The sequence below is a fragment of the Triturus cristatus genome, chromosome 7, assembly GCF_964204655.1.
Source record: "Triturus cristatus chromosome 7, aTriCri1.1, whole genome shotgun sequence".
NCBI lineage: Eukaryota > Metazoa > Chordata > Amphibia > Caudata > Salamandridae > Triturus > Triturus cristatus.
In genome coordinates this window covers 1,512,332,532-1,512,476,710 of record NC_140590.1, presented here as the reverse complement: position 1 = coordinate 1,512,476,710, position 144,179 = coordinate 1,512,332,532, and the positions used below count along the sequence as shown (strand labels likewise).

Sequence of the window (144,179 nt, the reverse complement as noted above, 5' to 3'; positions counted from 1 at the left end):
CAAAGGACCTTGTGGTCATGGAATGGTAGAGATGATCACCTTCAATGTGGGATTGGAAGAGAATTGTTGACAGAGAGTATAATTATGAAGGTACATGGTAAGCATATCATGGAAGTTAGGAAGGAACCAATCTTGTTTTATTGTATATACATCTGAGCTGTTGAGGTATGGGCTGGTAAATGCAGCTTATCAACAGCTATCACAAATAAAGGCTGATTCATCACTGGTTTACTCTTAGATATGTGTCTATAAATTAGATCGTTCTCTGACTGGGAGCATAATCTAGCCTCCCATAACTGTTTCTCATGCGGTGGAGCAGTTCCTGAAACTCTTGAAGATGTAAGCGCTGTTTCAGCATAATGAGGCATGACATTATCTGTCGTAGTGTCAGACTCAGATGACGAGGCTGTCTGGAACACCAAAACAGGGACATGTTGTGAACCTGATGGTACAGACGGGGGTGTGCGCCTATCTGCATCTTTAGTTGCCCAATCTGCTAGTACATTTCCGTGTGACACAAAATCCTGTCCATTTGTATGTACAGCACATTTCACAACTGCCACTGCCTGTGATAATGCAGGTGCCTCTATTAAATTAAAGCCTCTAAAAGATTCCTGTGCATAACAGGACTTCCATCTGACTTAAGAAAACCTCTCATAATACTAGAATGTACAGTGGTTGCCACATAAGCTGAATCTGAATAGATCAAGATGACCTTTCCTAGTCCCTGCTTAAGAGCCGCTGTCAAGGCTATCGTTTCTGCAGCGTGTACAGAATAATGTGCTGGTAGTGTTAACTGCTCTACTATGTTGAGTGTGTCTGAAGAATCATGCTGTTGTGCTCTGGCTACTGCTGCACCTGTATGTCTTACTTCTGTATCCTGGTCAATAGTAGAAGAACCATCAACAAAATAAACAATGCAACCTGGAATAGGATACTCTGTTGCTTGACTAGATTCATTAGGAACATACGTTGCATTGTCATGCACATCATCCTCAGAGTCTAGTATAGGATGAGCAGAAAATGTTGCAGGGGTCACTGTATGACACTTCACAACCTTCAATGATGGTAGTGACAGTATCACCTCATATCCCAACACTCTCTGTGTGGTTAAAGTAGTCTTTGCCTTCTGAATGATAACAAACACTGCATGTTCTCCATAGAGCGTCAAAAGTGCCCCCATAACAATAGGGGTGTTCTTTTGTACTGCAAAGGCTGCGGTGCTGCGAGCTTGCTCACAAAGGCTAATGTCCTCGCATCTCTGAATCCAACTGTCGACTGAAGTATGCAGTGGGTTTATGTCCTAAAGGATATTTCTGTATAAAGTCATCTACCATCACATGACCATTGCAATGGCACAAGAGATAAAACTCCTTGGTATAGTCAGGGGTACCCAAAACTGGGGCATTTGATATCTCAGTCTTCAGTTTTTGGAAAGTCTCCCTCATCTCTGGTGCCCAGTCTATCTCATTATTTCAGTCCTTTGCGTGTTTAATAGAAGCCAGCAAATGTACTACTAAAGTGCTGTAATCAAAGACTCATTGTCTCACATTTTTATAGAGACCAAGAAACTCCTGCATTCCCTTAACAGTTTCTGGCTCAGTCATTTGACGTATAGATGCTGCACTTTCAGGAGCCACTCGTCGACCAGAAGCTGACAGTAATTGTCTGAGGTAATGTTCCTCCTCCTGACAATACTGAACTTTTTCTCTCTCTACCTTGTATCCTCTCTGTGCAAGAGTAACCAGGAGATATGGTATCCTTCTTGCACTGTTGTTCCATAGGACTGCAAACTAATATTGTATCGTATTGTCTTTATTGTATAACTACTTTAAATTATTTACAAAAAGGAACATCTATAATACAGCATAAAAGCAGTATTAAAGTATTATGATTTTTAAACCAGGTAATTAAAAGCCATGTGTAAGCCATTTATAAAATCAGTTTAAGGGCGTGGCCAAGATGACTGTCGGATAATACGTGCTTTTTTGTCTCTCTGCCGACAATAGCTCCAACCTATCTTCCTCCCACGGTTTCTTGCCAGGGGAGACTCTCACTGGCTCGGTTCTGCAGCACTTGCGATACTAGCAACAGTCACCGAAAGGCGGAGGAGCGGCGTTCAAGGGCTCCGGACGGAGTCGGGCCCGCCCGTACCTGCAGCGATGGTGATGGGCGGAGTGCTGGCGTGTTGGGCCTCAGGCGGAAGAGCTTCCCTGGAGGGGCCAGACGAGCGAGCAGAAGGGCTGGGAGCCCTAGCAACGCCGATTAATGGAGAGGGGTAGCGCCGGACTGTCCACACAGTAACCACAAATAAGAAGCGGTCCCAGGAGCTCTGGGCCGGGCGTTGGACGAGCAACACTCGAATTTGGGGTGCGAAGTTGCCCCGTTCCCGGAGCAGCTGGGCGGAGTGCAGAGACGTTGGGCCAGGGGCGGGGAGGGGTAAACATCCATTTGTACGCGGTCTTTACACCGCGTACCATTACTACGCAAGCAAGTTCAAGTTCAAGCAAGCTTTATTCGACAATTGTCATAAAAGCACAATACATGCATTAGTCATAAAAATTCATCTCCTTGCTTAAAAAAAAATCTAAAACATTGCTCGATTAAAAACGTCATAGTCTGAAAATGCAGATGCGATATTTTCATAATAAATATAATACAAAACAGGATATAAAAAAAACATATCTTTCCAAATCAACCACTAATCGTTTTCCTCCTTAGAGTCCAAGACCACCCAAGAAACTTTGCCACTGATATGTAAACAAAAGGAATGGTACTTGTGCAGATAATTCTAACTGCTAACACACCACTCCTAGTACCTAGTAGCTTGCACATGGGTCTCAGCCATACCTTGCACGGGGCAGAGTATGCTGGGCACCCAAATAGAATATGGGTAACTGATTCCGTGGATGCTGGGCAACTAGGACAGGTGGCCATTCCGCCTTGGGACCATCTCAATGTAAATGCTCTAGTTGGCAAGCTTCCAATACTAAGCTGAAAATAGAGCTTCCTATCGAGTGGCTTAGTTATGTCATCCCAATATGCTTCAAGGCCAATTACATCTTTAAAATCTAAGAAAATCCCTGTGAGCGAAAGTGGAGCACTTGTCCTGAAAGTCTTAAATGCAACCATCTCCCAATATTTGTCCTTGAGAACCCTCTTAGATGGAAAACTAGCGTTGAGAGGATCCTCCCAGAGTACTTCCATTCCTAATTCTCCAAGAATGCCCCTGGTGCCAGTTAACCATTTGATTTTATGAAAGGTGTCATACTTGATAATATCCATAAGGCCTGTGGCATATGTTCTTAATTCAGGAGTTGTCCACAGGCGCCTCCAATATAGCACTGGGCGCAAATTAGCAATAAATTTAATTGGTTTCATTCCTAAATCATAAAAGAGGGGACACATGGGAGTACTCTGGGGTAAATTAATAAGATTACGTAGGAACTTGTTCTCAGATACAGACATTTTTGTTAAATTCTCAAATCCCCAAATCTCAGCACCATAGAGGGCAGAACTAACCACCTTTGCATCATAGACTCGGAGGACTGGAGCAATTGGCTTGGTAAATGATTTAGCGAACTCAGAGCATAGAGCTCCAGTCAATTGACTGTGTTTAAGCGTTGCCAACTCTGTCTGCTGGTTCCATTGCAAATCATGTTGAACATTTACACCCAGATAACTAAATGCCCTCACTTGTTCAAGCGGTAGGTTATTCATAAAAAGTTTTCCCTTAAAAGTTTTGTGCTGATTAAAAGACATGAATTTAGATTTTAACACATTTACCTCGAGGCCTCGTGTGGTGCAGAATTCTTGAAAAATAGCTAGTGCTCTCTGTAATCCACTTGGGGGTCTTGGAAATAATTAGGGTATCATCTGCAAACATTAAAATGGGTACTTTGACACCAGCTAAAATTGGGGCATCTATATTGGCTGCGATCACTAATTTAGCTACACCATTAATATACAATGAAAACAAGGTGGGTGCTCGGACACAGCCCTGGCGTACCCCTCTCTCTACTGGGAACTGACTGGTAACATTTCCAGGAGAACCCCACCTAATCTGTGCGTAATTATGCTCGTGGAGTCTCATGACCAGTGTTAGAAGGGCACAAGGCATACCCAAGTCATGCAAGACCAACCACAATGTAGAGCGTGGAACAAGATCAAAAGCCGCCCTTAAATCGATAAAGGCAGCATATTAACTACCCTTATCCAATTGCACTGTCTTCCAGTGCAACATTGAAAAATGTAATACTTGGTCAATAGTGCCGGTGCAAGCCCTAAATCCTGCCTGGAGGTGTGATAGGATGTTCTGCTCTCGCTCCCAGTCCTGTATTTTATTTAAAATCATTCTGCCTAAAATCTTTTGCATTGAATCTATCAAACTAATTGGGCGGTAGTTACCAGGAAGTGACTTATCCCCCTTTTTGTAAACTGGTATTATTTCCGCACCGTTCCATGAGACCGGGATGGGCGCTCCTTTTGCCACTGCATTTGTTAGTAGCAGTATGTACCTACCCTAGGAATTTTTATCATACAAAAAAGTGTCTGCTGGGACGACGTCAGTGCCCGGCGCCCTGCCAGCAACCACAGATTCCAGCGCCAAATTTACGTCCCCGATGTTAAATGCCTCATCCAAAAAGGGTGTGTAGGTAGGTTGATCCCTTATACTTAGTGCCTGTTTTTTTGCATATTGGGGCTTAAAATAAACCACTCAGTCATCCTGAGCAACCCAGTTTTTAGGTTTTTCTGGTTGCCTACCACATCCCCACTTAATTATACCCCAGAAACACTTTGAGTTTTTAAGGGCACTAGCTTCTTTAAGCTCTTGCCACCTCGGTTCGCCCATGCACGTTTTGCTTTATACATTACATTTTTGTAGTCAATCCTTGCGCAGCGGACAGCACTACTAGGCCCTGCTTTTATAGCCTGCCCCAAAGCGAAACGTGCTTGCCTACATTCTTTGTTATACCAGCGTGGCAAATTATTGGGCAATTCCTTACTTGGCTTGTGTGGTCTAACGAAGAGGCTTTTTAGTTGTTGAAAAAGTGTTTCATGAACCCTGGTAAAAGACTCAAGATCTGAGCCGCTACTAAGAATGGTCCCCATCTCATGAGTTGCGTGGGCTAGCTTACTGGCAATAAAATCTATTTTCACCTGGTTATCTACCATTTGCGCCCACTTCAAATGGCGCATATCATTTGTAGGAACTATATTTGGGGGGGACGATTCGTTGTACCCACTTTCAGGTTTGGTCAGCACCCAGTAGGATAAAAACATACATAGGGGGTTATGATCGCTCTCCAAACGGTCAATAACCAACATATCCTCTAGGTAGTTCCACAATCCTAGACTCACTAGAATATAATCTATTCTACTTTGGCACAAACTGCTCCTATAGGTGCTTACCCCCAACCTGTCCTGCGCAGTCCTGCCATTGGCTGCCCTAAGGCCTTTGTTTAAACAAATTGAATGTAATAGCGCGTAGCCATTTCTACGCATGTTATTACAACGTATGCGTTGTAATGCGAACCACATCGTTGTGAGGAAACTGAGGCGTTTCCTCACAACGACGTGCAATGATCACCGCCCTTCTGACGACGCAGGAAGGAGAACAGAGGACACGAGGAGAGAGAGGTAAGGCGGTCTGTTTTTAAGGGTTTAGGGTAGGGGGAGGGTTGTGCAGGGGGTAGTCTTTTAGGATTAAGGGTAGTGTTGTGTTTGAGGAGTAGTGTTTTGGGGTTTAGGGTAGTGTTGTGGTGTTAGAGTAGTGTAGGGTAGTGTTTTGGGGTTTAGGGTAGTGTCAGGGTTGTGCAGAGGAGTGTTTGGGTGTAGGGACAGGACTGGGGGTAGGGGGAGGGTCGTGCTGGGGGTGGTGTTTTAAGGGTTTAGTGTACTGTTGTGGTGTTTGTGTAGTGTAGGGTAATGTGTTAGAGTTTAGGGTGGTGTTGGGGTGTCGTGCAGGGTAGTGTTGTAGTGTAGGGAGCGGACTGGGGGAAGGGTGAGGATCGTACAGGGGGTAGTGTTTTAGGGTAGTGGTGTGATGTTTGTGTAGTGTAGGGTAGTGTATTAGGCTTTAGTGTAGTGTTGAGGAGGTCATGCAGGGTAGTGTTTGAGTGTAGAGTCAGGACTGGGGGTCGTGGGAGCGTTGTGCATGGGGGAGTGTTTTAGGGTTTAGTGTAGTTTTGTGGTGTTTGTGTAGGGTAGTGTTTTAGGGTTGTTTTGGGGTGTCGTGCAGGGTAGTGTTGCAGTGTAGGGAGTGGACTGGGGGTCGGGGGATGGTTGTGCAGGGGGGAGTGTTTTAGGGTTTAGTGTAGTGTTGTGGTGTTTGTGTAGTGTAGGGTAGTGGTTTAGGGTTTAGGGTAGTGTTGGGGTGACGTGCAGGGTAGTGTTGTAGTGTAGGGAGCGTACTGGGGGTCGGGGAGGGTTGTACAGGGGGTAGTGTTTTAGTGCATCCGGGATTTGGCCACGGACCCAGTGTTTGATTCAAGTCTTCGACTGACTCAAGGTGGCCGGCGTAACCGCCATCCGCCTGTCCCAGACACTGGACTTCTTGCACACGGTCCTTTCTGGCATCTTGCACCCCTGTCCATACGGCGTACCCACCCAACTGCATCCTCCACGAACTTGAACTCCAGCAGCTTACACCGCCCCAAGGCATCACCACCCCACCAGGGACTTCACCATTTCCCCTCCACGTCACATTGAGACGTGTCTCGAACCCTTAGAAGGCACTACTGGTTCATTGGGCATCACATTATCCGAAGCCGCCCCCACACTTGATGCTTGACGTTGACCGCATGGTCCATCAGACCCCATGGCCGGTCTGATTCCTCCACCGGCCCTGTGATTCTGCCGTTCACCCACACCACACACAGCCCTGAAGAGTCAGGGGAAACTTCCCACATTGTAACGAAACACGTGTCGGCTGGTCATTTGTTTGTTGTTGCATCATTAAAAACTTCCAAACAAATCCACTGGTGTCGACCACTAGAATACAATACGAGACATTTCTACCAGTGTTATATCCTCATTACGTGTGCCCAGGACTTTGTTCTATAGTGTAGGGTAGTGTATTAGAGTTTAGGGTGGTGTTGGGGTGTCATGCAGGGTAGTGTTGTAGTGTAGGGAGCGGACGGGGGAAGGGTAAGGGTCGCTCAGGGGGTAGTGTTTTAGGGTATAGGGTAGTGGTGTGATGTTTGTGTAGTGTAGGGTAGTGTATTAGGCTTTAGGGTAGTGTCAAGGAGGTCGTGCACGGTAGTGTTTGAGTGTGGGGACAGAACTGGGGGTCGTGGGAGGATTGTGCAGGGGGGAGTGTTTTAGGGTTTAGGGTAGTGTTGTGGTGTTAGTGTAGGGTAGTGTTTTTAGGGTTTAGTGTAGTGTTGGGGTGTCGTGCAGGGTAGTGTTTCGGTGTAGGGACAGGAGGGGGGGGTCGGAGGAGGGTTGTGCAGGGGGTAGTATTTTAGGTTTTAGGGTAGTGTTGTGGTGCTGTGTAGTGTTGGGAAGTGGTTTAGGGTTTAGGGTAGTGTTGGGGGTCGTGAAGGGTAGTGTTTGGGAGTAGGGACAGGACTGGGGGTAGGGGCAGGGTCATGCTGAGGGTAGTGTTTGGGTGTTTGGGTAGTGTTTTAGAGTTTGTTATGTGTAGGGTAGTGTATTTGTACTTAGTATTTAGTGTAGTGTTGGGGTAAATGTCTGTTTTTATTACTAGGCAAGTTTTTAGTTCGCATACATAAACACTTGCAATGTAAAGGTATGTGAACTAAAAACTTGCGTAGTATTGTTTATTGCTTAGTAATAACCGCGTAGTAATGGCATGCGAAGTAATGGCATGCGAAATAACGTGTCATATTTGTGGGGAAGCGGCAAAGTCCTCCTGCCCATTTTGACCCTGGTTGTGTTTGGACTGGGCCCGTGTGCCCCCTGAAGAAGCGACCTTGAGCCGGGGGGCTGCCACTCCTAGCGCGGTAAGTGCAAAGCGCGCATGGAGCTGGCTCAGGCTGAAGACAGGTCCGGAGGCAGGATAGCAGGCCATTGATCAAAGACCCTTGGAGGGGCAGCATGGTGCAGGCCGGAAGAGGCCTTTAAAAGACTAAGCAGGGAATGATCGCTGCCCAGGGGGAGAGACTCTATTCCCAGCGGCGTGCTGGGCGGCATCTCATGCCCGTATTGTTACGGATTAGGGCCCACAGCCCACTCCTGCCTTGGTGCCCTCTTCTATTACGCAATCTGTGGAGGAAGACACACGTAGGAGCCCCGAGGCCTAGGCACAAAATTAACGACACTCCACATCACTGGGGGCTGGATTGGTCGGGTGGTGGGTCCCTCTAGTCGGGGACATGCTGCACACAGTAGATGGCCGTGGGGGCCTCTCCCCTCTTTTTCCCTGGGTGCTTCAAACAGGGACCAGTAATCTGTATGGTCCACGACCTACCAGCACTACCCAGAAGGGCTACATGCAGCTGGAGGGCAGACCTGGCCTGTAGGGGTGCGGTCCTGGAGACTTGCGCCCTATAGTCTGATCCGCGTGAGGGGCCTCTTTCACGCTATTTCTCGCTGCGAGCGGTCTGGCCTCATCTCACGCCTGGGGAGTTGGGAAGAGCACGACACTCTGAGGCAACACAACAGGTTCCACGCAGGTACGTGTGGGTCACGATCCATGGCTTCAGCTGCCTGGATGCGACACATAATCTAGAACCCTCACACATAGCCGTTATCCGAAGTGGGAGCGAACCTCTGAGGGCCAATAGGTGGATCTCATCCTGGGACGACCTGGAGCTTCGATGACACACGCCCAGCTGCGATGGGATCCCCCAAACGTCACCCTGCGTACCGAAGCAGCCCGGCAACAGAGAACCTGCTGGTGCATCGGGGTTTCCCTGAACAAGTCACAACACGAGTCTGACACGATGGCGACGGGCCAGACGAAGAAAGAATGCTCAGTGAAGGAAATGCTTATGAAGCAGCCCATATCGGGGACCCCCACTGGAGCTTCTCGGGATGAAGAGGGACAACAGGAGGGAGCGGAGGACTCGGACGACCCCACCACGAAAGCATTAATGACTGCGCTGTTCACGTCCCTGCGAGAGGACCTACAAGAACTGAAGGGGCAACTTTTGGCCGACCTAAAGGAGTTGAAGCGCGACCTGGAGGAGGTGGTGGACCGTGTGACAACCTTAGAAGAGCGCGTTTCCAGCAGGGACGAGGAACTCGAAATGATGCAACAAGAAATCATTTGATTAAAGGGCCAACATATAGAGCTACAGGCCCATGCGGAAGACCTGGAAAACCGCTCCAGGCGAAACAACATCCGCATCAGAGGTGTACCAACAAATGCAGAAGGAGAAGACATCCGAGCCTACGTCCTGGCCCTTTTCGTCATCTCCTGGGCAGCAACTATAACCCTGACACCAAGATCCACCGTGTGCATTGCGTGGGACAACCAAGGAGTGGCAAAGCCCTCTCTCGTCAGACATACTGGCGTGCTTACACGACTTTCAGGTCAAAGAAACGATCATTCACGGTGCAAACGACATGCACCCGATACAGTTCCAAGTCCATTCTCAAGCCCTCTTCCAGGAACTTTCCATGACCACGCTCTACAAAAGGAGGGCATTCCGGTCCATCACGACCCACCTTAGAGAGAATTGGATTTCATACTCCTGGGGGCAGCCCTTCCGTATCATCTTTTGATATGAAGGCAAGACAAGGCAGCTCCTCTCCCTGAAAGAGGCCCATGATCTTACCGAATCCAAGGCTCAGGAAGGCAGCAGTAACCTCCCCGAGGGTACCAGAAACAAGCATCTCCGCTGGCAAAGGGTGGGAATACCCTCTTCCAACCATAAGCCGGACCAGAAGACAATAGCGAAAGAAAGAGAAACGGTCATTAACTCTCTCACTGGATCAGGCGGTCTCAATCTGAATTGATTTATACCATTGTGGGGGGACCTCAATCTAAGCGGGGGGTCACGGGGGATGCCTCTGCTTACACCTCACCTCCAAAGTGAGCCTTGACGAAGACACCAGTGTAGATGAAACTCTGAAGGTATCCGAACGGCCACGGGCCGACATCCCAAAAGGACTCGCCTACTTTGACAAACTGATGTCAGTGTCTGCATTTTATTAGTTTTTTTTAAGGGTTTAGTTGTGGGGTTTTGGGGTTGCTTGGGTTTTTCTGCATCGAAAGTTAGAGGGTATGTTTTTTTCTTCCCACCGCACCAGTCCCTGACAGCATCTGGAGATGGCGATAGGCTGACGCTCTATTGTACCTTCCCCACTCTTACAGCCACTCATTGTCTAGACATCACTTCAGCACTCTTCCATAGTCAGTTACAGTATAAGTAAAGAACTGAAGATCGTAAGCCTCAGCACCCAAGGCCTTAACCACCCGGTGAAATGCTTGGCGATTCTTTCCTTTCTAGAAAATTCTGGTGGAGACATATGTCTTCTTCAAGAAACGCACCTACAACTGAGGGATACGGTGCGCATGCAATCCCGGCACATCCTTCGCCAATTTTGGTCCTCAAGCCCCTCTAAAAAGAGTGGGGTCACTAGACTATTGGGAGCAAAATTCAAGGGCAAAGTAGTCTCAACATTTTTAGAAGTGAAGGGACGCTTACTTGTGATTAGAATCCACTGGGTAGCCATACATTTCGCGTTAGCTAGTATATACGCTCTGAATACCCAACAAGTACCTTTTATCATAAAGGCCATTTCTGACATACTGGCATCCCCCAATGCAGCATTCTTGGTGGGAGGGGACTTCAACCTAGTGAGGACATGGTGCTAGATAGGTCGTGCTTGCACTCCGCGCAGTTACTGGCTTTCTCGGCTGATGGCAAGTACTGGCTGGCGGAAAAAGGCCTCTGCGACATCTTGCGACGACAACATCCGGGGTCTCACGACTACACCTTTTATTCAGCGGCCCACAAAACTTACGTGCACCTAGACCACTTTTTAGCCTCTGTCGCGTTAACCTCTAGATTGATAGACGCAACCATTGAGCCGAGATCCCTATCGGATCACACGATGATCATGGCCACAATACAGGCCGATGCCAGACGTCTGACACCCTCCCGATGGAGGCTGAAAGAGAGCCTCCTATAATCTACGACGGTTTTGTCAGATATGCACACGAAGCTATTAGAATACCTAAGTATAAATGATGTGAGAGACACTCCCTTGGCCGCAGTGTGGGAGGCGTTGAAATTGGTAATGAGAGGAGAATTTATCGCAGTATCAGCAGCTGAGAACCGAGAGCACCGGGAAAAACAATAGAGCCTAGAACAAGAGGTTGCAGCGATGGAATCCATCCACAAATGGACAGGGACACCGAGAATATGGAGGGAGTTGGAAAAGAAGAGGCTCCTTCTGAAACTCCGAGATAGGGCAGAGTATGCCCTCCTCAGGCTTAGGCATACATTTAATTTGAGCAGTGACCGATGTGGAAGACTGCTCGCACAAAGGCTTAGAGCCAAAATGATGGCGGCAGCGATCGCCCCGATTAAACGGCCCTCCGGAGAGGAAGTATACTCAGACGCGCAGATAGTCGAGAGATTTAACCCTGTACTCTGACACAGACCCTGCAAGTCAAAAGGCCCACACTTATCTCAAAGTATGCCCAGTTACCAGCCTCCCAGAAACGATTGCAACCCAACTTGACCAACCGATACAAATAGAGGAAGTGATCTCAGCAATAGCTCGTCTAAAAGTGCAGCAAGCACCAAGGCCAGATGGTTTTCGGCGCAATTGTACAAGGTCTTCTGCTGCCAGGAACTGGAACTGCGCCAGTCTCCTTCCTTGAGACTGGCGAACTCACTGACTCCATGAAGGAAGCCTCAATGTCAGTAATTCTCAAGCTCTCTAAAGACCCCAGTGAGTGCGCATCATACCAGCCTATTTCCTTACTGAACATCGATGCGAAGCTATTCGCTGGAATCTTGGCAGCTTGGCTAAACCCACTGATGGCTGGACTCATGGACCCAGGTCAGGCGGGGTTTATCCCCACACGCCAAGGGGGCAACACTACTAAAAGACTCCTCCATCCTATGGATGGTATTCATAGATCGCACAAAGAAGCATTCCTCCTGTCAATTGACGCTGAAAAAGCATTTGACAGAGTTACCTGGAGATATCTCTTTGACACTGTGAGAAGTTGGCCTGGCATATGCTGTTCCTAGTTATAGGGACACCTTGCACCAGTCCAATTCGACTCCTATTGATGATAGGTTTAAGACAACCTTTAAAGAAAGCTATCCTAGTGGTAGCTGTGGAGAGCAGCCTTCAGGCTAAGTCTTGAAGGAGTGTTAAGCTTATTGTTTTACCATAATAACCTCTTGAATAACCAAATGAAAGAGTAGCCCACACAGGTATATATATAAAATATATGTATTTATTCTAGACAGAATCCCACAGTCACTTTATGTGGCTAGTGGCAAAGTTACACTTCAAACAAGCATTTATAAACACAATAAATAGCACAGAAATCAATGGGCCCCGGGGGGGACCAAACCATATACTAAAATAGTGGTATAAGAACCACGACAGTTCTACAGGCAATGCCTAGGGCATTCAGGATCGCTGGCCCCTTCAGAATCCACCCACAGTTAAGAGGAAGGGGACCCACGGGAGGCGTGTGCAGTGCGAGAAGTTGCTATCGGGATCGCAATGTTAGCCTATGGAGAATGTCGCGGTTGAATAATTAAGGTTTAAGGACACTTCTAACAACAGTACAAAGTTAAGGCTTGAGACTTAAGGCTTTGGAGAGCCCACCACCACGGAAGTACCGAAGTACCACGGTTACCTGCCCCAGGGAAGCCGGGTGCATAGGTCGATTCTGGTGTCGGGTCGCGGGCTGATTTTCTATGGAAAAGGAGTCCAAACTGCTGCTAGCTGGAAGTGTCGCTGAAGTCGTGAAGATTAAAGTTGAAGAAAAGACAAAGATGAACCTGAAAGCAGAGGGGACAGAGTCTGGGTCACAGCACAGTGACCAGGGAGCTCACAGGAAGGAGCTCGTGGATGTCGGGTGCTTCAGGTGTGGAAGGTACAGCTGGGCTCTGCAGTCACGGGCTCCGGGAGGCTTCAAGGAAGGCCAGCTTCTGGAGGGCGACTGTCCCACGTCGGCTGAGGGTCGCTGCGGTGTTAGTGTCCCGATTGGATCCACTAAGCATTGGCAACCGCAACCCACGCAAGATGAACAAAGCAGCTGCTGGTGCAGACCCACGAGGTCTGAGGGTGCTCTCCTTTGCAGGGAGCGTAGAGCAGGCCTGGAGCAACCAGGGGAACTCTTAGAAAAGAAGATTGTCCTCCGTCAGGGCCCACAAGTCAAGAGACAAGGGACCGCGGAAGGCAGCAAAATGGAGTGCGTAAAAGGGCTCCCACGGGCCACCGGAGCGGGCCAGGGAGCTGAGGGTCGGCACAAATGCTGCTTGAAGGTTGGCTCAAAAATGGGCCAAAGCACAACTTCCCCACTGGTCGGGGTCGTGTGCTGGATAAGAGGTGGCCGGTGTCTCGGGGTATGCGGGGATCTCGACACCCACGTGGTCCAGGGTGCTCAGACTTGCTGGGCACACTCACAGGACGCTGGGATGCACTGGAGACCCACCTCGAGGTTGCTGGAAGGCGTCGAAGGTCGTGAGAGCAACGAAGTTCCAACCGGGTATCTTGTAGTCTTTTAGGTGCCTGCCAAGCAGGGGGATAACTCCTTTATCCCAAGGGAGATTTCTTCAGTCAGCTGGGCAGCAGCTCGTCGAAGGTCAGTTCTGTGAAGTCCTGTACGAATCTAAGGCTCTAGGGCAAAGTTATTCCCATATATCCCCAAGATTAGGGGATGGTCCAAGAGAGAGCCTACCAATCAGAGTAGAGGCGGGAAAGGGTGGCTACACCCACTCCCCTTTGTGTGTTTCCCGCCTGGGCGAGGGGCAGGACGCCCCTGAACCGGTTCCAGGCGGTGTATGCAGAATTGGGGCTCTGCAGCTGCCTACGTGCAACTCTGAAAGGACATTTGGTGCACCCACCCTGTTCCAATCCACATATCCTGTCTGGGGAGGTGCTGGCACCTCCCTGCCACAGGAGCCCTATTGTCCAGATGGTGAGGCTGGGGTTTTCCCCAGCAACAGCCAGCCAGAGTCGTGTAGGTGGCGAACAGTAGCCATTTTGTGGTACATGTGCACTTTTAAATTGGTGTCCAAATTCTACCGCTTTTCCCATATCACCCTCCTAGCAAGGGGGAATCGTGCCCCCATGCCCATGGCTGGACTGGGGGTATGATTCCTTCATGTTTGACACCAAACACGATATGGTTCTGTGTAGCCATTCCTAAGTTACAGCGATGACGCAATAACTTATAATGCGGTTAAGAGTATATGGTATGGCTACACTACAAACAACCCAGTAACGATTTTACGAAGGTTGCAGAGAGGTCCTACTCACGTAGGGGTCCCCCCTCACACATACCTCAGCACCCAGCCCTGTAGGATTACCAGGGCCTGCCATAGGGGTGACCTATGAGAGTATATGTGTTGTATGGTATGGGACATAGGGTACCTACATCCCTGTAAGGGGTGCTAGCACCACCTTACCCAGGCTACAGTAGTGGCCTGGTGGTGTCAGTTTGGGTGGCTGTCCCAGGGTGGCACAATAAGTGCTGCAGCCCTGGTAGGCCTACTGGGGGACCCATGCCCTGGGTACCTAGGGTACCATCTACAAGGGACTGGTAGGGCATGCCCAGCATCCAATTATGTTTGTACCTAGAGTACTCACAACAGTTTTAGGGAGAAAGCAGATAGGCTGGGGTCCTGGATAGCAGGATCCCAGCCAGACTAGTCAAAAACCACTTAAATACCAGGCAAAAAGTTGGGGGCAACCATTAGTCAGATTCCACTCTCCTACAGACACGCTGCACCATTTCGGGTTTGGAGAGGGGGTAATTCGGTGGGTTACCTGCATCCATCGAGCTCCGTGGGCGTTTGTCCAAGTGAACGTGACGTTGTCTGACTTGTTTCCACTTGCCCGTGGCACCAGACAGGGCTGCCCTCTGTCCCCCCTCCTTTTTGCACTCTACTTTGAGCTGCTAGCACAAAGAATCCCGGACAATCCACGTATTGAGGGCATCCGCTTTGGAAAGGTCTCCTATAAAATGTGCCTCTGTGCAGACTATGTGATCCTCTCGCTGGGGGACTCAATGACGTCACTCCCGGCTCTGCTCGATGATCTAGAATGCTTTGGGGTGACCTTGTGTTGGAAGGCGGACCCCGAGGAGTCGGTGAGACCACCAAGGGGGGGCCCTCTCACTGCACGAAGTAGCCGAGCACTGCCGAGAAGCCCCTGAGAGATCCTTCTCCTATCACGTACTAGCACAGTAACACCACCACACCGGACTCAAGGAGGTTGTCTCAAGACAAGCAATTCTTTATCATCAATAAAAGGTTACGAGTTCAATATTTACACGAAGGGATCGAGGGATCCACCAAAAGTCTCAATGTCTCTTTGGAAGGGTAGGGGTAGCGGGACAGTCTTTGGCAGGAATGTGGTACGAGGGTACCTGGGGCCCAGTTCTTATCCTCAAGCTGGAGGGCCTCTGATCTCGGAGGGGTCGAGCCGCGACGGCGTCAGCAGGGCTCTGGCGTACAGTTCGTGGAGAGCCGCGATTCAATCAGCAGGGCTCTCAAGATGGTTTCTGCTCAGCTCGAGCCGCGACGTCGTCAGCAGGGCTCCGAGGGAGGTTTCAGCGAGGTTGGGCCGCGACAGCGTCCGCAGGGCTCCGATGTTCCAGGTGGTTCAGAAAGGGTTCACAAGAGGGAGCCGCGACGCAGTCAGCAGGGCTCGTGATGGTTCTGGCAAGAGTTCTTCTCCGTAGGGTCAGCCGCGATTCGATCAGCAGGGCTCTCGACTCCGGGATACAACTGTCGAGCTGTGGTGGGGTCGCCCCAGATATAGGTCTGGAGCCCTTTGATGTCCGGACCTATGCGCCCGAGGGGGCGTAGTGGCCGGGTGGAGGTGGCCAGACGCCCAGCAGGAGAGGCGCCAGGCCCATGGGAGTTGCAGGGCGATCACACCTCGAGAGGGGAGGACAGTTGGGGGTCCCATCGATACTGTCCTCCGCCGGGGGCGATGAATGGTTCCTGCGGCACCCCCTGGCCAGTTCGTGGTGCCTCGATGTCTGGGCTTCGCTGGGGTCGAGGCCGGGTTGAGCGGGGTCGCGCTGGCTGGTGCAGGGTGTGACGTGGATGCCAACAAGATGGCGGAGCCACGAGGAGTATGCGACCACGTGCAGCTCCGGGTCGGGCCTTGGTGCAGTTCAGACGGGTGGCCCGTGAAGGCCGGGGTGGGGAACGGGCACAATCCAGGGGGTTAAGGACCACGCCACGAGGCCGGGTCCAACAGGCGTCCCCCCCAGCCGAAGGCATGGAGAGTCACCCATCTCCTTGGGGATTCTCCTCGTCAAGGCGGAAGAAGCGGGACAGGCCGTCGGCGTTGGCGTGGTCATTGCCGGGCCGGTGTTCGACGGCAAAGTCCATCCCTTGTAGCGAGATGGACCACCGCAGCAGCTTGGGGTTCTCGCCCCGCATTTGCATTAACCATTGCAAGGGCCGGTGGTCGGTCTGGACCCGGAAGTGGGTGCCAAAGAGGTAGGGCCGGAGCTTCTTGAGGGCCCACACCACAGCGAAGGCCTCACGCTCAATAGTGCTCCAGCGTTGCTCTCGGGGCAGTAGTCGTCGGCTGATGAAGGCCACTGGTCGGTCGAGCCCCTTTTCGTCGGCTTGGGATAGGACGGCCCCGATCCCATACTCGGAGGCGTCCGTCTGCACCACGAACTCCTTCTGGTAGTCCGGGGCTTGCAGCACCGGGGCAGTACACATGGCTGTCTTTAGGGTGTCGAAGGCTGTTTGGCAGCGGGGTGTCCAGTGTATCTTCTTGGGCTGCTTTTTGGACGTTAACTCTGTGAGGGGGCCAACAATGCTCCCATAGTCCCGGATAAACCGCCGGTAGTATCCGGTGAGGCCCAGGAAGGCCCGGACAGCGGTCTGGGTAGTGGGGGGTTCCCAGGTCTGGATGGCATCTATCTTCGCTTGGAGGGGGGCCACCTGCCCGCTCCCCACTTGATGGCCCAGGTAGGTCACGGATCCGTGGCCGATTTGGCATTTGCTGGCCTTGATTGTGAGCCCGGCCCGCTGGAGGGCGGCCAGGACGGCCTTCAGGTGGAGGAGGTGCTCGGCCCAGTGGTTGCTGTACACGGCAATGTCATCTAAGTAGGCCGCGCTGAAGGCCTCAAGCCCGGCCAAAACCTTGTTCACCAGTCTTTGGAAGGTGGCCGGGGCGTTCTTCATTCCGAAGGGCATCACCCGAAAGTGGTAATGCCCATCCGGAGTCGAAAAGGCGGATCTTTCTTGGGCGCCGGGGGTGAGCTGGATTTGCCAGTACCCGGCGGTGAGGTCCAGCGTGCTCAAGTAGCGAGCGGCCCCTAGGTGGTCGATGAGTTCGTCGGCCCGGGGTATCGGGTGTGCGTCCGTCTTGGTTACTACATTCAGGGCTCGGTAGTCCACGCAGAATCGCAACTCCGGGGGGTGACCGGGAGCTGCGGCCTTGGGCACCAGGACGACAGGGCTGGCCCACGGGCTGTCGGAAGGCTCGATGACCCCCAGGGCCAGCATCTTCGCTACTTCGGCCTGGATGCAGGCCCGCACTCGGTCAGGCACCCGGTAGGCTCTGTGTCGTATGGGGGGGTTCTCCCCGGTGTCGACGTCGTGGACGCACCAGTGGGTCACCCCCGGGGTGAGAGAGAAGAGGGCTGCGTAGTCCTGCAGTAATTGCTGGCAGTCGTTGCGCTGTTCCGGGGTCAGGGACGAGGCGAGTTGGACCCCTTCGATCGATCCATCGTGGATGTCGGATTGCAAGAGGTCGGGCAAGGGCTCGGAGTCGTCCTCGCCCCCCTCGTCGGTCGCCAGCAGCAGGCTCAGTTCGGTCCGGGCGAAGTGGGGTTTTAGCCTGTTAGCATGTAGGACCCGGAGGGGGTTCCGGGGGGACTCCAGATCGACCAGGTAGATGACGGGACTTTTCTTCTCCACCACCTTGAAGGGCCCGGTCCACTTGTCCTGGAGGGCGCCGGGTTCGACCGGGGCCATGACCCATACTTTCTACAGTAGAAGTATTGCGATCGTACCACCGCTTCATGTCCTCCTGGCTGGCCTCGAGGTTGGCTTCGGCTATGGCTCGGAACTTGCGGGTCTGGTTTCGGAGGGTCAGGAGGTATCGGTAGACGTCAGGAGGGGCGCCTCGGGGCTTCATCTCCCAGCCCTCCTTGACCAGGCTGAGCGGTCCGCGGACCGGGTGTCCATACAATAGTTCAAACGGGCTGAACCCCAGGGACTTCTGCGGGACCTCCCGATAGGCAAACAGGAGGCAGGGCAGCAGGACATCCCATTTCCGCCTGAGGGGTTCTTCCAGGCCCTGGATCATCCCTTTCAATGTTCGGTTGAACCGCTCAACCAGTCCGTTCCCCTGAGGGTGATATGGGGTCGTGAACTTGTATGTGACCCCGCATTGTTGCCACAGGGACCGCATGTACCTGGAGATAAAGTTCGTGCCGCGGTCGCTCACCACTTCGCTCGGGAATCCCACTCGGGAGAAGATCCCCATCAAGGCCCGGCCTACCACAGGGGCCGTTATAGTTCTGAGCGGGACCGCCTCCGGGTACCTGGTGGCGTGGTCCACGAGGACCAGGATGAAGCGGTGGCCCAGGGCGGTTTGGGGGTCCAGGGGTCCCACAATGTCGATTCCGACTCGTTCAAACGGGGTGCTGACGGCGGGAAAGGGCTGGAGGGGGGCCTTGACCCGACCCCCCGTCTTTCCGCTGGCTTGGCAGGTCTGGCAGGACCGGCAGTGGTTGTCCACATCTCTTTGCATCCGGGGCCAGTAGAAGTGGGTCACCAGACGACTGTACGTTTTGTCTTGCCCCAAGTGTCCGGCGAGGGGCACATCATGGGCCAGGTTGAGAAGGAACTCCCGGAAGCGGAGGGGGACCACCAACACGCGGCTGGCCCCGAGTTCTGCTACTGTTCACTGTACAACAGGCCCTCGGCCCAGTAGATCCAGTGGGTGCCGGTCTGGTCACCGTTGGCTTGCGCGGTCGCCTGCTGTCGGACCCCTTCGAGAGAGGGACAGGACTGTTGCTCTTGCTGGAACTGCTCTCGGGTGGGGCCCCCTTCGTGTTGCCATTGCGTCAGCTCTGGTAGGGCGCTCGTAGAAGCCATCTCTTCGGGGGAGGATTCGCTGGGCCCAGGGTCGGTGTCCGCCTCCTCCTTGCTGCTGGCGGGAGGGGGTGTGAGCCCCTCGGGTCGGGCGGTCCCGGAGGTCGAGGATGAGCGGGGGGCCTGGGCGGTCATGGACCGGGTGATGGCGCAGGCCCAATCAGCCAGTCCCAACATTCGGAGGTGCTCTCGTCGTTCTACTTGAGCCCAGGGGGAACTCTCCAAATCGTTCCCCAGGAGGCAGTCGACCGGGGCGTCGTCGCGCACTGTCACCTTCAGCAGGCCCGTCACCCCTCCCCACTCGAAGGGGACCAGGGCCATCTGGCATAGGCTTTCACTGTTGTCGGCCGTCCGTACAGGGCACAGCACATTCGGTAGAATCTGTTCAGGGGTCACCAGGTGGCAGCGGACAGCGGTGATACTGGCGCCGGTGTCGCGAAGGGCTTCGGCCCGTTGTCCGTTGACCGTGACCTGCTGCCGGTACTTCTGAGTGTTGGTTGGGATGGGGGTGCAGGGTACCATCTCTCGGCTACCCAGGCAGACCAGGGACATGGCTGCTGGCTCCCACTCAGTGTTTTCTCGGTCGAGGGCCTCTTCTTCCTCTTCTCCTCCCCCCAAGGCGGCGGCTGTCAGCTGCCGGGGCGGGGGCCCGCCGGCCCCGTTTCTTCGGTTCAGAGGGCAGGCCGGGTCGCTGGCAAAGTGTCCGGTTTGTTGGCAGCCATAGCAGGTCACTGGTGGCCGTGGTCCGGGTCGGGCCGGGCCCACCCTTCGCGCTAGGCTCGGGGAGAGATGTGGCTGCGGTGGTCCTCGAGGGGGGCTCCTGGGGGCCCCAGCGGGAGGGTCTCGGTTCCTGTTCGGCCCTCCCCCCCCACCGCGCTGGCGTGGGGGTCCGTTGGGGTTCCTCTGGTACTCCCCCATTGAGCTCCGGGGGACCCGGGAGTTGACCCATCGATCGGCCTCGACGGCAAGTTTTCGCGGGTCGGTCATTTTGCTGTCGAGGAGGTGCTGTCTCAGTTCCACGAAGCAATTGTTGGAAAGATGTTCCCACACGATGAGGTCGACCAGTTGCCCGTAGGTGGTTACTTTGCTGCCTTTGATCCACCCTTCTAGGGCCCGACTGAAAAAGTCCACATATTCCACCCATGTGGTACCCGGGATTTTCTTGCAGTCTCGGAACCGCTGGCGGTACATCTCCGCTGTTAGCCCGTAGCGGGTGAGCAGGGCCTCCTTCATGTGATCGTAGGAGGTCATCACCTCCTCCGGTAGCTGGAGCAGCGTGTCCCGCCCTTCACTCAGGAATCGCCCCCACAGGCCTGCGCCCCAGTCTTTTCGGGGCACTCGATGGGAGGTCATGGCCACCTCGTAGGCCTTGAACCATTGTTGGATATCGTCATTCTTGTAATACTCCTTGACGACCTCCTTCGGGATATGCACCTTGGCCTCGGGAGGCGGTAGAGTGTCTCTAGTACTGGGGGTGTTGGTCCCTCCGTTCTTGGCCTTGATCTCGAGCTCCTTGAGACTGCGCTCGTGCTCAAGAGTTAGTTTCTTTTCCTCCAACTCCCGGTGTCGTCTCTTCTCCTCTATTTCTTCTTGAAGGCGTAGCTGCTCGAGGGCCAGTTTTTTTTCTGCCAGCTGGAGTTCGCCGTCCAGTCGCAGTCGGGCGAGCTCTAGTTCGTGGCTCCGGACCTTTTCCCGCTCTCGTATCTCTTCTTCGGAGAGGCCGGTTTCTAGGCTCTTTCTTCCTCCGGTTGCCGGGGTCAGTGCGGTTGCTGTGGTCTCCGTCAGGGGCAAGGGCCCTTCTTCCTGGGAGGGGCCTGCCCCGGCCTCCAACCATGCCCTCAGAGCTTTCTGCATCTCTTCCTTGGTACCGAGGCTGGTGGTTGCAATGCCTTTGTCTCTGCAGAACTGTTTTAATTCTTTGTGCGTATATTCTTCCAGCTGTTCGGGCTGGAACTCCATTGTCGCGTTGTTTTCCTGGCTGCTCATGATGCTATTCGTTTGGATGGGTAGCTAGTGGATACTGGCTGGTACGTACTGCGTTCGGCTCGGATCCCGTCGCTGGCCACCAAATGTTGGAAGGCGGACCCCGAGGAGTCGGTGAGACCACCAAGGGGGGGCCCTCTCACTGCACGAAGTAGCCGAGCACTGCCGAGAAGTCTCCTGAGAGATCCTTCTCCTATCACGTACTAGCACAGTAACACCACCACACCGGACTCAAGGAGGTTGTCTCAAGACAAGCAATTCTTTATCATCAATAAAAGGTTACGAGTTCAATATTTACACGAAGGGATCGAGGGATCCACCAAAAGTCTCAATGTCTCTTTGGAAGGGTAGGGGTAGCGGGACAGTCTTTGGCAGGAATGTGGTACAAGGGTACCTGGGGCCCAGTTCTTATCCCAAGCTGGAGGGCCTCTGATCTCGGAGGGGTCGAGCCGCGACGGCGTCAGCAGGGCTCTGGCGTACAGTTCGTGGAGAGCCGCGATTCAATCAGCAGGGCTCTCAAGATGGTTTCTGCTCAGCTCGAGCCGCGACGTCGTCAGCAGGGCTCCGAGGGAGGTTTCAGCGAGGTTGGGCCGCGACAGCGTCCGCAGGGCTCCGATGTTCCAGGTGGTTCAGAAAGGGTTCACAAGAGGGAGCCGCGACGCAGTCAGCAGGGCTCGTGATGGTTCTGGCAAGAGTTCTTCTCCGTAGGGTCAGCCGCGATTCGATCAGCAGGGCTCTCGACTCCGGGATACAACTGTCGAGCTGTGGTGGGGTCGCCCCAGATATAGGTCTGGAGCCCTTTGATGTCCGGACCTATGCGCCCGAGGGGGCGGAGTGGCCGGGTGGAGGTGGCCAGACGCCCAGCAGGAGAGGCGCCAGGCCCATGGGAGTTGCAGGGCGATCACACCTCGAGAGGGGAGGACAGTTGGGGGTCCCATCGATACTGTCCTCCGCCGGGGGCGATGAATGGTTCCTGCGGCACCCCCTGGCCAGTTCGTGGTGCCTCGATGTCGGGGCTTCGCTGGGGTCGAGGCCGGGTTGAGCGGGGTCGCGCTGGCTGGTGCAGGGTGTGACGTGGATGCCAACAAGATGGCGGAGCCACGAGGAGTATGCGACCACGTGCAGCTCCGGGTCGGGCCTTGGTGCAGTTCAGACGGGTGGCCCGTGAAGGCCGGGGTGGGGAACGGGCACAATCCAGGGGGTTAAGGACCACGCCACGAGGCCGGGTCCAACACCTTGGGTTTCAAGGTCAACCTAAACAAATCTCAGATCCTGAATCTCTTGGTCCCCCGGCTCGTGAAGAAAGCTTCTGGAATAAATTCTTGCTGCACTGGTTGAAACACTCTATACCTTATCTGGGCGTCCTACTAGCCCTACCTATACCTAAGACTCTAGCACTAAATTATGTGGCACTCTTGGACCAGACAGCTAGGGCCCTAGGTGGGCAGTCCCACCTGAAACTGACGTGGTTCGGACGCATTGCGGCAGTTAAGATGACGGTGCTCCCCCGCATCCTGTACATCTTGCAGACACTCTCGCTGGTCCCACCCTCAAAGGCTCTCCGTACGCTGCAACTTGCAATCAATCAATTTGTCTGGGAGGGGAATAAACAACGATTGCCAATAGCTCAACTGACCCAACCTAAGAAAGAGGGTGGACAAGGGCTACCACTGATCCATAGATACCTACAGGCAGCACACCTCCGCTATATAGTCGAATGGAACCATCCTTTCTCTGAGAAATACTGGTCCTTTATGGACCAAACAGTGGCAGGAGTAAATATCTGGCAGGGAGCCTGGCTTCCACGTAAATACAGGGCATGGGGATTGTACTCCTCCCCAGTAACTTTATCAGGTATGAAAGTATGGGACGCAGTATCTGGAAAGAAGGGCTTAACAACATTCCCCTCCCTGATGTTCCCAATAGTAGATAACCCCAAGGAGAGAACAAGGATGCACAATAGTTAGTTCCCTGTTTGACCCCAGTGGGATTATTCCTTTTGAGCAATTGAGACAGGAGTACGCTCTCCCACAAGCTGATGTCTTTAGCTAACTCCAGGTGCGTCACTGGGTCACTTCTCCGGAATACCATGAGGCGGCCTCACGACCACTAACGACCTTTGAGAAGTGGTTAATGCACAAAAACTACAACAAAGACCTTGTCTCTGAGCTATATGAAATGCTTTCCACCGGGAGGGAGGGCGAACCAAAGGGCAGCTTCGTTGGGAGGGAGAGCTGGGTAGAGCACTCTCAAATCAAGAATGGGCAGACATACACTATAGGGCACACCACACAGCGCACAACACTGCAGAGTCGAATTGGCCTACAAAGTGATAACTTATTGGTATTACACCCCTCCTGCATCCATAGCTGGGATAAATATCGCTCGAAGAAATGCTGGAGGGGGTGTGGCCTAACAGGCTGTCTGTTGCACTTACCTGTGGCATTGCCCAAGACTGGTTCGCGTTTGGGAGCTAGTACTGGACGATATAGACAAAGTATTCAACACCACACTTCAACGTTTCCCAGCATATACTTTCTTGGGGCTGCCGAACCCTCTGACTTTCCCCCTATGCTCCCTGAGGGGAAGACAGATAGCATTAGCACTGCTGGCAGCGTGTCAGGTAATCTCAGCCTGCTGGGACACCACTAATATACCAGACTACACGGCATGGCTACACAAACTATGGTTAATACTAGCCATGGAACGCATGTCCTTAGTGGTAGAGCACAAGGTGGAGACCTACGCCGAGCTTTGGGCCCTTTTTCTTCAGATGCTCTCAACAGACCTACGAGAGGTCACATCTCCCAAATACTTACAAATATTACGACTCCTCCCAGAAAGTGGGGCAGAGGCCCGGTCAATCCCACAGATAGCGTCCAAGGACCAACAAGCCTCCTAATCGGCGTACACTCTCCATATGACTTAGAGAGATAGATGGCTGGTGCGGGAAAAGGGTGGATGGGTAGTCAAGTGGTTTCCCCTGGGGTTTCTTTGTTGTTTTCCTAGGATGTTTTGTTGTGTTACTTTCGATGAACACGATCCTACTATCGCCGCCAGCCTCTGAGTTGTAGGCGCAAATCTGTGTAGAACTGCACCCCTGGTTAAACGCTGCTGGCCATTTATTGTAGTCATTCAGCTGTGTAAAGGAAGCTGTGGATCTCTTTGAATAAACAGAATGGTTCCATAAAATCAGTGTAAATAAATTAGCAAGATGAAGATCTTCAGCCTCAGGTCATGACAAACTAATATGTCATCGACGTACTGCAACAATGTACTATCACACTGGAAGTTTGACAGTGTCATTTTTTACTACTCTGTTGAAAATGCTAGGAGACTCACAATACCTTTGAGATAAACGAGAATACAAATACTGAGTCCGAGAAACAAGAACGCTGTCAAAAAATGACTATCTGGATGGAGAGGGATGCTAAAAAAGGCATTCTCGAGATCTTTAACAGAGAATTATTTAGCAACCTGCGGAATATTTGTCAAAATGATGGAAGGGTCAGGAACAATTGTAAATTCTGGTTCTACTACATCATTCAGAGGGCACAGGTCTTGAAACATAAACCAAGTATTACCCTTAGATTTCTTAACTGTATAGTAGGGGCAATGCCCTCATCTGCTTCTTTCGAAAGGAAATACTGTCTCACTCTAGGTAGAATATCACCTTCCTTTGGTGTGATTCTGAACAGAGTAGCAGTATGATAACGACCTACATCATTGGGACGCTTAGTCCGCAAGGTGTCTGGTACTTGAGAAAGATCTGCATCCATAACAGAATCAAAGGTTCTACCTGGTGTGAGCATCCTTACTTCCAATATTGTCCTCAACTGTATGTCATCATGAAACACTACAACTGGTTTCTTAGAATCATCATCAAACAGTTGATCATCCAGTATTTCCTTAACCATTTTACCTGGCTCAATAATTGATGCTCCCAAGACATGGTTATGATCGCCAGCTGTCAGAGTGCCATAGGTTGGTGTTATCTCTAAGGCCTCTATTTATTTGCAAAATCAATTCATTGTCAGGCATCCAAGAATCTTGCCCGTGTCGCCAGAAAATAAATACTTTAGGTAACCAGACCTCTCTTCCCAATGTCTGGTGTTTCTGCTATTATTGTATACACTGCTGTAGTGAACGCTTCTATATCAAAGGGTGGAGCTCTACTTTGATCTCCAGTAGAAGAATATACTGGTACATGATCCTGAAAGGTGTAACTCCAGAGTTAGAACAAATCATAGTTCCTTCAGGCCCAAAATGAATAGTCCTATTTAATTTGGCCATAAGATCTCTCCACAATAGATTAGCTGTGACAGCTGGAGAGAACAGTAAACAGACATCAATGTACCTCCCTCCTATTTCCATCTCCACTTGTTTAATAAACGGAACCCTTGTTAGTGCCCAAGAGAATCCTTGTGTGTCCATTGATCTAATAGAAATTGAAAGATCTCCCTCTCCAATACAAGATTGGGTTGCTCCTGTATCGATGAGGAATGCATGCCTCTTGTCATTAAAAGCTACTACCACAGTCAGTTCCTCATCTGGCATGTGCGTTACTGACAATACAGGACACATGGAACTACTCTGTGGGCACCTTCATTGCGAATATTCTCCTACATAATTTGTCTCAAAAAGGATTTTTTCCTCTCACAATCACACCCCTGTACCCACTTTGAGGTGGAGCTGCAATTGGGGGTGCTTGGTAACTTTGCTGTGGTGGCATTTGTTGCACCTGAGGCATTTCTGTTTGCTGCACATGTGGTGGCGTCTGAGGTACATATATTATTTGTGGGTTTTTTTGTGGCTGCACTACTGTATTTCCTGGCTGAGTGAAAACATGTGTCCTTCCATTTTACTCATCCAATCTCTCAGTCCTACAATCTCCAATGAAATGTCCATATCTGTGACAATAATGTCAGATTTGATCCATTCTTTGACACTCATAGACACTGCAGTCATCTGAGTGGTGGCTTCTAATACTTCCACTGCTCCTTTTTTGCCACATTTTGCTGCACAAACTTAGCTGCTGCATTTTCTGTCACCACCTGCTTGTTTCTTTTTTTTCCTGCTTCTTCTTATAAAAATGGATTATATGTGCCTGTACCTCTGTCCAGGGCTTGGCTTCCAATGCCACTATATTGTTTAGATTACCCTGTACATCAGAGGGTAAACCCTCCTTCACTACATTGTAAAACAACATGGCATTTCCCCCGTTACTTCCCGTACCCAGACCTACTTCTTGAATCCACTTTTCTTTCATCCTGCTGAGAAATGAGTGGGGTCCTGCTCACTCGTCTGTATGCTTCCTCTCCCCCCCACTAAGAGTTCTGTGTTGCTCTCTCTCGCCCATGTGCGTCAGTGGTATTTTCACGCTCTTGTGCTTTTTTTCCACCTCCCTATGTATGCTACTTTCTCGCCCCTCACCAGCTCTTCTGTTGCCCCCCTCACCCACCCAACACCTGTGGTCCTTTTATTATAAATGTCTGCTTTCACAATAAAAACATCTTTATTTGTGCTGCTGTCCAGAATGAACTGGAGAGCCTAATGCCAGCCAAAAGAAGATTGCGTCTTCAACAGGGAGACTCACACCCAACCTGTCAGATTTAAGGTGCCTGAGTAAACCACTGTCTTGAAATCTTTAGTGAATAGATAGGTCATAGACCTGCCTTTTAGTATCATAGTCTGGTCCTCCAGGTCACGCTCCATCCAGCCAGCTGAGCCACCCAGGTAGCACATACACAGGCTGTAGAAGAAGACCATATACGGCGGCATGGGGGAGGTGTGGCTACTCTTTTCGGTAACTGTGTTCATGATGGTGGCTTCCAGGGCTAGTTTGCTGGTCTTATCATCAGACATCAGCGATGAAAATCAACTGGGTGGACTCTCCGGATGCCCTGTTCAACACCACCATAGTCTTCCGGGCATAACAAATATGGGACAGAGCTTCAGAACAAGACCCCACCTGGCATGCTCTGTAAAAAGACATCAGTTTGGCAACCTTGACAGAGGGGAGGGGCTTCACTCTTTATTGAATGCAAAGTTGGTGGAAACGAAAATTAGTTACTGAGAAAGTTGGACAAATCTCACAGTCAGCTGGCTTGTGCTCTGGATGCAAACAGTAGAGACACTTTTTATGGTGGTCTTCTACATAAATGTTCTTTTTTGCAACGATATACAAGTTTTAAATAAAGATTGTTTTAATGCTTCCTCTGCCATTCTTCAAAAAAAATCCTTCTTCAGGAGCTGCCAGTTAGGGTTCCTACACCTGGAATTCTGGTAGAAAATGTGACCATTGGAAGCATCAGAACATCTGGATGTAGGGCACTCTGAATGGCTGGAGTTTGATCATAAAAAGATGAGGATAGTTTGGAAAAGATGCCTGTTAATTAACATTAACGGTAGAGTGATGCCTAAGTATGTACTGCTGTTAGTAAAATGTACCAGGGTGCCCAGTCTGATGAAGGATTCAAGCATGTGAATCTATGAAGAATCCAATGATGGAGAACTAAAGCTAGTGGTGTGCTTGATAGCTTGTAACTTCTGTTACATTTCTCATGCTTATCTTTTAAGATTGCCATACATTTCCTTGCTTCCTCTCCTTCTTAGTAGCATCTTGTTCCCGCACTTCCTCCCTCATACAGTGCATTCCTATAGAACCTTTATCATTCCAAATTCAAGGGGTAAAAGGGGATTGTTATTAGATGACAAAGGAAATATAACAACTAGTTTCAGTTTACATATGCTTCTTTCAGAACCCCAATATAAGAATTTGTTCTGCATTTAATGTACGACTTTAATTGTTTTGCTGTATATTTGTACTTTCTGCAAGATTTACCTTATTCTTAGGTGACAGTAGTGTTGCACTACAACTGATAATGTTCATTTTAGATATGAGTTTGAACTATGAAGAAAATACTTGATTAGCCGTTCAAAATGCCAGTCAAACTTTCAAAGCATGTTAACAAGTATGTAGCCTATCCTCTCTACGTCTTTCTTCAATTTCTGCTATTGTCAGAGTTGGTTACCAGCCCTCCCGAGACTCTGGCATATTTGTGCGTCCTTAACCACATTAGTGCTGAGGTGCCCCCTCCCCAACCCCCACCCCCACCGGATCCTGTTTTAGGTTTCCCCTACTCGATAGATCAAGCTGTAGAGTTATTGTAGGCTTGCAAGAACTTACAGGCTACCTATTGCTTACTATTTTTTGGTTTTATTGTTGCTCTCATTTTCTTGTACCAGCTTGACCATCTGGTGTTTGCTTCTCCCCTGAAGCATAGTCCCTTTATCAGCTCTCTGATTGGCTTGCTTCTATCCTTCCAATGCTCACTTTTAGGGAGCTACTACTTTTTTTAAGCACTCCATGAGAGTGCATGTATTTTCCACCTCTACCTCTCTATTGTTTATCCCCTTGCCAAATACCCGCCATATCGCTTTCCGTAATGCTTTCTCCTTTGTGGTGCAAGCTCACTTTTGTATGCTTCTCCCCTCACCAAACTCCCTGCCTCACACAAGCTCCATATTTCTTTTTTCACTCAAATCTTCTCCCTGTCCCATGTGCTCTCCCTCATGTGCTGCTTTACCCCTCCTCCAGTCGACTAATCGTTGCTTCCCGCACCCGCTCCTCCATTTACCCCTTCGCCCATTGCCTTTCTTGTTTTAGTGGGGGAAGAACCAGCCAGCAAATTGCTGTCGGCCCCCAGCATTAAAACAAGTTTTAGAAAAGCCAATAGCTATTGGCTTTGCCAATATGTTTTAGCTATGTTGTACACAAGTGTGGCTGCTGCTCAGCTTGGCTACAAGTTAGTGGTGCAAAGCAGAGTGGAGTGGAGTATCATAAAATGGAGTGGCATAGAGTGGAGTGTTGTGGTGTAGAGTAGAACTGAGTTGAGTGTTGTGTAGTGAAGTGGATTATCAAGGAGTGGCATAGAGTGAAGTGGTGTAGAGTGTTATGGAGTGTCGTGGAGTGAGTAGAGTGTTATAGAGTGGAAGAGCATAAAGCGGAATACAGTTGAGTGCTGTGGAGTAGAGCAGAGTGTCAAAGTGGAGTAGAGTGTTGTAAAGCGGAGTGGCGTAGGGTGCATGGAGTGGTATAGAGAAGAGTTGAGTGGCGTACAGGGTGCTGCATAGAGTGGAGTAGAGTGTTGTAGAGCAGAGTGTCGTAGAGCAGAGTAGATTGTTGTAGAGTGGAATAGTGTAGGAGAGTGGAATGGCACCGAGTGGGGTATAACATCATAGAGTCTACTATCATAGAGTGGAGTGTTGTGGAGTGGACTAGAGTGAAGTGGTGTAAAGTACAGTGGTGCAGAGTAGATTGGCATAGAGGGCATTAAGTGGTATAGAGTCCACTGTTGGCGTAGAGTGCAGTGATGCAGAGTAGCGTGGTGCAGAGTATATTTCAGTGGAGTGGAGAGCAATAGTGCAGAGTGGAGTGGTGCAAAGTCGAGTAAAGTGTAGTGGCATAGAGTGCAGTGATGTAGAGTACATTGTTTCAGAGTAGAGTGAAGTGGCGTGGAGTGGTGCTTCATGGAGTAGAGTGGTGAGAGAAGAGTGCATAGGCGTTGAGTGGCATAGAGTGCAGTGGCATAGAGTAGAATGGTGTAGAGTGCAGTGGTGCAGAATAAATTAGAGTGGATTGTTGCAGAGTAAAGTGGCGTAGAGTATAGTGCCATGGAGTGAAGTAGAGTGGCGTAGATTTGAGTGAATGGGCGTAGAGTGCTGTGGCATAGAGTGCAGTAGCATAGAATAAGTCGCATTGAGTTCAGTGGCGGAGAGTGCAGTGACGTAGAGTGCATTAGTGTCAAGTAGAATGGTAGAGTGCTGTTGTGCATAGTGGAGTGGGGTAGAGTGATGTAGAGTAGAGGGTGCGGAGTGCAGCGTCATAGAGAGAGTGCAGCAGTGAACAGTACATTAGAGTGCATGTGCGTAGAGTGCAGTAGAGCAGAGTGGTGCAGAGCAGAGTGCAGTGGCAAAGAGTGCAGTGTTATAGAGTAGGGTGTTATAAAGTGCAGTGGTGTAGAGTAGAGTGCATTGGTGTAGAATGCAGTGGCGCAGAGTAAAGTGACGTAGAGTGCAATTGTGTAGAATAGAGTGGCATAGAGTAGAGTGTTGCAGAGCAGAGTATAGTGTCATATAGTGGAGTGGTGTAGAGTAGATTAGCAAAGAGCACAGTGGCGTAGAGTGTGTTGGTTTTGAGTGCAATGATAGAGTGGGGTGGCGCTGGGTAGATTGCAATGGCATAGAGTGGAATGACGCAGAGTGGAATAGAGTTGAGTGAGGTGGCGTAGAGTGCAGGGGCATTGAGTGAGTGTCGTAGAGTGCAGGGGTGCATAGTAGAGTAGTGTGGTGTAGAATAGAGAGGCATTGAGTGAAGTGGCACAGAGTGGAGTGGCTTAGTGTGGAGTGGTACAGTGTATATTGCAGTGAGGTAAGGTACTTTTTTCTTTGTACATGACTAATTAAAACCTTTACAAAAAAAGTAGAGCATTGCTAGAATTGTTAAAAATTCATTTTATACAGCTTTCTCCGATTTAAAAATTTGCTTAATACCAGTTTATAGTAATCAATAAAATTGAGATTTTTAAAAGTTTGCATTATGCTCGTTCATCATCATCAAGGGGCAATTGCTCTACCTCTTATTAGGACGCGCTCAACTTAATCTTGTGCTTTTGTTTTGCAGTTTATTAGTCTTTAGGGAAACTATACTTTCTCACATTGTTCCATGACTCAGTTGTTATCTCGACATCGCACCCGTGGTGCGTCTTCAGATATTTTAGGCTACCGTCAAGGAACTGTTCGGACTGTCTCTTGCTGATCCGGTCTCAGCCTACTCTTGTGCCTTTTTGTTACTAGGTCAAAAAACTTTGTGACCCGACAGTTTAATGTTGTTTTAGTTGGATTCAAAAACAGTTTGACTGCCTGCCTGCATGTTTGAACACCATGTAAATTGAAGGATGGACGTAACAGATTGTACCTAATATCCTTTAATTTAGGGCAGATGCAAACAACAAGAATAATGTCTTCCTTGCCAGCGCCACACAAGCGACACTGCTGCCGGCAGTTTTTTCTTTCCCAAGGCAGAAGGTATGGGGCAACTGGGATTACTCTGTGGCGTAATTTTAAAAACTTTTCTTTTGTCCTTAAGTTAACTCCAATGTTAAGGTACGCTTGAGGTTGCAATGTTCCGTAATTGCTAAGCGTGAACCAGCCATGCGCTCTTTTAGTTAATGCCTCCTTGTCCTGAATGGCAGATATAATTTGTGCTGATTTTTTTAAAAGACAAAAGATCAGTGGAGGTGCCCCAAAGGTCTGACAATCCCAAAGCTTGGAGTGAATCAAATAAATAATCTCTGGCTGAGGATTTTCGGTGTTGGAGCAGCTCTTCCCATAGATTGGTATTTAAAGAACCAACCTTGGAGCTGCGAATCTTATGCCAACTAATGTCATACGTGCCCCTTCTTTCCAGTGTTTGTTTTAAAAGGCTGAATTTGTGCCGAATTTGCGCTGGAGAAACGTATCTTGGCATGTTAAAGATTGCCCTGTATGAATTAGCTATCACTATATCCAATAGTGCAGCATCCTTTCCTTGAAGGGGTTCCCTCCCATATGTGAGGGTCGGCTGTTGCTTTGCACGCTAAACCTGGAGCAGGGAGCCAAGTGTTAAGTCGGGAAGTTTGACCTTTAAAGATTTTATCGCCAGATAAGTCACAGTTATATTGCAGTGATGTGGAGTGGCATAGTGTGAAGTGATGCAGAGTAGAGTGGAGTGCGGGAAAGTGGAGTATGCAAGGTGTGGTAATGCACTGCCATTACTGACAACGACAACACATCTTCAATTACATTTGCACCGACCTACAGTTTTACTAATAAACGTAAACAGCGCGCAAAAGATAATGTGAGGAAATGTCATCACCTAGTGTATTTTTTTTTATCGTATTAAAATATTTGTTTCCACCACAATTCAGAATGACCAAAAATTTGCTTCATTTGTGCTTTCTATATTCTTAAATATCTGCACACTTCATTTAAAGACATTTACATTTTGTTTTGAGCTAGAAAAAAAATAACATTGTACAGCATATGGTCAGTAGCCAGGATGATTGTCACATAAATCCTCTCACTTTGAAGTCAGAAAAAGAAAAGGAAACAAACACCAAGCACCCTGGAAGACAGACCCTGTCATTTGACCTCTGTCTTTGAATGCGCAGCAAATGTGACAAAATAAAAACAAGATTTAAATGCCCCTTTACAGGTTTTCAGTACTGGTGGAAGAATACAGTGAATAGAATTTGGTCAAGGGAAGGGACGAACTTAAGCTGGACAGCATATAACAAATAAAGCCAGCAAATAGAAAGCAACCAAATGTGAGTTATGGGCCACAAAGCCAATGCTAAGCAATTGCGGTATGCATATCCATGGAAGCTTCAGAATCCTGCAGGTGCATTCAATTTTTTTGCTTTTTTGTTACTGTTGGCCATGGTGCCTAGCTTGATCAAAAGCATAGGTAAAGCCAGTACCTCTCAAAGGCGAGACTTTTTGGCTTTGCCAATTCTTGTATAAATAACATCATGGCAACTGGTACTAGCACGTTTATTAAAAATCTACTCTTCTAAGATGGCCGCTAACACTGCATCTAAAGAAGCTCATGCAATCACTTTGTGTTATTTTTCTACGTCCATAAGACTTTAGAAGAAATGTATGCTTTCCCAAAAAAGTGGACCACTGGAGTTTAAATTATGTATGTGCTGCCAGTTCCAGCGTTCATATAACCCCTGCAGCGCTGCTTTGAAGGAGCAGGCGAGCAGCAACTGAATGTAAGAGAGCGAAATCTTAAAACTCCTTGTCCTATGTCTATGACAGCGTTCGAGCTGGTAGCGTCCATGCGCTTTGACGTCAGGCTACGTTTCCTGTTGCTCAGTAAGTGGGTGTTCCTCTCATTGACCAATAAGCTCGAAGTAGGATTTCGGAGGTGGCCAATCGTTCACGGGCAGCAGTTTAAAGGTATTTAAAGCGGGCAGTTTTGAATTTAAACAGTGCTTTGCTGGGCTTCTGTCTGTAGTGCGGCCTGGAGAGAGACAGCGGACCAGGCGCGGCCATCTTCCGTGTTCTAAATTTTGGATTATAATATCGATCAAGACGCGGGTTTTTAATTTCCCGCAAGCGACTTTGTAGCCTGTGTGTGAGTAGTGCTTTGGGTTTTGGAAAACAGTCGGAACACGTATGTCCACCCACCTACCAGACAGACATCCTAGAGGCGCAGAATAGCCTAGGGACCACAACGGTGCTTCCTGTAAATTATATGATGGTAGTGTACCAGGTCCTTATCTGGTTCCTTTGTCAAAATGCAATTTGGGGTTGATGTTTTATGTCCCTGTGAGAGTAGTAAAGGCAGCATTGTCTCTGAAGCGCTAATATTGAATGTAGGCCGCAGGCTTGATAGCGTTCTATTTTATTTTGTAGTAGTAAGTCATGATCGTTATATTTTATATGTTCGGAGTTTCCACGTTAACTTGGATTCTCCCTACGCTCTATGGTTTGTGCAAGTAGTTTACTTCCGATTAGCCATTCTACACGCCAGAATCCCCAATTCTACAGATCTGTGTGATCGAAATAAAGTATTTTGGCTGACTGGTGTGTATATGTGTATGTATGTGTGTGTGTGTGTGTATATATATATAACAAACTGGCCAGAGCGGTGAGTTTTACATACACCAGCAGAAATGGGAGTTTTACATACACCAGCAGAAATAGAGATGGGTGTGCGTCCTTTGATCCCAAAGGAGATTAGTAGGTTTTGTAACAGGAGTTTCTACTCTCTCTCTTCCATAGTAACGCAACTGGAAGGGACGCGGCGTCCATGGTACCCTCTCTACACCAGAAAATCTAGTTGATCGCACGCTACTTAGCCAAACCAAAATCTACATACTTGTCGTCTTGCCACACTCTTATGCCGTGCTTCCCTCCTTTACATAAAAAATAGGTAGTCTTGCGTTTTGATATGGACATTCCCCAAATGTCATCGTCCCGGCCACCACCGCCCAGCACACAGCGGGAGGCCAAGTGATTGGCAGTACGAGCCATATTGTGTCAGATGTGCTAACAGCTTGAAGGATAGCGTTTTCCAGTTTGACAGCGAAACGCATGATTAGTGATAAAACCACATTTCTAAACTGGGGGCAGCAACCTGTGGAAACACTCCCGAGATTAAATGTCGACTAGTGCCTTGATTGTAAACTCCTAAATGTTAAAACCATGCTTTATGAAAGGCACTTGCCGTGTTCCTTAATTGACCTGCTGAGTTGCACTTGTTCGGTGAATGACATTCTATATATATCTGTTTCTCTTAATTTCAGACATGGACCGGCATGGCAAGGAAAACCAAAATGGATCTACCGGCGTTGCCAAGGTAATGCCTAAATCGTCCCTTGCTGGGTGTTGCGAGTGACTCCTGACAGGAGGCTAAGCTTAAATAATTTCGGGGCCTTAAGGGGTGGTGTTTTAATACTTAAACGTATTTTCACAATTATTGTTGCGTGTAGAACTGCAGTATTTCTACTCTTAGCTAAAGAATGCACTTTTACAGTTGTGCTATGTGTATTTTGCGTACTAAATAGCGCTCTGTGAACAGTAAAGCTAAACGTTTCACCTCAAAACATGGATTTAGCAATATTTCTTCTGTTGCAGTGAGTACAGAATCTCCAAGCATACCCGCAGGCTTACGTTTGGGGGGTGGGGGGTAGTATCCAGAATCCACAAATCCAGATGCAACGAAGGCGTACACCTATTCATGGTCGCTTATGAGTTCTGATGATTGCTTACCATAAATTATTTTACGCTGCTATTCTTTTACCATGTTTTTTTTCAATGCCCTAATGTTGTACACCCTCTAAAGAAGTTACTCATAATTTTGCATTAGTAATTGGTCATCTAACATTTGGGCCAGTTTTGTTGTTGTGAAGATCCAGTGTGAAATGAAAGTAATTTTTCGGTCCGCGGCATTGCTATTGTATTTATTATCTTTATGTGGAGTGTGTTAGTGTAGTTGAGTTAATGTTGGATTGCAGTTTAAGGTGGTTACCATGTCCACTCTTATTAGGATAGAGCATGCTTTGAAACACCAAAATGTTAATTATGCCCGCTTCATGATTGTGGAACAAGTTTTGAGACGTGCAAGTTCACTTTGTAAAAGAACCTTCCTGTTCATATTCCTGTCTCCATTTCATAGTCTTCAAAAGATTGTTGGCTTCACTGGCTAAAAAAACAATTTACTTTTTGCATAGTTCAGCGGGTTTCTCAGTATACAGGTATGTCAATTCGTCTGCAAACTGCCACATTTTCCAGGTCACTAGTACCACTAAGTTCAGTTGGGTCTTGGTTTATGGTCATTTTCACCCACCCAGCTTTCGATAACCATTTTAGCTAAGGTCTTAATCTGTGGTACTCCTGTCACATTTTGGGCTTGCAGGCAAGGCCTCCCAATTACTTTCCAAGATCAGCCTTTGCGTGTGCCCAATCACTAGAAAGACATAACTTAAATGAAAATGCCTCTTCACTTTTCTCAAAGCCTGTAGCTCTACTGCACACAAGCTCTGACCCAGTTGACAGCAGATTCATTGTCAAGGCCCACTCCTGGCATTCAGGTTGATTACCGCACACAGGCTCCAGTCCAATCGACACAATCTTCTCATTGCTGCCCCCACTGCTATATGGGGTCATCAGCTCCTCACTGCATGTACAGGCTGTGCACTAGTCGGCACAGTGATATCCATGGCTCACTTCACAGCGACCCTTCTCTGGCATATGCAGGTCGCCAACTTTTCCCTGCTCACAGGCAATGATCTGATTGGTGCAGAAGTTGTCTCCTCACACAGCAGAAAGGGAGTCCATTAATCTAGATTTGCCATTGGACCATGCTTCCTCAAACACTCCTCTTCCTCGCTGGGTACACTGGTTTTGGCAGGCAGGTGGTCTTGGGTAACTATTCCCCTCTTCCTACACCCCGGTCCTGGTCCCAGAGGTTTTGCTGAGCACAGATGCTTGAGCATTTTTCTGATCTCAAGCTCCCCTTCGTATAGTCCCTTTCCAGGCACCAACTGTTTAGGGCATGCGTCTTTGAAGTTTATGTTGGGGGGGGGGGGGGGGGGGTTGGGTCTGTATTTTAGGTGCTCACTTCTCTACCCTCTCCCTCTTGCAGCAGGTGCGACTCCAGTTTTGATAGCCCCACAACACAGGCCATGGTAGTGAGTACATTTCACACCTGGATGTCAGCCACAGTAAGGCGTATCAAATTTAGCCCATGGATTCAGTCCTACTTTAATTCTCTTATTAGCCGCAACTTTAAGGAGATGTGCCCACGTCCGTTCCTTGTGACCTCTCTGAATCAAAGATCACCCATTGAAGGGTACTGGGGGCAGCCTGGTTCTCCCCTTTCCAGTGTCCCACCCATCTTAAGAATGCATCAATCCACAAACCTGTTTGGGGGTTTCCCCTACCTCCTCTTAATGTTTCACCATGATGCCCTAGGCCTCCCATATGGAACCTGGAGTCCTCCACATATTGTATCACTTAACAGTACTATATTATCCCTGTAGTGTACCCTTCCCTGGTGGGCACACACCCAGCACGGGTACATCCCTCGTGCTGCGCACAGCAACATAACTTTGAACGAGTGAGCCTGTCGGCCTTACTGTAGTGACACGCGTTAACAAGCATTGGCATAGCCAATAGGTCTCGCTTTTGGGACCTTATAAGTATTTAGTTATGCAGCACAATATCCTTGGTGCAACATCAACTGTTGCATGGCTAAACACATACAATGTACAAGGCTTAGCCATGCAACAGCAGATATTGTTGCACCAAGGATATTGTGCTGCAAAACTAAATACTTATAAGGTCCCAAAAGCGAGACTTATTGGCTATGCCAATGCTTGTTTAGAACTTGTGCCCTGTGTACTACCCTTGAAGATCATGTCCCCGATTGCAGCCCATTTTGTAGCGCTGCTGGCACAGTCAAATTGCTGTAGGCGCTGAAAAGGGGCGGACAGGTGACAGCTGAAGGCAGGTTGAGTGTGCGCTTGGCCGCTTGGATCGAACCAAGCTCCAGAGAAAGAAACCACACGCGAGGCGGGACGGCTGAGGGCTACAGCTTGCTGACTATTAAGTCGATAGGGCCTGGACTTTTGTATTCTATTTCCAGGGTCCTGAAGTGGCTGGCTGGAGGGAAGAGAAACCATGTCTGGGAGTTGTTGAAGAAAACATAACATCATGCCCCCTGCTGTAGCCCAGCATGAAGACCTGCACCTGTGCCACACACAGAGCTGACAGGACTCGACCATGTCAGATTGGCGCAGGAGCTGCAAAACACAAACTCCCTGCCTGGGTCAATCACTGGAAGTCGCGTACTGGAAAACAACAAGGCACCCTCAACGTGGTGCTGTATTCCGGTTCTTTTCACGTACACTGACACCGTAGTGAAATTGGTGGAGAATTGCAGAGGGTGTGTTCAGAATAGTGTGAAGTCAGGTGTACAAAATCGAATATTAAACTGCTGTGCTCTTGCCCTGTACATTGTACAGGAGAATATATTACTCTGCCCAACATGAAATTTACATCTTTGAGGCGAGACGAGTTTATGTACTGATGGCATTAATTAAATGCAAGCGATTCTGCAATGGGCCAATATGGAAGAACTCAATGCTTGAAATAATGCGATTGCAATGCATTATGGAAGCTGTGGTCCATGAAACATCGCTGAACATACGTGGAACAACCCATTGTGATATCTATCATGAAAGTATTTTTTTGATGTATTGAAATTACAACAATTGTATTGATAGAAACACGGCATCACAGTGGAATAATCATCGCCTGTGATTGCCCCACTTTATTGAAAGTCTTTTTTTTTTTTTTTTTTTGATGTATCAAAATTTAAAAGAAAAAAGAAACTGACCACTCTGCATTCCGTTAGGATTTCGACCCGGTGAGGGTAGAAACTTGTCATGGTGACTATGAACTCTGCAATGAATGATGGACCAGTTTTACTCTGCTGGGCTTGGGAGAGTGTCTTGGTAATATCGAGCGGTGATGGCCACTTGCGAAGACCCTACCCGTGATGCTGGGTGTTCTACACAATGTCAACAGTCTTTGAAGTAATATATTGTTGGATGCCCGCCGTTTGCAATATGGAATGGAAACAAAGTGAATTAATGAGGGGGATGCAACTGTGAACAAGCATTGGCCGCGCGGCCGTAAAAGCGAAAGCCATCGCGATCACTCTTAAAGCAATTGCGATGGCGCACTAAAGCACGCTAGGGATGCGGGTGCAGCAGGAGGGGGAGAGGGGCATGGTGCTGAAGGCTGGCGCAGGAAAGGCAGATGGCTGGGCGGGAAGGGAGGGAGAAATGCGGGGAGCAGCTGTGCACGCCATCGTGCACTGAAGCTTGTAGCCAGCACAAAAATGTGGGTAGCACTTTCAAAACCCACCTACTAGATGTCTCGCCAGTCCAGCGCATGCGCTGGGGCAGGCGAGACCTAAAAAGGACCTGTTCACTCCTACTGCTCATTAGTGTGCTGCCCCCCCCCCCCCCCCCCCCCCCCCCCCTTTTGCTCATGCTGCAAAACGCCTGGTGAAGGTAGTCGTTTTTCACCACTGATGGTAGCGCTCCGGGCACCCCTCCTGGGCCAACAAGACCGCAATCCATGATAGTTTGTCACGGTGCACATGCATTATCCATGTTTGCCTACAACAAAAATCAGTTTTGAGGATTCAGACATCAGTACACTTGAGCCACTCCTGTGATGTCTGTTTCCATGCGGATGACGTCTGTCCCAACATCTTTCTTACTCTAGATCAACGCTGCACTTGCAGCAATGATTGACAGGCCGGATGCACTTTTGCTTGCTAACCCCCAGTGGTCAGACCGGACAGTCAGCCTTTCTCTTTTATCCTCCTCGGTGGATGCTAGTTTCACCCAGGGTGTGTGCCACACTGGCAAAGGGTTATGCATATCTAAACCTGCTGGTAAAGAACTTCTACCATAGCCATGTGCGGCAGACATTCTTGCTTTCTTGACTTGACTGAATGGTGTATGTGGGCCTTTAGGGGGCAAGGAGATCTGGCCACCTTAAGTTTTACCCACAGTGGACTTGTCAAGGTCCTCTTTATTTGTATAGTCTTAAAGCTTCACATAATGGTAACTTCAGTTAAGTGACAGGTGAACACGGAGGCTTGACCTATGTGTAATGTCCAAGCAATATTTGCAAATGGCTTGAAATGTCTATTGCAGTCTATCAAATGCACCAGATGGTTTTACTTAAAGTACCTCAGGAAATGTATTTCTGTGTATTGTGTATTGCGGATCTAGCAGATAGATGTTCTTCATAGTTTTGAACAAACAGTGCAATTTTTCAGGCCGGAGAAATGTGGACTTGGTCTTCTCAATGTAATTTTTTTTACGGGGATGGCTTGTTTTACTATGCATCACAAGCAATTATCTCCAATATATTTACAATTCAGTACAGTAATGTCCTTCAGACCGCAGAGACAATCGGACGTTCAGGAGACACCCGGTTGACACATCGGATTAATAAATTACATTACAACTAATCCAGAGCGTCCTGCCTTGAGAAAGCCCTGGCCTCTGGGCCAAACATGTCAGCTGTTTCATATTTTTGCCCATGTCTTTAAATAAAGAAGTAAAAGACCACTGCGAATGAGTACTTAACTTTCTCTCTACATACGACGGATAAAACGAAAACTGGGGCTGTACTAACCCTATAAATCTATATGAACGAAAAGAGAACAAACCAATCGCACATGCTAATACCTACTTTGGAATAGGTGGTCTCTGGGTGAAACCACCGTTTTGGTATGTGCCACAACCTAATTTGGGTCCTGGCAAATTGTGTGTGGATCCTGGTAACACCCACCAACAACCAGGTCTAGCTCTCGGTACAGTAATGTGGTCTAATCTGATTTCCTCCTGTGTTTCTTTAAATTGCCTGTAAGACTTTATTTTTTCATCTTGGTAATTAGCCGTCTTGACATATCTGTCACCCATGGGTTTGCCTATTCACAATGTTTATGCCTAGCTAGATTGTAAATGTTAGTTATGGTATGGCATGCCCTGCTTCCGTGTCATATTTTGATTGCTACTTTTGCTCAAATTGTAAAATGATATTTATATGTACCTTATTTTAAAAATTTCATCTTAATGCTTTTTTTCTAACGTTTGTGGCTTCTCTTCAGAATATGCTACCAGCTGGTGGTGATGCAAAACGTGTACCTGTAACGCACAAGCCTCAAAGTAGTGGCCATAGTGGGGCGCTTCCACCACAGAGGATTTTATGTTCATCAAATGGTGCCCAGCGTGTCTTATCACAAACTCAAAAGACTGTCTCCATCAATCAGAAGCCTACTGTTCAGGCTAAAGTGACACAAAGTCAGCAGCACGCCAAACCAGTGACACAAGTGCGACCTCAGCCTTCTCACCTGACTACTCCAAATCCACCAGCATGTAGACCACCTTCAAAAACAACGGAACAGGAGAAGCAACCACCTAGTAAGTGAACTTGGGCTATTCAGATTGTATTACCATGCCCACTTTGAGGCAAATGGGAGGTAGCTTGAGTTCTGGGTGGTGGTCGGTGGCTGCTGGTAACTTTATTAATGGTAACATCTGTGCCTGAACAAATTCCTATAAGCTTGTCAAATGATAATGTTAAAGCAGCCAAAGGTGGTAAAATAACATTTGGACAAGGCCTTGTTTTCTGTCCAATTGGAGTCAACTGGGTGCCTAGATTACTGTCTTTACAGGTGTTGATGGCAATACCTATATCTATATATATATATATATATATATATATATATATATATATATATATATATATATATATATAGAGTGTGTTTTATCAGTGTCCTTAGTCTTGGCATTGCCTGTGTTCTGGAAAGTGAAAAGGATCGGTGTATTTAATGGAATTTTGCTCATGCAGTACTTGAGGGCATACTTGTGAGATTGCAGGTTCCTAGCGTGCATTGATCAGGGTTTTATTAATTAAAGAACCACAGACCACTGAAGTCCCTTATTGAATGAGTCTTATCCATACATGAGCATGAACGTTAACTCAAACCCTAATAGTCTACTGAAAGTATGGCGTTGAATGAGGCAGAAAGACCATGTAGAATTGCTGCATCAGCACTGCAGTTGTCTGCAATCAACCGAAGATTACCTGCTACCGGATTTCACCATTCACATATCTGGTCTAAAGGCTGCCATTGTCACAGGATGTTTGATTTTCCATATTTTAAACTGGCGAATAGTGGCTTCCTCCAGTAGGTTTGATACATTTGTGAGTAGAGATATGGGTTAGAAATTGTACAATTAACTTTGGCAAGGACTTTTTTGACAAACTTTTTTTTTTTTGTAAGACTTTTCAGTCTTTTGAGATGCTTTTTGTGGTGTGACAGGTATGTCCTCTAGAAAGGCTGGCTTAAAGTCCTGCAGTTCTGCTCACCGATTGATGTCAGATGGACCCGTACTATGTGTCTCAAGCATGACTACAACATGCAGCCCTGTGTCGATGAATTAATCTAAGTCTTAAGGGAGCAGTACCTCAAGCTCCTGGTGGCTCAACGTGTGATGCCTCTACTATCTCTATCCCAGTTAGGAGGAAGGTCACTGGATTGGTCACACCCTCAGTCTTCGGGTCACCTTGGTAAGTCCAGCTGCAAGAAAAGTAAGTCAGAGCACCTGGGCTGGATCTGCATCTGAGTTACTGGGAGCTGTGGTGATTATTTCCTCCGAACCTCCCCCCTGCTCCCCCCAACAACTTAAGTTTTGAGGACAAGCACCTCCTATTTGAGCGGCCTGCTCCTGCTGGCATGCATCCAGGCCCTGTGGTTTCAGTAAGTGCCCCTACTGGTTCCAAAGCTGCACCAGCACCCCAGCGTTATTTGGGCCCCTTGGGTCCTCTGGTGGATCCGGACTGGCACTGGTCATACCAATTCGACCATCCTTAGTTCTGCTCCCGATTCCGACGCTGTCCCAATTTTGACCCCTGACTCATACACTGGGCCAGAATGGCTGGCTGACTGGAGCTAAAGCTTCCAGGCCTGATCCCTAGTCAAATGGGCTACGGCTCTGTGAGGATTAGGTGGGGCCCCTGGACCCTGAAGAATACTAGCCTTTAGGGTCAAACATTGACTGGTGTGAGGAGTTGGCGAAGGCCAGTGGACTGGACACTTCTCCAGATCATTTGCAATGGTGAGAAGGGCAGCCTTTGAGGTCCTGGACCTTAGTCTACCCTCAGTGGCAGGCAAGTTGAATGTGTGGATAGGAGCTTTGGCCAGAAGTGCCCCACCATGCCCATCCCTCCCACCAAAAAACCTCAAATTTTAGTTAAGCCCTAAGGGACGTCCTGCTTGGGACCTGGTCCAAGTCCACTACTGGGGCTCCTTTGAACAGGACGACCGCCTGCTGCCAATGCCTGCCCCCAGGGGATCCCAATTTCCTCACGCAACACCCTACCCCAGAAAGCTTGGTGGTCCAAGCCACTGCGCCTGGTGTAAATCAATCGTGGAGCATTCTTTTCTGCCCCCCACCCCACCCAGGCTGGCACTGCAGTCCATGAACGCTGCGTGCCTTTTGGTCTGTTACTTCCATGGTCTATATGACTTTGTTGCACAAGTGCTGCCCATGGTTCTGTAGGAGGCCATTGCCATACACTCCCGTGCCGTTGCTGGCTGGAGAGATGCAGCGAAGATCACGATCAGATGTGGACTGGATACCACCAACTGGCTAAGCAGAATAGTTTCCTCTATTGCTGCCTCACGGCACCATCCCTGGCTGAGAACTGGCTTTTCGGGCGGGGTATGTCCAAGGATTGTTAACGTGCTCTTTGCTCCGGTCTCTTTAGAGACAAGGCGGACTCAACACTATGGGAGCTGCTCTATGGACATCAGGACCACAACCAGTTCCATGGCCCCTCTCCAACCTCGTCTGCTTTTTGCTCATTTTGTGGCCACGGAAGGGGCGTCCAGCCGCGTCAACACCCTTGCAGCCACCACAATGTGCAAGCTTCCCAGCCTCTGTGTGGACGATACCCACTGTGTAGTTCCAATAGTACCCTTCATGCAGGACCTACGCTTTTCCGGTTAACATGCTGTGGGTTTGGTGGCAGACTGACTCTGTACACCCCCACCAAATATGTTGGCCTGTTTTCGCATTAGCTTGCTCGTAGTGCTACTAGAATCTCCTGTTATCAAAGAGCTTAGTTTTTGCAACTTCAGAACTCAATAACCTCGGACTTGTGGAAACAATATACTACTTTTCACCCAGTCACTGGTGCATGCTCGTTTTGCTCAGAGATCATAGAAGAAATGGTCACGCGTTTTTCCAATAAGAATTTATTGTACCTTTTTTCTCATGTAAAATAGGTGCGCTGTTATAACTGGAACGCCGTAGCAGAGATATAGAACCAGCAGTACAGTGAATAAAAAGGAGTAGTATTCTACCATTTTTCAATAGTCAAGAACATACATGAATATGAAATGCATTTATAAAATAAAGTGCGTACTCATAAGATGCCTGACTAGATGTACCTAGCATGTGAGTAGGTGCTATAGAGCCTAAGAGCCAAGAATCCCACTAGGCTTTAGTCGGAACCCCATACCTGAATAGTGAGTGTGGGACTTTGTCCTGGACTTGAGTAGGACACCCCGTCAGGGATAGTTAGACCACTGTCAGCTGGAGCGATGGCATGCCAGAGCCGCAGCTTCTCTGGTCAGTGTCTGCCTTGAATTCTCGGTTCCCTCCTGCTTTCTGATGGCAAGAGGTGCTGTAATTATACAGTCTATGTATGTGTTACCCATTGTTCAGTATGAGGATGACGTTGGGGATTAAACCTTGTGCGTCGATGGGAGAGGTGAAGTATACCTCTTGGAAAGTACTCATCAATTATTCATATGTGCTTAGGATTACTACTTAGCAATATCGATTGGGGGAAAAACCCACACGCGCCATAGAAGTAGGTGAAATGTTTAGGCTGCAGTCCTTATAAGGCGTGATATCCCTATAAGGCATTGTCCTTATTTGGAGATATGTCCTTATAAGGATCGTTCATATGAAAATAACGGGAGCTGATGTAGGGAAAGTGTACAATGTTCCCTGGACCTATATTAGGGTACCAATATGAAATATAACACCACAGACGCCATCGTTCTGGCAGCCAGAGGTTGGGCCGCCCCTACCCCTGGTAGCAGCCTCCAATGCCTTATGGTTTTCAGCAGCCTCCAATCCCTTATGGTTTGCCTTCCTACCATCATGAGCAAACAAGAGCATTTCAGGTTGGTGGCCAGCTGTTCGTGGGATATGTCCAGGGCCACTGGAATTATGAGATTGAGCGACCATAGTCATTTTCATATTTGTAACATAATCTGTAGTGTCACCAGTGTGGTAATGTATAGTGGTGGCTACAATGTGTGGGTCAACATGTTCCTTGCCTCGTGTGTCAGGATGATCACGTGGCAATTCTTCAGGACCAAATATAAGACCGACCTAAAACATAAAATGAGAATGACAAATCATTAGGAACAATAGCAGCCTCTGAAGAGGTATCATGCAAGAGACACTATGGTCAGGCTGTTAGTAAAAAAACAAACCAATGTGTCCGGCACGGTGGAAATCAAGAAAGTATGTAGCAAGCGTCTGGCACATCCAAGAACTCAAGCAAGCGTGGAGGTTCAACCACAGTAATTGTATGGTAATTACAACTCTGCTCACCAGCTCCTTTGAATCACTGGTGGAGGGTACGTGTTAACTATTAACGCCCTGGATAGCAACAATGGTAAGGAGAGAAACCAAGTTATGTGGGTGTCGGCGTTTGCACAGGCAAGTCAAAAGAATTAAACTGGTGCACAAGAGCGTCCCTGTGGGAAGAGCATTCTCGGGTTACTCAGTTTTCCGGAAGGCCTACCCTCTCCACCAGCTCGGTAGAGTACATAGAGAGGAGCGGCTATATTAAGTATTTTGCTGCCAGCGTACAGCCACAGTTGTGGGAAATGCTGGCTGCATATCCCTCCTCAAGATGGCTGCAGTGTCTAAATGGGATTCGGTGGACTAAGTGGCAACCGGAGCCTGATAGCACTGCTTGTCCTTTGGGGAAAAAAACAAAGCATTGGCATAGCAAATAAGTGTTTAGTTATCCAGTACAATATCCTTGGTGCAACATCAAGTTTTACATGGCTAAACACTTATAAGGTCCCAAAGGCAAAACCTATTGGCTATGCCAATGCTTGTTTTTTATGTCCCCCTGCTAATGGGGAAGGTTGATGTATGCGAGCTGCAAGAGGAAACCGGAGTCTCTGGGACTGATCTAAAAATGGAAATCAACGTCCCGCCCTAACAAAGTGTAGAACAGGTTGGTGGGCCCTGCTCATGGGATCCATTCCAGGAACCAGGGGTGGGTCCTTCGATTGGACGAGGTATTATCTCCTTAATTTGCTCCAGGGGATGTCTTCATTCAGACCCTGTTTATCACAGGAGTGGTGCAAAATCCAATATTCTCTCCTAAACAGAGCTTGTTTACTTTTCTGTGAATGTGCCTCAATGGTCCACCTTCGACTGTCTGGAGTGTGGCCCTTTTGATCAAAATGTGCGCACAGCTTGGTGTTGTGGCAGTGGACGTTACGGCGGTGCTTCACGATTCGTGTTTTGACAATCCTCGTGGTCATACCTATGTATTGTAGGTTGCATGGGCATGTATGTATGTGCAGTTGGTATGCTTTCCCCCCCCCCCCCCCCCCTTCAACATTTTGGAAAGTTGGATCTCTTTGTAGTCTCCGTGAGGGCACAAACGGTACAGGACCCGCATGGAAAGTCTCCCATCACTGGCTGGAGACCCCGCAGGGATCGTTGGTCACAAGGGGCACTGTGTTGTTGTCTGGTATGTACAAGTATGTCCTTCAAGTTCCTAGTGCGTGTAAACGTATATCGCGCGCGCGCGGGGGGGGGGGGTGTGAGTGTCAGTTCACTGGTTTGCAGAATTACCCAGTGTTTCTGTATAATCGTACAGATTTGGTTAGTCAGGTGTGCAAGTGGTGACACATCCGTAGTTTGCCTTAGATTCTTTTCTAACAGTGCCTCTGTTTTGTGCTAGTTTGATACTGTGTGCTGGGTAGTCCTGCAGTGCCAGATTTTGTGCCAGTTGATCAGTCTTGGCTTTATAATCCGGTACAGTACTGCAGTTATGGTGGAACCGCAGAAACTGTCCGAATTGGAGGTTCTCTTAATGTTGTGGGATGGTGGCTGCTATATAGGAGCAGACTTTTGCAATCCATGGGTTTCTTGTACACTGTAGTGCTCTGCCCTCCTAACGGTGGGATCATAAGATATAGGAAGGGAATGCTTCTGTTTGACATAGTAAGAGTATAGTGGAGGTAGGGATTATGTATATTGATCCATCTACAGAACTTATCACATAATGTCATGTCACCCTTCCAGAATACCAAGATCTCATCAAAATATTTACGCCACATTAGTATATTGTTGGTGTAGGGGTTGACATTATCAAAAATCATCCTCATGCCAAGCTCTGGGCGAATGTGCTGCCCATTGAAATCCCCTGGGGTTTGGTCGTACAGCTTTTAAAAAAAAAAGTCATTGGAAGACTGTTTGGGTCTGTTCTATTGGCACATTCATTATGAAGTTTACTGGCTGGGGGGAAACCCAGTCCTCTGCTAGGAGTGCAGCCTCTACTACCTCGAGTGTTGCTGTTTTGGGGGATGTTCGTGTAGAGGGCCTCCATCTAGTGTAATGAGCAAATCATAATCAGGGGTTGTCAATGCTTTCAATGAGGTGTCCCTAGTGTCTAGTAGGAACGAGGGTGTCTTCTGTACTACAGGTTGTAGAAAGTGTTTACAGACGTGTGATCGGTTCAAGAAGGAAGTCAATCCCTGAAACTATGGGATGCCCTGGTGAAAGGTTCTGTCCTTTATTGATTTTGGATAGGACATAAAATAGGGCGTCTTGGGTTCCCTTTTGATCAAGAAATCTGCCTCTTTTTGGCAGATCCAGACCTGTTTCAGCAGACAAGGCCATGGCTGTAATCTGAGTATTCAAGACTCTTGTGGGGGTGCCGGTTGATTGGGTGGAGGGGTGTTGTAGTAATGGGGATTCGCCAGTTGTCGGTTGCACTCCTTATCATCCACCGTGGCCATGATCAGTGTCCCCTCCTTTGTCTGCTCGCTTTATGGTGATGGAGCGGTCATTGGCTCGAGCATTAACAGCTGTTTCAGAGACGGAGGTTACGGAAGGCAGTGTTGTCCCTCTAGAGACCTCTTTTAAGGATGCTTGTTTGAATGTGACGATTTTACTTGACAGCTGGCCAGCATTGGATGTGAACCTAGAAGGATTTCGTAGCCCAGTGTCTTTCAGCTTGAACCTGAAAGAACGCTTTAAGGTGCATCTTATGGAAGAAACTGCAGTTCAGTTGTCGCGAAATACGTCTTGTGAGTAGTAACCAAACCAAGGCTTTTTTTTAATTTATTTTTTAAGGACCCTGTTTTCGGTATCGGTCAAGACCCTGTTTGACAAGTTATCAAATTACTCTTCCTGTGTGGCATGCATTGATTGTTGTGGTTCTTGCCACTGCCGTTGTTTGTCGTGTCCTTCTCTGCCCTCTTCCTCTGCCCCAGCCTCCCTCTAAAGGGGGGTGTGGGAAAAATGTTGTGGTCCCTGTGGGAACATTGGGTACTGCCAAACGGCAGGTCCTTGAAAGGGTGGTCCCTAGTTTCCAAAGAGGTGCTTGTGGGGCCTCTTCTAGTCCCATTACTGGCCCAGCTGTCATTGCTAGAGTTGCTATTGGAGGATGAACTTCTCCAGTATGAATTCTGGCTTTTAGCTGAAGTTATTGCCTCCAAAAGGTGTGTAATCCCCTTTCGCATAGGGATACTTTTTGTATCTTTTTATAATTTTGTTTCATTATGTAGTCTGTGTTCAGAGATCAGTTTATTTCAACTAGTTTGGTTTTGTAAGCAGTTATCAAGATGCCAGTTTTCAAGGCTCCTATCTGGATTTTGGTCAGTAGCGCGTCCTCCAGACTTTTGGCAGTGTTCATTAATAGTATAAGCCAAGCCCTAGTGAATTTCCCTGCAATTTGAGATCTATTTTTTTTTTTTTAAGTGGCATCTTCCAAAAAAGGTGAGCAAAGTTACTCACTATTAGCTCATTCGGTGCTATATTGGCTCTTGAATACTGTCATGATTGCTCCCTGTAGCGTGATCTTGACTCATTCCTTCATTGCGGCGAGTGAGTACCATTTGCCCAATTGTGTACCTGATGAAGTGCCGCTTTCGGCTCCTAATGAGGGAGTTCTTCGGATCTCTGCCACCACCTCATCCCCCAAAGCGAAGTCCTTGGTTTTCTTCCATCGGTCACTAGAAAAGTATGACCAAAGGTCATGGAGGGAAGAAAAAGAATAAAAAGACCCCAAGGCAAACTGCGCCGGGGGCGGGAGGAGCGTCAAAAGGCTACTCCTAGTAGGATAAGTGCCACAGTTATCCACCGTGCTCATATGTATCAAAAAAGGGGAGGGTCTAGGGGCGCTTGTAGGTCCAGCATACACTCCCCAGGATAATCAGACTATCAATCTCAGAATGCAGTTCCTTCAGGAAAAGTAGAGGTAGAGGGCCTGGTCAGTATTCCCAAGTTTCCTATCCAGGACCTTGTTTTTTAATGTACCCTCCACCAGTAATTCAAAGGAGCTGGTGAGCCACCCTTGTCGGGTCAGTTAATATTACCAATCAAATCATGGTGGTTGTTGAACTACCCCGCATGCTTGAGTTCTTAGATGTACCACACGCTTGCCACATACTTTCTTCCTTTCCACAGTGCCCGTCACATTAGTTTTCTACTAACAGCCTGACCATTGAGTCTCTTGCATGATACCTCTTCTGAGGCTGCTTTTATGGTCTCTAATGATTTTTCATCTTCATTATTTTGTTTTAGGTCGGTCTTACAAGGTACCGCCGTTTTAGGGCAACTTGTGTGCTTGGTTTACACTGTATACTAACTATGGAAACCACTGTGTAGATGGTTATTACTTGTATTTGGCCCTGAAGAATTGCCATGTAATCATCCTGACACACGAGGCAAACAGGTTGACCCACACATTGTAGCCACCACCGTACATTACCTCAGTGGTGACACTTAATTTTAACTGGGACCAGTGGACTTGCTGACTAAAATTGATTTGGAGCACCACGGCGCCCCATTTTAGATTCCCTCAATTCACTCACATTCCCTCACTTCTACATTCCAAGGCCCCTTACCAAAACCGCACCTTACTGCTTGTGATGTAAAAAAAATCTCCCAGCCCCTCATAGGGTGCCCGTTGGGCGTTGCAGCGCTGGCCTGACTAGGAGCATGCCCTATGATGAAGCATGACACCCAGCCTGGTGTGTGAGGGCCTTAATTCCCAAAGTGGGAGACCTCTTGTCTCCACCCCTGGGAAATTTTGCAATACCGACCAGGCCTCTACCTCTAGACTGAGATTGATAGTCTGGGTACAAAATAAAACACAATCAAAATATTACAACCACCTTTATAAAGAGCTATGCTGGACACCTTTTAAACTAAAGTTTTTATGCATAATTATTGGTCTTCAAGGCCCGAATTGGAACCATTGATGCCTCAGACTGTCTCCTGTTTTGGGAATACCAGCTTCCTCCTTGCAATGCAGGCCTCCTTCTCTCATCCATGCTATGCATTTATAAATCGCTACCTGGCGGGCTTCCCAGCACTGAAGTCATGTTTCCTCTAGGTAGCACAAAAGGTGAATCACTTGGAGGTGGGTTTTGTGCAGATTCCTGAATTTGGTTTCTTTGTTGGTCATTCTTAAAGATGGAGAATGGGAGTTCAGAATTTAGCTGGCAAAAGGAATGTTCTCCACTTCAAACTTTCTTGATTCAAGGTACCAACAAAGCCTCTGGTCTGCAGAGTGCAGTGATCTTTTGGGAGTGTTGGTTGTCAATCTCCGAATTAAAGGAGGACTTTTATTGCATATCATTTTATGGGCCAGACACAGGGACTTGAATTTGACTTTTACTAACTGGCAACCAATGCAGGGTCGTAGGGAGGAGGAGGAGGAGATACAAGTGATGGTTTGGAGATTTTCAACAGGGCACGTGCTGCAGTGTTGCGGACCATTTGTAAGCACTTGACCGTGTACTGTGAGATTCTCAAATAGACTGGGTTCTCTTAGTCAGGCAGGACAGGATGAGGCTTTGGACTGTGGTTCTTCAAGTGGCTGGGGTGAGCCAGCTCAATTTTTCTCCGGACTTGGAGAAGGCCAAAGCAAGAGGTGGTTAGCTGTCTTACTTGGACCTCTATGGTGAGATCTATCCAAAAACCCGAACGTTTAATTTGTTTTAGGAGGGAGGGAGTTCAGAGATTGGTGGGCCACTGCAGTTCAGACCAAAGAGCGGGGGTGTTCCCATCTACTAGGACCTCTGTTTTATTTCCATTGAGTTTAAAGTTAATACTGGTCATTCAGTAAGTATTCCTGTATTGTGAGTTAGAGATTTGAATATCATTGGCTTCTAATATTGTGGTGGAACCATGCTCTGTTAGGTCTTCGAGGGGCTGCACATAGACGTTAAACAGAGTGGGGCTCAACCAGGAGCCTTGAGGTACCCCATATTCCAGGGATAAGGAGTCGGAGCAAAAGGATTCCTCACTCATTTGAAAACTTTTTTTTGCCCAGAAAAGTGTTTACCCATTTAAGGGATATGCCGTTAACTCCTACCTGCCCCAGTCTTTTGATGAGAATTGGGCGAGACTCTGTATCAAATGTTGCACTGACTATGGGCTAAAAAGATGACAACCTATTCCGTTTGAGTCTAGGACTGCTTTAAGGCTCTTTAGTTATGGATAACAATACAATTTCTGTACTGTTTCCTGCCTGAAAGCCTCTTTGTGTAGTGTTGAAGTCCCTGTTCCTCAAATGTGAAGTTGTTTTTGTACATGTTTTTGTACACATTTTGTCACCACCTTACTAATGAAGGGAAGAAGAGCTTGGATTCCTCTGGCCTTCGGAATGACATGGTAATTTTGTTTTTTTTTACCGTGCTCTGTTCAACTTGTGTTTTTTGTTTTTACTACTGGTATCCTAGTGTGTTCTCCAACTTTCTTTATTTTAACATTCCCTTTTCAGGAATAGGAGCTCCTGCCATGGGGCAGGTATGACAGCGTTACTGTGTTTTCTTGGGAATTAACTGGTCTAGAGAATTCGCAATCCAGTTTTCAAATGTGGTGTACATAACTGCTAACTCACCTTTTTAATACAAGGAACTGATCTGGATCAGATCTCCATTTTTCAAAATCCAGCCTTCTACATGGTCATGACTGCTGGGTGTGTGACGATATGACTTTGTTTATAAAAATAATTTAAAAAATCAGGTAGTGGTCCAACCAGCACACTGGGAGGGAAGGTTGTATTCTTAATTGAGGTAAGTTTGAGAAAATAGGGTTGAGTAGGCCCCTCTTTGAGTAAGCTGGATGGCGTCAAGGTCCTACGTTTGTTTATAGTGGTGTTCTCTGGATTTTCGAAGTGAAGGTTTAAATCACCCGAAACAAAAAAATTGTTATGTATATTCTGCCATTATATCTGGCAGTACCTGTAGGGACAGGGTGGGTGATCCTAGAGGTTGATAAATTACTATACCGGACAAGGTGAAAGTGTGGAAAAGATCAATAGTAAATGCAAGACTTTCACATCCAGGAATGCAGATTTCACCGTTCAGGTTTTTTTTTTTTAAAGATGGAGACCCCCGCCTTATTTTGCCAGTCTGAATCAAATATTGTATAATTCTGTGGGAAGGTAACACTGAGATCTGATGCAGACTCTTCTTCCAACCAGGTTTCCATCAAAAATAGATCTGGCTGGGATGCCTCAAGGAAAGTAGAGCTCTAATTTGTTTAGCGGGGGGAACCTACAGTTTGTTGAATAAAAGCTCCAATTGGTTGTTTTCCCCCACTAATACATTTTCACCTTTTTGTGATGTTTTTCTCTGAGCTGCTGTCTCGTCTTTGTAACTAGAGTGCTTTCCTCACTTTTCTTATGTGCCCTATGTGAACCTGTTTCTGGGAACACTTTTTTTCATCCCTTGTACTGTCACTGGCAAATTTTAAGGTAATGAGTAAGTCAGTTACTCCTGGGTTGTCTGGTCTACCTGATTTCTAGCAATTTAGGTAGTTATTGGTCCTGTGCTTGCTTGTTTTTTGGGTTCTTGATGTTATAATTAGAACAAAGAAGTGCAGCCACCCTCCCTGTTTCTGTCCTTCAGATCCCTACAAACAGACGATGGTGGGGGATATTGTAAGATGTGAACTGGGGGATATCGAGATGAGCTAAGGTGTTAATTTCCGAGTATGCTGTCAGTTTGTGGCACTCATTAGCCCTACACAATATTAAGCATACCACAGCCAGTGAGCTAAGACAACTTGCGTCCTTGAAGAGTAGCAACCCAGGTTGGGGACAAACTTAAATTTTCTTAGGCCTGTGTTCAGAAGGGAAAGGGCCATCTTTAATCCGGTGAAAATAAGTTAGTGTTTCATGATTTTGTTTCTGGCTATTGTTTGTTTTAATGTGTATTCTCTTCGTAATCTGCAGGTCAGAATCCTAAATCTGCTGATCCGAAAGGCACTGACCATCCTTGTGACCAGGAAAAAAAGTAAGTGGCTGTCTTTATGCTTACACAGAAGCTAGAAATGTTCGTTTTATTTTGTCTATACCCTGATTCTTGATGGGATCTATCTACTAACCTTCACTCCCTCTCCCGTTGCATCGCCACAACCACAGTTTGTATACACCATAGGGTTTAAAAATGCACAACTCGAAAAAGTGGACTTAAATTAGGGAAGTGGATGTAGTACATAATGCAAATAAGTTGGCTGGTGCTTTGCAGCTAGTATTTTCTTTGCTTTGGCTGCGGAGCAATATTCTGCCATTTAGTGGTTGGGTCTGGAAGTGTCCTTACAATTTTCTGTGTACTACAGAGGTGGCTAACAGCCCCTGCATGCTAAATGCAAGGCCACAATGCCCTATTAGTTGCTCCTAATCTTCAGATTATTTTTTATTCCACTGGTCTGAAAGCAGTGTGTGGGTCATTGGCTGTTGTACAAGAACACTGAGGCAGAGCTCTGGAGCACATTAAGAGGTAATCTTAACAGCCAAACGGATGTCAGAGCATAGAAAGAGGCAGAAGAGGTTTTTCTGTTGTGCTTTCACTAAGCGGGTAGTGGGGGGGTTGACAACGCATGGGTATGTCAAAAGGTGGTAGTTATTTTGGAACACCCCCCCCCCTTCCTTCCTGAACAAAGCGAAGTAAACACTCAATTTAGGTGTTCCCAAGCTACCACTATAAACTGGCACAGAAGACGACCAAGTGGCTTACAGTATGTAGTTATAGAAGATCCAAAAGTCTGAAAGTTGCAAAGCCTTATTCCAGGAGCCTTCATAGTCTGGACCCAGCAAGGTGTGGCATAGCCCAAGCAAACTAAGTGTTCTTAAAGACTTGGGCTTTCTTGAGAAGAGGATGGGAGTTTATTGCTGTGGCTACAGCGTCCAGTGAATTGGGTGAACGGGGGATTCATTGGAAAATGCACGAAAAGAATAAGTGCTGATGGTGAAAAAGCGCATGCTTACAATGCCAAATGGTCATGCTGGGAAGTGAGGGGAAGACTTTTAGGTTGCATAGTTCTTGAAGCCACTTATGTTGGAACAGCTGACATGACACCAAAGACACTAGAAATCAAAACCCTGGACTCTGAAAGGGTAGTGATGCTAGAGAAAAGGCAGCTCATCTGTTAGTACAACACAAACCCCAGCCCTAAGAGTAAGCTGTAAAATTGCAGTAGAAAAAGTAGTTTGGTTGCTTATAGGATTTTCCTAGGAGCAGGCAAATCTGGACCTAAGTAGGAGGCACTCTTAGAGTTAGATGTCCGTAACACTTGAGCTACAGGAGTTTTGAGATGATCACCCCATAGTAGAGGGGCAGTGACATTAGGAGGGCATATAGCAGGAACTAGTGGCTGGTATCTGGAGGAGGAACTTGACTTTTACCCATCAAGATAATCTCCCCATCGGATGACTTGGAACTGTAGAACTCAATGGTCAAGAGAATAACTTGCACATGGGTGTAGCTTGAGCAGGAAAAGGCAGAGACTTTCTTCCTAATGGAGACACTTATCGGTGCATACTAAATATAATTCTTGCTCAGGCTCCCTAGCATTAAAGATCAGGCCAAAGCCTTCAAAACAAGCCATGGCATGCACAACGGAGGGTATCGAATGAAGGACCCAGAGGCAAAGGACACGGAGCACATTGCCTCAGAGAGCCCTCCTTGATGAGTGATACTGGACGTTCACTTGCGGTTGAAAGGAAAAGCAGCCATCCTGTGGCTGAAATGGCAGCGCTAGTGCAGTGGAAGGAGTTTGACTCCCTCAAGCTCTTTCATATCCCAAAGAAATCCTTGGATCTGGGATGAGATGTGCTGGACATGAAGACCCTGTCAACACTGGGACCACAGGAGGTCCTTTTCGATCAGGGGGAGAGACGGTCTGTTCAAATGGCAGAATCTTTATGCTGAATACCCCAAAGGCATCGACCGAACCCTTTGAAGCCTTCGCCCCTGGGTGGCCTGTCCACTGACAAAGGACGTGTAATAAAGAGGGTGGCAGACACATGTCCAGCTGGAGGCGAGGGAGGATTCTCGCTTCCTTGAAACCCTGATTCGATCCCTGAAGGTGAACTTGTACCTGCCTATGCTCCTCCCGCATTGCAAAAAGTCGAAGCTTTTCTGGAACCGGTCTCCGCTAGAGTGATCACTCCGTGAGTAGAGGAAATATAAGCATGCTACACAAGGTCCTCTGTACATTAATGGAAACATACAGGCACATCATAGTAGCCACGGCCAGAAAGAGGAACGCACCCACAGTTCAGATGCTCATTCAGGAGGGAAGGCCCCCCCCCCCCCCCCAAAAAAAAGTCAAACATCAACTTTTACCAATCCTAAACTCCCACATAACATTTGACAAACCATACAACATGCATGTGAATTACACAAAAATGTATTTGGACGGCTGGCATATCCCATGTCTGAATTTAGGTGCCCACTGGGAGCTAACTAAACTTTAGCAAATCCTACTAGCTCCTGCCGGTTTGGGCCATGCCCAGAGGTGCTAACAGTTTATGAGGACCAGCTGTTCAGGGATGTATTTTATGCTATTTCTACTTAATCCCTGTATGCCAGGGATGTTTCTAGTACACGATCAGGTGTTTAGGTTTGAAATGTGTTGGTAGTGTCCAATCTAATTTGGGGGTTCTCCTCCTAACTGCTGGATACTATAAGAAAACCAGCATTGGCATAGTCAATAGGTTTCGCTTTTGGGACCTTTTTATAAGGGTTTAGCCAGAGCTATTGTCTTTCAGTGTCTTAAGCTACCAAGGGGTAGGGAATATGTTTGTATTAAAATGTTGCTAATCTAAGCTTTCAATCCATTACTATTATCTAATGTACAAAAGCTTCCAATAAATGCCTTTTTAATTTAAGTGGGACTTATCGTACTTTGATACGATGCTTGGTGTATCTTATGCATACCCAGTTTTCATTGCTCAGTTGTGTATGGTTCAGGAGTACTGATGAGATAAATTCAAAGAAGTGTTGATTAGACTTGGATCAATTGGGCACGAAGTCCAAGCACAGACTTGAGGCAACCATATAGTAACCCTGAGAGCTGAAAAGCCTCTGTAGGCATCGGAGGCATTGGGAGTTTGGATCTAGTGGGCACAAAATAAATTCTTCTGCAATATTGGAGAGTGTAATTCCTGTAAGCACTAGGAAGCTGTAAATAGTTGAGGCTCTGATGGGTATGCACACGAGGGCCTGCTTTACCTAGGAGCAAAGGTACTAGCATGTAGGTGGACTAGATAGTCTTGTTTGCCAGCCTGCTAACAGGGCGCATGGGGACCGTGCAGGAGTAAAGTTTTTTTTTTCTCTCCAGGTTTTTTCTTTTTTGGGGGTGGGGGAGGGGGGAGGCTTAAGCATTGGTAGGCTTACTGGTACATGGGAAGAGGGAGACGCTGCAAAGGGAATACATACTGGGAATTCTTCATGTAAGCATGACTGTTGCAGTGAGCTCAAGGTAGCATGAGAAGTGCCCCAAACTAATGGGCACAAAAGTACCTCTTTATAACCTAGCACGGGGACACAAAGCATGTTACAAGAATTCAGAAGTCATGCCTTGGGAGGAATCTGATGCTGTGCAGAGTAGCACACAGAAGGAAGAGCAAAACACCATGCCTCCTGCTCAGTATCTGCAGCGTCAAATTCCAAGTTGCTAACTAGCTTCAGCCGCAGTAATCGCCATGGGAAGGTTTGGTCACTTAAAAAAATACTCCAAATATGTTCACTGCATCTGTTTACTTAATGTGAGCAGCTACAGTGGGAACTGGATTTGAGTCTCTGCACCAGTTCGCCCAATGCCTACAAAAAACACAATTTAAATTCACGTTGCACCTTAACCGAAAAAAAAAAAATGGCAAAATAAACAAAATGCTGTGAGTTATTAGCAATACCGAAAAACTCCTGTTGTGTCAACAGACAAAAATCAAGCTGCGACCTCTGTGTTGTGGGGGCAAGCAGGCAGTGTTGAGGGGGGGGGGGGGGGGGGGGATGGTATGTAGAGATAAAAGGGCAATCTCTACGTTTTAATCCATGTTGATGGCAAAACACCATCGTGGCTGCATAATTTTGACATGAGAAAATATATGGCTACTTATCAGTTGAACCTGTTCAATGAGCCGCTCCTAGCTAGCGGAAAGCATGTACATATTTGGCAAGGTTTATTTTCAGCTACACTCTACTTTGAGTTTTACAATTGTGTGGCGCCAAGATTTTTCATTGTAAAACCACATACTCCATTTTGAAGCCTGTGGCAGCAAGTTCTGAGGCAACAAGAAGTTTTACAACTGAGTTAGGCTCGCCAGTTATTAGGATGCAGCACCGACTCCCATGGCTGCTGGTCACGACCTGACTACATGCCCCAATATGCTCTGGAAGACCGATCTTTTTGAGTTGTGCAAGCCTTCATTGATTGACTGGCCAATTTTATGTAATGAAAGGTGCTAGGCATAAAGACTTTTCAAAAAACGACAAGCAGCTGAATGTATCTTGACCTAGAGATGTCTACAGTGGAATCGAGACAATCCAACAGGCAGGAGCTAGTGTTTGCTCCCAGTGGGTAGCTAAATGCAGAGCTGGTATACATCTGTTATCTACATACAAATGTTTTTCTTTTGTGTAATTCAGATGTGATTGTCGTATGTTTTTTCAAATGTCACGTGGGTGCTTTGATTGGTTAAAGTTGATCTAATGGGCAACACTGGATTTAAGGACACCGCGACCATACCCAGTCCCCAAGCATGTTGGCAATAGTGGAACAAACCCCTTTACCAGAAGGGGCAGTCTGACAGTGATAGCAATCATGAAGATGATGGTGCTATCCCGTAACCCCCCCCCCCCCCCCCCCCCCAATACCACATGCAAGGCTATGCATGCATCCTATACAGAAATGGATCTGTGAGGGTGGGTCTGGGCAGAAATCTGGAAAAAACATAGTTCTAGACCTGACCAGTAGATGGCGGAATAGATGCCCAGCTTGTGAATCCAGAACATTCCTAAGGCTGCAAAACGACTTCTACTGTAGCCAACCATTTTCTTTTGAGCCAGAAGAGAGGGTCACCTTATGAACAAATTTGCACCCCAAGCAAATAATTGACAGTAATTGTCAGGGCAACCCCCTTGACAATCTTGCAGGGTTCATTTTGGAGGTTGTCTTGTGGAGTAGTAGAACATCACCTAACAAAGTGGTTCTGAACATTATAACACATGGATATTGCACAGAACTGGAAAAAAATACATCTGAACCTCAAGCCAAAGAGGAGTGGCTATTGCAGAGGAGAACTTAAACTATTATAGCGATTACTGGACCTTCTTGAAAAGGGGACAATAGAAGAGGTACTAAGAGGAACAAATTCAGGAAGTGCTCTATTTCCCACAGAAGATCAGACTTTAATTCCTGGTAAAGACTTGAAATTTGTCCCCTGATGAACTCCTCCAGGAATCTAAAAAGGACCACCTTGCAGGTAATCGCCCTGCTGCAGCAAAGGAAGACTATATATTGTATATTGACCTGAGGCTCCTGCCTGTCCCAATAAACCAACTACAAGAAGTATCGCAGGTTTGTGGCGGGGTAGCTTATTGGTTCAAAGGTATACTGTCTTTTTTGGTTATGGTTATGGTTGTGCACGGTTTGGTTTAACATACTGCCTCCGACTCAGACTAGATGTGTCCCTACCTCTAACAAACTTGTTGGTAAATGCAAGCTTGGTAATGCGGTGACGAGCTTGAACACTGGTTATAATGAAATTCTTCAGGTTCCGTGAACTTCCATGCGGAATAGACTTTACTGGGGTAGTGCTAGACTTTGATAAAGCAAAGGGGTGATTGCACTGAGCTGGAGTGCTTTTGGCAGAAGATACAATCTGAGCATAACTGTGCATATTATAAACAAGCGCAAGAAGGTAAACCTGGATATTCTACCACAGTGGGCTGGACAGACATGGTACTCTGGCTTAGTAAAGATGGAAGAGCAGAGCGATAAAAATCTTTCAAGACTTAACACTCCAATTGGAGCAGTGATCGAAGCCTTTCACAAGGGTGCATACAGTATTAAGGGGAGGCCAGGCCAAGGTGACCTACCAGATTTACACACTGGTGCAAGAAAAGACTAGATAATCTGAAGGGGGGGCGAGGGGGCAAAGGAGGTAAGAAATGCATCAAGCATCTTCTCTCAATGACAAAACTTGACTAGACTTCTTGACAGTACACCATTCTGCTATAGCTGCATGTGCCAGTGGAACCCTCGAGGAAACCTTTTTACAATACCAGTAATCCAAAGATACTTGGAAGGAGTGAAGGGGATTTCAGCACAAAGGTTTGTCCCCAAACCAGTGTGGAACCTAAACTTGATACTGGCACACCACATGAGACATCCCTTTAAAATGATACACAAGGCTGACCTCCCAGTTCATTGAACTGCAGCCAAATTAATCTTGGCCCCTCATAGATTGAGTGAATTGCAAGAACTACCCAAGAACAATACCTGAAAGTATGTAGGTGCAGTACCCATGATAATGAACCTACCCACATCTTTCTTATGGTGGCATCCCATTTCTTTGTGCTCATTCAAATGAGCTACCTGCTTTCTTTGAACATCCAAAAACCACAGCAAGAAAGCATACAAAATGTAGAAAAGAGCAGTTTTAGCTACAAGATGAAGAAAAGCAAGTTTGTTTGGGGCTAATGTACGAAGGAATGGATTCTCCATTGTAACAACAACAAAAATCCGGTCATAAGCTGGATAGCACAAACTATACACACCTGATACAGCCTAACGGGAAAGACCTTTTTGAACCAGCAACAGTGCCCTAGCTCGCTTTATAAAAAAAAATGGTCATTAATCTGCGCTTTTACAGTGTTGTGGATATCCATGAAACCGGAGGGCACAAGTGGGACTGTTTCCCTATTTTGCAGACTCACTTAAAACCTATCCTTTCATGTGCTTTTCCAGCCTGTGAGTCTAGAAAATAATCTTGCTAAAGTTAGATGGAACAAGTTGCGCAGTTTTTCAGGATTCGCATGCTACCCGGGTCACCTGACCATCCCCCCTCCCCGAGTGAAAGTGTATGGGTAGCCTAAAAGGATAAAGCCCCAGAACAGCAAAAGTAATTTATGATAGGAGTTACAAAATCTGAAGATAGGAACGAAGTTGTTTTACATTCAACTCCACATTAATTTTGTACTGAACATGTGGTTCGATGGCAGAATTATTGGCCAATGCTAAGTCAATGTTTGCAATGGATTTTGTTTCATAGTATTTGGGTTTTATGTAACTTAGGTTTGGGTGAATTTGTAGTGTGGTTCTCCTTTTGGGTTATTACTTGACAAAACCATGGTCTGAATGTACTCCATTTACATCTTTCCCTTTTATTAATTCCAAATTTTGTTAGAAAACAGTGGTGTTTGGAAGATTTCGAAATTGGACGTCCATTGGGTAAAGGAAAGTTTGGCAATGTGTATCTTGCCCGTGAGCAGCAAAGCAAATTCATTCTAGCATTGAAGGTGCTCTTCAAATCGCAGCTGGAAAAGGCTGGAGTTGAACATCAGCTAAGGAGAGAAGTTGAAATTCAGTCTCACTTAAGGTGAGTTGTATCTAGCTTATTCCCACCACATTTAAAAGTTTTGTTTGAGCAGTGGTCTTGTATTGGAGTTGAGGTGTGTGTGCGTATAGATATACATTTGTAACTCCCAGTTCTTCATTGCCGGGGAGCCTGATCGGCAGCGGTGCGCATGTCTGGTGAGGAACCAGTCCATAAACGCAACACTCCACTATGTCAAGAAAAAATACGATCCAGTTCATCATCAAAATATCTTTATTCGGATATAAAAAAATCCAAGAAAAGAACAAAAATGGATACATATAATTCAACATGATATTACATACAATATCACATGTTAAAATTCATCAAGACTGTGAAAATAATGCAGAAATAAGGTGGATCTAAATGTCTTATTCATAATCTTACAGACTAGTTTTTGCAAAGCGACTGGCTAGCTCTACAGTCATCAAATATTCATTAATAAAGTGCAGGGTGCAAGAGCTATATAGTACAAAAAAGAAAAACAATAACCAAGTTAAAATGTGCGATCATAGAGGCTTAAAACACATGTATAAAAAATGCTAGCATTAAAATACCCTATAACTTCCCTGGTACGATAAATCATCCAATACGTCATTTACATACTTTTTTGGCATTATTACTGTTTTCTGCGTGGTGCGGAACTAATAACATGAGGCGATACGCCATCTCCTTTATACTGACAACGAGGTAACTTATATCTCACATCTCGATTTCCTCGATTTTACAGCAAGTCTTAAAAAATTCACAGTACAAAACAGTGTAAGAGGTTCCGCAGAGAGTTTTAAATATAACAGAGCTACCCTGACGTGGGTGAATTTATTCGCTTTTAGGAGGCGTTTTAAAAAGATATTCCGCGGGAAATCATATAGGGGACAAAAGAATACAAAGTGAAGAGTGTCCTGTGGAGATACCAGATCGCAGCCACAGGGACCCTTTGAACCGATATCTTTTGTAAATCCCGCGGGGACAGCTAAAATGTGGTGTAAAAGGTCCAGTCTAAATCTGGTCATTAAAATCTGTCATTTTTGTTATAGATTTGCGCCAAATAAGGTTCTATACCAGCAACGGATTTCGTAAGTATATATGCACGCACTGAGCCTTTCATTAATTCACTATCTTCTCTATGGCAAGCTACCCGCCTCAAGTATTCTGCTTTTATGAGTGTTTTTAATTGGGGCGTCATAGAGGAGGGGTCATCAAAACATCTTACATAGCCCAGCCACTTCAGTTTATCCTTCACGAATTTTAGCCATGGAATCTTGTGGCTTTTTTCCCTTCTAATACAGTCTGCAATTATATCTCTGCTGAAGCTAGCGTCAGGATTGGTCCAAATTTTAATCCAACACATTACTGGTTTTAGGCTTATTCTATCAGAGATGTAAGGGAGCCCTAACTCTTCATGTATGATATAGGCCGGGATACTTTGTGGTACTTGCAAAATCCTTCTCAGAAACTTATTTTCCTCCAGTTGAATCGTGGAGGTGTTTCTAGTACCCCAGACCTCGCTCCCATACATAATCTTAGAACAACAGATTGAATTATATAAATTCAATAATTCGTTCGGGGACCAGTGGCCTAGCCTCGTGACGCGTGACATAATGGAACCCATTATGTTTGTGTGCTGTTTACACTTTTCTGTGACTAGTGGCGTGAATTTTAGGTGTTTGTCAAAAATGATTCCCAGATAGTTAAAAACCTCTACCTTCTCGAGCTTATGGCCCCCGATTTTGAAACTGAAGTTCCTCTTTGGTCTTTTACCAGCTTCCATGATATAGGATTTTGTTAGGTTGGCAGATAAGTCTAGTTGTGCCATAAACCGACAGAAGCCGTCAATGAGGGCCTGCAGACCCCTCCCTGTTCGTGCGAGGAGTACTGCGTCGTCCGCGTATAGCAGAACGGGTATACTTCTGTTGGCTACTCTAGGGCAGTCCACCCCCAGTTCTACTAGGGTTTTATCCAGGCCATTTATGTATAACGTAAATAAAAAGGGCGCTAGAATACAACCCTGTCTCACCCCCCCAGTGCAAGCAAAATGATCAGTTAAATTCCCTTCATTGCTGTATCTGATCCGGGCAGTTGTGTCCCTATGTAGGGTTTTTAAAATAAAAATCAGACTAGGGTCCACCCCAAGCAACTTTAAAATCTCCCATAATTTTTCCCGGTTAACCCGGTCAAAAGCTGCCGTTAGGTCCATGAAAGCAAGATAAACTGTCCCATCATCGGCAAGAGTATACTTAGCCACCAGGTTATAAAGGTTGAGACATTGGTCTGAAGTAGAGCGACCCGTTCTAAAACCGTACTGGGTATCTGTGATAATATTGTTTTCTTCAGCCCAGTCCATCAAACGGTTTAGAATTACCTTCCCTAAAACTTTTGCTGAAACATCGATTAATGAAATCGGGCGGTAACATTGAGGATCGCTTTTATTGCCCTTTTTAAAAAGGGGAACAATTGTGGCAGTCGACCAAGACCTGGGCATACCCCTTTCCACTGCTGTGTTAAAAACTCTAGTGAGTATAGGGGCCCAAAGGTCAACCTGGGATAAGAATAAGTCGGGAGGGATCCCGTCTGGGCCCGGGGCCTTATTCTTTGTCAGGGCTTGAATTCCAATTTTAATTTCGTCCACTGAGAACTGAACCCATGAACTTGGCAACGCGCCTGCATCAGAGATGTAGTGAGTCAGGGTACTGCCCTGATTATACAATTTTTTGAAGTGGGAGACCCACGCTTCCGGCAAGATATTGCAGGAGACCTTCGCACTGTTTGGGGGCTGAAAACTAGGATCGTTAATCACCCTCCAAAACCGTGACACATATCTCATTTCGGCTGCCTCCCTTAAATTCGCCCAGGCTTCATAGTGGGTGGATTTTTTCCTCTTTTTTTTTTTATGGCCATTTTATAGTTGGTCCTACATTCCACTATCATACTCCTGTCCTTCGGGACCTTTTTAAGTGCCCGTTTAAGTTCTTTTTGGGCTCTAGAGCATGCTTTGTCAAACCATTTCGGCGTGAGATTGGGCGGTGCATGTGATTTAATCCTCAATAGTCTGTCAATATCCCTTGCCATGCTTTCAAATGCGTTTATCAAATCTTGGCCTCTGATATCTTGGTTTAGGCACAGCCATATCCCACTTTCTGGGTTTGCGAGAAGTTTTTTTTATAGAATGTTTCCCCATCAGTATTAGACCAACGCAGTCGCCTACCCTGATCAGTTGCTTCCAAATTTCCCCTTAACATCCGAGGCATTAACTGCCCGGGGTCATCAGCGTCCCTCAATGATAACACCAGTGGGTTATGGTCGCTGAAGATACTGATTTCAATATTAAAATCTATGATCCTACTTTTAAATTCATAAGAAATAAAGATAAAATCTATAATAGTTTCTTTACCCCTGCCTTTAAACGTGGGATTTATGATATTTGGGAGCCTGGGGCTTAATCAAGTCCATTGTAGGGACGAGATTATATATCCCCAAAATCATACTTAGTTCACTGCCTTCCTGCGTATGTTCAAGGTGCCAGTCATCAGTGGAAGGACAAGAATTCCAAGATCCCTCGAGCCATTTCAGATATGGGCATGGGTGACAATTAAAATCTCCCACCAAGATTACGTTTGGGGGATAGTTTCCGCTAGAATGCAAATCAGCCAGTCTATTCTTCAGGTCTGCCAACCTCTGCATTGATTGGCCCGCATTGTAAAAATTTATCAAAACAAACTTAGTCCCCTTGTTACTATAACTAAGACCCTGAGTATATTCCGAGTTCCAGCCCAAATCTTCCCATGTCCCCTGTAGCGTCAGAGATACATATGTTATTAGTCCTCCTTTCGCTCTTCCCATCACGGATTTTTGAGCGGGCACAAAAAACATTTTGTACCCATCTAGATAGGGGACATTACTATCCATTTCCCATGTTTCTTGTAAACAGATCATGTGGAACTTTTTGCTGTACTCCAACCATTCCTTGGTTCTTAGTTTGGGAGAGATTCCGGCAATGTTCCACGATACTACCCTAAGTTCCCCGTTCCCCGGGTTAGTCCCGTTCCATACATGGGAATATTGAGTTTGGGAACCCCCTTCTCCTGAGCTAATCTGATCTGCTTTGGGACTAATCGCTAATTGAGTTATTACACCCTCATTTTGGGGGATTTCGGGAAGATGACTGTTTCCTATGGACCCAACAATTTCCACAGGCTTAATGTTGTCTGGAGGTGGTAAATTTACCGGTATTTCTACTTGAGTCTGTCAATCTAGTTCATCCATCACTGCCGCATCAGACAATGGATTGAACCTATTGGAGACTAACCCCAGTCTAAATGGTCTTGATAGCGGGACTTCCACTCTATTACGTGGCCCCTGACGCGGTACTTTTGCCTGATCCCTATAGAAAAAATTTAGAGGGAGCATTTTGATAGACGACCCACTGTCAAACGCCACATAACTATAACCCAACAGTTCTTTTACCAGTTCTCGGTGTCTGAAATTGACAATGACGCAATCTCCGGCAAACTTCTTTTTTGAGGTACCAAGCCAGGCTACCCTCCTTGCCATGAGAATATGCGTTCTCCACTGCATAGAATCCTTCGCATTATTATCCAACCAGTGGCTGACCTTGTTTATCAAGGAAACTGTAGATTCTTCTCTTTCCCCGTTATGGGCCGGTACCCCTGCTAAAACTATTGTATAGGGGCAACATGCCGGAGGCAAATCTAACGTCTGGAGGCCCGGCGAGCTCAGTACCTGGGCATTATGGGAACCGGTGGCTGCTAACTGAGCTTTTATACTAAACTCTTGTTGGGTGCTTACAGGGGCCTGGACCGGGTGTGTGACACTATCATTGCTCCCAATACGATCTACCCTCTGCTTTGACCCTACTCGTTCCGGGTCGGCTACAGACTCTTGCCCATCCGGTAACGAAATTAACTGGGGGACTGGGAGAACACGTTTATCCATCTCCAACAACCTATTGACCTTTTCCTCGATTTTCTTTATATCTGCTACCAGGGGGGCCAAGTGTTTAAGAAAAAGGGCTTCCAACTTGGAATCGAGTGTTTTCATTATCTCCTGTGACCAGTCCATTCTGTTTGCAGGGGAGCTAATGACCTTGTGAGCAAGCTGGCCTATTGCTTTCGTCCTCAACTATTATAGGGTCTATTTTAGAACCACCTTTTTTTGTATTTGGATCATTTTTATTTTTACTTGTCCCCTTGTTCTGTGGCCTGATTGAGGACTTCAAACTCACAATAGTGGCACTTTCTGGTGCGGGGTCTGGCGTTATTAAGGCTTTTTTTGATCGGGTAACTACTACCCTTTCTTTCTCCACTAGGGCGTTAAGATCCCTCTCGGCCCCGGGAGTAATCTCATTTTGTTCTTGGACATCCGCCTGTGCCCCCCCGGGTCCGCTAACCTCCGGTTCTACCGCGGGACCCCCCACTCACGGTAGCTCGTCACCACCGTCACTTTGGCTATTTATATGAACTTGTGCTAATATGACACCCCGAGTTTTACTAGACAGAGAGGGACCCTGACCTGCCGCTGTGCTCGTCCCCGGTGTGACACATTCCGCTATTGTCCCCAATGAGGAGCGTTTCTGTGCCAGTAAGGAATCAAGGGACCATCTACGCTCCGTCAATTGTATCTCATGTGTCAGCAGTGATTCCGCCCGTGTGATGAATGCATCTAATGTACCCCTAACTCCTGTCCCAGGTTTGATTGGTGTTTTTTTGGTTTTCCCCATATTCTCAAACTGACAATTTGAGGCTGACCCGGGAGCGAAAGACCACCAAATGCTAACTTGCCCACTGCAGTGAGGAATTGACCTACGCTGTGACTCACAAGCGGTGGCTGCAGCAATACGTTACAAAGCAGGACGAAATGTTATGCCCCCAGCTGTGGTGCCTCATGCAACTAACAATATGGAATCTACGCACCACTCACAGACTTAACTTCGTGTTCGTAGAAGTCTATCAGAGGAGGTGAAACGATGCCCGGCTTGAACAGACGTACCAATAGGGATGGCCCAGCCCGGCCTCCTCTGGCCTCGGACGGCCGCAGACGGCCCCGCCCTTGTCCCGGCGCCGCCCGCGCGACGGGAGACCAGGTTTGAATTTAAGCGCCACTGACCGCGAGCTGGCGGTGTACGGCGTCCGGCCGCAAAGGCTCCTGGGTAGTGTAGTCTCCCTCACAGCGGCCGCGCCCTCAGGTGTCACGGGGCTGCAGGCGGCGGGGGAGACCGGCGGTGAGCCCAGGGATTCTAAGGCGCCTCGGCCAGGGACCACAGGAACAACAAACAGGTAAATTCCCCGTGCTCCTCACAGGGTTGTTATCGAGACTCCCACTCGGTCGAAGACCAGGTTTGAATTTAAGCGCCACTGAGCACGAGCTGGCGGTGTACGGCGTCCGGCCGCAAAGGCTCCTGGGTAGTGTAGTCTCCCCACACAGCGGCCGCGCCCTCAGGTGTCACGGGGCTGCAGGCGGCGGGGGAGACCGGCGGTGAGCCCAGGGATTCTAAGGCGCCTCGGCCAGGGACCACAGGAACAACAAAAACAGGTAAATTCCCCGTGCTCCCCACAGGGTTGTTATCGATCCAGTTAAATGCTACTGTTTTATTCAGTTACATTCTCACCATGCAGCAAAAAACAAAAATCTGGCTCATTTCGGTGTTCGCCTTGTTGATGTGTAAGTAATGTGATAATACAACCACCTGTAAGACAATACATGCACTTAAAGGGGCTATAGCTTAAAACCCATCAGCAAATGGAGGCCATCTTAACCTGTGTTTCAAATGGTAACACATTTTAATAAGTAATGGTGCACATGTTAATGGAAAATTCATATGCTAGCAGTAAAAAACAAACCATGCGAAGTGTCAAAACTGCATTTCATGCCATAAGTATTGGCAATAACACATGGTCAATTCCCCCCTTGAAATTCCATGTTCAGTCCCATTAAATAGTAGACCCCAGTAGTAGCACTGCATTTTGATGGGTATTGATATTTTATTGAACTTTGCAATACCATCTTGTGTGCCTCATTTTGGCTTTACATACAAAGACAATATGCAGGGATGCATATGTCTTGAGTTACGAAAGCCAATGGGCTATATATTTTGAGGTTTCCATAATATTACTTTATCTCAGATTACTTATCATAATTTGTTAGGATTTAAAACCATCCTATGCACTCCGATTTAGGCATCTGGTTTTAGAGGATCTGAATTTGCATCTCAATGATAAACTGCCCAGCAGCTAACACATTGGAACATTTCGGTACCTGCAGCAAATGCAGCTTGTTCAACCCCACCACCCCCGCATCAGCTGGGGCTCTATCCTATTTTTGCAGATGTTGCCAACATCACAGTGAAGGCCCCTTGAGCAGGTAATTTGGGCAGATCATAGACTCCTACCCTTTCAGATGAAACCGTACCAGATGTAGGGCTGCAAAAACTCGCACACATGAATCCTGTAGATGGACGAAAATGCCACGGGAGGATCTGCTACACGTTCTACATCAAACCACTCCGGGGGCTGGTAAAGATGTGGATGCAGATTTTGCTGGCATCTGTAGTTTGGTCACAGCTACCCTGGATAAGGTGGCCCCTTTAACCCAGAGAGAGAGGTCACGCATCCGCCCTACCAGAGTGGTTCACAAAATACTTCATTCTTTCCAGGAAAGACTGTAAACGTTGAGCGAGTATGGTGGAGCGAGTATTGTGGAGAGACTATTGTACTGAAAGCAAGAGGGCGTATAAGAAGGCATTACAATGATACCATCGATTAATAAACTGCACTCATAGAGCTCGTTCTACTCGTAAAATTGAGGCATCTGCAAACTGACTTTTAAAAAAAAAAAGTATATTTATTATGGAACAGGCCAGTCTACAATCCACCTTCAAAACTAAGCTGTAACGACCTTGCAGGTTTTTTCGCTAATAAGATCTCAAAAGTCTGAGGCCTTCCATCAAGAAGCTGGAAACTTGTGCGGCAGGAAAAGATGCTGACAACCTTTGTTCAGAAGCCAGCCTTCTCAGTTTCGAGGTCCACCCTGAGTTAAGCTCAGGGGGCTATGGGTGAAATCTGGCTCTCCATTGGACCCGGCACTTGCAGAAATCCTGGTTTAAGCACAAGAAGCTTTCCTGTCCTATTTTAGCATCCTATTAGCCAAGTCTTTCATCGGGGACAAGTGCCCCTAAACAGGAAATGGTGGTTCTGCTGCTGAAAACTCTCCCTAAACCTCTCGCAGTTAAAAAACAAAAAAAAAACAAAAATAAACACTGAAGACCTATCTCCCCTTTTCGCAAATGTCACAGAAAAACTGGGGAAAAGCCAGCTGGCTAAGTTTATTAATGCCAATAATCTACTGCTTTTTACTCAAACCAGTTTCTGAGCACACCACAGACGTGGCATTATTAGCTACAGAATCCCTGCTGCGCTATGGTGATGGGGGTCAGACGGCAGGACTGATTTTTAGATCTGAGTGCCACCCTCGCAGTTCGGGCAGGACAGTTCCCATGCGGAACAGTGTCAAGACTGATTTGCATATGGCTGCGTCTAAACTGGAATGGCATAGGGAGCAAAAAAAGATGGATTTCGGCCCATCTCTTTGTACTGGGGTAAATGTATGACTTTGTTCAGCATTGTCAATTTCTTTTTTGCCATTGACTCACACGGCTTACTCCTACATGCTTGTGGCATGAGGGGGAATGGTTGGCATACTTTTCACAGGACCGCTCCTAAGTTGTGCAAAAATCTTACTCCTCTGACCCGATCTCACAGACCCAGGGGCTCGCTCCTGAGCCCTGTTACTTAATTTCTGTAGTAGGGGATCTCTGTGTATAGTCATCTAGTGAATAGTCCCGCCCATGTGCGTGGACCCCGGAGCAATAAAAAATCTCTAAAAGGTGACAAATCATGCAGACCTGCATACACCTTAAGAGAGAATTTAATTTAAAGACCGACAATGCAGCCTATACCCACAGGCTACACTGTCCAGTACTTCAACTAGAATTCCACCAACATCCACAAACAGCACTGCCTGTCTAGTTTTTCTCCACATAGGAAAAAACCCTGCCTCTACCAGCAAAAGCCTCTGGAATGATAGAGAGGAAGGAGTGGACAGACAAGCCCCATAGGCTGCCATTATGTGGCTTGGAACAGGATACTGTGCCTTTAAGAGAACTTTCCAGTTTTCCAGAACTTTCCCCAGTATCCCAGAATGCCCAGCAGGTCCCATTTACTTTCAGTTCTTTTTTCCGGCTCCTGCTAGCAGGACCCTGGAGCATTGAGCTCTCCCCTTTTCAAGGGTTTATTTGAGATTTTGGCAATTTTTGTCACTTTTTCTTGTGTTTAGTAGCTGGTACTGTCAACATGCCTGGCTTGTTCGACAAGTGCCCAGAATGTGGTCGAAAGAAGGCTAAAACTGATCCACACGAGGTGTGCATAGGTTGCCTTCCCCAGTCCCACGTGCCTGAAAGCTGTACCATCTGCCACTCGTTCTCTGCCAGGACCCTGAGGGACAGAATGAAGATCAGGCTTCAAGTTCTGGAGGAACAAAGACTGAAGGCACCAGGTGGGTCTGGAGGGGCTGATTTGGCCCATACTGAGGCCTCTGGGGGGCTCCCCAGGGGCAGGAAGACCAGTAAGCGCTCCCACTCCCCGGCGACGTCGAGGAGGATGACCACCGTCTGTTCGCCGTCCCCCCAGTGCTCTGGGGAGAAGCGGCGTCGACGATCGCCGTCGAGGGACCTGAATAGGCCGCCGTCGACTACATCGGCGTCGGCGACGACGCCGTCGTCTGCTCTGTCCAGCGGTCGTCGTCGAGATGGGACCCGGCGTCTGCATTCGCCGTCGAGGGATCGCAGCTCGCCGTCGATGAAGAGAAGGAGATCGCCGTCGAGGCGCTTGAGGTCGCCGTCGAGGCGCTTGAGGTCGCCGTCGAGGCGCTTGAGGTTGCCGTCGAGGCGCTTGAGGTTGCCGTCGAGGAAGAGAGTCACCGGGATCGGTGTACTCGGTGGTGTATACGCCGCCTCGGATGCCTCCGTCGCCTCCTCCTCTCCCGCCGACACCGCCACCACCTCCACAAACACCTCCACCGCCACCTCGGCCGCGGACGCTGCCTCCGCCGCCCCAGCCTCTGTCGCTGCCACGCACCCCTGTGGGACCGCTGCCGGTTCCCCCACGGTCGGTGTCCCTTCCACGGTACCCGACTCCGCCGCAGGGGACCCCGAAGCCACGACGCCCACGGTCGCCTGGACCAGCGAGACCGGCGGACAGGCCGAAGCCGAAGAGGTCGCGCTCCCGCTCTCACAGGAGAAGATCACGGAGCTGTGGACGGTCCTCGTCGGACTCAAGACGACGCCGTAGGAGGTATAGGTCCAGGTCGCGCACGCGCTCCTCGGACAGAGACCTTTCCCCGACGCTGTCGGACTCCTCGGGGACGAGGGTGTCTCCGGTGGACGACTTGGTCTCGTTCCAAGAGGTGCTGTTGCGAGGGGCTGCAAAGTTGGGTGTGACGGTTCCAACACCCACGACGTCCGTGATATTCGAGACGCTTCATAAACACCTGTCTCGCCCCCTACTGCCTCTGGTACCAGGACTGTTGGAACCTGCCTTGGAGCTGTTCCTTACTCCCGCGGCGACGAAGGCCGCTCCTTCCAGGCTCATGAAAAAGTACAGGGCCCCGGAGTCGGATCCGTCATTTTTGAGAGTGGATCCGAAGCCGGATTCGGTGATCGTGACGGCGGCAAGAAAACATGCGACCGCCCCGGCCTCCACGGTTCCACCCGACAAAGAAAGCCGCTGGCTGGATTCTGCGGGCAGGAAGGTGTGTGGTACCGCCGCCACCACCATGAAGGCGGCGAGTGCAGGGGCTTTGTTGGGCCTTTACGACCGGGCCCTGTGGGAGTCCCTGCAGCAATATGCAGACCTCCTGCCACGGGACAAGAAGGAGGACTTCTTGGAGACGGTGCGCGAAGGCATGCTGGTGTCGAACCAAACGATCAGCGCAGCGGCGGATGTATCTTTATTGGCCGCCCACGCCTACTGTCATGGCGTCCACCAGCGGCGCCATTCGTGGCTGCGCCTGACGTCCCTCAAGCCAGAGGCGCAGCAAAGAGTGGCCAACCTGCCCTTCTCGGGGGAAACCCTGTTCGGGAAGCATGCGGACGATGAGATGGCCCGCATGAAGGCTGAGGCGGAAACCCTGACGGCCGTCTGGTTGGAGAAGGCCGAGAAAAAGAAGCGCCTGTTCCAAAGGAGGTTCGGGTCGTCGGGCAGAGGGCGGGGGCAGGGCTCGGGACAGCAGCAGCCACAACAGCAGCAGTTCCGCAAGCCCTTCCAGAAACGCCAGAGGGGTAGAGGAGGCCAGCAGGCTACTACCACAACCAAGGGCCCGGCCGGGTCTCGGCCCTGAGCGGTTACTTCCCCCTCAACCGTTACCCACTCCAGTGGGGGGAAGTGTTAGACCTGTCAGCCCTTTGGGTGGTCCCTCCTCATCATTATTTATTTTGTCCCACTTTTGCCTCAAACCCTGTTTGAATTTTTCCTTTTTGGGAACCACCAGACTTTTTAGTGTTGCTGCAGATTCAGGGAGCCATTTTACCTACCCCTGAAACTTCTGTCTGAGGGCCTGAAGCACAAAATGGTGGCCTCCTGTGACATCACCAGCATCCACTGGAACCTACCAGCACCTTCCAGAACCTTCCAGGAGATTCCAGAACTGTGTGACAGTTGAAAACGGTTTAGAATGTTGGGAGGATAAGAGAGGCAGTTGGCAGTTGGAGCTGGCAGTTGGCACCTGACTGGTGAAGAGAGAGGAGCACAGCAGTGAAGGAGGAAGGAGTGAAGCAGCAGGGGTGGAAACTTGTGCCTGGAGTGGGGTCCATAAACCCACCCTTGATACTTGTCCCTACTGATGGATCCCAGCCTATAGCCCTGTGTGGGAAGAAGTCAGAAGAAAACCATCCTAAGGACCTGGACAGCAGGAACAGGCCTTAGAAATAAGAAGACAGCAAGATTCTGACCTGAGAACTGGTTTCCCTGGAGCCTGGCGTCGAGTAGCCGAAGACCTGGAGCCCGAGGTGGAGAAGCGGCGCTGACTGAGGTAGCAGACGTCGTACCCGGAGCCGCCTGAGGTCGTAAGAGGGCGCCGGCGGAGGTCGAGAGGAATACCAAGGGTCGAGAAGGAGGTGAACCGAGGTCGAGCGAGCGGCGTCATCGGAGGAGTGAAGTCCGCCCTCCGGAGTCGTCGGAGACCGAGGTCGAGGAGCACCGGAGGTCGGGAGTGAGGATCGCACTCCGGAGTCGCCCGGAACCTGTAAGGAGGAACACCGGAGGTCGGGGGTGAGGATCGCACCCCGGAGTCGCCGGAAGTCGACAGCGAGGCCAGGCCGGCCGACGTCATCGGAGCCGAGTGCGCCATCGGACCGGAGCCGCCCGAAGTCGACATCGTGAAGAGACTGCCCGACGCCGTCGAATCGGAGGTCGAGTTCGAACCGAGGCCACCGACATCGGACCGGAACCGCCTACCGGCGTCGACAAAGAACTGACACTGTGCCGAGGCCGCCGAGACCGAACCGGAACCGCCTCACGGCGTCGACACGACTCCAGCGGCGTCGGAACATCAGAAAAGGGCAGTAAGTGGAGTAGAGGGCGCCTAAGGCCCTGTGGAGACCTGAGAGACTACTCTGAGGGGCTAGGGAGGTGCTGAAACCCACCTGACTGTGCCTGGGGTGAACTGGGACTGACCTAGAGAGGTTGTGTGGAGAGGGAAGCCAGGGCATTGGAATTCCCCCCTTTTGATCTACCTCAGTTTAGGCCTCAGCCTTTGCCTCAGCCAGGGAGTAGCCCCCCTCAAGCCTTCCACACCCTACAAGCTGTACCTGGGCCAAATCAGCCCTTAAGAGTTGAAGTGCCATCTGATTCACAAAGTGTACTGTATACTTCTAATTATTTATTGGGGATACTGTATTTATTAAGTTCTTATCTATTTATTGCTGCACTGAATTCATAGGTCCACGGGACTTGTTGGTGTACAGTATTTATTGGTACAGTATTTATTGGTACAGTATTTATTACCTCAAAGTATTTAATTGTCTGTATATATTGCACTTGTATTTATGCCCTGTTATTTATGATCACCCCTATTTATTTCATCAAACAGCAAATATTTATTTGACCTGCTCTATTTAAGAATTTGTATATTGTGATTGTTATTTATTTTCCCAATCAGCAACTAAGAGAAGAAAGATAAAGAAGAATATTTTCATAATTTTTACGGTGTAGAGTCGTTTTTGGAACGGATGCACGCATGGTTCTTGTATGGGTATATTGTATGCTTAGCACTGCGCCTGTTTCCTGACCACTCGAGCCAAGCTACCCCATTGTGTCGGGAAGGTCCACCACCACCCTGCGGAGTGGGAGTGGGCTGTTTCCAACATAAATTGGTGTTCAGTGGTGGGATAGAGCTGTGCCTACATATACTTAACAATAACTGTGGGTAGTCCATAGGCCTACACCGGGAGTTTTCTCACAGCGGCCTTCCTAATTGTGGGTTTTTGTTTTTTCCAAATTTACTCTGGTGGTGGGAGGAGGTATTACTAAAGGTACCCCCCTGCATTGTTACTGCACAAAACCTGTCCTCTAACCTGAGTGGGCAAGATGGAGTTTGTTCTTGAAAATCTAGACACGTACACTGTGGCCCAACTCAGGGAGTTTTGCCAGCGAGAGGGGGTGTACTGTCCCCCAGGAGCAAAGAAGGGTGCACTTCAAACCAGCTTAAGGGCTTGGGGGGAGGCACGCAGGGAAAGCAAGGCTGAGGAAGAGGACAGGGATGGAGAGCCTGACCCCGAGGGGGCTGAGATGTACCAACCTGAGGTGGGGAACCTGTCAGCAGGGCCCAGGACACTTTCTAGGAAGGGCAGCACTGTCTCTAGTGGGGGCTTATCCGAAGTGGAGTTAGCAGACCGGAGAGAGAAGAGACAGCTCACATGGGACTTGGCAAGGCTGGAAAAGGAGAAAGAGGAGCAGAGGATGGCCCATGAATTGCGACTGAAAGAAATAGATCTTCAGATTTTGAGAATCGGGGCACAACCTGTTCCTAATGGTGGCAGCCAAAACCAAGAGTCCACCAGGGAATCCAAACCTTACCTGCCAAAGGACATTGTAGCGAGCTATGGGGCGGGTGACGACATCGCCAAGTGGCTAGCAGCCTATGAGGTCTCATTGAGGGCCCATGGGGTTCCAGCGAAGTATTGGGGAGGGGGATTGTATAAGTACATGCCTCCAGCTGGTAGGGATGCTTTATTGGCCCTCGAAGAGGATGAGCAAACCCACTACCCCACCATGAAACTGGCGCTCATCAGGAAGTTTGGACTTACTCCGGAAAAGTACAGACAGAAGTTCAGGGGTAGTCACAAACTGGGCACACAGAATTGGGTGGACTTCCTGGACTATGCAAAGAAGGCACTGGAAGGTTGGATTCAGGGCAGTGAAGTAAGGAACTACGAGGAGCTGTTTGACCTAGTACTGAAGGAACACCTACTCGAGAAATGTTTCCCTGAACTGCGGCAACACCTGGTGGATAGCAAGCTGACCAGCCCCCGGAAGCTTGCTGAGGAGGCGGACATTTGGGCTAGTACCCGGGTGTCCACAAGGGGGACTGGAGGGGATACTCAAAAGGCCGGACAGGGCGCCCCCCAGAAGAAAGAAGGAGGGGAAAAGAAAAAGGAGTTCTCCAAAGGCCCCCAAAATAACTTCCAAGGGAAGGGAACAGGATTCACCTCTAAGGCTAACCCACCCAGAAACCCTAATCCTGGCCAGAGTCAGCAGCCAAGGGTTGTCCATTGCTATGAGTGCGGTGGCGTTGGACACTATAAAGGAGATCCGAAGTGTCAGAAACGATCACCCCCTCCCACTGGAGGAAAGCCCCCCGGAGTAGCTAGTGTAGTGCTCGGGGAGGAGATGCCCTTAACTAAGGGAAGGGAGTGGGCGGGTGTCACTTTAGTGTCCCTGGGAGAACGGGAGATGGTTCCTAAGATCCAGGTGCCCGCAAATACTGCAAAGTATGGGCAGTGGATCACCATCAACGGCCAAAGAGGGGAGGCTCTGAGAGACACAGGAGCCAGTATGACTATGGTACGTAGCCAACTGGTGTCTCCAGAGCAAGTCATTCCCGATGTACTCCACCCAGCCGCGATGGCTGACGGCAGAACCGGCCACTATCCCGTGGCTGAGGTTCCCTTTGAATGGGGGGGGGTTGCAGGTTCACTTCGAGTTGCCGTAAGCCCTGCCGTGCCAGTCGATTGTCTGCTGGGCAATGACATGGAGCACAACGCTTGGAAGGAGGTGGAATACCGGACTCATACCGAGATGCTGGGTACACCTGACTGGGCCTGTGTTAGCACAAGGTCCGTGACTACCCGAAGAGGGAGTTCATTCCGGCTGGAGCCTGGAACAAAGGCCCAGCCAGCTGCCAGTCAAGGGAAGAACCGAGGACAGGAGGAGCCTGCCTCGGCGTCTCCACCCCGTAGGACGGATAGGCCACCGGAGGTGGTGGACCAGGAGTCTGCGGAGGGGGACGTTACCAACCTGGAGAACCTGCCCATCCCGGCCGAGTGGCACGTGGAGGGAGGCCCGTCCAGGGAGGAATTCTGCCAGGGCCAGAGGGAGTGCCCTACCCTTGAGGGGCTGAGGCGACAGGCCGAAGCCCAGGCAGCAGGGAACGTTGAAGGGAACTACAGTGTTTACTGGGAGGATGGCCTCCTCTACAGTGAACCCAAGGCACCCCTACATGGATCGTCACGAGCCTTGGTAGTCCCTCAACGTTATCGAGCCTTCCTTTTAGAGTTGGCTCACGAGATACCATTGGCAGGACACCTGGGGCAAGACAAGACCTTCGCCCGTCTTGTCCCACACTTTTATTGGCCTCAGATGAAAGTGTCGTCCGATACCTACTGCCGGACATGTGTGTCTTGCCAAGCCAGTGGGAAAACAGGGGTGAAGCTGAAAGCTCCCCTGGAACCACTTCCTGTCGTTAGCACCCCCTTTGAAAGGGTGGGCATCGACATTGTGGGTCCGTTAGATCCGCCAACATCAGCTGGTCACAGGTTTATCCTGGTTCTGGTGGATCATGCCACACGGTACCCAGAGGCAATACCTCTGAGGACCATAACAGCACCTGTTGTGGCTAGGGCCCTGATGGGAATCTTTACCCGAGTGGGTTTTCCCAAGGAAGTTGTGTCCGACAGGGGGACCAACTTCATGTCAGCATATATGCGGGCAATGTGGAAGGAGTGTGGAGTGACCTACCGGTTCACAACTCCTTACCACCCCCAGACCAATGGTCTGGTGGAGAGGTTTAATAAAACCTTAAAAGGCATGATCAGAAGTCTGCCTGAAAGCCTGCGGAGGAAATGGGACGTCCTCCTACCCTGTTTACTTTTTTCTTACAGGGAAGTGCCACAGAAGGGAGTGGGCTTCAGCCCCTTCGAGCTTCTGTATGGGCACCCTGTACGCGGACCTCTTAACCTGGTGAGAGACGGATGGGAAAGAACTCCCAGAAAGCTCCCCCAGGATGTGGTGAGCTACATGCTGGCCTTCCGGAGCCAAATGGCTAAGTTGTGGAAGCAAGCTTCTGACAACTTGGAAGCCAGCCAAGCAGTAATGAAGGCGTGGTATGACCACAACGCTCACCCGGTGGAGTTGGAGCCTGGCCAGAAGGTGTGGGTGATCGAACCAGGAGAGCTTAGTGCCCTCCAGGATCGCTGGTCAGGACCCTTTGAGGTGTTGGAGAAGAAGGGTAAGGCTACCTACTTGGTGGACCTGAAGACCCCTCGTCAGCCCCTGCGGGTGCTGCATGCCAACCGCCTCAAACCCCACCACGAGAGGCCCGAAGTCATCTTGATGATGGTGACTGACGGAGGAGAGGACGTGGAAAGCGAGCCTCTCCCTGATCTGTTTGCGTCTCAGGAAAAGGATGGGTCGGTGGAGGGAGTGATTCTCTCCCCATCTCTAACTCCTGAACAGCAGGAGGACTGTCGCCAGGTCCTGGGGCAGTACTCCTCGTTGTTCTCCCTTGTCCCGGGTAGGACTCACCTGTGCGTCCATGACGTGGACACAGGAGACAGCCCACCTGTGAAGTCCAAGATCTACCGGATGTCAGACAAGGTGAAGGCCAGCATTCATAGTGAAGTCACTAAGATGCTGGAGCTAGGAGTGATCGAACCTTCTAGCAGCCCCTGGTCCAGTCCGGTGGTGTTAGTACCAAAAGCTGCACCACCGGGTGCCCAACCAGAACTGAGGTTCTGTGTGGACTACCGGGGACTGAATTCAGTGACAAAGACTGATGCTAATCCGATCCCTAGGGCGGATGAATTAATTGACCGGCTGGGAGCTGCCCAATATCTAAGTACCTTTGACCTTACTTCAGGGTACTGGCAGATCTCTTTGACTAATGGAGCAAGGGAAAGGTCAGCCTTCTCCACGCCCAATGGCCACTACCAGTTCTGTGTGATGCCCTTTGGGCTCAAGAACGCACCTGCCACGTTTCAGCGCCTGGTAAACCAGATCCTCACCGGAATGGAGAGTTTCTCTGCTGCTTATCTGGATGACATAGCCGTCTTCAGTAACAGCTGGGAGGATCACTTGCGTCACCTGCAAGCTGTTCTCCAGGCCCTGAGACAAGCTGGATTGACGATCAAGGCCAGCAAGTGCCAGATCGGGCAGGGGTCGGTAGTGTACCTTGGACACTTGGTGGGTAGGGGAACGGTGCAGCCCCTCCAGGCGAAGATCGAGGCCATCATGGCCTGGGAACCCCCCAAGACACAGACTGAGGTCCGAGCATTTTTGGGCCTCACGGGATACTATCGCCGCTTCGTGAAGGGGTACGGTACCATCGTAGCCCCTCTCACGGAGCTCACGTCCAAGAAACAACCTCGACGGGTAGTCTGGACGGAGGCTTGTCAGCAAGCCTTTGAGAAATTGAAGAAAGCCATGTGCGAGGCCCCGGTCTTACGGGCCCCAGACTTTTCCAAGAAGTTCATTGTCCAGACAGATGCATCAGAACATGGCATTGGGGCAGTGTTATCGCAACTCAACGAAGAGGGTCTGGATCAACCCGTGGTCTTCCTATCCAGGAGACTACTTCCCAGGGAACAGAAGTGGAGTGCAATAGAGCGTGAAGCCTTTGCAGTGGTATGGGCTCTGAAGAAGTTGCGGCCATACCTGTTTGGCTCGCACTTCCTGGTTCAGACCGACCACAGACCCCTTCGTTGGCTGATGCAAATGAAGGGGGAGAATCCCAAGTTGTTGAGGTGGTCTATTTCCCTACAGGGGATGGACTTTCAGGTGGAACATCGGCCTGGAGTGGACCACGCCAATGCAGACGGTCTCTCAAGGTATTTCCGCCTTAGTGATGAGAACTCCCAAGGGGTTGGGTAGCTCTCCCCACTTTCAGCTGGGGGGGACGCGTGTTAGACCTGTCAGCCCTTTGGGTGGTCCCTCCTCATCATTATTTATTTTGTCCCACTTTTGCCTCAAACCCTGTTTGAATTTTTCCTTTTTGGGAACCACCAGACTTTTTAGTGTTGCTGCAGATTCAGGGAGCCATTTTACCTACCCCTGAAACTTCTGTCTGAGGGCCTGAAGCACAAAATGGTGGCCTCCTGTGACATCACCAGCATCCACTGGAACCTACCAGCACCTTCCAGAACCTTCCAGGAGATTCCAGAACTGTGTGACAGTTGAAAACGGTTTAGAATGTTGGGAGGATAAGAGAGGCAGTTGGCAGTTGGAGCTGGCAGTTGGCACCTGACTGGTGAAGAGAGAGGAGCACAGCAGTGAAGGAGGAAGGAGTGAAGCAGCAGGGGTGGAAACTTGTGCCTGGAGTGGGGTCCATAAACCCACCCTTGATACTTGTCCCTACTGATGGATCCCAGCCTATAGCCCTGTGTGGGAAGAAGTCGGAAGAAAACCATCCTAAGGACCTGGACAGCAGGAACAGGCCTTAGAAATAAGAAGACAGCAAGATTCTGACCTGAGAACTGGTTTCCCTGGAGCCTGGCGTCGAGTAGCCGAAGACCTGGAGCCCGAGGTGGAGAAGCGGCGCTGACTGAGGTAGCAGACGTCGTACCCGGAGCCGCCTGAGGTCGTAAGAGGGCGCCGGCGGAGGTCGAGAGGAATACCAAGGGTCGAGAAGGAGGTGAACCGAGGTCGAGCGAGCGGCGTCATCGGAGGAGTGAAGTCCGCCCTCCGGAGTCGTCGGAGACCGAGGTCGAGGAGCACCGGAGGTCGGGAGTGAGGATCGCACTCCGGAGTCGCCCGGAACCTGTAAGGAGGAACACCGGAGGTCGGGGGTGAGGATCGCACCCCGGAGTCGCCGGAAGTCGACAGCGAGGCCAGGCCGGCCGACGTCATCGGAGCCGAGTGCGCCATCGGACCGGAGCCGCCCGAAGTCGACATCGTGAAGAGACTGCCCGACGCCGTCGAATCGGAGGTCGAGTTCGAACCGAGGCCACCGACATCGGACCGGAACCGCCTACCGGCGTCGACAAAGAACTGACACTGTGCCGAGGCCGCCGAGACCGAACCGGAACCGCCTCACGGCGTCGACACGACTCCAGCGGCGTCGGAACATCAGAAAAGGGCAGTAAGTGGAGTAGAGGGCGCCTAAGGCCCTGTGGAGACCTGAGAGACTACTCTGAGGGGCTAGGGAGGTGCTGAAACCCACCTGACTGTGCCTGGGGTGAACTGGGACTGACCTAGAGAGGTTGTGTGGAGAGGGAAGCCAGGGCATTGGAATTCCCCCCTTTTGATCTACCTCAGTTTAGGCCTCAGCCTTTGCCTCAGCCAGGGAGTAGCCCCCCCTCAAGCCTTCCACACCCTACAAGCTGTACCTGGGCCAAATCAGCCCTTAAGAGTTGAAGTGCCATCTGATTCACAAAGTGTACTGTATACTTCTAATTATTTATTGGGGATACTGTATTTATTAAGTTCTTATCTATTTATTGCTGCACTGAATTCATAGGTCCACGGGACTTGTTGGTGTACAGTATTTATTGGTACAGTATTTATTACCTCAAAGTATTTAATTGTCTGTATATATTGCACTTGTATTTATGCCCTGTTATTTATGATCACCCCTATTTATTTCATCAAACAGCAAATATTTATTTGACCTGCTCTATTTAAGAATTTGTATATTGTGATTGTTATTTATTTTCCCAATCAGCAACTAAGAGAAGAAAGATAAAGAAGAATATTTTCATAATTTTTACGGTGGAGTCGTTTTTGGAACGGATGCACGCATGGTTCTTGTATGGGTATATTGTATGCTTAGCACTGCGCCTGTTTCCTGACCACTCGAGCCAAGCTACCCCATTGTGTCGGGAAGGTCCACCACCACCCTGCGGAGTGGGAGTGGGCTGTTTCCAACAGGAAGCATTCAATTTTTTCCGGCAGAGTGGAGAAAAATTACTCAGGACAAGTGGGTGCTGAATATTGTTTGCAATGGATACAGTCTTCGGTTTATCAGCCCGCCTCCAGCGATTCCGCCGGTCAGCTCTCGATTCCAGCTGAGAGCTCCAGGCGGAGGCAGACATCTTGTTGAGAAAAAAGGCAGTAGAAGAGGTACCTCTGTCTCAAAGGGGAAGAGGTCTGTACTCTCAGTTCTTCCTCGTTCGCAAGAAGGACAAGAACGAGTTCAGGCCCATTCTGGATTTGAGGCAGGCAAACAAATGGATTCGCAGAGAGGTTCCGCATGCTTTTGTTGCACCAGATTTACCCTCAGCTGCAACGGGGAGACTGGCTCTGTGCCATAGATCTACAGGATGCGTACTTCCATGTGCCCATAGCGAGGAAGCACAGGAAGTTCCTGCGATTCCAAGTTGGCGCCAATCACTATCAATACACAGTACTGCCGTTCGGGCTAAAATCTGCACCCAGGACCTTTTCGAAGTGCATGGCGGTGGTGGCGGCACACCTGCGGAGGAACAAGGTGTTGGTCTACCCGTATCTGGACGATTGGCTGATCAAGGCATCATCCTTCGCGGAAGCGCAAGAACACTTCCGATGGACGTGCGAGCTCTTGCACAAGCTGGGGTTACACGTCAACATGTCCAAGTCGGTCACGACTCCGGTCCAGTGCATACAGTACCTGGGGGCCTCCATCGATACGCGGTCAGCAAGCGTGTTTCCTTCGGAGGAGAGACGGTTATCACTCCTTCGGAAGGCTCAGGACCTCAGGACTGCTCCATCGACGACAGTGAGGAAGGTGTCGTCTCTACTGGGATCGATGGCCTCCTGTATCTTCCTCACGCTCGGCTACACATGAAACCACTGCAGGAGTGTTTGGAGGATCAGTGGGATCAGAGGACAGGCTCTTGGGACGACAAGATACGCCTGTCGCTGCATGCTCTTCAGTCTCTGAAGTGGTGGTGTTCGGCGGAAAACCTCCTCAAGGGGGTTCCCTTCCACAAGGACATTCCCACGACGAGTGTCGTGACGGATGCGTCTCTCCAGGGCTGGGGAGCGCATTCCGGGGACTTGCAGATTCAGGGGAAGTGGTCTGCTTTGGAATCGACGTACCACATCAATTTCCTGGAACTCAGATCTGTCTTCCTGGCACTGAAGGCCTTCCTTCCAGACCAACTCGCTGCTGATACAGACGGACAATACAACCACGATGTATTCTCTCAACAAGCAGGGGGGGTCGAGATCGCGCACTCTGTCGCAGGAGGCACAGGCGATCTGGCGCTGGCTGCTGGCCAGAGGACCGACTATTACGGCCACGCATCTGCCAGGAGTGCAGAATGCTCAGGCGGACGCCTTGAGCAGGCTGATTCAGGAAAACCACGAATGGGTCATAAACGACGAAGTACTAGGAAGTCTTCGCAAGGTGGGGGACTCCAGACGTAGATCTGTTCGCCACCGCCGAAAACAGCAAATGCCGAGACTTCGCATCCAGGTACTACCAGCGGGGGACGCTGGGGAATGCGCTATGGATCGATTGGTCGAACAGCTTTCTGTACGCTTTTCCACCCATTCCCCTGATTCCGGCGGTGCTCATCAAGTTGTCCCAGTCCAGGGCGCGGATGATCCTGATCGCCCCGGAGTGGCCCAGGCAGTGGTGGTTCACGGACCTTCTTCACCGGTCTCTCCTTCCTCACATGCGGTTGCCGTGCAGGCCGGACCTTCTCACGAAGTTCGGGGGGCGGATGGTGCACCCCAACCTCTCGTCTTTGAGTTTGGCGGCATGGCTCCTGAAATAGTGCAATATGGCCATCTGAATCTACCAGACGACTGTATGGACATTCTGAAGGAGTCTAAGCGACCTTCCACTAGAACATCCTATGCTTACAAGTGGAAGAGGTTCTGTATCTGGTGCAAGTCCAAGAACTTTGATCCGACAACATGTAAGGTAGATGTCATCCTTCCATACCTTTTACATCTGGCGCAGTCTGGCCTTAATTTCCATTCCATTAAGGTTCATCTGGCTGCTTTGACTGCTTACAGGAAATGCCCTTCACAGACTTCCTTCTTTCAGATCCCTGTGGTCAAGGATTTTTTGGAAGGCTTGAAGAAAGTGTTTCCTCCTGTCAGACTTCCCTCGCCTTCCTGGGACTTGAATGTGGTGCTGTCCAGACTGATGAAGGAGCCTTTTGAACCCATTCACAAGGCTTCATTGCAGCACCTATCCTGGAAGGCGGCGTTCCTAGTGGCCATTACATCGGCCCGCAGAGTGAGTGAACTTCAGGCATTATGTTGTCAAGAACCTTATACTGTATTTCATGCTGCTAAGGTTGTGATGCGTACTCACCCTAAATTTCTTCCTAAGGTTATCTCTGATTTTCATGTCAACCAGACCATAACTTTACCTACGTTCTTTCAGAATCCCTCTTCGCCAGCGGAAAGGTCTCTCCATTCCCTGGATGTTCGGAGGGTGTTGAAATTTTATCTGGATAAGACCAAGGATATTCGTAGGTCTGACCAATTGTTTGTTAATTATGGCTCAGTCAGGACGGGTCTTGCGACCTCTAAGCAGTCCATTTCTCGGTGGATTGTGTCCTGCATACAATTGTTATCAAAAGGCTAATAAGACCTTAGGGGGTAAACCTAAGGCTCATTCCACCAGGGGCAAAGCTGCCACGACGGCTTTGCTGCGTAATGTTCCGATTGCGGAAATCTGTAAGGCGGCCACTTGGAAGTCGGTCCATACCTTTGCTGCGCATTACTGTCTGGACACAGATGCCAGGGCAGATGCGCTGGTTGGGCAGGCTTCGCTGCGAAATTTGTTCGCACAGTAGTGGTAGTGTCTTGTGTGTTCTCCACCGCTTTTGTTGTGTGGGGATGGGCTTGCCATTCTATTCACTAGATTATGACTATACACAGAGATCCCCTACTACAGAAGGATTAGTTTCTTTTCTGTAACTCCAGTTCTGTAGTAGGGGTATCTCTGTTATAGTCATAAGCGCCCGCCCTCCTCCCCGGTGGAGAGATACTTATTCATATGTAGAATGCTACAGGTCTGGCGTGCTACGCCTTCAAAAAGAACTGAAAGTAAATGGGACCTGCTGGGCATTCTGGGATACTGGGGAAAGTTCTGGAAAACTGGAAAGTTTTCTTAAAGGCACAGTATCCTGTTCCAAGCCACATAATGGCAGCCTATGGGGCTTGTCTGTCCACTCCTTCCTCTCTATCATTCCAGAGGCTTTTGCTGGTAGAGGCAGGGTTTTTTCCTATGTGGAGAAAAACTAGACCGGCAGTGCTGTTTGTGGATGTTGGTGGAATTCTAGTTTAAGTACTGGACAGTGTAGCCTGTGGGTATAGGCTGCATTGTCTGTCTTTAAATTAAATTCTCTCTTAAAGGTGTATGCAGGTCTGCATGATTTGTCACCTTTTAGAGATTATTTTTTATTGCTCCGGGGTCCACGCACATGGGCGGGACTATTCACTAGATTATGACTATAACAGAGATACCCCTACTACAGAACTGGAGTTACAGAAAAGAAACTACTCCATCTGTATGTGCCCAGGCTGAAAGGGAGTCATAACGTGACACTTCTATCCTATGCAGATGACACTCCACTTAGTTACTATGCCAGGAGTCTGGGAGGGCAGTACAATTGGAGAGGTGCCTGACAGGTGGATAAATGGAGAACCAATAGTTGCCTCAAATTAAATGCCAACAAAACTGAGGTTCTCATTTTTGGAAAAAGCCCTTCTAAGTGTTCCTCAGCTTGATGGCGTGATGCAAATGGGCCCTACCCGTTCCCAAGGAAAAAATATTTAAAAAATCTGTGTGGCTAGATCGGCACTATCACTTGAACACCAAATAGTTGCTGTGGCGAAAAAGTGGATTTTTTTTTTTTTTGTCCTTCCACTCTGCAAGGAAAATAATTCTACAAGCACCAGTCACCTCAAAGTTCGACTACTGTATGTACTCTACCTGGGAACTACTAAATCAAGATTACAGAAGCTACAGCGAGTGCAAAATGGTGTACAAGGCCCGCCTTGTACTAAATGTGCTGAGACATGCTGCTGCTAGGTCTGCTCTAGCTAGCCTATTTTGGCTGTCTCTTAAAGACTATCTCACTTAAAGCCATATGCTTCTGTCACTGGATTTTCAATTACCAAGGTACAGGGTACCTCGCATCTTTGAAATGCCACAAAGTTGCAATATCGCATCCTTTACTGGCTCAGGGGTGTGCAATTTAAAATGTGCATAATAAAAGAGAAATAAATTGGGCGGGTTCCTGTGGGCCTTATACACTTGGTTTTGGGCTGTCCTTTTGCCCAACCCCTTCTATGAAGTGAGTTAGCTGCGTTTGTCAGGTTGGCTGCAGGGCCTGGCCATGGTGCATGTTGCTGGAGGCCGTGTACATTGGTGGTTATCCCCACAGCCTAGCCACTAGACCGGCTTGGTGGGCAACCTACACAGCGCACTGACACAATTTCATCAATTCAATTTTAATCCATTCAACCCCCAGAAATACTGCAGAAGGTAAGTAACTATCTTTTTGTTTGCAGGTGCTAGTTGTCCAACAAGCCTCTAAGTGACAACTTGGAGGACACATACTGAATAAACGCTACAGAGATTGGTTGAGGTTATGATCTTAGATAAGGGACTGGTAAATAAGTTTCTTCTGGGGACTATGGGCGTGAGGTAAAGTTTAGATAGGCTGAAATAGAATACCTGGTTGATATTACTTCTCGGAGCACAGCCTAGTTTTGCTTTTTAACACTCGATCTGTCTTTCAGGCATCCAAACATATTAAGGCTGTATGGTTACTTCCATGATGCTACCAGAGTGTACCTTATTTTGGAATATGCACCACGTGGAGAGTTATTCAGAGAGCTCCAGAAACATAAGATGTTTGATGACCAACGATCTGCTACGGTAAGCTATTTAACAATTTTCCAGTGGTGTTTACAAGTGGAGGGTTAACATGTCCTTCCCAGGAGTAAGGCGTGATCAGGTTGTCTCTGGAGTCTAGTCTGTTTTGATTCAGTGTAGATTTTTCCTCCCCTTTATGATACTAATATTTGCTGTTCCATAACATCCTGTTGGCTGTTTACCTCCTCAGCTGAGGTCCTTGCTACTGAGTTTTAATTGTAGTAGAGTTGGTTATCTGTGCAAGGCCAACGTGAATGCTCAAAATGCATGTTCTTTATTTGGATGGATGCATGCTCAACCAGCGTGAGCATGTAGTTCCCATGCAATCAATCTTCTACAGAGGCTGCCACATGTCTGAGTGCCGTGTGTGGCACACAACAGCAAGACAGTGGAAGCAAAGTATTATGCACACTGATTTTATTGTATTCCCTCCACACTATCAAAGGCGAGTGAAGCTCACACTTTAACATTTAAAGATGGTCTCTGGCATTGCAGGAGTAATATCTTAGATATTGGTGAAGTCTCAAGCACATTTTTGTGGCATGCGCCGACTGATGGTCCCACCCCTGATTGAATAATACCATCAAGGCGGCCTCAAGTGAAGGGAGATCAGAATAAACTATGTGGGATTTATAGTGTCCATACAACGAACTGCCTCTGTGTACCTATAGCAGTTTCCTTTATTTAGAAATTATGAAGCGTGGAAAAAAAAAATGGATCAAGTGATACATTGGGGTTCATTCATCCTTAATTATTCCTCGTGCCAACATGTTTCGGGCCCTCATCAGGCTGAATCTTTTTCGGTCTCTACTACGTCCTAGTACATGCAGAAAGGCAAGAACAAGTCTTACCTGCAACCTAGTTGATTGTCAACCTACTTGGGGTTAATGACCCCATGGTGTCAGCAGTGGAGGACTCCTTTTGTAGTTCAACATTTGCCAAGAAGCAGGTTCCATATGCAACCTACGTTCTATCTGAGAGCAGAGTGAATATCTGCTATTGCTCCTGTAGGAATGTACTGTTTTTTTTTTGTTTTTTTGTGTCATGGTCACCCCCACTTTTTGCATGGTAAATGATGCAGTTTTGACAGAAGTGCTATCCGGGTCAGTATCCGATCTTTCCCTAAAACTGTAAAATTGTTTCCCCAATTGGCAAGAAATTTAGCACCTCGAAGTCCCTAGTGAATGGGACTCCTGCTACCTAGGGCATGGATGCTAAAGAGGGTCCTTGAGGGCTGCAGCTTATATTGGGCCACACTAAGGTAATCTCTCACCACACTCGCGTGAACTGCCCTTGGAGATGTGCTATATTGGGTATGCACTTCTGTCGGCATTAAGTCACACAGCCTGGCGTGTATCAATTTTGTGTTAATGTATTGTACACACCTTTTCTAATCGATGTAAGAAATATTGCATGCTTGTCAATGGCGTGCCACACTGAAACGTATGCTACCTGCCATACATATGAAAACTAAACAAGCCAAGTCCACACGTTTTACAGAATCAAATCATTAAATTTTTCATGATTGGGTCCATTTGAATAATTTCTTTGAGAAAATACTTAATGCAATTTACCTTTTTTAATCGAGACTGAACATATTGCTAAATCATAACATTGATGCCTTCACATAGTTTTCATATGTAACACCGAATAATTAGCTTGTCATTTACATGGCGATCAGTCCTGCCTAATGCATTTCGGGATGGGATCCCTTCTTCAGGGGCTTATCTAAACAAGAAAAATAATTCTGCGTCGTACTAGGGGATTCACTGACGTGTGTGTATACACATTATCTGAAAGAAACACGTTAGATTCCTCACCTTAGAATATCCCCAGGCGTCAGGCTGGATCCAGAAAGATTTTTCGTAAGCAATACCCCTTGCACGTCGCTAGGCGGCGGCTCCGCGTCAGTCGTTGGCGTCGTGCACCGGAATGACGTCTGAGTACTTGGACGCCGCCCTCGCGCGCTGACGTCAGTTCTTTTTTCCACGCCACAGTGCTGATCCGGGAAGAGCTTACCCCTTTAGTCACTTTTTGACAAACTTTTTGGACTCTTTTGTCTGCTCGACTCTAACTGGTGCCGGTAGGATGCCTGGGTTTAAAGCCTGTGACTCCTGTCACCGACTGTCGGTGACGGACCACCACTGCTGGTGCCTTTACTGCCTGGGCGCCGACCACGATGGGCAGTCGTTTCTCGACTGCCAGGCCTTGACCTCGAAGGCTAGGCGGGAGCGGTCCCACAAGCTTCTCGAGCTCTGACACTCTGCTCCATGCCATTCAAGGTTCCGGTCCAGGAGGAGGTCGAAGGACCGGTCACAGAGCCGCAGCCACCATCACAGCTCGTCGGGTTCCTAGTCTTCGGGTAAGTCGAAGCATGGTAAGAAGTCCAGGAGACGACACCGCTCTTAGGACTCCCCTCGCCGGTCGCGTGATTCGGTCGAGGGTCCGGGTGTACCACCCCAACGGCTCCGTTGGAGCCGCAGGAGCCACGTCTGTCCCCATACCCACCGGTCCCTGGGACTGACGAGACTCTGGCGGAGATCAGTGCCTTCCTCTCAGCCATGAGGGGCCTGGCTCTGCCGGCGCACCTCTGGGCCCCGCGGACTCAACTGGGCGGCCTAGCAAGCCGGCAGCTCCGGCCCAGTCGTCGACTTCGGTCCTGACGCCGAAGGTCCCTGTGGGATCCAGGCCTGGATCTCAGTCGGTGCTGGTCGACCTCACGACGCCGCCTCTGTCGGCGCTGACACCGGTACCACCCCCGGCGCAGTCTCCAGACAACGCCGTTGTCCAGGGCCAGTGCGGCGCCGCATTCAATGGATGACCTTTTCATCTACTGTCCGGCTCCGATTATTCCCCTTGTTTATCAGGAATCGGATGACGGGGGCGACTAGGAGGGGTCTGAGGACCCTCTGGCCATGCAGGCCGGCTTATTTCAGGACTGGGCAGATGAGCTGGGGGACACCTCCCCAGACACTGGTTTCATCTCTCCTCCTACTGTGGCTTCGGAGGAAGGTGCTGCATTTTCCGTGGTGCTGCGCAAGGCGTCCGAAGCCCTTGGGCTGGAGCTGCCTGCTGTGGCCGTGAGGACTAACCTCACTGAAGTGCTTCAACCGTCAGCAAGCGCTTCGGAGCCTCTGCTGCAGTTCAATGAGGCACTAGTGGACGTTCTGAAGAGCACCTGGTCCAAGCCCTCCACAGTACCTCCTGCTCCGGGCAACCCCAGTTTTCTGTCCCAACACCCCACGCCCGAGAGCCTGGTTATCCAGGCCTCTACTTCCAAATCCTCCTTCCCGTCTGCTCCCCCGGATCGGGAATCCAAGAGGCTGGAACAGTTCGGTAAGGAGCTGTTTTGCAGCGTGAATCTTTCTGGATTCACTATGCTGTGCATTATTCCGCGATCTGGTGGTTGGGTCCGGATTCAGTCTTTTTTTTTTTTTTTGTATCCCAAGTGGGTGTCTACATCCCATTTGGTGTACCTCTCGTGACGTCGTTGTGCTTCCTGCGGAAGTCCCACCTTGGTGCGCCATCTTCAGATTCTTTTTTCCGCCATTGGGTCTGGATCGTCATCGAAGCTCCAGAGTTTTAACGAAAGAAGAAGAAAAATACACTAGTTTCATCGAAGGAGAATTTATAGAAGACTACAGAGAGGAAGAGCATACAGCCGGGACGACTAAGGAGGAGAACCTCAATCTTCGCCCATCAGAAAATGCGCACTCAGACTCTGAGCGCAATGGACAAGACACCCTTTAAATTCTGCCGTAACTGCCACCACAAATACGCGCAGAAGGACCAACATCCGGTCTGCAACATTTGCCTGCCGATCGACCACGAGAGCAAGGACTGCAATGCCTGTTCCGCCTTCACGCCGAAGACACTCCGGGTGAGAGAAAGGCAGAGGAGAGCCAACTTCAACATGGAAGGCAAGGGTAAGGCCCCGTCGCTGTACGAACTGGGACTCTCCACCGACTATGAAGACAACCTCGCCGAGGGACCTGATGTCTTCACTGTCGCAATGACCGATAAAACGCCTGACAAGGTAGCAGACACGTCTAGTACGAAACCCCCGAAAGGGCCCTGAAAATCTGGTAGTGACTCTCGAAAAACAGTCAGTCCTCAAAAGGAACACAGGCGCCGAAAATTTAGACGACCGCAAGTGGATCCTAGGACGAAAGGCCCAGTGAATCCTGCGAGAAGGACTCCCAGGTGCCGAAGGCCGCTGAGAAACAGAGTTCGTCGAAGCAGACCCACGAGGTGGGGCGTTCGGCGACAAAGGACAAGGCCGCGTCGACGCAAGCTCCGTCAAAGACCAGCGCTTGACGCCGAACATGCCTCCGAAATGGAGAAGAAAAAGAGAAGGCTCGAGGCGGAGATGGAGAGCATCCTTCAGAGGAAGGAGTTCGATGAGAAAATGAAATTCAAAACCCAACGAAACAGTCTACTGATGTAGTTGAAGAACAGGAAGAGTTTGACGCCGAAGAGCAGTCGAGAGATCCTGTAGAAGAGTAAGAAGACCCCTACTATGAGGGAGAAGATGAGGAAGAGGAGCAGCAGTCGATCTACGGCTCGGTGCCGTCAACGACACATGAGCTGGAATGGCAGGACATAGACGCCGAAAATGCCGAAGAGCCCGTGGAGTCCTATCCTTCGAGGCCTTCGCCGCCAGACTACATTGGGGCATACAACATGGTCGTCAAGAGCGCTGCAGCAGCTTTTGGCGTGAAATTGGATGAGGAGAAGCCGAAAGCAGGTTTTCTACTCAACACTGCTCCCCATCCAGACTAGGAGCCAGTTCGTCCCCATGCTCCAAAGCGTAATGAACCAAGGGAAGGAGGCGTTCAAGAACCCAGGAACTTGCAGATCCATCACTCCCAGAACAGAGAAGAAATACAAGCACTCCTCAAGGACCCGCCATATATCAAAGGATCAGTCACAGCTGACTCCATCATTGCGTCCATGGCCAGGAAAAGGGCCAATGTACCAGCAACCTCAGGGCCGCCTCCTGACAAGGAGAGCAGAAGGAATGACCTCACGGGGAGAAAGGTTGAGAAATGCGGCAATGCACTGGCACATGGCGGAACTCCAATGCCCTACTGAACAGGTACCAGCACTGGGACGAGATGGGAGACCTAATCAAACCTCTCCCCGAGCAATACCAGCAGAGCTTCCCATCTGGTGGAGGAAGGGAAGAATATTGCAAACTCGTGCATTAAGACAGCATTGGACGGGGCAGAGACATCGAGCAGGCTGATGGCTATAGGAATCACTGAAAGGAGGCAGGCCTGGCTCAATTTCAGGATTCAAGCAAGAGGTCCAGAACAACATACTGAACACCCCTTTCAACCGTGAGACGCTGTTCGGTGCTCCGGTGGACGAAAAAACTCACCCAACTGAAGAAAGAATGACAAGGCAAGGTCCATGGGGGCCCTGCAATTCAGAGGGATGAGAAGAGGCACCCCAGCTCGGAGACCCTACGGAAGGGGAGGAAACCAGCCGGGAACGTCACACCAGATATTCCAGCAAGGACAGCAGGGTGGAAGTCACGACCAGCAGGGACAGCAAAAGCAAAACTGGCAGTACCAGCCTCGAGGCCAGTCCTTTTGCGGTAGGGGAAACGGACGTGGCCAGAGAAGATGGGGGGAGACCAACCCTCATCAAAGTGACTTCGCACGGAAGAAAATGCTCACCCTCAGTATACCCCGAGGGGTGAAGCACAAAGTAAGCACAGTAAGGGGGGTACACAAACCAAACGCCTACGAGCATGCAACACCAGTAGGCGGAAGACTGGGACTTTACCTTCAACAATGGCAAAAAATAACCTCCGACAAATGGATACTCAACGTCATACAGTACGGATACTGCATAGAGTTGGAAAAAAGACCTCCAAACAAGAAACCAAAGAAGACAACGCTCTGGTCAAGAGCTTGCTCAACTCAGAGAAGAGACGCTACAACTACTCCAAAAGGAGGCCATAGAACCAGTGCCATGCAGAGAAAGGAACAAGGGAGTGTACTCAAACTACTTCCTGGTCCCAAAGGTGGACGAAACACTAAGACCCATCCTGGATCTACGATTCCTAAACAAATTCATAAAGACGCAAAAATTCAAAATGACATCGCTACAAGAAGTGCTACCTCAAATACGAGGCGGAGACTTTATGTCCACCGTGGATCTCAAAGATGCCTACCTGCACATCCCGATGAACAGGCGCCACAAAAACCTGTTGCGGTTCAACATCAACCAGGATCATTACCAATTCACAACCCTGGCATTCGGTCTAAAGTCCGCCCTAAGGGTTTTCACAAAATGCCTTGCAGCAGTAGCAGTGTATCTACGGAGGGAAGGGATTCATGTGTATCCTTACCTAGACGACTGGCTAATCAAAGCAAGTACTCGCGACAAGTGCAAGGAACACGCAGAGCGGGTGACAAGAACACTAACAAACCTGGCGTTCTCAATACACTGGGGGAAGTCATCAATGCAACCAGAACAGGTGAAGAACTTCCTGGGGGCGCATATCAACACCATAGACAACGGTCATGCCCAGCGACAGGAACAATAGCCCTGCTGAAGGAGACGCGTCTCTACCAGAGTGGGCGAGCTCTGACAGTGAGCACAGCGAGCAAGATCATGGGTATGATGGCGTCGTGCATTCACCTAGTCCCCATGGGGGGGGTCTCCCAGGGTCAGGTAGGTAAAGTTGGTTCACCCTCAGCGGCTCTAGGGCGCCGGGTGCAGAGAGAGTTGGGCCCAATGTTATCCTATGAGGGTTAGGGGGGCCTTGGTTGGTGGCTGCTGACTGGCACGCCACGCGGCTGTGGGAGCTGGGCTCCTGGTCACTTACTCAGGGCAAGTGGGGAAGTGGGTATGTGTAGAGTCTTCACTACCAGGGCCACTCGGGCGGCTGGGTGCAGAGGGCTTTTGAGCCTTCGGGCGCTCAATGGATTTCAATGGGAAATCTCCGGTTTGGGAAAAAGACTGCAAGCTCGGGGACGAGGACTCTTCAGGTGCCACAACCACTTCGAGAGGTAAGTTGGGTAGTTGGATAGGTAGGCACCCCGGGATTGGGCACAGGGGGCCATGGGGCACTGCGTGCAGGGGTGCCTTTTGGTGTCGGGAAATCTTACCCTCTGATCGCGGTTGGGGGGGGGGGGAGACCTTGTTCTGAGGCTGCAGGCTTCTTCAGGAGTGTCGAGGGAGGTCCTTGGGTGCTGGACTCGGGGTCACAGTTGCCATGGGGTCGTCCTCAGGGTCTTTGTTCACTCCGGCACTGGCCAGGCTCGGCTGGTGCAGTGTGCTGGGTTTGCGGTTCGGGGCTGCTGCCAGGGGTTAGAGAGGTTTTGAGTAGAGCCTCTACTCATGGGAGTCCCAGGGGCTTGGAGCCAAAAGGTAGCCAGGTCCTCCGGGGTTGGTGAGGTTGCTAGCCACAAGAGATGCCGGGTTGGAGCAGGAGCAGGTTCGAGGGTCGACAGGCCGGTAGGGCTGGGGCCAAAGCAGTTGGTGTCTTCCTCTTTTCAGCAGCTGCAGGGCAGGTCTTCTTTCTTCTTGCTCTTCGTAGTTTTGAATCTGGAATCTGGGGAAGGAAGGTTCAGGGTGCCCGTAAATACTAGATTTAGGGGCGTTATCGGTAGGTGAAGGTCAGGGACCAATGGGTCCCTGTCCTGGGGTGGGTACACCCCCTATCCTGCCTCTCTCCTGTGGGAGGGGGGGCAGTAGCCTAGTCCTGATAGGGTAGGGCTCCCCATCTTCAAGATGGCGAGAGCCCGGAGATGTGCTTCACCTCGCCTCCCCCACCTGAGGGGTGGGGTTGGCAGGCTTGCACATCCCCTGTCCTTATTTGGGGTTTCCGGTTTAAGCTTCCCGCCAGAGTGGGGGGTTGCAGGGGCCTGGGGAAACTCGGAGGCTTCCCCCTGCCCATCCTGGGGGAGGAGATTTAGCACCTCGCCCAGGATGTGCATTGCTGCAGGCCCAGGAGAGCAGGGGCTCTCCTACCCAGGGGTCCAGCAACATGTCTGCTGGGTGGCAGCCTAGGCAGCCTCAGAGCAGACGTGGATTGGAGGTTAGGTTAAAGGGGGTACCTCTAAGATGCCCTCTGGGGTGCTGTGTACATTAAATCCCACACTGGCATCAGTGTGGGTTTAATGTGCTGAGAAGTTTGATACCAAACTTCCCAGTCTTTAGTGTTGCCATTATGGTGCTGTGGAGCTCGTGTTTGACGAGCTCTCAGCACCATGTACTCTTAAATGGCAGCACTGCACTTGCAGTGCCCAGGAATGGACCTGGGAACTGTAGGGGCACAGGGCTCCTGCGCCCACACCATTGGCATACAGCACCCAGCTAGAGGGGTGACTGATGTATGCCATGGCAGTGTAGGTGATGGGCATAGTACACAGGGATGTGTGCCATGTCGACTTTGTTTTTGTCTTGCACCCAAACACTCAGCCTGCAAAGGCAGTGTGTGTGTAAGGGTACAGGGCCTCTAAGGGTGGCACAAGGAGTGCTGCAGCCCTTAGAGGCCTTCCTTGGTCACAAAGCCCTGGGTACTTAGGGTACCATATACCAGGGGCTGACATGTGGCCAGGGTTTGCCAATTTGGGTTTGGTTTGTTATAGGGAAGGAACATAGGCCCTGGGCACCTGATTGGCAGGAGTCCAGGGTACACTCAGTCAAAGTACATTCAGTAATTCAGCAAAAAGTGGGGGCATACCATGCAGGAAAGATGGCACTTTCTCACAAACGCACACTGTGCAAGAAGAGAACCTGGTGGAAAAGGGACAACATGACTATAGGGAAGCCCTTGACACCTCCAAGCCCAACTGTGACAATCACCACAGACTCCTCCCAGATAGGATGGGGAGCACACATGAGCAAGCTCAGAGTGAGGGGTCTGTTGACTCCAGCGGATGCGGTCAAGCACATCAACTACCTGGAGTTGAAAACCGTACTGCTAGCCCTGAAGGCCTTCCAGAGGAAACTGTACAATCAGTGTTGATACAAACGGACAACACCACAGCAATGTCCTACATCAACAAGCAGGGAGGAACACAATCGTTTCCCCTATCCAACCTGGCCCAGGAGATCTGGAAATGGGCCATCCCACTCAAAATAGACCTGCTGGCCATACACCGACCAGGAAAGGACAATGTGGAAGCAGACTGGCTCAGCAGGCAGACTTCAGCATCCCACGAGTGGGAGCTCAATGGGCAGGAAACGCAAAGACTATTCAAAAGGTGGGGAACACAGACAATAGATCTATTTGCAACACACCAGAATGCAAAATGCCAAAACTTCGCATCCAGACAACCAGAAAAACAATCCCAGGGGAATGCCCTATGGATAAGCTGGTCAAAAACATTTGCCTACGCTTTTCCACCAATACCACTGGTACACAGGGTACTCTACAAATGCAGGACCAGCAACATGACGCTGGTCCTAGTGGCACCACAGTGGGCAAGACAGATCTGGTACTCGCAAATAGTGGAAATGGCGCAGGGGCCCCCACACAAATTCGCTAGAATAAAAGACTTACTCACCATGCAGAACGGAGAGGTTCTACACCCAGAGACAGAGAGCCTCAGCCTAGCGGCTTGGCTCCTGAGGACTTGGAGTTCGCACACCTTAAGCTACCTCAAAGCACTATGCGAGTGCTACGGGAGGCAAGGAGGCCAACAACACGGAAGTGCTATGGGGATAAATGGAAAAGGTTTACAATATGGTGCAGCAGAAATAAGATGCAAAATAAAATGACCAGGGAATCAACAGTGCTTAGATACCTCACACACCTACTAAAGGCTAATCTATGCTCGTCGTTGCTAAGAGTCCACCTAGCGGCGATCGTAGCTTACACACTAGGTGAGACGGGGGGGGGGGGGAGTTTCTTTACCTCTCGGGTAGTAAAGAGATTCCTCGAAGGGGCAAAAAGATTAGCGCCACCTAAAAGAATGCCGCCACCAGCATGGAACCTCAACGTAGTCCTTACAGAACTTATGAAGGCGCCCTTTGAGCCCATACACAAGGCCTCTCTACAAATGCTGACAATGAAAACAGCCTTTCTGGTGGCAATAACCTCGCTACGCAGAGTAAGCGAACTGCAAGCGCTAACACTACAGGAGCCCTACATCCAAATACACAAGGACAGTCGTCATGAGGACGGACCCACACTTCATGCCAAAGGTGGTGTCCGCATTCCATATGAACCAGACAATTCAAATACCAAGTTTCTTTCAAAACCCAACGGGCGCTGAAAGGGCACTACACACTCTAGACGCTAGAAGGGCGGTGATGCACTGCATCGAAAGAACAAAGGAGCACAGGAAAACAAAAGTTTTTTCTCATTCGCAACCAGCTTCCTGGGTAGACCAGTGACTAAAGGGCACCATCGCAAGATGGATCGCACTAACGATAAAATTCTGCCACAATCAGGCAGGACAAGAACCATCGGAGGGGGCACAAGCACACTCCACAAGGAAAAAAGGGGCAACAATTGCCTTTCTGGCAAACACGCGCATTCAAGACATATGCCTGGCGGCAACTTGGGCTTCAGTGCACACGTTCACTAAACACTACTGCGTGGATGAACAAGGAAGCACAAGTAAGCACAAGTAGGACAAAAGGTGCTTCAACATATATTCAACGACCAGCGCTCATCTTCCACCCAGCCGCCACAAAGATAACAAACCGCTACAAAAACTATGCACAGCATAGTGAATCCAGAAAGATTCACGCTGCAAAACGAAAAGTTTCTTACCCGTCGGTGTAGTTTTGCAGCTTGAAGATCTTTCTGGATTCACTAGCGAACCCACCCTCCTCCGCCAGAAAGATGAGGCAGGAGAAGAAGGTAGCAGGACAAACAATAAAAAGAACAAGGAGATACTAAGAGAACTATTGAAATGGAAATTACTAGAACGCCTAGGGTTAAAAGAAAAAAAATACAGAGGGAAAAAAACCCGAAGATGGCGCACCAAGGTGGGACTTCTGCGGGAAGCATGACGACGTCACGAGAGGTACACCAAATGGTGGGACGTCGATGCCCACTTGGGCTACAAAAAAAAGACTACGAATCCGGACCCAACCACCAGATCGCGTAATAATGCACAGCATAGTGAAACCAGAAAGATCTTCAAGCTGCAAAACTACACCGACAGGTAAAACTATTCGTTCTCTTCCCTTAGTTTGGGACTGCGGTCCTTGAACACCACTTGCCTCTTGGACCATTATTCTCACTCTCTGTGGGATACGGTGGAGGACGTGCTGCCCCAGTGTTCGGAGGAGGCCCGGACGCAGCTCACCCAGGCTCTTGCCAACGGGCGGGATGCAGCACGACCTGCTATTCGATATGGACTAGATACTATGGACTCGCTGGGTAGGGCGATGTCAACCACGGTGGCGCTCCGCTGCCACGCCTGGCTGCGGTCCACGTCTTTCTCAGGGGATGTCCAGAGCACCCTCCTGGATATGACATTTGATGGCACTTGCCTTTTTGGCGAAAAGGCAGATAGTGCACTGGTGCGCTTCAAGGCCTCCCAGGCTACGGCCAAGTCCTTGGGCATCTCGGGGCCGCGACCGCAAACTTCCCCTTTTCGTCCCTTTCGTGGCCAAGGAAGGGGTGCCCCTCACGTCCGCCTAGCCACCGGCCGCAGAACCAACCTGGACGTGGATTCAGCCGAGGCAGTACCGGGGGTCAACGTGCCGGTCAGTCCACACCAACCCCAGCAGCATCCGCCTCAAAGCCCTCCTAGTCCGTGATTTCAGGCCCATTCCACACCAGTGGGAGGTGGAGTTCGCCGTCACCTGCTCCACTGGCGTTCCATCACGTCGGACAGGTGGGTGCTGTAAATCATCCGAAGGGGCTACTCCCTCCCCTTCGAGACGACCCCTCCAGCCATGCCACCGCATGTCGGGGGATCACTTGAATCTTCTACGGGAGGAAGTTGCAGCCCTCTTGGCCAAGGGGGCCGCTGAGCGCGTTCCTGGTCCAGAAGTAGGTCATGGTTGTTATTCCCACTACTTTGTTTCCCAAGAAGGGCAAAGGGGGCATACGCCCTATCTTGGACCTCAGGAGCATCAACGCCTTCCTCCGGAAGGAGAGGTTCAAGATGCTTACCCTAGCTCAGGTTCTGGCTGCCCTGGATCCAGGAGACTGGATGGTAGCGTTGGACTTGCAGGACGCTTATTTTCACATTCCCGCCCTGCTGGCCGGCGTTACCTGCGGTTCACAGTGGGTCAGGCGCATTTTCAGTTCATGGTGCTCCCCTTCGGCCTCACCAGTGCCCCTCGGGTGTTCACGAAAGTGATGGCGGGGCCCGCGTGAATCTTACCGGTCATCGTAATATATCGGACTGGAGGCACACTAGCTTCTAATTGGACCATGGCGAGAGCATAATGGGACCAGCAACGACTTGACTTAGGTAATGCAATGAGAGTGACAGCGAAGCAACTGCCTATCTGCTATCCCAGCAGATGAAGTCACCCTTTGAACCAATACGGAATGCACAACTGTCTAATTCTCATAACTGTCTTTCTCATGGCTACCACTTCGCTAAGAGATGCGAGCACTCGCCTCCCAAGAGCCATACCTACAGATTCATGGGGACATGGAGGTAATGGGAACAAACCCAAGATTCGTTCTTAAGGTGGTATCAAAATTCCATGTTAACCAAGCAATCCGCCTGCCAGCCTTTTTTTTTTTAAGAACCTAAAACTCAAGTGGGGAGAAAGTTACTCATGTTAGATGTACGAAGGGCAATTTTGTACTATTATGAGAACAAAGGAGAACAGTTGGTATTGTTCGCACACCTAAAGAAAGGACTCCCAGTCACCAAGGGAACAATTGTATGTGGATTGTACAAACAATACAGTATTGTCACAAATCAGAGGATTAACTCTTGCCATCCTAGGCAGCGTAGCACTAGAAACCATTTGCACAGCTACTACGTGGGTATCGATACCTTCACAAAACACTGCTACATGGACATTCAGATAAACAAAGAAGCAGAAGTGGGACAGAGTACTGAAACATTGTTTGCAAATGCACTCTCCAAGAAATCCACATTGATTGAAACCGCTCTAATCCATGCACAGCATAGGATTCCAGTAAAGAGTAACACTTCAAAACAAAATGGTTACTTACAAATGCAAGTAGTTTGTGAAGCTTGAAGAACTATCTGGATTCACAAGCAACCCAATTCCACCAGTAAGAGGTGCATTTACATGCTCAACTTAAAGACTGCTATTCAAAGGGAGAAAAAAAATCTGAAGATGTCTGTCTGGATTTCAGGTGCTTGCGTCTTCTGTCACACATGGAAGGTTTAAACCCAAATGGTTGCCTTCCACCAAAGACGACATGGAGACTTTTCCCGTCCAACCACCAGATGGCAAAATAATATGCAGCATGTGAATCTAGAAAATTCTTCAAGCTGCAAAATGACTACCAGTAAGTACCCATTCTGTTGTCCCCTCTCCGCCCTTAACCAGGGTTTGAAAGAATTTGAAGGCATCTGACTGCTAAGGAGTGGTATCCGTTTTGAGGTATCGCTGGCCTCTAAATTGAAATTTAGGAGACATGTAAACAACTGAGTAAGTTGAGGAAAACCTGAACATATGTCTGAACACATCTAGGTAAAAATTCAATAGGGGGAAGGGGTTTGGGGGTGTGAATAGGACAAGATGAGAAGTCCTAATGAGATGGTGTGGGAAATTCTTTTTTAATATTTTTTGTATTGCAATGACACTTGTTTGGATAATTTAATGACTGCTATGTTGGATTGAACACCATGTCAATCACTCTCTGGTGGGGGGGGGGGGGGGGGGGTAAGCTCCCATCAGAAATACCCTTCTTGTAAGCCTTGCAAGTAAAATGACTACATCCACAAATGAGACACTTGGTTTTTACAGTCTGTGCACAGTGACTGTGTGTGGACTTAGAAGTGTCAGATTGAGCTGACTGTTCCAATTGGACATTCTTGGTATTCTGTGCTTGGACTTCATGCACATCTTTCTGAACTTTCTTTATTCATACAGAAAACGACAGCAAAACTGGTAACTAAATACACCTTCAGTTTCTAGCCTTGGCACACCTGGTTATCAGCCCTAGTAGATACAATTCATGGTGTGTTGTAGTCATGTCAACCCAGGAGACTCTAGGTTCTTAACACATTTTTTCGAGAATCCTTGCAGTCTAGAAATAACTGCCTTGAGCCTTCTAACCCAGTGAAAAACGGAACAGTGACACAGCTTTTAAAGTACAGGCAGCCCAGCAATTAATATACTAGTGCTGTAGAATTGTAGTTAAGAGCAGGTCTAAACATCAAAGTTCCAACTGTTTCAAAATGATTGGTTAATCAGTGAAAATTGCAATAACTTCTCGCTCAAAACTTTGAACCTCATGATGCAGTTTCTAGTGAACAGGAGTCCTCAGCCGTGCTTATATCGTCAGCTTGTCCAGTTCACAACCATAGAAGTGGGAGTTGGCGTGTGTGCCTACCAGTATGTGCTTCCTGATTGCCATTTCACTTTGTGGTGTATTGCCAAGCCTTCAAGCTAATTTTTAACGAATAAATGGTTGCTATGGTCTCAAATTTTCTTTTTTTCGTCTTCAGTACATCACGGAGCTGGCAGATGCACTGTCTTACTGCCACTCAAAGAAGGTCATTCACAGGGACATCAAGCCTGAGAACTTACTTCTTGGCTCAAATGGAGAGTTGAAGATTGCAGACTTTGGGTGGTCTGTGCATGCACCCTCATCCCGGTAAGGGTTTTTGTTTAATAGTCACTGGTTACAGATTACTAGGGTTTCTGAATTGTGTATCTTTTTTTTTCTACTCAAATGGTAGAACCTTTTCTCTACATGCGAAGACCCTGCAACAAAATAGAATGGTCTGTTATGAAAACTATTATCCGAAAACCAGCTTCAGACCATACCTAATTTTGAGAAAAATACTCCAATTTATTTGGGTAAAGATCACCAATTCTTAGTTAGGAACAGCAGGCAGTGGTAAATATAGGAAGAACTCTTCTCCAACTATTGGAACATACGTCTGGTGAGCATTTTTCTGCTCCAAAGCAGAGCTACCTAAAAACTAGTATGACTTGGGCATAGTGGTTCTATGTTTACTTTCTGTACCACTAAAGGAGTATAGTAGCTCGGTTCCTAAACTGTGGTCTGCAAACGCTTGGGAGTACATGACTGCATAGAAAATAGAAATAAAGAAGTAAAATAAAGATTTTAAAATGCTCTATAAATATGAAACTTTTAAATTGAAGGTTTTGAAATAAAGTTGGTATCCTTAGATTAATTCTTCAAAGCAGTACAAGAACATCAAACAGAATATAGTATGGGCGATGGATGACTTTAACTGAATGTAGACGCTCCAGCTTTACAATTTAAAAATTCCGTTTTCTATTTGAGTAAAAATGTTTCGTTATTTTGTGTATTTCTTTGATGCTTATTTCTGTAGTTTGAGTACTGTTGAAGATCAAATTATTGCTGAGGCCAGTGTTCCCAGCTTCACATAATGACTCTGGTTCCTGGATTCTAGTAATTAGGTGGGGGTTTACAGAAGTCCAGGTTAAGAGCCACTGTACTGGCTTTTAATTCTCTGAATTCCATGCATTTTACAAGGGCAGTTTGTGCTTCATTACTATCGCCATTTGTGATTTGATCTTTGAGGGTGAGAAATGTATAAGGGGGGGGGGGGGGCAACACCGGGGGGCATTCCAACAAGAAGTCCAGCCTTTCTCTTTTTAGTGTGACCCATTCTAAGATTGAGTGTTTGAAATAAACCGCAGTCGGTCATTGTCATGTACAATACCTGCCTTAGATGTTCAGCCGACTTAGACTGAGCAGTGGTTCTTAACCTTGACTTTTGTGGACCCTCACTTGATCAGTACTGGAATGAGACCCCCACTGAGCCATTACTGGAATTGGGAACCACCGCTAATCCATAACTGGAAACCAGGGACACCGGCCTAGGCATTTTCGATTTATTTGAACTGCAAAACCATACACCACTAATACAGAAACAGTCCTTTATCAAACAAAAACAAACTATACATTTTATTTAGTTTGCTAACAAATGTAAAAAAGCAACTCCATTTTAATAGGAAGGTTGGAGCTTTTCTAAATTCAGTTGAGGCCTCCATCATCCATCCTATGTTCCGTTCTAATCCACTTGCACTGCTCCCACTTATTAATTTTTGGATACTAATTTAATATTTAGCCTTCAAATTTCCTCACTTCATATTAAGTTTTAAAATTTTCAATTGTACGTTTTGCTACTTTTGTTCACTAATCTGAGTAAATGTTTTAACAAATCTCACACTGGCATCAGTGTTTTTCTCAGAACTGTTTGATACCACACACTCCTGATTTCAGTGAAGCCATCATGGGGCTGGCGAACTAGAGTTTAGTTCCCAGCTCATGTACGCCTTTTGGCTTCCTTGGCACTTGCAATATTTTGCAATTGACTTTAGTAGTGTATGGGCATAACTACTCTGGCAGACATGCCCACATCTGTGGCATAGAGCACCCTCCCTTACAGCTTGAGGCATGCTAGAAGGGTGACTTTTCTATACCTTTAGGCAGTGGTGGCTGGTATGGCACCTGGGCAGTGTGCCATGCCGACTTTCACCTCACAGGGGCATGCTAGCTGCAGTGGCGTGGTCCTAGTGACGGGGATCTTCAGCCTCTAGGCACCCATGATACCACTTAATAGGGACTTGCAGGAGGCAGAAGTCTCAGATGTTTTAGAGAAGAAACACTGCACAGGGGACCTGCTTGGCTTGGACCCTGTGCACTACAATTGAAACCACACCAATACAAGTCAAAAACTAGGGCTAACCACGTCAAAAGAAGCACTTTCTCACTGATCTCCTTTAGACCATTTGATCTTGGGGCTCTAAGTTGCCCATACCCTGTTTTCCGTACAGTTGCCCTGTGCGTGTTTGCTTTATACAGGGTTATGATTTAATGTTTCATAGTTACAGGAGGGGTATATTAGAAGGGTAAATGACCACCACTGTTTTGATTTTTTTCTTAGTTCTATATAGTGCTAGCTAGACCCGAAGGTATCAGAGCACTTTACATGTTGTGTGAACAAATTTAGTCTATGTGACGATTCTTGTGTCAAAACTATCCACAAGAGTATATATAACAATACAGCATTAAAGGAACGAAGTTGGCAATCAAGGTGACTTAGCTCAAAGGCCATAGCTAACCAACATGATCTGAATGTCCAGAGTTCGATTGGCAGCACGGCAGGCTCCAACATTCTTTACTGGTCAGTAAGTGTAGTAGCATTAGTTGGTTAATGCTTTTACTTTATTATAGTACCTGAGAAGTGCAGGAATGTAGTATGAATCACTATATATTACTTTACTTTGTGCATAAATGGTCTTTGCATCAACTGCTCATACCACCTCCCAGATTGACATCAAGAATTATCTACACAAAGTTGTATTTTAATATAAAGGACAAAGTTGGTTAGCGTGGATTTGCTTAATAAATTGTAACCTGGATGAGCTATTAACTTCATTTCATTAAAGCTTTTTCTTTGCCTATTCATGGCGATGTACATAGTTGTAAACATTCATTTTTAGCATCTCGAAAGATCTGTTCTAAATAAGTCTTGGCAATGACACTTCAGTGGTACAGCTCTTTAATCCAATAAACATTTAAACTGTGGCCCATCACAGGCACGTCTTCACAGCAAGTATTTGGTGTTCGGTTATCTAGTGAACGTAGCTGAACTAGTTGCATGACTTTATTAAACAGATTAGAAAATATCCTTTTTCTGAGGCTGTATGCTGCTGTTGCAGTGTAGTTTTTTTATTTTATTTTTATTCGGCTTCAGTTTGAAATGGCCAGGCCTTTAAGCAGTCTCTTGGGTGTCCTTTTAGTGGAGGGGGTGTTATCGTTGTGCTAATCTGCCAATAGTGGTCCTAGTAAATTGATCTATGACAATAGACAATATCTTCTAAACATTGTTTTTTTTTTTTTTTTTTTTTTTGTTTTTTTTGCTCTGTCATTCATTTTGGAGTGTTGGGAAACCACTTTCATGTTTGTCTTCCCTCCCAAATTTTTTTTCCCCCTCCCCAAACACTACATTTCTAGTTTATGTAACAGATTGTCAAAGCCAGTTGCTGCCCATAATGTGATTAGGTTGTATAGGACCTGGGTTTCGTGGCACTTTAGCCAAAGCGCTAGTTAAATTTAATGAACCAGGTGTTAAATTTGTCCTTTTTTTTTTTTCGTCTAACAAAAGCAGATTTACTTTTTCGATTAACAGAAGTCATTGCTGGCAAAGCTTTGCATTTTGAAGAGTGTATATACAGGAAGGCAGCGTTTTCAAACAAATGTGGTGGTTGGCTGATTGGGCAGAATGCTGAAAAAGATTAGATTGGATGGTGCGATGGGGTAAAGAGTTTGAAGGAACTGATTAAGACTGACCAATCCTTTATGCTGGCTTCCTGTAGATTGCCGACTTATATATTTTTTTTTTGTCCCCCCTTTAGGCGAAGTACGCTTTGCGGTACTTTAGACTACCTTCCTCCTGAGATGATTGAGGGTAAAATGCATGACGATAAAGTGGATCTATGGAGTCTTGGTGTGCTGTGCTATGAATTTCTTGTTGGAAAGCCACCCTTTGAAGCGGACACGCATCAGGAAACCTATAGGCGCATTTCCAAGGTAATTTTCCCTCTGGATTTTTGTTTGACAGTGTCCAGTCAATACAATGCTGTATTGAGCATAAACCCACAGCACCAGTTAAGAACTAGAGCTAAATGTAACTTCTCGTTGAGACCTTAAATTTTCTGATTAAGAAAGGACAGCAGAGATGGACGCTCGAGGGGAGCAGCAAGGCTGTCATGTTTTGCATAACTTGTTCCAGACATCAAGGTTCTTACAGGCACCGCTCTGCAAAACGACTATCAGAGGTATACACCTGCAACGCTTCAGAAACTTCATATCTGAGCCAAAATGACTAGACACAGATGGGTAAAGTCTAAAATTGCAGTCCATTTGGTCTAAGTAGGCAAGAAACTAAAGTCACTAGAGCAAACACATTTCAGTCCTCTCTTCAAATATATCCCTTTATAGGTTCTTCACCTTCAATAAATACTAACTCCAGCTAGGAAACATGCCTTGCTGACTTGCACCAAACAGAGAAAAGTTGACATAAGTCTAAATTTTACAACCTGTAACTCTGTGCTACCATTTTGGGGTTTCAAATAATCCAGATTTCCCTTCTGCGACAAACAAAACACACGGAGAAAAATCTAAAGCAGGAGGAATAATTAGCCCTATGAACTCTAAATATCTTCCAGGGCCTTCCTAGTTTAAAGTCTAGCCAGGCGTATCCCCAAGAGGTGGAATGCCTGGATGGAGAAAATCAACAGAATATGATGATTCTCTCCTGAGTGACTCATACCCATCTAGACATTGCTCACTGGATGTCTCCTTGGGCATAGATACAAAAGAGCAGCAGATGCCCACTGCTTGTAGCTAGATGAAGACTGTGCCTACTCCAGGAGAGACGTGTGCTGAAACCAGTGCAAGTTGGCCAAGTATCATTAGACCAAAAAAGGAGTGACTATATAATCTGTGGTCTCAGGTGAAGGAAAGGGGGATTAAAACGAAGTAGCTCTCATAAGCAAATTCCGAAAGCAATTCAAATGGTGGACAATGCAAACTGATACGTTTGGTACTTCAAATATCCAAAACTGAGCCACACATCAGATGCATTGCAATCCGGGTGTGGATACACACTCTGGAACTTTAAAATCCAGAGAGCAAAGGATGTAGGAGGCAAACTGATTCCATTTACATGTTTCTATTCCTTTAATGCACAGGTGATAGTTAAGGTAGTACTAATTCAGACTACACTCGTCCAATGTTTTACCTTAAACGGGGGGGGGGGGCGTGGTGACATTGATCTGCACTATCAAAACTAGCATTGTCTGGCAGTGGTCAATTGAAAAACATGCATGCCACAGCTGCATAAGAGGTACCTTGAAACAGAAGTTGCTATTCTAGTTAATAAAAGGTACTGGAAGGGCTAAACCTGTGCCCATCGTGCTGCTGTAAAGTCTTAACCTGGTTCTGGCACAAGTTATGAAGCCTTCTTTTTAACAAATGCACAAGACCAAGCTGAAGTAGGTTACACTGACAATTGCTTTTCTTATGGCAGTTGACTTGAGGAGAGATGGCTAGCAGCAAGCTATAGCCGTTCAGAGGTCTTAACCACAAATGCACTAGGACATTATGTTGAACTCTCAATGCCTAAGGTGGTTTCTCACTTTCACTTAATTTCAAAATCCAACACCACAAGTTGAAATATTTACATACACTCAATTGTAAGGTATTTCAAGTAACTTGATCCTTGAAGACTTCTTTGTAGCACATCCAGCTCAAACCAAGTTAAGTTATAGAAAAAAAGACGGCGACAAGGTGTATAGTTAATGTCAAAACTAGCTTTGATATGGCATGTACAATCAAGGGTCACATGCCTCAAAGTGGCAGGCAAAGCTTTCCTACTGAATGTCCATAGATCATGTTCAGAACCGCAGCAGTTATTAAGCCAAACATTCACATACCTCGCAAGTACAGTCCAACGGAGTCTGCACAGGTGGGCAAGAAGGGATTAACAGACCTGCCTGAATCGCCATGGAGGGCAGGTTTCACTGGGGGAACAAATCTTAACTGCAACCGTATAGGGCACATTGTGGGTTTATGGTCTGCGTCATAGGGGGTAGACTCAACTACGTGGGTAAACTACCACAGTATAAATAAAGACTAACTTGGACCTAACCATTAAGTGGTAGAACGCTGCCCAGCTTGTCGATCCAGGAGAACCTAGTGGTGAACAACTGTTTTTCCAAGTAACTTTCCAACTGCATAGCTTTCGTGTCCATTACTGGAGTGGACGTAGAGTGAATTGTGAAGAGGGCGATTTTAAATGCGTTTTTACATTGAAGTTCTTGAATTTTATTTATCAAATGAGTATGTACACCAGTGGTGTTTTGGGTGCATGGAAAGTTGGTGGTTAAAGGAAGCTGGCTCTGTATATACTATACCAAAGTAAGGTGTAGTATGCGGAGTCCAGTGGATCCCCAGAGGTATAGCAGAGGCTTAAGTAGACAATACTTTACTCTTTTATGGTAGTGATTGAGCAGTCCGGCTTATCAGAGGGTAGTGTTAAGCATTTGTTGCATACACTCAAGCAAGAAATGATGTCACACACTGAATAAATCCAGACCAATTGTTTGTATAAAAAGTTACTATGTTTTTTATTGCTAGAACCAAGATGTACGAAGTAGCAGGCAAGTCATACTTTCAATACAATAATACTTTTCAAGATATTGTGTGTACTGCTTTTGTTAAAGCATGTAAGTTACTTCAGCCGGCAATGTGTTGTAAATTTTCAGAAAAGTATCTAGAAAGTAATCACAAGTATTCTAACTTAGGATAAAACAATCTAGTAACAGTTTTGGCATTGCAGTACATCAGTATACACGTTAACTCATTTGTAGACACCAAGTTACTTTGTTGCAATACAAGACCGAGTCCACACCTAGAACATTTTTCAGAGGAAAAACCCATCATGCAATCCTATGGGAAAAACGTAGTGTTCAGTTTGCAGGTAAGTAAACAGTTTTGGTAAATGAGTTTTGGAGGGTAGAACCAAGGCTCATGTTAGCACTCAAGCAGCACTATGGTGGCTGGGTGCCAAGGTTTGTCGATTAGGGCTAGGGTACACCTCGGTTGGTGGCTCCTCACGGGCAGGCCACTCTTTAGAGGCAAGCTCCTGGGTTTAAGGTGAAGGCAAAGGGGGTCCAAAGTCAGCACCAAGAATACACCACCAGTGGCTGGGTGCAGGGTGCTTGGACGGTGATGGGAGACCAATGTTATCCTATGGAGACTGTCTTCAGTTTTTGGCTGTAGGCTCGGTCCAGGATGCCTTCCGGGTGGAACCAACAGCTGGGTAGGTATTTTCCTCAACGTCAGGACTGTTTGGGGTCTGGTCACCTGGATTCACGTTTGGAGAATGCAGGGGTGACTTTTGACGTCTGGAAGGCGCTTACCTGTTGCATTGGAGGGAGGTTGGTGTGAAGAGGCTGCAGGAGTCCTGGAGGTGACACCCCTCGATGGCTTGGAGGTGAGGACCACTGGGGAAACACTCAATGATCGATGGACCCTCTAGACACTGGTCATGGACAGCAGGTGCAGAGTTCCAGGAGCAGGTTTTCTTGGCTTCGCAAGGTCTTGATCTTATTTTGTGGACAGAGCCGCTGTCCTTGTAGTCCAGAGTCTTTGTTGAAGCAGGGGATCAGTCTTCACCAAGTCTGGTGGTTGCTGATCTTTATTTGTAGCAGTTGTTTTCTTCACAGGGGGATTTGGGGCTGTAAGCAGGCCGATGGGGCTGCGACCAAGTCAGTTGGGCCTGGAGTCTTCCCTGCTGTGAGTTCTTAGAGTTCCAGTCTTAAGTCATCACTACTAAATTCTGGGTTCTGGGCTGCCTTCTAAATACTGTATTGAGGGGGTGGTTTAGAGGTCTCAAGGTAGTAGCCAATGGGCTACTGTCCTTAAGGTGTCTATACCCTTAGTGTGCTCACTGCACTTGGAGTTGGCACAAACCCTTACCTTGATTGGAGGATGACTGCCATCTACAAGTTGGCAGGCACTGAAGAGTGGGCTTCACATCCTGAGGTGGGGTTGGCAAATGGTGGGCACACCTTCTGGGCTGTCCCGATTAATTTTTTTGTAAAACTTTTTCCAGCAAAAAATAGGGGGTGGGGGGCTGCTCCTGATAAAGGCTCGGGGTTGCGTTGCGAAGGCGGCAAGTCCTTTGAAGCTCCCCTGCCACAGATGGCTCTCCTGACCTGGGGAGGTGTGAACATCTCCACGCAGAAAAGCCTTTTTCTGGGCCCAGGGAGCGAAGGCTCCCACCCCTGGGGTCCAATAACCGGTCTCATGATGGCAGACTGGTCATCAGTCAAACCCACCACTAGTGCTGTTGGTTTTCTTTTGGGGGGGGTCCCCTCTAGAAGAGACCCCCTGAGTGCATGGAATCTGACACTGGTATCAAACCTCTCAGAATAATAAACATGCACGGATTCCAAACATCCCAGGATTCAGTAAGGCCATTATGATGCTAGGAAACTTCTAATGACCAGTTTTTAATCCATCTATTCAGGATGGTTTATCTGGGCACTTATCGAAGAAGGTCATTGGCTGTAATAGGGACCTATCTGCTCTTGAACATGGGTCCTCACATGCGGTATAGGGCACCCTGCCTTAAGGGTTACTGACTTGGGACTCCTGCAGTGCTGGGCAGACATGGCACACACGAATGTGTTCCATGTCGACTTTTAGATGCACCACAACGCTCAGGCTGCAATGGCAGTGGTGCATGTTTGTGGTGAGGTCTCTTGAGGCTGGCAGAATACATGCTGCAGCCCTCAGGCCTTTCCCTGGCTACCCGGCCCTTGGAACCATAGGTAACCCTTATATGGAGCTTACAGGTAGGCCAAAGTGGTGCAATTGTGGAAACAATGGTACAGGTTAGGGAAAACACAGGCCTGGGAACCTGATTGCCAGGGACCCAGGTCATACTCAGTCAAATTGTGTTTGGTATCTGGCAAAAGGTTTGGGGGCAACCATGCAGAAAGGGCACTTTCCTACAAAGCTGGTTTGAAAAACTGACTCTGCAGGCCCATTCTCACTTTGAGGAATGCTAGTTAAATGCAGTGGTGGCAAGGGTTATGGCAATAGTACTAGACTGGAGTGTGCGGGTTACTATTTCTATGAAGCACAAGTTTAGAGATGCTAATGGCTTTTTTTTTTTTTCTTTTTCCTCTCCTTAGGTTGAATATCAGTTTCCTTCATCTGTGTCTGATGGCGCTCGTGACCTGATCTCAAAGCTGCTGAAACATAATCCATACCAAAGGCTGCCTTTAAAGGATGTGTTGGGACACCCGTGGATCGTAGCAAACTCTACTAAGCGTCCCACAAGTCAAAGGAATTCTGTAACGCCTTCACAGTGACCCACCTTAAAACAGGGCCATAATCTTGCACACATTTGCACCCGCTAGAACAAGCTCATCACAATTATTGGCAGTGGAAAGCATTTCCTGCAGCATTCCGAAGTTGACTTTTAGCAGACTGAGCTGAAAATCGAGCACATAAGTAGTTGTCAATCAGTCTCCTTTAAAAAAAAAAAAAAAAAAATCTTATTTCCAGGGCTGTATTCTGACCTTTAATGTGACTTGCGTTCTCATTGTACTTGGTAAAGTGCAATAATCTGTACTATGGTCGTGTTGGGCTGCTATGGTTGTCCTTGCAATGCACTTGTCACTTGTGAATGGGAAGGAAGATTGCCAATCTATGTAAATACACTGTATATAATTAACATTGTAATGTCCTGTTTGAATGGTGTGATTAGGCAAAGAATTTAAAGCGGATGAGTTGTCTGACTGTTTGTGAGGAGGCTATATAACTCTGAAGTGTATACTAGATGCCTTTTTCACAGTGTATGGTTAATGTTTTGCTTTCAGAGATGGTTAATATTGTCATTGTTAATATTGTCTTCTAAAATACAACAAATAAAATAAATAGATTTTTATACTTGTATGGTCTTAATGTACTCTAGCAGATTAGGATACTTCCTACAGTTGCATCTAGCATGACAATTGGAGCATTTTACCGTAATTTGAGATTTCATATAACATGCTGTTCACTTGCTGTGGGGATTGTTTCCTTGTAACACTTAGTCTATGTAGCCTAGCCACCTTATTTTGTCTGTGGAAATGCCTGACTTCCTGATGGTATATTGAGGCGCATTCAATGTGCAAAGTTGTTTGCTCCTTTGAGCTCTACTCTTTGAGTTTATTTTTGACAAGACTACTTATGCAGCTACCTAGTCTAAACTTGGTGGCTTTCTTTTTTTGGTGAAACACGTGACCAAATATTTCCCCTGATTGTGAGGACCGTGTATGACCAGTTGAAAATTGTTGGGTAAGTCTCAAAACTGGCATCCATTGCCTACTTTAACCCATCCACAAAATGCTTTGGTAGCTTCAGGCACCGATATAACATTTGTGCTGTACTGACGACCTGCACTTGTCTTCACTTGCAGAATTCTATAACCTTGGATATTTCATATATTCACATACTTGAATCCTTGCCCATTGTCAGCCTGGGAATCCCCGGCAATGTCAAAATATACCACCTGTAGTATATGAAGCAAAAGGCCATAGGCCTGAAACACAGTATGTGTAGTTAAACATCCACCTCATTTGAAAGAACCCAAACTTCATCCAATGCTTAAGCCCGCCTAAAGGCCACCAAAGATCAATTTCTATTGCACATCGTATTTAATTGAATCTCCTCTTAGAGCTCTGCTCTAAGCTTTCAGTGAACCAGGAATTGTTTACAATTTGGTCTGCCTTGGTTTGAATCGGCTCTTTCAGCTCTACTGGACTGGGAGTTGGTTTTGTGAAAAGATTGTTTCAATTTCTGGACCAGGGAGATCTTTGGTCTGACGAGCAATGTTTACCATGCTTTACGTAGAGAAGATTGTGGTTTAAAACCTGTATCTTGTTGACTGTAAGATTTTTACTGATCCACACTCTGTATTTATTGCTTTTATCGTAAGCATGTCAGTGGGTTGCAAAATTTGTGTCTCTCCCCCTCCTTTTTTTTTTCTTTCTTGCTTTTTTTTTCTTGCCAGCCTCCTTTCTTCATGAAGGCAGCGCACAAGAGAAGACTTGTTCAGTTTCTAGTGATTCTCACTGACCTTGCACATCCAGTTGTGTTGGTCTATCATTCATAAGTCCCTTTCAAAATCTGGGACAGGAGTCCCCACAGTGAGTGTCAACAAGAGTAAAGTCTGGAAGTTCTCAAATGGATTTAGGGCCACAGCCAGCCAGGTATTTTCAGAGAGCCGAATGTGGTTCAACTGCCAATGGCTTATCAACGTTGCAAAATTATGGATATTTTTACTAAACTATTGCCGCAGCAACCATATGATACTTCTAGAATGGGGTAACCTGCTGCTCCTATCCTTCTGCTTCCTCAGCGTGCGCCTTTGCGGATATGGCTGCTTAGCAGCTAAAACTGTTAACCGCCTTCTCTGATGCCAAAGGGGTTGCTACATGGAGATGCCATAGATTGTTTATTGGTTCTACCTATTTAGATGTAGGAGAGGAATCTGAGCTACCACGAGACGCTGATGAAAGGGAAGATGACAGATGTTGCCCCAAGTGGAAACAATGGGCCAAATTCACAAGATGCTACAGATATTTTGAAGTTTCATTTGTTAATTGGAAGAGCTGTCAAATTCAACTTACCAATGAACTCTCTAGATCATGCATGTTTTCTATATGACTTGAAAGAGCAACCTCAAATATTGTAAATCTATACTTTTTGTTGATTGTCTGGTCTCAAATTAATGATGACACCTACTACCGTTCCGCTGTGATACCTTGTCTGCAAAGAAATGCTGAGTCCCGGGTATAGCTCTGGCTTGCCTCACTGTCCCTACTAGACCGGTTTAAGTAATTGCTTCAGCTCAGCAAAGGACCAAGAAGACAATTCCCTCGTCTCCTTCACCAGACAAGGATAGGAAACTTATTGACCATTTGGGTAGGATAATTCCTTTTCTTACAAACTTCAGTTAAGATGCCATGGAGCTTCTAGGCCATTATGATTGGTATTGTGCCATGACGTACCCTCTGGGATAATGTCTGGTAATGGAGCTCAGAGGGAAACATTAAGAGAGAGCCTAAAGTAAGGAGAACAAACCTCTTTAACTATCAATGTGGCGATGGATGCTTCAAATGTGGGTTTTTGCCAGTTGACAGGAGGGACTGTACTACAGCGGCAACCTACCCTGTCTGAGGCGCTGGAGACCGGGAAGGTCGCTGTGAGATTATCGCCTGGATGATTATGCTATAATACAGTGTGCCTCTACACCCACGAGGAGGAACACAAGTAACCCTAATAGGGTCAACCTAGTTAGGTTTCAAAAGGCCAACTTAATCAGGTGATATATTACTAGGATTACCCCACTGCTTGGATCACATTCGCTACACTTGTGGCTCCAAGAATTGTGTAGATTACATTTTCCCCTTTTTTTTGGGCCATGAAGAATAGCCACAGATAGTTTACTGACAAGGCAAGAAACATATCGACCACATGATATTAAGGAGCCTCAATTAGTGGCACACACTTTTTTAACCAGACAGGTGAAGTCGCGGAATAAAAGTCAAGCTTTTCCTGATCCTTTTTAGTCACCTACAATCATTATCCCAACTTGTATTACTTGCACATCTACCCCAAGGGCCCTACACAGGCACTTCACATACAGCTTTGGAAAAAGAGCTCTGCCAAGGAGTCCCCTAGAGGGTGCCCATCTAGCATTGCAGTGCCAGCTTGACGAGGTGCCAAAGCCCTATGATGAAGCATGACACTTGTGATTGTGTGAGGGCTCTTAATTCCAAAAGGATATCGCCTGGTTCCACCTAACCTGGCTTGTTGGAACATCTTAGAATCTTCCTTTGCCTTTTCTCACCCCTCCTACGAATTGCATACCAATTAACTTACTAATCTAAAATCTTAGGCATGCCTTTTGATGGGCTTACTCTTTATGGTAGACTTTGAAGAAGCTCTGCAAGGCCTTCTGACGGATGATACCACAAGGATGTTAGGACTGGTGCAGTATCGCAGATTTGAGTCCTACTTTTCGTGGCTCAGATCATAAAATTTTAGAGCAGGATTCAACCAGTATGGAGGTCTAAAACCTTATCGTCCAAGACAGTCTGGGTTCGATGAAGGCAGTAAACTGATATTTGAAAGGAAGAGAACTGGATAGGATTTATTTGACGCCAGCACACTCATTTTCTATCGAATGCACATAAGGGCACAGTGTTCGATATCGTGATGAGTTGTTGAACCATAAACCAGAGATGACTAAAGCATTTGAACATGGATGCAAAATTTGGAATGCTGATTAATGGAGAGAGCAAACACTGTGGTATAGCTTTTAGCTAGATCTTGCATATATAATTTTAAAGGTATGCTTACCCTCCAGTTTCATTAAATAGACTTAAACTGGTTTGAAAGCATTCAGATGTGGGGGTGACTGTCCTATAAAGGATGGCCTAAACAATCAAGACATCAACTTGTTCATTGTGTTTGTGAATGATCAGCAACTTGTGGGTGACCAGTAAGTTGTTAGATCAGGTTCTGGGAGGTTGTGTAGTAGGTAGAGGTTAGTGAGGTATTGGGAAATGCCATGAATCCCTTAAAACATTTCCAGTAGTTTGTAGTAGGCCTTGATTTTTTTTTTTAGCAGAGCGCCGCCCAGCCTTGGGATGAATGGGAGTTGTGGGGTCTGGATCTGGTCAATTGAACCTGGTCACTAAAAGTAAACATTTTCCTGTGAAGTGAAGAAATGAGGTGGGCGTGCCAGTAGGTTCTCATAATCTAATGGAAGTATTTGAATTGGCGGTTTTAACTTTATGAAATTCAAGTGGTGGTGTATTATATTAACTGTTTATAAACTGCTGTTGTGTTGATACTATTCTCTTCCATATGCATCAAAAGGTTGAGGAGTACTCCTAGCTGATGCGAAGATCATGCTCTTGGGAATGCAGTGGGCTGAATTGCTTGAAGGGCGTTGAAGAGGTAAAGCTGAGGACTTCGATCACAAATCCAGTTCCTTGTGCTGAAGTCTCACATTTTACCAATTGGAACTTCCTTTCCTCCTCTCCAAAGGAAGAGTTGTCACTGCAGTGGTAGAAATGGAAAGGACCTAGAACTGGTCTGTGGGCACCCACTTGAAAATGTGTTGGTGGAAAGTTTGAGTCCTATTATACTGAGAATGACTGCTTGTATAGGTAGGACTAAACAATTGAAGAGCCATATTAATGTTTGGTGGGAAGACGAATTCTAGGATCTACAATGACCAAAACTGCAGCTAGGTCTGGAGCGGACTGTGTACAGAGGAAATGTGGTTGGTGACATGGAGTGCTGTTTTGCAGCGTGAATCTTTCTGGATTCACTATGCTGTGCATTATTCCGCGATCTTGTGGTTGGGTCCGGATTCGTAGTCTTTTCTTTGTTTTTTTTTTTTTGTTTGTTTTTTTTTGTAGCCCAGGTGGGCGTCGACGACCACCATTTGGTGCACCTTCCGTGACGTCGTCGTGCTTCCTGCGGAAGTCCCACCTTTGGGGCGCCATCTTCAGATTCTTTTTTCCGCCGTTGGGTCTGGATCATCATCGAGAAGCTCCAGAGTTACAACCGAAGGAAGAAGAAAGAAAAGCGAGTTTCGTCGACAAATACTACGGAGATATCACAGGAAAGGAAGATATTTCATCAGGAGCACGAAGAAAGGAGGTTCAGCGCCCTTTTCTTCGACGACCTTGGAGAATGCGCACTCGGAGGCCCTGAGCGCAATGGACAAGACGCCATTCAAGTTCTGCCCAAACTGCCACCACAAGTTTGCGCAGAAGGACCAGCATCTAGTCTGCAACCTCTGCCTGCCAGTCGAACACCAGAGTAAGGACTGCAACGCCTGCTCAGCCTTCGCGCCGAAGACGCTCCGGGTGAGGGAGCGGCAGAGAAGAGCCAACGCCAGCATGGATGGCAAGGGTAAGGCCCCGTCTCTCTACGATCTGGGCCTCTCCACGGACGATGAGGACAACCTCGCCGAGACAGCCAAAAACTTCACGGTCGTAGAGACCGACAAGAAAAAAGAAGACTAGGTAAGAGAATCGTCGAGCGCAAAACAGAAAATACCTCAAACACGAGGGTGACTCGAAAAAATCAGTCGCCACGAAGGGAGCCCCGGCGCCGAAAACTTCGACCATAGGGGGAACCATGGACAAGAGGCCGAGCGGATCCTTCGAAAAGGACTCCCTGGTGCCGAAAGACGCCGAAAAGCAAGGGTCGTCTAGGACAACCCAGGAATCAGGGCGGCCGACGCAGAAAGAACGGTCGACGTCGACGCAAGTTTCGGCAAAGACCCGCAGTCTACGCCGAAAGCATCTCCGAGATGGAGAAAAAGAAGAGGCGGCTCAAGGCCGAAATGGAGAACATCCTTCAAAGGAAGGAGTTCGACGCCAAGATGAAGGAATTCAAGATTCCAACGGTTTCATCGACGGACGTCCTCGAGGACGAATTCGACACCGAGGGCCTGACGAGGGATCTCGAAGAGGAAGACGAGACCTATTATGACGAGGAAGAAGACTAACAGTCGGTCTACGGCTCGGCACCATCTACCAGCCACGAGATCGAATGGCAGGATCTCGAAACCGAAAACCCGGAGGAGCCCGTGAACACGTACCCTCGAGGCCTTCGCCACCTGACGACATTGGGGTGTACAATATGGTGGTCAGGAGCGCAGCGACAGCCTTCGGCGTCAAACTCGACGAAGAGAAGCCGAAAGCCGATTTTCTCCTCGAGACCCTGCTCCCCATCCAGACGAGGAGCCAGTTCCTCCCCATGCTACAAAGTGTGGTGAATCAGGGGAGAGAAGCCTTCAAGGAACCAGCGACCTGCCAGTCGATCACGCCCAGGACTGAGAAGAAGTATAGGCACTCTTCCCTGGACCCCCCCTTACATCAAAGGTAGCGTGACCGCCGACTCATCATAGCTTCCACGGCCAGGAGAAGGGCCAACGTACCAGCAACCTCGGGCCCACCACCTGATAGAGAGCAGGAGGATAGACCTCACAGGAAGAAAGGTCGAGAGGAACGCCGCTATGCACTGGCGCATGGCGAATTCCAATGCTCTCCTCAATAGACACCAGTACCAGCACTGGGACGAGATGGGGGAGCTAGTAAAGCACCTCCCCGAAGAATACCGCCAGAGAGCCTCACACCTAGTAGATGAAGGCAAAAACATCGCCAACTCCTGCATAAAGACGGCGTTGGACGAGGCAGAGACTTCAGCAAGACTTATGGCCATAGGGGTCACCGAGAGAAGGCATGCATGGTTAAGAATCTCGGGATTCAAACGGGAGGTGCAGAACAACATCCTTAGCACCCCCTTCAACGGAGAGACACTGTTCGGAGCAACAGTTGACGAGAAGCTCACCCAGCTGAAAAACGAAACGGCGAGGTCCATGGGGGCCCTACAGCTGAGGGGAATGAGGCGAGGCAATCCCTCAAGGAGACCCTACGGTAGGGGAGGAAACCAGCAGGGGCCGTAACACCAGACGTTCCAGCAGGGTGAAGGTCACGGACAGGGTCAACAGAAGCAAAACTGGCAGTACCAACCTCGGGGCCAGTCCTTTCGCGGGAGAGGGAACGGACGTGGCCAGAGAAGGAGAGGGGCGGGGGGGGACCAGCCCTCATCAAAGCGACTCAGCACGCAGGACGCCTACCCTCGACATGCCCCCAGGGGTGAGGCGCGAAACAGTAACATCGAGGGGAAGAGAAGGATCAAAAGCCTACGAGCATACAACACCAGTAGGCGGAAGGCTGAGGTTCTACCTTCACGAGTGGCGGCATATAACCACAGACAAGTGGATACTGAACATCATGCAGTACGGATACTGCGTAGATTTGGAGGAAAAAACGCCAAACAGGAAGCCAAAGGGAAGCCAAAGATCGGCTCAAGAACTGACCCTACTCAGAGAAGAAACACGGAAACTTCTAGAAAAGAGAGCCATAGAGGCAGTGCCGTTCAGAGAACGCAACAAGGGGGTCTACTCAAACTACTTCGTGGTCCCGAAGGTAGACGGGAACCTCAGACCCATCCTGGACCTGCGATACCTAAACAAGTTCATCAGAACACAAAGGTTCAAGATGACTTCGCTGCAGGAGGTACTGCCCCAAATAAGACACGGAGACTTCATGGTCACCGTGGACCTCAAGGATGCCTACCTGCACATCCCAATAAACAGAAGACACAAGGAACTTCTAAGGTTCAACATCGACCAGGAACACTACCAGTTCACAAACCTGGCCTTCGGATTAAAATCGGCGCCAAGGGTTTTTACAAAATGCCTGTCGGCGGTCGCGGCCCACCTACGAAGGCAGGGGATACACGTCTACCCCTACTTGGACGACTGGCTGGTCAAGGCAAACTCACGCGAAAAGTGCGAGAGGCACGCAAAACGCGTAACAGACACTCTCACGAACCTGGGGTTCTCGATTCACTGGGGGAAGTCGTCGCTGGAACCGGAGCAGGTGAAGATTTTCCTGGGGGCAAAAATCAACTCCCTGAACAGTACAGTGGTGCCCAGCGACAGGAGGACAGATGCCCTACTGAAGGAGACGCGGCTCTACCAGAAGGGGCGAGCTCTGACAGTGAGGTCAGTGAGCAGGATGATGGCGTCGTGTATCCAGCTGGTGCCGAATGTACGCCTGCACATGAGACCATTCCAGGAATGGCTACAACAGCAATGGTCACAAGCAAACGGAAGTTGGGAGGATCTAGTGGTTGTTACGCACGCAGTGCAGGAGGAGATAACTTGGTGGAACAGAGACAACATGACAGCAGGGAGAAGCCTGACACCACCAATCCTAACAATGACCATTACCACGGACGCATCGCAAAAGGGATGGGGAGCGCACATGGACAACCTCAGAGTGAGGGGTCTGTGGGCTCCAGCAGATGCGGTTCGCCTTATCAATTACCTCGAGTTGAAAACAATCCTGCTAGCCCTGAAGGCATTCCAGAGGCACCTATACAACCAGAGGGTGTTGGTTCAAACAGACAACACCACGGCAATGTTCTACATCAACAAACAGGGGGGGGGCACAGTTGTTCCCTCTCTCCTCTCTGGCTCAGGAGATTTGGAGATGGGCCATACCTCTCAGGATAGATCTACTGGCAATTCACCTACCGGGGAAGGACAATGTGGAGGCAGACTGGCTAAGCAGGCAGACCTCGGCATCGCACGAGTGGGAGCTCAATGGCCAGGAAACGGAGAAGCTTTTCCGGAGATGGGGAACTCCCACAATAGACCTATTTGCAACACGCCAAAATGCAAAATGCCAAAGCTTCGCGTCCAGGCAACCAGATCAGCAATCCCAGGGAAATGCCCTATGGATAAGCTGGTCGAGGACATTTGCCTACGCCTTTCCACCGATACCCCTGTTGCACAGAGTGCTCGACAAGTGCAGAACCAGCATCATGACTCTGATCCTAGTGGCTCCGCAGTGGGCAAGGCAGACATGGTTCTCACAAATTCAAGAAATGGCACAAGGCAATCCGTACAGGTTCGAGAGGAGAAAAGACCTACACTCAATGCAAAACGGAGAGGTCCTGCATCCAGAGCCAGAGACCCTCAACCTGGCGGCATGGCTCCTGAAGACCTAGAGTTCCCACACCTAAGATTGCCTCAGAGCACTATGCGAGTGCTACGGGAGGCAAGGAATCCAACTACACGAAAATGCTACAGCGCAAAATGGAAGAGATTCACTGTGGTGCAGGAAAAAAGGCCTGCAAAACAGAATGACAAGAGACTCAACAGTACTGAGGTACCTCACACACCTTCTAGAGAGTAACCTCTGCTCGAGCTCCCTAAGGGTACACCTAGCGGCGATCGTTGCCTACACCAGTGGTGAAAAGGGTGGAAGTTTCTTCACCTCGCAGGTGGTGAAGAGATTCATGGAGGGAGCAAAAAGAATGGCCCCTCCGAAAAGGTTGTCGCCGCCGGCATGGAATCTAAACGTGGTTCTGACGGAGCTCATGAAGGCGCAGTTTGAACCCATTCACAAGGCCACACTGCAAATGTTGACTATGAAAACGGCCTTTCTAGTGGCCATAACCTCACTACGCAGGGTGAGCGAACTTCAAGCGCTAACGCTACAGGAACCCTACATTCAGATTCACAAGGACAGGGTGGTCCTGAGGACGGACCCACACTTCATGCCCAAGGTGGTGTCGGCGTTCCACATGAATCAGAGTATTCAGATACCAAGTTTCTTCCAAAACCCAACTACAAACGCAGAAAAGGCCCTGCACACCCTCGATGCCAGAAGAGCGGTGATGCACTACATTGAGAGAACCAAGGAACTCAGGAAGTCGAAGCAGCTGTTTGTGTCCTTTGCTACTAGCTTCATGGGTAGGCCAGTGACTAAGGGCACCATCGCTAGGTGGATTGCCCTCACTATTCAATTCTGCCACAAACAGGCTGGACAGGAGCTAGCGGAGGGGCCCCAGGCTCACTCCACAAGGAAGCAGGGGGCCACCGTTGCCTTCCTGGGGAACACGCCCATCCAGGACATTTGTCTCGCGGCAACTTGGGCATCTGTGCACACGTTCACGAAACACTACTGCGTGGACATTCAGATGAATAAGGAAGCACAGGTTGGACAGAAGGTGCTTCAACACATTTTCAACGACCAACGCTCATCTTCCACCCAGCCGCCACAAAATTAGGAAAACCGCTACAAAGTCTATGCACAGCATAGTGAATCCAGAAAGATTCACGCTGCAAAACGAGTAGTTTCTTACCTGTCGGTGTAGTTTTGCAGCTTGAAGATCTTTCTGAATTCACTAGCGAACCCACCCACCTCCGCCAGGAAGATGAGGCTGGAGGAAGAGGGGGTGAAATGGAAAAGATCAAAGAAATGAAAACGTACAGAAAAATGGATAAGAAGGATTAATCAATCGCCTAGGGTTAAAACAAAAAAAAAGAAAAGGGGAAAAAAGAACCCGAAGATGGCGCCCCAAAGGTGGGACTTCCGCAGGAAGCACGACGACGTCACGGAAGGTGCACCAAATGGTGGTCGTCGCCGCCCACCTGGGCTACAAAAAAAAAAAAGACTACGAATCCGGACCCAACCACAAGATCGCGGAATAATGCACAGCATAGTGAATCCAGAAAGATCTTCAAGCTGCAAAACTACACCGACAGGTAAACTATTCGTTTCTGTTGAATGACTGGCACTGAAGCCAGTTTGGAGGTAGTTGAGGCCCTTATTGGTTGGTATTTATTATTTGAAGTCTAAATGTTTAATAACTTAGAAGGGGAGGTGTGATGCTGGATAAAGGTTGTTGTAGAGTACAAAATCTAGCTTATGTGCCTTGGGTGAATAAAAAGTGAATTTGGGCGGAAGTTCCTTAGCTATGAGGTGAGGGTCGATTGTGATGGCAGAAACTGATAGTATCCAAAATGTATTTGAGTTTTTATGGTTGTATTTGCATTCTTTGCATAGAAGTACCCTCTCCTTGGTGGTTGGTGTGTGAATGTCTGTTGCATTCCAAGGATTTTAAGTATTTGTAATAAGTGAACATTGGTGATTATGCATGTCACACCCCTATTGAATGTATCTAATGATGTAGTGTGATAGTCGACTGGTGTAGTTTTGCTGCATGAATCTTCTAGATTCACATGCTGTGCATTATTCCAAAATCTGGCGGCTGGGTCCAGCGTAGTCTTGTAGGACATTGATTTGGGTGTAGACTCTTCCCCTGTGTGACATCAGACATATTCCCTGGCAATCACTGACACGTCTGCATTTTCAGATTTTTTTTATTTTTTTATTTATTTTTTTCCCTCTCTCCTCCGCTGGGTCTGGAAGCCTAAGGGCGAGCTCCGGCGTTGCACAGAGACCGTTTTCAACAAGAATCACTGCTTAAGGAAGTGGAGCAAAGACTGGTGAAAGGGAAGCCATCAAGGAAAATGCTGGGAAGCACTAAAGTGAGAACACTATACTGAGACTGTGTGGTCTGAGAAGGAGAGGGTATGTAGTATACCCCCCTTTAGATTTTACCCCCCCCCTGCTGCCACCGCGCCCATAAACTTGTATTAGGTTCAAAGGACCACAGTTTGGAGGACTACACAGTGTGTGCAGAACTCTTCTGGAGACTATTGGGGCAAGACAAAAGCAGAGGTGAGCAAATTATGCATTGAGCTCACCTCGGCCCCTCAAGGATCTCAGACTGAGTAGCGATGAGTAGGACATCTTAGAAATGACTGAGGGGGCCCAAGGAGAAGAACCAGGCCTTGAGGAGGTGATCGAGGGTCATGCTAGCACGAGCCACAAGAAGATTAGAGGGAGGAGGCAATAGTGAAGGTAAACCCTTGGGCTCGAGCCACTACTGAGCTGACCGTTTCTGACTTAAAAAAAGCTGGCAGTACAGTCAATTGACATCAGCGGGCAATGTGGAGCCCAAAGAGCTGCATGGGTCTACAACCAGGGGCACAGATGGAGGGAATCCTTCGAAACCGGTTTCGACCTCAAGTGTATCTAAGGAATTGGAGGGAGACTGCTGTACGAAGACTGGGCCCTCAACTGCATTGAAAAGCTACTCTGTATGACTGCCGAATACTGTTGAAACAAATAGACAAGCACTCTGCTTTGGTGCCAAGGAGGTTTACTACATCAAAAAACCGAGGAAGCTTGGGCCGAAAGAAAATCGATCCAGGTAGAGCAAAAAACGAAAATCTAACTCCTGGCCGAACTCCAAGCCCTATAAAAAGAAAAGGGAATTAGTCTCTCTTAAGGGATACATGATTACAATAAAGGTGTTAAAGAAATGGATGTGGAAAACCCATCACTCCATAGCAGTAGGAAGGGAACTTGAGCTGTAAGAGCAACAGGAGGGTCTTGCATAAATGTTGGAGACAAGGGATGACTAGCAGGACATCTATATGAATGATGAAGAGGTGGAATCTTACCCATCACCACCAGATGACTACACTGCATACAATGCAGTAATCGAGAGCTGCGGTACTTATGGGGTTCTGCTGGAAAAGTAAAGTAAGCCTGGACATGGTAGGGAGAAAATGGAAAGATCAGCAGCAACACAGTGGTTGATGGCCAACTCGAATACCCAGCTAAACGGGTATGCCCACCAACAGTGGGATAAAATGGAGGAGCTCATGGAACACCTGCCAGAGGATTACAGGAAGAGTGCAGTGTTACAGGAGAGTCCATATTATCACCAGTATGTTTGAAATCTGTGCTAGATGCAGTGGACACTTCCAGTAGATAACAATGCATGGGCACCACCGTACAAAAACATGCTTTGCTGAGAATCTCCAGTTTCAAACTGGAGGTCCAGCCAGCTATTATCAACATGCCCTTCACAGGTGACCGTCTGTTTGGAGAGGCAGTAGATGATAATGAAATTTCCTAGGCTTTTGGAGCTCTGCAGTATAATGGAACATTCAGAGGGGGCATGACCGAGGAAAAGATCTGCTTCAAGAGGAGCTGTACAACTGCACATGAGTCGCACAGCCTTCAACTATCAACAGGGTGAGGAAACCACTTCCTCTGTAATGGCAGTACTTAAACTCCAGTCGGCCTTTTTGTGGCTGTGTAAGATGGGAAAACCGAAATGGGAGCAGCACACAAGCAAGTGCCTACAAAGAATCCTCCTACATAAGTCTCTGGAAGGAGGAAGAATCTGAGAATTCCTGAACGAATGGGAAAAGATTGCCTCTTACAATTGGGTACTTAATATTATACGGTATGGACCAATATTGGAATTGAACAATGTTAAGACCAATACTGGACTTGAGACCTAAAGTTCATAGACTAAAAACTTAAAAAGGGCAACACTGCATGAAGTCATCCCTTTGATAGGAGAAGGAGACTATTTGGCACCCAGAGATCTCAAGGACTCCTACCTGCACATACCAGTGAAAAAATGAAAAACCATTACTCTGGCTTGCGATGAGCAAGACACTACCAGTTCAAGGTACTCCCATTCGGGATAAAATGTGCTTTACAAGTGTTCATAAAATGTTTAGCTGTAGTTGCAGCACACCTTCGATGGAACAAAGTCCTACCTGCTATCAACCTTGGCCCAAAATGTTTGGAAATGGGCGATGAGGAACAGAACATCACTAGCACCCTGTTGGGTAAACAAAAAATAGAAGTGGCCCAGCTAAGCAGGGAAGTAAGCACACAAATGGGAGCAAATGCAGACATACCAAATATGAGGGACACCACAAATAGACAGGTTTTGAAATGCAAAAGCTTTGCATCCAATTACTACCATCTAGAGTCGCTGGAGGATGCCCTGTCAAAATGGTCAGAGGTTTCTTTATGCCTTTCCAGCGATTCCGGTAATACTGAAGGTAAACAGAGTGCATGCAGGAACAAGTCAACCTGATTCCCAGTAGCCCCACATTGGGTTTGACAGACAGTTCTCAGACCTCATGGAGATATCCCAAGGGCAGCACATTGTACTTGCAGCATGCTGCAACCTGCCAACGATGCAGGTATGGCACCGGGAACCAAATGCACTCACCCTAGCAGCATGTGTCCCCTGAGGACTTGGAGTTTGGACATCTCAGTCTACCAAGGAGAGCAATGGAGATTTGAAAGGAAACAAAACGACCAACAACCAGGAAATTCTACGCCAACAAGTGGAAGAGATTTCAGCAATGATGCAAGAAACCAGGGAGAAACAGACTGGACCCTGTATACCATCTACTGGGTGAGCATCTCTCCTATGCCGCTAAGGTTCACGTAGCAGATGTAGCATTCACAAGAGGCATACTAGGGACTGTGCTTCCCCTCCCCATACCCCAACAGCGCACACAGTGGTTAAATACTTCCTGGAGGGAGCAAAAAAAGTGCAACTTCTGAGGATCGTGTCCATTCCTATGTGGTACCTGAATGTAGTACTTGTGCAACGAATACCATCACTCTTTGAGCCAATGCACATCTCAAATTCCTAGCTCTAAAGACTGCATTCCTCATTGCTATCACTTCACTAGGGAATGGCAGTGAAATGCAAGTGCTCACCAGCCAGGAACCATATCTGTGGATACATAAAGACAAAATTAGTAATGAGGGCACACACAAGATTCGTACATATGGTGGTGTCAAAGTTCCACATCAAGCATGCTATTCACTTACCAGTATTTTTCAGGAGCCTAAAACGCAGGCAGAGCATTGCACATGCTAGATGTCTGAAGGGCAATTATGTACTACTTGGAAAGAACAATTCTCCGGGAAAGGAGGAGTTTTTTTTGCACACGCAAGAAGGAGATCCCTGGTCACCAAAAGAACTATCATGAGATGCATCGTACAAACCATACAGTATAGCCACAAGGCAGGGGGAGCAATGCTTGCAGAAAAACTGTTGACATATTGAACAAGAAAGAAGGGAGCCACTCTTCCCAGTAGGACAGAAGACATTTGTGCAGCGGCTACTTGGTCATTGGTAGATGCCTTCACAAAACATTACTGAGTGGATATCCTGATCAACCAGGAAGCACCAGTGGGACCGTGCTGAAACATGTAACACACCCCGAAGGACCCAGTCTCACCGCAGGAGGAAATATAGCTGCCCATCAATGCACAGCATGTGAATATAGAAAACATTCACAATGCAAAACAAAATGGCTTCTTACCTGTAGTGAGTGGTTTTGCAGCTTGAAGCATTTTCTGTATTCACATGCAACCCACCCTTCTCCACCAGTTGAGCTGTAGTTACAAACACAGACGAGCATACATGAAAGGGAAGAATAATCTAAAGATTTTGACTGTTGAGCGATTTCTGGGGCATACGTCAGATGTTGCACAAGGCAGTTTAAGCCCAAATGTTTGAGGCCCACAAAAAAGACTACAAGGAGATTATTCCAGATCCAACCTCTAGATGGTGGAATAATGCACAGCATGTGAATTAAAAAAATTCTTCAAGTTGAGAAACTACTCCTGCCAGTTAATAATTTTGTTGTTGTAAAATTGATGCCTGAAGGTAGGCTGCACGTCCTGAACCTATTTTTGGAGATTGTAGAGGCAATGTACTTTGGGGAAGGGGAGAAGCTAGATTTACCAGTGTATATTTGAGGGGTCCGTCTTTATTTTTTTCTTGCAGAGAATAGTTTTTCAAACATTTGGATGAGGTCCCGTGGATGTGTTTTTATTTTTTGTGTGTGCGCAGGTATTGAGTGTGTTCAGTAGTCTGGAGAAGGTTTTTTTTTTCTTCTGATGTGACTGTAAGATTGATGTGGAAATCACTAAGTAGAATTGGGGGGTGTGGGGGGGGGGGCAAGTTGAGGTATTTGGATCGGTCCATAACAATATGACGGTCCTTTAACCCCTTCTGTGCCCATGATGTGCTGGACTTGTCATGGAGCACAGTCGCGCTGTGCCCATGACGAGTCCAGCACGTCATGGGGCATTCCCTTTTACTGAAAATAGCCTCGGGAGCTGGGGAAGAGCTTCCCCAGCTCCCGAGGCCCCCCCTGCTTTCAGTGCAATGACGATTGGCGCGCATGTCACGCCGACGTCATTACACTGAAAGTGAAACTGAAATGAGCCAAGAGGCTCATTTCAGTTTCACTTTCTATGTGCTCAGGGGGCTATCTCAGCCCCCTGAGCACATAGAAAGACGGGAGAGGTATCGTTGGAAAGGGGAGAATCTCCCAGTGGATCCCTGCTTGGGGATCGCCACAGGAGGGCGATCCCCAAGCAGGGATCCACCCACTAGACACCAGAGAGCGGCCCCTTGGGCAAGGGCCTTTGCTCCCCCCAAATTATCTTTGCATCTATTAGTCTTTTTGCCCAAAACGTAATGAGGCGACATGAAAATTGCCTACCTCAAAACGACCTGGTTTTGCAAGGGGGGTCACCTGGGTTTTTGGCCCGGTGCTCGGCGGCCACCTAGGGGAACCTACCAAACCCACACATTTCTGAAAACTTGACACCTGGGGGATTCCAGGGAGATATGGCTTGCATGGATCCCCCAACGTTTCCTTACCCAGAATGCCCTGCAAACCTCATTTAGCTGAAAAAATCACCTTTTTGACACATTGTTGTGTGGGAAAGTTGTGGCATCACCGGGCTGACACAAATTTCCTACCACCCAGCGGTCCCCCGGGTCTCCCGATAAAAACGGTGCCTCAGTCGTGTGGGAGGCCCAAGTACCCGATTTTTCCATGTACACATTTTTACAGAATAATTACTATATACCCAGTACATAATAAAAAAACCATTGCAAGTTGCTGCTCAGCGTTTGGCTCTGAGTTCGTCGGGTTCTTGGTGAACCTACAAGTCGTATATATCCCCACAACCAGTAATGTCCAGCGGATGCAACGGTAGATTGCTTTCAAAGAGCTGTCAAAATTAGAAGAAGTTACAGGTGAAAACGTTGACACAAAAGGTGCTTTTTTTCAACAAATTTTCAATTTATCCTATATTTAACTGTTAGTTTCTATAAAGAAACCTTGATGGATCTACACAAATGACCCCTTGCTGAATTCAGAATTTTGTCTACTTCTCTAAAATGTATAGCTTTCCAGGATCCATTATTGCTTTTGTACCCATTTCTACCATTAACTGGAAGGACGTTGAAAGCACAAAAAATAGCTAAAATAGGCTATGTCCCAGAAAAATGCCAAAACTGTGTAAAAAATGTTGGGTTTCTGACAAAAGTCTGGTATCCCCTAAAAGCTGGGAAAATGGCGATTTCAGCCCCACAAACCCTTTTTTGATAACGTTTGCAGGGAAAAACCCAGATGCTTTCATTTGCAGCCCGTTTTTCCCATTTCCCCCCCCCCCCCCCCCCAAAAAACCTAAATGTTGCTGTATTTTGGCTCATTTCTGTGACCCCTCCAGGGGAATCCACAAACCCGGAGTACCTTCAGAATACCCATGATGTTGGAAGAAAAGGACGCAAATTTGGCTTGGATACCTTATGTGGTCAAAAAGTTACAGGGGCCTCAGCGCGCACTACCCCCAAATAACCAAAAAAGGGCGTGGCACAGGAGGGGGAAAAGGCCTGGCATCGAAGGGGTTAAGAAAGAACCATTTTGGAGGAGGAGCCTAGCGCGCAACCAAGATGGACGCGTAGGCACAGGGCTCCCCGGACCCTTGCCGCTCCTCGCAACTTATCCTGACATTATCCTGGATTTGTGATCGGATTCTGGAAGATGAACCTTGGCTGAATCCATTACTCTTCTCAGAACGAAAATCGGACCTGGGAGACCTGAAATATAGCGTCTTGCATTTTGGAGGCCCACCTGGAAGCTGTGCCCTGTGCTTTGGTGAACTGTGGGGCCGGGGAGTAGTTGAACAACAACGGCATCGGAGCCTTGCCAATGACCGCGCCCCCACTTTCGGTTTCGCTTTTGCACTTCTGCATGGCCTGATTGAGGAGCTGCTTCGCGCGGCTGGGGCGTCCTCCGGCTTTTGTACTGGACTGATTTGTGCCTTTTTCTCCACTTTTCCGAGCGGGCTCTCGGACAGTCTGTCTGATCTGCTGGCACCCCTTTGCTATCGGTCCTGGCGGACCCCTCCGGTGAGCATCGCTTAACATGGCGGGCAAGGGGGATCCCGAGAAACGGAGGACCAAGACATCCCACCGTGGGGGACCAGTCCAGAGTAACATCATGGATCGTTATACCCAGGGCAAAGGATCCCCCGGGCCAGCAAGTGCCGCCGTGGAGGACTGTGGTGGTGGCCCGTCCGTGCCCACGGAATTGTCGCTGCAAGACGTTATGGGTGCCATCAACGGCATAAGGGAGACCATCGCCCTGCAGTACGAGGCTCTGGCCCGTAAAATTGACACGGTTGCCATTGATGTCTCGCTAATTCGGGCGGATCTCTCTAAGACTAACGAGAGGGTTCAATCGCTGGACTTGAGGACATCCACTCTTGTCACGGATGAATCAGACCTCCAGGCAACTCTTGGCGATCTAAAGTCGGCGAACGACACGATGTCCCGCCGGCTGGAGGATTTCGAGGGTCGGGCACGACGCAATAATATCCGCGTCATAGGTGTGCCGGAGACTTTCGACAATCGTCCGGTGGACCTCATGGTCTAAGATCTAGTCCTCAGTCATCTTGCTCCTTCAGGCCTGAGCAAGTTCTTCTCCGTGGAGCGTGCCGATCGTGTCCCGGGCGGTAGGCCTCGACCAGGAGCTCCCCCGAGGCCTATTACTGCAAAACTTTTTCACTACAGAGACCGGGATGCGATCCTGCAGGCCTCGAGGGTACACGGCCCAGTTAACTATGAGAATGCCTCCGTTAACTTCTTTCCAGACTTCACCCAACTCGTTCAGAAACAGAGAATGGGCTTTCAGGGGGTGAAGCGCCGTCTTCGGGATTTGGAACTTAAATACTCTATGCTTTTCCCTGCCAGGCTTCGTGTGGAATATGAAGATCGGACTATCTTTTTTGAACGCCCTGATATTGTGAGTGACTGGTTAGACTCCCTGCCGGACCGGGGCGAACGATCTGGGCGTGCTGGCGGTGCTGAGGGCGGAGGGCCTCCGCAGGAATTATTCTTGGTCCTCTACTTTGACATTTCCTTCTGCGCCCAGCCAGGTTCTACTTCAATTGTATATTTTGTCTATTAATGTGCTGTTTGGATGCGGGCGGGGACGGGTCCCTTCCCTCCTCTAGGGTCTTTTTGTAGCATGGGATTGTTAGGGCGACAGGCACACTGCAAGTTGGGGGGGCTGTATAGTCCGCAGGGGTGCACGGTGGGGGGAGTTGTAATGGCGTGGGGGTGGGAGGGGGACAGTGGTTGTTGGGTTGTGTTTTTTCTTTTCAAGGCGGTGTTTGTTTCCTTTCAGTTTTAGGTGTCTGGCTGCGTGTCCGGGGACTCCAGCTTCTTGTAAGAGACGCACTTGGTGGGTAATGTATGTCATGCCATGAACAGGGGGGGCTACCGACTGGTTGCACATTCTGGCTTCACCACTGGATCCAGAGGGGTGGGCATCTTGCTGCGATCTTCCCTCCCGCTTGAGATTGACAAAGTTACTCTTGATGATAGAGGGCGCTATGCGTCCTTGACTGGACGGTGGGAGGGTCAGACTCTTTTTTATTGGTCTCGGTCTATGTTCACCCGGGCCTCCAGACCTCCACTTTCTCTGATGTGGGTCGTATGTTACTTGAACTTCCTGATAGTCTCTTGCTTGTGGGTGGGGATTTTAATTCCGTGATTTCTGGCGAGTTGGATCGTTACCCTCCGAGCCCTCTCTGCCGCCCAGGTGTGGCTCGGCGGGTTCTTGGACACTTTTGGCCTAGTGGACTGCTGGAGGTTGATACATCCGACACAGTCAGTACACATTTCACTCCGGGGCTCACGGGAGTCTCTCCAGACTAGATTACTTTCTTATGCCAGCGGCCCAGACCACCCGGGTCCGGGAGGTTAAGCACCTGGGCACCTGGGGCATTTCCGATCATTCCCCATTGTGGCTCCTCTTCGATACCGGGATGCGATCCGCCGGGCGGGTCACCCCCATTAACCCCTGGCACCTGCGTGACCCCAAGATCCGCACGGGTCTCATTAAGTCGCTTGACCAGTATTTTCTTGAGAATGAGGGGTCCGTCTTGTCCTCTGTCCTTGTGGGAGGCTTTCAAAACGGTTCTCCGAGGACACGCCCTATCCCTGATCGTGGACGCCAAGAAAGCTAAGAACGGGGAGGTGGTTGCGTTGGAGGCTGAGATATCGGGGTTGGAGGCTGCCTTGGAGACGGCTGTCACTCCGGACGGGCTCCACGCTCTCAGCCTGAAGCAATTCGAATATAAATCCCTTGTTACGGAGGCTGCTCGAACAATGTATAGGGAACAGCAGGGTAGACTGTATGATGCTGGGGATAAGGCGGGTAAATTGATTGCTTGGCTTGATAAGAAGGAGAGAGTGAATCGAGTGGTCCCCGTGCTTCAGACGTCGGAGGGAGGGAGTGAGTGTGACTGACCCTGGTGAGATTGTGGAGTGTTTCGCTGATTACTTCCGTGCTGTGTACTCCCCGGTGTCTGATAGGGATAACACTTCCGTGCTGTGTACTCCCCGGTGTCTGATAGGGATGAGGCTGACTCCCGTCACTTGTTGAAGGATATTGCTTTGCCCTGCCTGTCGGTGGATGAGCGTGAGAAGTTAGATGCCCCGTTGTCGGTCGACGAGATTGCTACCACGATTCGTTCCCTTCGCTCAGGCAAGGCTATGGGCCCCAACGGACTCCCTATTGAACTTTACAAACTGCAACCGGATAAAATTGCGCCATTTCTCCGTCGTATGTTTTCGGAGTCACTTGAACTTGGTTCTCTCCCTGCTGACCAGCGTTTGGCCACTATAGTCGTGATTCCCAAGGACGGGAAGCCTCGGGACCGTTGCACCTCGTACAGGCCTATTTCTCTGTTGAACGCCGAGCCGAAAATCCTTGCAAAGGTTCTTGCTAATCGCCTGCTTACTGTTATCTGTGACCTGGTGCATCCGGACCAATCCCGTTTTATCCCGCACCGGAATACGGCCCTTAACTTGCGGCGCCTACATGGCGTACTTGCAAGGGCGGAATATCTCTCAGAGCCGGCCATCTTGGTTTCCTTGGACGCCACGATGGCCTTTGATACGATAGAATGGCCGTATCTTTGGGCCGCCCTGGCAAAGTTTGGACTCGGGGCGGGATTTATTAGTTGGGTTAAACTCTTATACGCTGCTCCGTTGGCTCAGGTTGTCGTTAATGGGGGGGTTTCCCGGCCCTTCGTTCTTGGGAGGGGCACTAGGCAGGGGTGTCCGTTGTCTCCCCTGCTCTTCGCTCTGGCCTTGGAGCCGCTCGCTGCTTGGCTTCGTTGGGAACCGTCGATAAGAGGGATCCAGTGGGCCCCTGGCTTCGAGGATCGAGTTTCGTTGTACGCGGATGACATTCTTTTGTACCTCACCACGTCAGTCACTCAATGTGCTCTTTGATATCCTTACTTCCTTCGGCAAGAACTCTGGTTTGATTATTAACTGGTCCAAATATTGTGTCTATGCTATATCCGGCGGCTTTCCTCTCTTGCCTTCTCGTTTTCCTATTAAGGCGTCCCACTCCGGCTTTACGTACCTCGGGGTGTACGTCTCATTGGACCCGGCGGTCCGCTACGAGCATAATCTCCTCTCTCCACTTCGGAGATTGAGGTTAGACGTGGCCCGTTGGTGTAAGCTTCCCTTGTCTCCCCTCGGTCGTGCGGTGCTTTTTAAAATGTCTTTCCCCGATTCCTTTACGCACTTCAGAACTCCTTTGATATTATTCCGGCGGCCTACTTCCGGGAGGTGGAGAGCTTACAGAGGAGGCTTGTTTGGGATGGTCGTGCACGTATTGCTCTTGTAAAACTGACTCTCCCCTGGTATGACGGGGGCATTGCGCTCCCGGACATCAGGAGGTACTATTGGGCCTCCCAGCTATCTGCTATTAACCATGCAACGTATGCACCTGGTCCGAATCCGGCTTTTGAAATGGATAGATTTTTGTTGCCTGGCGGCAACTTTAACAGTGCGCTTTACTCTCGATCGGCTGGGAGGAACTTAACCGGTCCCACTAAGATTGCTGTGCGCGTGTGGAGGGCTGCGACTGTGGCCATGGGCTGGAATGAGCGTTTGACGGGTGCGACCCCTTTGTTTGGGTCTGAAAGATTGGGAAGCCTCTGGACGACGAAGGGCTTCGAGCGTTGGGACACGATTGGCATCAGTAGAGTAGGTGACCTTTGGGTGAAGGGTGCGGTTAAATACTTTGCTGCGCTGCAGAGTGAGTACGAATTGAGTGAGCGGGAGTTCTTTCGGTACGTCCAGGTTCGGCACGCCTTGCTCTCGGCCTTCGGGGCTGGGACTGCAGTCCCTGCGTCTTCGCCACTCGAGGACCGCATACTTCATGGTCACTTGCCCGACAGTACCATTTCCCTTATCTATAAAAAAACTAATAAACGTGCGGGCGGATCTCCTCGTGCGCCTTCGGGAGGCATGGACCGGGGATGGTGTGGAACTAGACGATGAGGATTGGCAGTCTGCGCTGTCCTCCCCTAAGGAAGTGGCCATACCCGCGCGTCTCAGTCTTGTCCAGCTTAAAATTCTCCACCGTGTCTACGTGACGGGCCCTCGTTTAGTTTTGATGGGTTTTTCTGAAGACGGGCTCTGTAGGCGCGGCTGTGGGCTCAGCGCCACTTTTCTCCATGTTCTCTGGGAGTGCTGCGAGGTGGCGGAGTATTGGCGCCGGGTACATGCTGTCATGGAATGCGTCACTGGGGTCGCTTTGTTGCCCGAGGCTCGCCGATGTTTGTTGAACGTGTGGGAGCCTAATGACTATAATGCGGCTCAGGCTCGGTGGGCGGCCCTTGGGAACATGATTGCTAAGAGGGACATCGCACAGCGTTGGGGTTCCCGACGGCCTCCCACCGTGTCAGTATGGAAGGAGAACATGGATTGGTGCATGTGCAGAGAGAAGACTGTGTATGTGTCTCGGGGTAAGCCGGGGGCGTGGGGTAGAATCTGGGGTCAGTGGAACGCGTACCGAGGGAACATCTGCACGCCCCCCCTCGTGGATACATCTGATGCTGCCTTGTCCCCCTGATCCTGAGGTTCCCGGACTATTACACTTTACCTGTAGACGGTTGTGGCTCTCCCGTCGCCCCCACCTCCCTCTTGCTCATCCTCATTGTCCACCTGAGGGTGGAGTATGTATTGTGTAGTTCCCCGGATGTGGTTAGACGCCCCCCCTTTTTGATGGTTTCCGCCTTGCTTTTTGGTGTTACTTTCTTTTTCTTTTTGTATTTTTAAAATCTATGTATCCTGATAATCTCTGAGGTGTACTCAGTAATTCGTTAATTCGGCTGGGCCCCAGGGGGCCTGTTGCTGCCCTGATGTTGTTGATCATGTACATATTAGCGGCCGGCCCTGGTGGTTGTAGGCCCATGTTTGTATTGATTTTTATGTACAATAAAGGTTTTCGCAAAAAAAAAAACATTGTTGCCCGGTGAGATAGGATGTTTGCTTTGAAGGGGGCAATGATGGAGGTGGCATGCATTTTGAGGGATGTAGCTAGCGGGTGCTATTCCAACTCCTATCTTAACATGGTGTTGGGGAATATAAATTTGCATGTGTGCAAGGTACCATAAATGATGAAATCATTGAGGTTTATCATGTCTCCAGGATGGCAATGAACTATAAAGGCTGTCCATCTTCTAATCTTTCTCTACCTTAGCCATTCACCCCACCAATAATTTACATGTACTAACATATTCTCCACCAACTATGACGTTTAACCCACTCTAATTCTTCTACAAACTTAAAGGGTAATGTAAGGATTTAATCTGAAAACGAGACTAAAATACCTTTTAAAAAAACAAAAAAAAAACTCCTGTAGCACACACCTCCGGGACTAGGGTAAAGCGCTTCAGTGCTTAGTCTGGGCGGTATAAAGGCAATTGCAATAAGTCTGTATTGCTTGCAGTGCATACAGTTCTTTTTGATGGATACCTCTAAATGGAGATATCTGATAGACATCTTGCTTCAGTTTTCTTACCTTTGAACTTCCAAGCATCAGGCTGGATCTGGCAGATTTTTGTTCGCAGTACCCCTGCGGACTGGCAGGTGCCGTTGGTCGACTCTGCGTTACGCAGTGTTCGTCGCCGTGTCGTCCGTATAAACCCCCACCCCCCTCCCGGCGTGCTGACATCAGTTCTTTTCTCTCTACTCCAGCCGGTGCCGATCTTTTGAAGAGTGCTACCCCTGTCACTTTTTGACAGTTTTTTGTCGACTCGTTTTGGTGTGTTAGAATTCAAGACGTGCGACTCCTGTCACTGTGCCATGTCGGTAATGGACCCCCACCTTGTGTCTGGTTCCTGGAGCGTGACCGCAACACTAAGTCTTGCTCCGATTGCCAGGCCATGGTGCTGAAGGCTTTCAGGGAGCGGTCCCTGAAGCTGCTTGCGGCCTGGCACGCACCGTGGAGGTCACCTCGTTGAGCCAGTTCCCGGTCGAGAGGGAGGTCCGAGCATCACTCCAGGTGCTCAAAGTCCTGGGGTAAGAGGTAACACAAGAAGTTTAAGCATGCTTTGACTCCGCCACGTCTGCCACCTGGGTCGACTCCACGTGTCTTTACCTTTCCAGGGCTGGTAGCGACCCACGCCCCTAACTCAAGAAGCTTTGTGATGCCATTGGCAGCTTGACCCTGCCAGCACGCCTTTGTCCCCGCAAGCCCAGTTGAAGGAGACCCTGTGGGTCATGCGCCTCCAGTGCCTGGGCCTTCTGTTGGACCTGTTCCTGGGTCCGTACCAATGCTGGTCGCAACGCCACTGCAATCTTCCTGAGCGCCGTGTCTGACACCGAGATTTTCTGCTCCTCCCCCATCCTCATTCCAGATAAGCAGTTGGTATGGGGCCGTATGGCTCCTTTGGAGCCAGTGGACACCAGGCCATCTAACCAGCCCCTTTCTGAAGGTTTGGGGTTGGACGAAGAAGGTTGGGAGGGTGAGCAGGATCCCTTAGAAATCCTGCAGCCCCAGAACATGGACTGGTATGAGGGACTGGGTGATGCCTGTGGCCTGGACACTTCCCCATATTCTGGCATGCTGTCTCCCCTAACCTGACTATGAAGGAGGGCGGTGGGGGTGTTTGCTATGGTGGTGCGTAGGGCTGCAGAGGTCCTGGACCTGCAGTTTTGTACAGTGGTGGGCAAGACTAATGTTTTGACGGAGGTCCTGCAGCCTGGTGTCTCCTCATCAGAACCCTGCCTGCCTTTTAATGAGGCCTTAACGTATGTTCTTCTGGGCACCTGGTTCAAACCCAGCACAGGGGCTCCTCTGAATAGAACAATTGCCTGCCACCATTGCCCTGCACTGGGTGACCCAGTTTTTCTCACTATTCCCGCTATTTCTTGGTTCCAAAGAAAGACATCGGCCTCTGTCCAATCCTTGACCTCGGAGCCCTCAACTACTTCCTCAAGAAGGAGAAATTCAAGATCCTCACTGACTTGGGTACTGTCTGCCCTAAACCCATGAGACTGGATGGTAGCGTTGGACTTGCGGGACGCATATTTCCACATTCCCGTCCTGCTGGCCCATCGTTGCTACCTGCGGTTTACAGTGGGCCACAAGCACTTTCAGTTTATGGTGCGCCCCTTCTGCCTCACCAGTGCCGCTCGGGTGTTTGCAAAGGTGATGGCAGTGACTGTAGCCAATCTGCGGAGATCAGGGGTTCCAGTCTTCTCCTATCTCGACGACTGGTTGGAGTGGCAAGTCCAGGACATTTGGCTATGATACCGATGTTTCAGCCTCTATTCTCTATTTCGATGAGAATGACGAAGGCTGTTGAAATGATGGCCTCTTGCATCCCTCTTGTGGTCCATGCCAGATGATGCATGCGGGCTCTGCAATTGGACCTGAGGGCAGCATCGGGGAAGTCTCCCTGACCTGGTCCAGATCTCGGAATGGCATTGTGAAAGACACCCCCCCCCCCCCCCCCCTCCTCTCCCTTCCCCATCCAAACCTCAAAGTAGTAACGGATGTGTCTCTTCTGGGATGGGGCAGCCATCTGGGAGAGGTGGAGATCAGAGGTCTCTAGTTTCCAGAGGAGGCCTGGCTCCATATAAACCTGTTAGAGCTTTGAGCGATCCGGCTGGCACTAAGGGCCTTCTTGCTGTCCATCAAGAGGAATCTAGCTAGTTCAGGTGTTCACGAACAACACGACCTCTATGTGGTACTGCAACAAGCAAGGCAGGGTGCGGTCGTCGAACCTGTGTCAAGAGGTGTTGCATCTCTGGACTTGGCTGGAACAGCAGGGCATTTCCCTGGTGATTCAGCATCTGGTCAGTTCTCTGAACGCCAGAAAGTGCCAAAGGTGCCTAGTGGCATCTCCATCCAGAGGTGGCGTAAGGACTCTGTAGTGGGGAGAGCCTTGGTTAGATCTGTTTGCCTCTGTAGAGAACGCCAAATGTCAGCAGTTTTGCTTGCTGGAGTTTCCAAGGCGGCTCTTGCTAGTCGACGCTTTTCGTCATAAATGGAGCTCCGGTCTCCTGTACGCCTTTCTGCCCATACAGCTCCTACCCCAAGTGCTCAAGAAGATTAGGAGCGACCGGGCACAAGTCATTCTTGTGGATTCGGACTGGGCACTGAGAGTCTGGTATCCTGAGCTTCTGGCAATGAGCATCGATCCTTTGATCAGGCTGCCCCTGCTGGAAGATTTCCTGTCGCAGCAGCAGGGGAGGGTTCTCCACCCGAGCCTGTCCACTTTCTGCCTCCGTGCATGGAGATTAAGCGGACACAGCTGGCAGCTTTTGACCTATCTCCTGAAGTCTGTGAGGTTAGTCTGGCAGCCAGACGTCCCTCCATGAAGTCAGTATATGCCTGCCGATGGTCCAAATTGTGTAAATATTATACACAACGGTCTATTGATCCTCTATCTGATATCCTCCTGTTCAGACTTTCCTTGGCCTAGCAGGGCTCAGCTCTGGGCCCCGTGAAGGGCTATCTTTCAACCCTTTCCTTTTTTCTTTGGCTGCTAAATCAGCCTTCTCTTTTCAAAACCCTTCTGGTGCAGAGATTCTTGAAGGGGTTGAACCTACTTGTTTCCTCCCTTTATTATGTCACAGTGGGACCTTAATTTGATTTTCACGTTTCTGATGTGTGCACAGTTCAGTGGTGGCTGGTGACATTTGAAAGTGGTGAGGGCGTAAAATTATCGCAGTACTGCACTGAGGTGAGCGAGCGAGCCTAAACAACCTATGGGGGGGGGGGGGGGGGGGGGTGGTTCTGCCCCGAGAAAAGATTGTGAATAAATGTAGCATTTTCAAGCAAATATGTGGAAGCAGGAAGGTTAATAATGCAATGCCCCAGCCTCCTCCTTAGGACCCGTATTACCCTCCCATCTCTCTCCTTTACTTCTCTCCACCTCTATCAAGGACCGGAAGAGCAGCAGCACTTTAATCAGGTCCTCTGGAATTATGCAACAGGAAGTGCCAAATTATGCAGCAGGGTTGACTACATTTTACAGTGTAATGCAGGGTAGTATTATTTCATTATTATGTCATTTTTTGCACATGTTAACACTATGTGAAGGGCCGACCACTGTGCAGCAACATATTACTGCATTTTTAGTAATATTTGATCCTTTTTCTGATGGTTTTTGTTAAAATCTTCAATTTAGGCTGTAGATGATGGATTATATAGCTAAGGTATCAAATCCATAATCCTGCCTAAAATGCAGAAGCATCGAATACATCCTGTGGCACTGGCTATAACACTGGTACCCCAAAGTGGGGGGTGTGTTGATTATGTTCCTTCTATTTATATAAGAGTTCTGCCTTTTGCAAGCACCTCGGGAGAATGAGAGGAGGCAGAACACTGACAGCACGTGTTACCAGTGCTTGTCTTACCATAATAGGCACTTGCACTGTTCCTTAATATTCTGTATCTGTGTTTTATTAGTGAAACTTGGCAAGTCTTTTCACTCAAGAGTCAAAACTTTGCCATTGTCTGAATTATGTTGCTTAATACAGGGCCTTTAAGCATGGCTGCAGACAGGCCTATGAACAGGCACAGCTGTGCATGGCTCCAGCAGAGAAGCTACGGAAAGCATGAGAGGCTGTGCAGACAGGGTGTGGAGGTGGAAAGGACTGTGCAGACTATAGAAGTACATGGGCCGTGCAGGCGAGGCCACGGAGGGTGTACGGTGTAGTATGCAGACAGGTGTACGGAGGTCTACAGCCAGGGCTGGGCAGTGTATGAGGCTGGATGGGACTGTGCAGACAGAGTAAGAAGGTGAGAGAGGCTCTGACTAGGAAAGTGTACAAGGCCATGCAGGCACGGTATGATGGTGCCAGGGGCTGTGCAGACAGTAAAGTATGAAGGTGCAACGGCCTGCGCAGGCAGCATCTGATGGCGCACAGGTTTAAGCAAGCAGGGTATGAAGGTGCACAGCGCTTTGAAGGCAGTGCTGTGCAAGGTACACGATGCTGTGCAGGTAGTATATGAAGGCAAAAGGGGTGTGAAAGCATGGGGTGCACCGCACGGGACTATGGACACCATGTATGACGGTTCACGGAGCTGTGCAGGCATGGCTATGGAGGGGGGGGTTACAGGGCTATGGACGGAGGGAGGGGGGTTGGATGCATTTCCGCAGAGAATCTTTTTTTTAAATCTGCTTTCTGCTCTTTCAGTCTTTCATGGAAGCAGTCTCTGTAATACGATGGCTGGGTTTTGAGCTGTGGGAAAGTATTAATGTCTGCACGTGTCAGGGATGAATGTTTTCTCCTCCTTAAGAGTGACTGCCATGTCTCAGATGAAATCCCACCGCAAAAAACAGCGGCAAGGAGGGTCGGTTTCTCCCATAAATTGTCTTCTCTTAGTTAAGCGCTTTTCTCCTCATTCATTTTCATTTGGAATCCGCAGGCAGAGATTGTGTTCCAAGATTCATCTGTGATCGAAACATCAAGATACTCGTCATTTTCCCCCTGCAGCACCCTCGAGTGATTATTAATCTGCTCTGACATACACCCACACTACATGAAGGACACTGAATTCAAAAAGTGCATAGGAGATATGCAGTTAGGGTATAATCCTGTTTGAAATGGTAATATTTAACTAAGTAGTATCCATCATGGACTCTGATTAGACGTGTGCAAGTTTGCGAGGCGGACTGACTTGCAAAATTAGTTTTATTAAGCGCACGAGCTTGATAAAAGTAGTATCTTACAAGTTTAATAAACTAAAAAGGTCAGTGACGTTTGTATCGGCCATAATGGTTTGCTGCTGCTCAAAGGACTGCACAGGGGAGGTGTCCGCTTACAAGGCCGGACTTAGAACTTCAAGAAACCCTGGGCAAAAATAAAAATGCATCCCCCATGGGAGTCCTCCCCTCAGAGCACTTCTCTAAATCCTGTGACTCCAACTCCAAGCATTCCGTTTACATACAGTAGTCCTATCTCAGAAAATCTCAAATCATTAATACTTGGCTGTCATACAGCTGAATACTGCAATAGGCTACTGAAAGGTGACCAGTTAACCGTTCGGAAAGAGTCGACCATTGCACAGAACCACTAGTGGTAATTCAATATTTTAGAAACTTTGGATTCATTGTGGCTAGAAACATTTTTCGAAATCTGTAAAATGTGCAGCAGATGGATTATATGCCAATTGTATTCCGATGCATAATCACATAATTCCCGTGGCCACTGGTTTAATGGTTTTGTGGCACTGGCTGTTGATGTAGGACCCAGGGTTCTGCCCCCGGCTTCACCACTTTATCACACTTTGTAATCTAGAGCCGATCTTTTGGTGCCTCAGTTCCTACACCTGCCAACATCGGGAGTGCTCAGAAACAACCGTAATGAGGGTTCAAAGCACTCTATCTATAACTGGACTCACTAGTCGCTACAGCCGTTTCATCATGCACGGTGTGCTTGCGATGACATCAGCAGCAGCCACAGATGAGGCATTGCCTCTCACCTTGTAAGTGTTTTCATTAATTACATACCCCTGGAGAGCAGGAGTGGGCGAGTGACTGCGGCCCTGAATTCGTGTCATCTGCCACTTCACATTTGACTGCCGACAGGTGATTGTGCATTTCGGCTGTTTGTGTGATTTAGGGCACTAACATTGCTTTTCAGCAAGCAGCAAATTAACCAATAACCCGACAATGCTGCTTGTTTCATGAGTGGCTTTTGCTGCACAACATCCGGTCCACTAATGGGAGGGTGATAACTGATAATGTGATTTGCCCTCCTCTTATTGAAAGCCTGTGTTTATTAGGATCAAAGACAGTCAGCATCAGCGCTTCTATAAGGCAAAGGCTGGCTGCTGGTGGCGCGTTTTATCACAGAAATAACCCCGGTAAAAGAATCAAATCACAACTCTCACTACACCACAGTGCAAACAAAGTACTTTAAAAATAAAAAGAGGGAATGCAGAGCGCACACACCGTGTGCTCTTCAACACCCACCCAACACCATACACATCGAGCACCACACAACAGTTGCGGCCGGCGGGCATGACTGAGGAGGAGGGGGGGGGGTACGCGGGGGGAGGGGGGTGGGTGGGGGTTTCATTTAATGATAAAACTTACCAGGCATCTCCTCCAGTTCCGAGTTGCATCACGTCCCCTCTGGAACGTGGTGGACCGTGGAACAAACTTCTCCCAGCTCTTTCTTTTGCCGCTCAACAGGAAATACCAACTGCCAAATCAGGAGACTGGATGCGACGGGGGGCCAGGCGGCTGGCATTTGATAGGGCATGGGGCGACTTTACGAAAAACACGTCACCGCCCGAGCAGGAGCCTATCTCCAGACTCCTGCACTACACTAGGCATACGCAGCATGCCTAATGCTTTGTTAATGTGAGTGAGGGGCTTTGCTCCTCTCTCACATGCGCAGACAGTCCATCTTCTAGACTCCTGCTATCGCCTGCGTGCGCTGTGCCTGACACATGCGCACTTTCACCCCTGAAGCACAGGCCGGCCCGGAAATGTAAACAGACGAATTGTAAAAGCTGTCAATTCGTCTGCTTACATTCCTGTTGGCCGAACTGCAGTGAGCAGTTTCTTTTGTAGGGCGCTGCCCCAACGCCCCTAATGGACCATCTGCCACTGCTTACTCCCACTATCCCAGAACTTCATATCTTGCGACCTCTACTCCTCACAATTAGCATCTAGAGTCCATGCACCACATCCTAACATGCACCATAAATTGTCAGCTTCCACATCTTACAGTCGATAGCTGTTAACTCTTCACCTACCACGACACATGCCCTCACAACAATCACATTGCCCCCAGCTCCACAGGTCATCTTGGTCACTCTCAAAATAGAATATAATCACCCCACCCACATCTCACCCTACCACAGGCCACTTCTGATTTGTCTAGCCACCTTCCAATCTGCCCCATATAGCCAGGCAGCCCATATACATGTGCATGTCATTAATCTCAATGTTAAGAGGTGAAGTTAATTGGAAAGTCTCCAGTGCCTAGACTGACTGGCAGAATGGGGACATTGAGGTCACATGAAGGCAAAGCTATGAATGCATCGCACTTGATAACTCAGTCCTCGCAACCTAAGTGACCTCTGTGGGTAGAGGTGCTAGAGCTTTGACACAGCCATGGTTGGACTGGCCTATAAGGCAATCTGGCAGGACTGGTCTGACAGGTCAGTTTTTTGGGCTGCCTGTGGAACTCATATGGTCTGATTTGCACTGTAGTGTAGATTTCACTGATATTACCACAAGCATTGCCTGCAGCAAGCACAAATGCATATTCTCCCATACTTTGCAAAACATTCATAAGGCATGTCTTCACAAGTTCAAATCTGCCCGATACGTAAAAGTAGACTACTTTTTTAACTATCTGATTTATTAATGCAGGTCACTTTTTATTTTTTGGTGCCGTCAGTATTTTATGGTCGAGAACCGGTACTACGATACAGAGAGGTAGCATGCATGTTATGAAACTTGCTGATCACCAGAGTGAGGTTTCCATGATTGTTAATCATCAGAGGACCAAGGAACCTTCGGGCAGGGTTCTGCAGGAGCAGCGAATGAAAGGTCCTTCCATACTAACAGCAGCTGTGGAATAGGTGTGGAAAACCTTAAAAACCTATGGACATCACACTAATGCAGATGGCAAAGGTTTGGTGGAGAGCCATTAAGAACCAAATCACCCATCGTAGGCCACAATTCAACAGTGCCTTGCACCATCAGGCCCCATTCGACCCCAGATGCTCACATGTTCCACCTTAGGTGCCAGCTTAGAACCTGTCCAAGTCCAGAACCTATGGTAAGACGGGGTCCTTGTCTGTGACTGCACCTGTGGTCTTTATGCTTCACTTCCACTCTTTCTATGGTTCATGTGAAGTTCAGAGGGATTTTGAAGCTTTTGCAAACCCAAGTCTCCTGTTTTGCTGTTTTAGTGCTTCACTGCCTCTTCATACCAAGTCCTCAGATCCATGCTTGTCTTCAAGACCCAGTGGCATTGGCAGAATGTGGGTACAGGCCCTGCAATGTATTCACATGTGTGATGGCAAGCCCGTCAAATCCGATAGCCCAGCAGAATCTCTTGACTTCCAATTGTTCCTGCTCTACTTCAACTTGCCAAAGATGTTGCATTCCTTCTGCTCTCCTGTGAATTCTCCTGCAAAAGCCAGCAGAGACAAAGTTAGAGTGAAGAGGCTAAACCTTGGTTTGGGAGTGTCTGGAGGTTCTCTGGATAGGAGCAGGTCCTTTCCTCCTCAGCCGCAGCCAATAGGTACACATTGGGTCACGGTGTGATGCAGAGTATCTCTAAAGTGTCTACTGTCTTGATTGATGTACATCCTGTGGCACCACATTTAGAACAAAATCAGGTTTGTTTCCAAATGCATGCTCATGGCATACAAATCCACTTTTGGTCAACGCTACAAACAAGTTTATAGTCCTTCCTCCATTGTGTGCATGAGGTTCAGAAAAGTCGCAACGACAAGTAATGGCTGCTTTCTTTGTAATCCTTTTAAGGTCAATTGTTTTAAAGGGCCTTTGGACTATACACTCTGCTTTTCCTTATATACTTATGCAATAGAATTTGAATGTACGCTACTTACCTTTGGGCCTCTTCTGGTAGCGGGAAGAGGAAGTGAGTTGTCGGCTTCATTGACTGAGTAAAACTCTACTGGTTTTTCAAGGAGAACATTGGGTGCAATCATCTTTTCCACCTAGGTTGTGATAGATTTTCACATGAAAATCAGAGAGCGAGAGATCCATGTTTCTCTTCCGCTCCCACATTGGAAAAATGATTGTTTAGGTTATTCTATCCTTATGACTAACAAAGATTGATTGGAGAGGAACTGACTGCAGCCTAGGGATCATCTGCCCAGGGTCTTCAAAGGGCCAGGAAGTGGCCAACTAGACAATAGCAAGATGGCTATATCCTACACTAAGGAACTCTATAAATCAGCCTCAAAACCCCGCATTGGGGTAACTTTGCACAATGTAGTGTAGGGGAGCTAAAAAAGTGCCATGAAGGAAATGTGCAAGGAGTCCTTTTGCTGCTTTTGTATATAGTGGATAAACATCGGTGTTGTCTTACAGGCTATAACAGAGTCTTTGGCTCAGGTTTATTATTGTTTCACGCAACACGTGCCCAAGAGGAAAACACTGCCAAATTTACACATTTTTCATGCAAGACAGTGCAACAGCCAAAGTTGTAATGCTGCGTTGCATGAAAATGAGAGAGCAGAACAGTGCCATCTCTCCTAAGGTATGGCGCAGTTTCTGTTTCACTGTAGGGTGCCTTGTACTATGCACACACCCTTGCATCATAGTCGAAAAATGCGCGCGTGATGTCTAAAATAGGTCTGGCAGTAATCAAACAATGCTCCCTAGTGCAATGATTTAAACAAACATTAATTAAAGCCAAATGGTAATTTAATGCAAAATACGCAGAACAAAATAAACAACTAATGGATGAAGTGACAAAGGTTCTTGCTGGTCTCTTAAGTGTGATACACGTGTGATAAATGTGATCAGAGTGCGTATTCTTGTAGCAAAGAACAGCATAGCCTGTTAAATTCAATGTAAAATGTTATGGGTTTGAGTCCATGGCGATTG

General features: G+C 48.3%; 1 protein-coding gene across 2 annotated transcripts; it reads left to right on the top strand.

Moving 5' to 3' along the window:
• Positions 1-33,247: 33,247 nt before the first annotated feature.
• On the top strand, positions 33,248-110,560 carry AURKA (aurora kinase A). 2 transcript variants are annotated; one of them, XM_085619265.1, is made up of 9 exons: positions 33,248-33,414; positions 34,589-34,641; positions 40,483-40,795; positions 52,902-52,962; positions 60,363-60,554; positions 85,802-85,940; positions 100,532-100,680; positions 104,445-104,619; positions 109,797-110,560. In XM_085619265.1, exons 2-9 carry the CDS (start codon positions 34,591-34,593, stop codon positions 109,974-109,976), a joined length of 1,260 nt encoding a protein of 419 aa, XP_085475391.1. In that variant the 5' UTR covers positions 33,248-33,414; positions 34,589-34,590; the 3' UTR covers positions 109,977-110,560. The 2 variants fall into 2 exon arrangements, with proteins under 2 accessions (XP_085475391.1, XP_085475392.1); XM_085619266.1 differs by lacking the exon at positions 33,248-33,414 and adding an exon at positions 33,420-33,540.
• Positions 110,561-144,179: the final 33,619 nt, after the last annotated feature.

Excerpts from the sequence above, each read along its gene's own strand:
- AURKA (XM_085619265.1), top strand. The coding sequence starts at position 34,591 with ATGGACCGGCATGGCAAGGAAAACCAAAATGGATCTACCGGCGTTGCC. Across the intron at positions 40,796-52,901 it reads ACAGGAGAAGCAACCACCTA|GTCAGAATCCTAAATCTGCT; the intron begins GTAAGTGAACTT and ends CGTAATCTGCAG. Across the intron at positions 104,620-109,796 it reads CCTATAGGCGCATTTCCAAG|GTTGAATATCAGTTTCCTTC; the intron begins GTAATTTTCCCT and ends TCCTCTCCTTAG.